Genomic DNA, 144,179 nt, shown 5'->3' on the forward strand with positions numbered 1-144,179 from the left:
ACTAACCAATCTCTACACTTGACCCTATTTATGTATTTTCATCAGTATGCGAGTCTATTTAGTGTGGAAAGAAAATAGAAGGTTTTTGAACAAAGATAGCTTTAAAATGAAATACGTATAGATAAATATAACATAAATATATTATTAGCTCCAGCTATAAGTTAAGTAATCCCTAAACTCCTACTTGCAATTTATTAATATCCAAGGATAATACAGAAAAAATAAAATAAAAATTTCTAAGTACCGTCGTAAAAATACACATAGTCATGGTAATTTTTTCGGATGTTCAACATAATCTAATACGGTAATGCTTTCTTTGATATGCGAATAATATTAGTAATATTAAAGCAATTTAATAGATATTGCATTTTGAATATTAATAATAGACTATATATATATCAGGTCGCTACTATGTTCTTAAAATCACACATAGGTCACGTACTATAGAATTATCAGTTAACAGCTTTTAAAAAAAAACTTTCCATACCCACAACTGCTACACTACTATTATGTTACCATTGCTGATAAATTACTGTATTAATTAAAAATATCGAGAATTTTAATACTATCTCATCTAGGTATATTTCTAATGCTAAAATTGGCTCGTAACGATATCTATTTTATTACAGACTAGTTCCTATTTACAGTTATACTATTTTATGCTTTATTTTTTAAAATAAAATTTATCTATCCATCTGGCTTCTATCGAATTATGGAAATGCTACAGTAACCTATGTTAAAAGACATTCTAAAAACTAATTATATCATCTTCGCTAGGATATTAACCATTGTCATCCTTAATTGCTAGTAAATTATACACAACTTGTTACGAATTATTTTTATAACATTTACGAGTATATTCTTATCTTGAAATAAAGAAATTTCTATATCCATCCTACAGTAGACTATCCTACATGGAATGGAGCAGGTCAATCTTTCCATCGTCTAGAAATGGGAATCTATTCTAAATTTCGAATCGTTGCTATTCCTACCTACTACTACCACCACTTCCAGCATTTTTATAACATCAGATAAGAGTGCATTTTACCTTTCTCGCTCTCTTACTAATAGTAGGGAATATAATACACCTATAAGTATGCTAATAGCAAGGAAAAGCGCTAAAAGAGTCAATTGAAAATACATTCTTCTACTATGTCACTTGTGCATATTGACTTTTCTCATTTTCCTATATCCGCATAGCAAGGATATGTCGAAAAGAGAATTGAAATTATAATCTTTCTACTGTATGCAACTTGTGTAACCTTCTAATACAATTAATTGATTATAGTGGACAATGGATTGCTATTCAAGCCAATATTGCCTATACAGGATAAAACAGTAACCGCTAACAAATTGATTGACGACATGTTTGTTATGTCTACTAGTCGTTTTTATTCATTAAACAAAGAAAATCGGGGCAATTTTCCTTCTGTTTTTTCCTATAACAACTACCATAATTGATGCTCATGCGTGCTATTTCCAATTTTTTGATTTAATGATCTGCAAGTGATCATCATAATTGATGAGCAATAATATCCTTGTCGCATTAGTGATGATCACTAGCTAGTTTACGAATATCGACCGCATCTGTGGTGCTAAAGTTATCCCTTGAAGAATTTGCATCCATTTCATGACTTACTCTCTCTATTTACCCGTCTTTTAACGGATTGATTATTGATAAGAATTAGAATTGGAATAGAATTGCAAGATTTGAAAGCTATCGTGAAAAAACAGAAGTAAGAAAAATGAAGATAAATCTTGTCATTATCTAACTAACTTGATCAGGTCTATTATCCATCATAGATGGATGGATTTATTTTTTTTCTCCTCAATTATTGTTTATTCATGTCGTTGTAAAATGTTATTTTATTAAAGTCATTCTCCTTTTTCTACTGGTAAAATGGATGTCAACACTCGTTTGATTTTTTGCTTGTTTTTCACTCTTCTCCATAAGCTAGAAAATTCAATTACTATCTTGCACCGAATTATTTGGATATTAATTACTCCATTCCTTCTTGCTAAGGTGAATGAAAGTCTACTTGATAGCAAGGGACTTGTTCAACGAGGATTCCATACTAATATTATTTTTCCTCTTTCGACTAATACTAGATATGGATGCGGAAGAAATTATTAAAAATGTATTTTCCTTTCTTCGTACACCTATTTGGATGGTACCAGTGCTCACCTTTCTAGAGCAAAATTGTATACGTAAGTGATTCTCTACGCCATTTATGATTGCCTTGTTTAAATTGCTTTCGAACGCTTTCTTACATCATTACTAACTCGAAACCGATGAAAAGAGAATAGAATTCTTGTCAGCTTTTTTCATGACTGTATTGATGGTTTTCCAACTCAGTCAAGAAGTGTTAAAATGACTTTTAAAATTGAATGTAAGAATGGGAAATTTCTCCCTCTACTTTGATTGGAAAACATTCTTGGATGAATGGCGTTGTAATGTCCTATTTTACATTCACAAGATAGTTGTTCGCCATTTCGTCTTCTTTCTTAAAATAACTATTTACTAACGCTTATACTGATTTTGCAATCATTTCCTAAAGGTAATGGAGACCTTTAGAATCATTATTGCCAACTATTTTATCCATATTTAACACTATTTAGATGGTACCTTTCAACTTCTTCCAGGCTTATTATGCATGACTTTTATCTTCATTTATAAATTCTAACTACAGTACAGGCGATAGACTTCTCTTGTCTTGCATCCCATCATCCTTTCTCACTATTTTATGCTCATTGGAAAATGATAGACGTTTTCTCTTCTTTTCGATATTTTTAGTTATCTTCGTTCTGTTTTAGTAGAGACGATGACTATTTTTATCTAGTTATAGTGCCATAAGCTTTCATTATCCATTTTCTACGCTGTTTTATCAAAGATCGCTGGAGGCTTGTTGTACTGTCGTATCCTCCATCACTATCGTTTTATGTGATACGATAACTATTTCTACTTCTTATAATTCTACATTATTTCACAAAAATAGGATAGACACTCTTCGTTTTTATTACGATAGGCAGTTTTCGTCTTGTAATAGGCTATTGATTTTTAGCCTTTATCTTGATTTTAAATCGTCTGTCGATGACGATGGACTCTTTTCGTCTTAGTCGTATTTATTACGATTTTGCATGCCTTACAGAAAGGTAATAAACACCTTTCGTCTTGTAGAATATCTCCATGTGTCGTTTAATATCATGTTACATGGGAAGACGATGAATATTTTTCATTTAGTAGAATAGCTCCATGTATCGTTTATTATTATCATGTTGCATCGGAAAACGATGAATATCTTTCGTCTTATAGCAGGATATTTCTTGACAGCTTTTCACAATCCACTTGCATCATCTAACGAAAGGTGATCAAGATAGTTGATTTTGTTGGATATTTCTACCCTTTATTTTATATCGTTTAAACACAAATAAGATTGTTCTATAGGATATTTCTACCCTTCATTTTATATCGTTTGACGATCCTACAAGATTGTCTTACCGAATATTTCTACCCTTTATTTGTATCATTTGACGATTTCATAAGACTGTCTTATTGAATATTTTTACCCGTCACTTGTATCATTCTACAATTCCATAAGGCTATCTTACTGAATATTTCTACTCGTCATTTGTATCATTTGGCGATACCACAAGACTGTCTTATTGAATATTTCTACTCATCATTTGTATCACTCTTATTCAATATTTCTACCCCAATTTGTATCTTTGGATGACTCCATACAACTGTCTCACTGAATATTGCGGCCTTTCACTTTCATCATTTAACGATTGCAGAAGGCTGGTATGGTTGTCTTGTGGAATATTTCCACCCTTGATTTTATATCGATTGACAATCGGATAAGACCATTTGTTTTTTCTTGCAGATTTCTACACTTCATTAGTATTTCTTGACGATTCCATCAGACTGGTTGTCTTGTGAAATAGGTCTACCATTCATTTGTATCATTTGACAATTCCAAAACTGGAATACTTTTATCCCTTTCTTGTACCATAGGACGATTCCACAAGACTGTCTGTTTGTGAATACTTCTGCCCTTCATTTGTATCGTTGGACAATTCCATAGGACTGGCCATCTTGTGGAATAGTTCTACCTTTCATTTGTATCATTTAACGATTCTATAATTTTTTTATCTCACTTGACGATCAATAAAATTGTTTATCTTGTTGGACATTTCTACCCTTCATTTTCTATCCTTTAACGCGAAACACGCTTGGTCTTGATGGCAGGATATTTGCGTCCTTCATCATTCCTTAGCATTGCCTGACAATAAGCCCCTATAGACATTCTTTGCCTATCGTCTAGCGATAAACCCCTTTCCTTATACTATCAGATATAGACGGATTTCTATCCTTGCATTTTCCATTCCTTACCGAAAAGCGACAGACTACTTTGGCCTCGCTTAGCACTACCCTTCCTTTGCCTTGATGGAAGGTTATTCATGCCTTGTAACCTTTTTCATAATTTTCAGTATTTTTCACACATGGATCCCTTTTGTCGTGTTGTAGGATACAATATCACTTGAACGATCATTTTTCTTTACTATTTTGTAAGACAAGAACACATTACATCTGTAGTCATTTTATACGATCATAATAAATAATTATCGATTACTTGAAAAAGATGGCTTGCAATACTAGTCTGAAAGAGTTATTACCCATCTATTTCCTGCGAAAGGAAAATGAAGACAATAATAATAGCCATCTTGAATTTCAGGTATTGTTATTATATCCCATTCGTTCTCATCATTGAAGGTAGAAAATCTCCTTGAACAATTCAACATGTTATGCTTAGAGTAACATCTAGGATATTATTCTATCGCATAGAAGTTAATAGACAATTCCATTGATTTCCATGCCATACCCTAATTACTTCCCCCGTCCTCTGCAATCCACACTTTCCATAAATAAAGTAGCAGAATAGACTAAGTATCGAGTAAAAGAAAGCGAATCTCTCCCTTCCTCTATAGAGATGAAAGCTTTGCCATTTCTTTACATCTATTTCTCATACCAGATATGGAATTCAATAAGTTGATGATATTCATGACGATATGAGAAACTCTTTTCAAAGACTATTTATCAAGCTAATTATATAATTATTGAATCGAATGATTTGAAGGTGATTTTGATGGCGATATCGAGAAATTGTTTTTCACCTATTCCTCATCCTAAATATTCAATCACATGAATTGAAAATAATTTCTATGAGGAAATGGAGAAATTCTTTTCGTATAAATAAATTTTTATGACGAAATGGAGAATTCTTTTGAGATCATTTTGCAAGCTAAATACGAATAGTAATAAATCAAATGAAATTGAAAATGATTTTCACGACCATACCGCAAAATTTGTTTTACAAACTTCCCATATTCAACACAGAATCCAATGAATTGAAAATGATTTTCATGAAGAAATGGAGAAATTCTTTCCACATACCTTTCAATCTAAATATTAAATCAAATGAATTGAAATGACTTTCATGAAGAAATGGAGAAATTCATTCCTATTGCTAAATATCCAATTCAATGAATTAAATACGACTTTCATGGCGATATCGAGAAAATATTATATTTAGATACCTAACCCATTTCTCATGCTAAGTATATCGAATTCAGTTCATTGAAAACAACTTTTATGGTGGTATTGAGAAATTGCTATCAGATAGCAGACCTACTGCATTTCTATTGCTAAATATCCGATTCATTTTATGGCGATATTGAGAAATTGCTATCAGATAGTTGACTTATTTCTATTGCTAAATATGCAATCCATAAATTGAAGACGACTTTTATGGCGATATCGAGAAATTGCTTTCAAATAATTGACCTATTCCTATAGTTAATATATCCAATTCAGTGAAATGAAAGGCGACTCTCATGGCAACGACGAGAATTTATTTTCAGATAGTTAAACTATTTCTATATGCTAAATATCCAATCCAATGAATTGAAGATAACTTGACGATGTCGAGAAATTCTTTTTCACTTTTATCTCGTGCTTAATATTGATCTATCGAAAATGACTTTCATGATAATATAGTAGAAATTGCACAACTACAACTCCGACACTAAAACGTTTTATTGATACATTCTAGTCTTTAATCCCACGGATGAAAACCAAGAACAATCCCATCTCGAATTACACAGTCGATACAAACATTTGGTAAGTTTCTTCTCTATTGACTTACGCCATAAATACACGCAAGAATTTACTTTCAATTACTTTCATTTACATTACGACAGTTGGACAAGTTTTGAATGTAATCCCTTGATCATATCAGGCTTAATCACATAGTTATCAATATCTTGAAGAGAATATCTAATAGGATTCCTCAATCCAACAGTTGATAAAGTCTTCTATGCAATCTGTCATATTAAGATTATTCCTGAATCGAATAGTTAAAAAATCTTGATGGTAAATATCCTGGTCAAATCACGATGATTGCTTAATGTAGCAATAGCCAAAATCTTGAAGGCAAAGTCTAATGGGATTTCTCAATCCAACAGTTAATAAAGCCTTGAATGCAATTTGTCTAGTTAAGATAATTCCTTAATCGAATAGTTGCAATATCCTACTCAAATCAAGATAGTGCCTTCAGCCAACAGTTGCTAAAATCTTGACGGCGATAACTAATACGACAAATCAAATGATTCCACAATCGAATAGTTGATAACATCCAGAATGCAATTTGTCAAATGAAGATATTTCCTTCATCTAATAGTTAAAAAATTCATGACAATATCCCAGTCAAATGAAGATGATTTCTCAATCAAATAGTTGAAAGAGTCTTAAATACAATGTACCAGTCAAATCAAGATGATTCCTTAATCCGGTAAATTGAAAAAGCCTTTAAGGCAATATCCGAAGTGTCAAATCAAAAGAATTTCTTAATTCAACAGTTGCAAAACTCTTAAATGCAATATCTAATGTGTCGAATGGAGATGATTCGCTCAAAGTCCGTTTTGGACGGGAGGGATTTGTAGTTTTTATTTGCCTTATTAATACGGTAGACCAATAGATGGACAGTAATAAATTATTCGATACAAGCTTATCCCTTATTAATTTGTACTCTTTCCATTCCATAGAGGAAAAAAATTTTTTAAATAAATATGAATGGATATCTCTGCTATCTTCATAAAGCATATTAATCCGGTCTATTCCAAGCCTTCCCATCTTATAACAATCATAATATTGGCTACGGAATAAATAAATTCAAAACCATCACCATTTTGTCTATTCCAAGATTCTCTACCTTACCATCATAATATCGATCGTATAAAATCTTCTAAAAGCATATCGATCCTGTTTACTCCAAGGCTTTCCATCTTACCACAATCATGATATCGGCTGTAGGATAATGAATACCTTTCAAAATCACCTCTATCGTGTCTATTCCAAGATTTTCTGTCTTACCATCATGATATTGATAGCAGAATACCTCTTAAAAGCATGTCGATCTTGTCTATTCCAGGACTTTTCATCTGACTACAATCATAATATTGACTGTAGGATAAATGGGATCTTCTAAAAGCAATCCTGTCTAGTCTACAGTACAGTATAACTCGATTTTTTGCCTTCATGATATGAACTGTAGAATTGATGAAACTCTTATAAAAAGTATCTTGATCTTGTCTAGGTATCTTATATCATATCATTATTTTTTGAAAAGGTCGACGCACTACTAAAGAGCTTTTTGGAAGATATCCATGTACAAGAAGAGCAATTTGTACAAGCGTGCAGCTCACCATTGGCACAAGCTAATATACCAAAGGTAATTGAGAAAGTTTAACCTAGGGAAATTCAATTAGACTTCTTCCTAGTCATACCGCTAATATTGTCATATATACGAACCGCTAATAAAGAAATAGATAACCTGCCATGACTTGTTAGCAAGTTCTACTCTTTCATAGTAGCACATTATCTACCCTATTTACTTTCATTCCTAAGCAATTTCTTTATCCTTTGCTTTGAAAAATGCATCATGTACTTTTCTTTTTTCAACTACCGTTTTCTTTCCTAAAACGACGATAGCATCGTAGATCGCTAGTCGATCTTTCTTTAGCCATTCTATAGCAGTCTTTCTTAACACTTGAAAGCAGTTGTCAAGTTTACGCGATAGATCGACAATGAAATAGAAATGAGTAATTATAGTTGAGAAATTATTATTATATTATGCGTATATTAACCAGTCTTCAATTGTGAGAATTGCAATTGTATGCAAGCACAACAAGGCTATCAACATTCATCAAGCAGCTAGTCTTGTATTCCTATTGAATTTCAAAGAGTAATATTGACTTGGAATTGAGTTGTTCTTTTCATCATCCTGCGTGTAATTAATAATTCAAAGTTAATTAACGCAGGTGTAATCTAATTTTTCCTAGAGCAACGATGAAAATTAGCACTAAATACCGATTTGATCATCTTATTTTAATCATCTTAGAGCTAAAAAATTAAAGATTATACTAATATGGTTACAATATAAAGCTTATTAACAGGAAAGTCGACAAAAAATTCAGGATAAATGCTATTAATTGCCCTATAAATTTAAAAAAATAGAGATTACATTAATGTAGTTACGATATAAAGTTTGATAAAAGAAAAAGAAGGCAAAAATATTTAGGATAAATGTTATTAATCATCATATAATTAACAACTGGAGATAAATTGATTTAGTTGCAATTCAAATTTTACCAACAGGAATCAGTTAAAGCTAGAAATTTATATTAATAGTTACAGTTCAAGTTGCCAACAGAAAAGATGATGAAAAATTCTAGATTAATGTTACTAATTATGATATAATTAAAAAATTAAGAGTTTAGGTACTAGTATTAATATAGCTATAATTCAAATTTAACCATCAGCAAAGGAGGGTGATGATGACAAATTCAAGATAAATATTTAAGGCTAGAGATTGTGTTATTATGTATATAGTTACAAATCGAATTTTACCAACGAGAAGGATAATAAAAAATGAACAGTCATTTAAGCCTAGAGACTATACTAAATTACTATCCTAGAATTGAAAACTACAGATTGTATTAATGGAGTAGCAATTCAAATTTTACAAGCAATAAAATAATGAAAAATTAACGATAAATTTTAATCATTGTAGACTTTAAAAACTAGAAATTATACAATATTAATAAGTCGCAGTTTCAAGTTTATAATTAGAAAGATGAAAAATATTAATCATCGTATAATTATAGCTACAATTCAATTCTCGAAGAGAAATAAAACAAGTAAATGACAATGAATAATCTTAACGTGATGGAAATTAAACATTAATATTAGCTTCAATTCAATTTTCACCAACAGGAGATGCTTCGACAAATCTGGGCTGCTGATAATTACGAAATATTTAAGCAAATAATGGTACAAAAAAATATTGAATTACAAGTTCAAGCACTGCGATTAATGCAACAACGTTTCGGACTTGGTCCACCTATAGCTTCTGACAATTTACCTGCATCAACTACCGAAGCTGCTTCTAGTCCATATGATCCTGAAGAAGATGTTAATGAGGAAGAAGTATTACTACGCCAAGTAATTCGTTTATCATTAGATGAATTTAGAAGATCGGAATCGGAAGACTACTCTACCGAATTAGACGATGCCATTAAATCATCTAGGAAAGAAAGTGAAAGACTGCTTGAAGAAGCACGCCGAGAACAAGAAGAGTTAGAGAAAGCTTTATTACTGTCAATGAAAAATTTTGTTAATGAAGATTCATCAGACTCGAATGCTTCCAAAAAATTGCCTGGATTGAATACTTCGCCGGCTAAAGTTAAACCAAGCAGTAAAGCTATTCCTCAAATTGTTAATACGGCTTCAGATTTGAGCCCAATCGACACTAAATCTCTTCCAAAACTGCAAGTAGGAAAAGTAAGTTATTGATGTCAATTGCGTCTAATACACGCATCGTATTGCTTAATTTAACAGAATAACTATATGTAAGTAGATTACTGTAAACGAAATGTCCATAGCTAATGCCGTACAGCATAATAATTATCATGAATTTTTAAATGATGTCATGGAATATAATGAACTAATACCGCGTCAGAATTTACATAACCATTGGGGAGAAAATTCTCCTTTACACTCTAAATATGACCGAATAGACGATCTAGGGGTTAGGATACAACGGTTTAAATATTACATTTCGCATAATCTGCAAATGATAATATTTCTATAATAATCTAATGATATCTGGTAAAATATTGGTATTTAAAAGGTAGTTTAGATATAAGAAGTTATCCATTTTAAAGATCATACAACCCTTTAAGTAAGATTTTAAGTAATTAAATTAGCATAAAAGCGATGATGCTATCGATAGTTATATCCGCTAAAGTCGCCAAATGGTGGCATAATAGAATGTAACATCAAAATGATATTATATCATGCTAATTAATATTTAGCTACTAAATACCAATACTTGAATTACATCTAATCGCTACGTAATATTTCTATGATAGTTTTATTACATGGAAAGTATCATTCTAGAAAGCTATACAGTAACTAACAAGTATCTCTCTTACTCTTGATTAAGATTTGAACCATTTAAGAGAATAAAAGACATTGCTTAACTTCATCCCCTGTATAAGATATGTACGATAGTTCAACAAAATTATATTGTTCTAATATCTTAGCCACTAAATTCCAATAATTTCTAATCGTTATGCAATGTTTTCGTAACAGTTGTATTACGTAAAGCTACGCGGTCAACAAATATTTATTTTATTGTTAATTAAGTTGTTAGAATCAATCAAGAGAATAAATTATCCTTCTTTTTTTCCTGTTTTCAAAAGGCAACTGAACCAGATCGAAATACGGATGCCGGTGCACAATGGTTAGCTAATGCTAAAGCTGAAGCCCAATCTATGGATAAAAATAAGGACACCATCGCCGGTAGCGATGATGGTGATGACATTGGTAAGCGTCGTGATTATTTCGCTCTTCAAAGAGATCGATTAGTCGCTAAAAAGAAAGCTGAAAGAGAGAAAAAATTAGATGAATTTACTAAAGACAGTAATGGAGGACAAGCGACACGACCTAAATCAGCGCGGGTTGCACGCCAAGCTATTTCTACTGGGAAAGTTACACAAAATCAAGCAGCTAGCAATTCGAGTGTCAACAAGGATAATAACTTAGCTATGCGCGTTGCTCTAGCACAACGTTTGAAGAAAGAAGTCATTGATAAATCTTCTACCCAATAGCTTTATTTATTTCTACCGTTATTCCTATGTATTCTTCTCTTAATGACTATCCACTTCATCTTCACAAATCTGACAAGTGACAATAAGATAATAATAATTTATATGTAATCACTTCTATTCTATATTAAATATGTAAAAAGTTGATCATCTTGCCTTAACATATCTATCGCTACCTGATAAAGACGAATATTGGATAATTAATTTAAAACTTTCAATTTTTTCATACATTCATAGTTTTCTATGCTCCTTTGTATTACAGCATTCCAATAAAAATGAACAGAGAGTTGAAGATATCACTGTGATAGATATGAAATAGTGTGTATTATTGCATATAGCACCGGCAAGTTCATGATTTAAATCTGCTATAGAGGAATTTGTTGGAATACCTTATTTTACCAATTTAAGAGCAATATGCTTATAAGGTGACACGGCTTCGGCATGATTTTATCAATATCTTTCCCCATCTTGTTTAACGCTTGCTCTTAATGTTTCAGTCAAGACTACATAGATTAGATTGCATAACAGCTTAATTACGCTATCATACCGTTATTCACGGTAGCACCGCAAATATTACAGACAGTGTTATCCATGCTAATCGATCAATATATTCACTTGGGTGATTGTATACGCATAACATAACATACATACATTCCGTGTTGTCAAGCTAATAAGATTTTAACAATAGTTGACAATTACAGCTTGTTATAGGCTAGAAATTTCCAAACTTGTAAATTGTATTAAGGTTTCTTTTACCTTTTATTATATATGTATAAGAAATTGGAATACCAACCAGTTAGTGTTCCGATACTAGATTGAATTGGGATAAAGCAGAGTAAGACTTTCACCTGCTAGAAAATCACAATCTAGTGCATTATTAACTATCAGATTAAGCCTATAATAGGTTTGAAACTCTGAACTTGTCATACAAGTCATTTCAACTTTAATAATTAGCCAATTTAACGTACTATGATAGCGGGTAGCATTGAATTATAAATATCCTGTTATCACATGATTTTATTTCAGAATAATTTAATTCGATCCTTTTATAAAACTTACTACTGCTGTAAAATAAGATAATATCTAATCATTATTACAAGTGATATGGAATAAATGTGGCGTAGTGTATAGTCTTATGATACCGGATAGCTTGCTGCTATGTAGATTTACTCCAGGTCGATTTAATTCGATCAATTCAAAAGCTTACTGGGTTAGTGATCGTAAAATAAGATCCAAATTATGATGGCAGTAGCGTAAGATAAATGTTAAAAGGTGATGTAGTTCAAGATACTCTAGCAAATTTTTTTAGCGACATCTACTATATGGTTAATCCGCGCTAAGTATTAAAAATTAAGAATGCCTGTAAATTGACGCTTTTTGCTAATTGCAATTATTGCCATTTTCCGTAGTTATTTTAAACTAGTATATCTGAAACGAGTAGAAATAGAATCAAAGAACAAAGACAAGCATCATAAAGACTCTATGAGAGAAAAATCGGCATACATCTTAAGCACAACATATGAGCGTACCCTAAAAATAGATTCATGGTACAAAGACAGGCGTAATACCATTTAAACCCCTTATGGGAAAGAAAGATCAGTATGACTTGATTTCAATATTTACATCACTTTGATTTAGATTATCATAATACAATAGCAAAGGCATAAGATAGTATTTTAACTAGATCGGAATGCAATAGGCATGTCATAATCATAATAATAATTAGGTATCAAAATGAATCGTCTATCCTATAACATCTGTATCTAGGAGAAAGTCAATTTTAACTAATTTTATAATAGATCAAATTCTCTTTTAATTAATTATTTAATATTAGGCTGCCATGGTTGTAGTATACCAGTAACGCTTTGAAAAGTATAATATTGCGTAGTAATTTGAAAGAAAATTGAATATTATAGCTATTCTTATTTTACATTTACGTTTTTATTTAACTAAAGTTCAATTTAGATTGATAAGTTTCTCACGTTACGATTCTTGAATAACCTGCTGTTTTGAAAATATTATAATTATAACAAATAAATCAACAATTATATTATCAAGCAACAACGAAACAGTAAAGTGGATTTACATTGATTGCTGCCTATTTCCATTGTGGTCAATACATAGATATTGTATCGGATACAGTAAACATAGATGCATAATATTCATTAGATTTATATTTTAGACAAAAAACTATCTATTATTCGGAGCTAAATTGTACTCTAAATATATTAAATATGTAATATTACTGCTTGATTAAATAAATTACGAAATCTATCTCTGCCAATCAAAAAATGGACTAGTCAGAAAATATATTAAGTAATACAAGACAGTAACAAAGTAATTTTTCCTATTTCCAACAGAAACCAATACCCTATAACTTATTGAGTATTATATTAGTAGCTGAGCTAACATATCAATTTAGATATTAAAATACTATAATGCTTTTATTAGTTATGAAATGAAGACTATATCATAATTTAATTAGGTGTATTGTTTTAGAAAGAAATTTACTTCTAATAGTCTCGACATACTATAAGAATCATATAGTATTTCTTATAAAAAATCAATAATATTAAAACTGCTTTTAAAATGTATAGATACCGTATTATATTTTAACAAATTTATGAGGTTGATAATTCATATATCCGGTACACTTGAAAGAAGATCGTGTAATATTTTGTCGGAGGATATCAGTGTTGTCTAACTGTAAATACGTGTATTTAAAAATATGCCAATAAAGTCATACGATTTACAACTAGGTGATCTTTTCATAAATGTAATCCATTATTATCTAATCACTTAATAACGCAAAATAATACTTGTTTGCCAGATTTCAGAGAGTAAAGAAAATGTTTTGTCGCCAGTTGAATTTATTTATAACTATAGCAGTTGTTACTTAATGGTTCTATCGATAGGGTAACGTGTATTTCGTAGCAGGGATTCAAGGATTAAAAGATATTTATCCAAGTCAAAATTATCTTTAACTAGGATAGTTGTTAGTGATTTAATAATTTATATAATTAAATCAGTTCACAAGAATTGCCATTTAGCTAGTACAGTTATCTATTAAATTATGTTAATGACACACGGAAATAATATTCGGCAACTAATGATATTAACCACGTGAATACGTATGCACTTGTTTATTCATTTTCTGATGCTCTAACCATATATACCATTGACACTAGCGTCTATCATAAGTACCGTCATGGTCTTTTTTAATAGTCTATGGTACCGTAAATCAATTAAAATTATTATACATGCAATAATAGCTTTTATCGTGGTGTATAGTGTACAAGCGAGAAATTGCCAACACCAAAGATGAGTGAGTTCTATTGCTATCTTGAGACCTACAATAAAACTACTTCATTCAAACAATCTTAATTATCTTCGACTACGATTAATATAATTAGTAGTGTTCCATACCCGATTGGTATTTTTGTTTGCAAATTTAATAAAAAAGAAATGATTTCCCCATTCTATTAATATTACTATTATTAATGATAATTACCATCATCGCCAGTAAGCAAGGAGAGATATTATTCTTAAAATACGATTTGATAAAAATAGATAATTCTTGGCTCCGTAATTTAAAATCAGTAAAGTACCTAATAGAGACTTTATCCGGTTTTTATTTCTAGGCAATCCAAATTAAATTGGTATCGACTATTACAGTATTGATGTACATCGCTGTTAATAATTAGCTAACCGTAACATCCGTAAAACAAACATTTATAATTAAGTAGAAATATATCTAATGCCTATAGGCAAGTAAAAATGATTTTCCATTAACTGGTAGGCAATATTTAATAGATGTAAACGTACTGCACATTTCAATGTACAGAAATGATCATACGGGTATAATACGTATCTAATAGCGTTATCATATCAGCATATTTCAAATGATTAGGTTGTCCTATTCAGTGGAATACTTATAATTCCAACAGTCTACAGAGAAGGCATTAAAGACATTCAGCTAAGCAGCAAATAATAACAACATTTCGTCAAGTAAAATTGTTCCAATAAGCCTGTCTTCCTTGACTATATTGACATATCATTGTTGCGACTGAGTCATTGACTTTATAGACTTAAAATTTATAATATACAACAGAATAAGAAGTTTTTACCACCAATAAAAAAGGTTACAAGAAAACAACACCAGTTGATTATTTAGTGTTGTTTAAAATATCGTTAAAATTACAACTACTTCGTTCATTTACAGTGTGCGATGTCAACATTCATCAACCGAAAAGAAACGGCAAGATGCAAGAATTCAATGTCATTTTACAATCTAGTCAATTAACAGAATTGTAAATGCTATTTGCAGGTATTACATAAACTTACACTATTTACAGTAAAATATACTTTATATAACTTTCTCAAGTAAATGATAGGACCAATTTTTTGCAATTTTTAAAGATTCCTGAAATGAGATTTACAATTGATATAGAATTTAAATTTTTTCTTACATGGACAAGAAGAGACTTGCAGCGCCTAGCTTACTTTTCAATTACAATAACAAAATACGAAATAACTTACAAATTTTTAGGAACAGCTAACTACAAATGAATTTTACCATTCTTTTGTCATTATAAACAGTTTCATAGACAAGCGACGATCATTATTATCCGGAATATACATAAAATTTTATGTGATATTTATACACAATAAACAAAACTGAAATAACCAAAGCAAAATGAGCAGGATTCGTTGTAAAAGTTGATCACTTCAAATATTTTGAATTCATTCATGTATGTTAAATTTTCATTCTAAATTAAGACAACTTCATTCGTTTATTTTGCGTTGAATCCTCGTCCGATAAGCTATCAGAATCCGATTCGTAATCGACAAGGCCGATCTAAAATAAGCAATATTCGCAATTTAGATGCAGGACTTGGTCATATCACAAATTTTTAATTAGAATCAATATACTTTGTATTTGATCAATACCTTAATCGCATTATCGGTTGGGCGGAGTACATTATTATCTATAGTTTTATCTGTTTCGATTTCGTTTAGGTCATTGTCAAGCAATTGTGGCGGGTTATCTTCTACAGTATCGTCATTGTCAAGCAATTGTGGCGGGTTATCTTCTACAGTATCGTCATTGTCAAGCAATTGTGGCGGGTTATCTTCTACAGTATCGTCATTGTCAAGCAATTGTGGCGGGCTATCTTCTACAGTATCGTCATCGTCATCATCTTCATTGAACCAACTCTCTTCGTCATCATCCAGTTGACGTGGATCTTTTCGAAATCGATCATTACCGATACTATAGAATAGAGAAAATACAACATTAACCGTGGTAACAGATTACAAATTAGAAAGAAAACTTATAGCACTATAAATTAAACTATACAGTATAACGTACCAAATATTTTCATTAGGCATAAAGGTACTGTTCTTGCGGTCTAGATGCTGATCATGGCGCTGTTTTAAGCCAGTAAAAGTTCCAACGTAATTAACATCTTTCAGATCGTCCCAAAATTTCTCTATTATGTAACTGCAGAGCATTTTAATATCCTCCTACGAAACAATCCATTAAAATCTGTATTATAGAAACTCCAATACACTTACCGAAATTACACGTTACTCTTACCGTTCTAATGAATTCAAACATTTCTAATACGGCCGAATTAAATATATTGTAACGATTGCCATTCATTTTAAATGCTTTAATAACTGGTTCTAATAAATTTCCTTTCACTATATATCGATTATAGAAATCATCCTTCAAACCGATAATCTGTCTACAAAATTTTTGTGCAGCTGAAAGATTAAAGAAATTCATTACAATTAAAAACAATCAAGTATACCTAAAAGCTAACACGGAATGAAGATTTGCCAATATTGAGTATGCAACTATAAAACATACCAAGTACAACCGAAGAGTATCTGGATTTGAGTAGTAATAAAACTCTACCCAGTAGATCTTTTCTAAATATATAGTTCTTGATATGATAGGTATGATGGTCAACACAGAAAGAGACTAAATCTAAAATAAGACTAAGTAAGACGGACGATCTGCTGTCATCTAGAATCCAAGTTAAAAAAATTTTGCAGTTGGATCTTTAGAATAGAATTAACCTTAACTCGGAATGTACATAAAAATACTTACCTTTGATCTTGCTAGAGGACGTAGCCGCTAATAGCGGCGCTATTAATATGTGCATACAATGCTTATAAAAAAACGTTAAAAATTCCGATTTTTCTGTTCGCTGTTAGGGCAAAAATTAACGGTTAAACTTAACTAACAAAATTAGCATAGTTACGTATAAGTAAATTAAGGTAAAAGAAATATCATGCGTACGTTAGGTCGAATAATCATGTTGTCAGGATCTAACAGCGTTCGTAGTATAGAGGAAAATTGTGTAGCAATGCCTATACAATGAAATAAATGAAGTATTGTTAAGAATAACTCGGTAACGATAATTAATTTATAATAATAATACAAGCAAACCTCCATCGGCATCAAAGATCATTTGTTCGATGCCAATATTTAAGAAAATAGCATTCTACCCCATAAGAAATATAATTTATTTTATTAGCATCATTGCTGGAGTATTATTATATAGTAAAAAAGTTGTCGAGCTACTTACATCATCAGTAGGGTTTTCATCCTGTAATAGAATCTGTCTTACTGACGAAGGATTACTATCTACCACACAGCAGAAGATTTCAGTTGCATTCATTCTTAGCTGCTCGCTATTGTTTCCCTATAAAATATATTGCAATAATATTAGGCAAGGCTGAAAAACCTGTAGGCTAATGCGTCACAAAAGTCAACAAAACTAGCAATTTACCCAAAGTAATTCGATCACAGGTATCAGATCGGCATCTAGTAAAGTCTGATGATAATAAAACAACCAGCTTAACAATAGAACGAAGTTTTATAAAAAAATTCAACATAAACTTGTAGCATAGAACTACTTTGTACAAATGATTATAAAATCATCAATAAAGATGTTTATTAATTATTAACTATTACTCGACTAACCTTGAAAAATGCAGTTCGTCCATCAATTTGCAACGATTGTGAAAAGGAGCATAATTCCTTTAAACATCTCGCCTATTAACAATTTATGAAGGTCACTCGTTATTTTTTCAGACACTATAATTAATGCAGTTTTATGCGTTCAAAAAGAGTGCTTTCTGTCTGTTAATACCATCTAATCTTTCATTAATTACGTTAAAATAACATTGTAACGTAGGAATTGTACCTTACTCTAGGTAATCATATTAATAACTTTAACATCTTTAGGTAATGTAAATATTTAAACTTACACAATCCAGTCGCTTTTCATTAGGAGTGGATTCGCTAGCCATCATATCAAATAAAGTTTTAATAAACTGTTCATCGTTCTATAGTAATAACAATTGGTGATAATGTCTTAAAATGTTGTAATTGTTAGCAACTGTTACTACAGCTATAGTAATATTGTGATTGAGAGTACTGCAACAAAATATAATTTTGCTATTATTTCATTTAAAGGAGGTGTCAAAAAATTTTCCTGACCTGAACAATTGTAACAATTTCCACTTTGTTTAAATAAATTAATGAAGATATAGCAGAGTTGGTATTATCTTCAAATACAGACGGTGTTGGTAAGACTACATCTTGGATAAATTGTGCACGGTACGTTTGATGAATTTTAAATAGCAATTGAGAATTATCAATAGGAATGACTTCCTTAAATTTCGCTTTAGAGCGCAAAAATTCACGATGTCTACGAGGTTCAGTTAAACTAGGATCGTTCTCTAAGCAACCAATGGTACCTTCAACTAATCCATCATCCAGCATTATTTCTAGCAACGAATGACGATTGAGTGAAAATAAATGTTTAAATATGTCATACAGGTAGTGCAATCCAGTACGATCTTCCAAATCTTCACACATACGAAACAAATCGACCAATTGTGATATATAATTTTCGTTTTCAATCGCCAATGTTAACCTATCACGTCGTATGAGAGGATGCAGGCTTGAACTAATAATATCACATATTTCTTTCAATTTTCCTGGCTCACAATGTGGTAATTCCAAAGGCGAGATAGACGTTGATACATTATCGTCATCAATAGGTCTTGAGGAGATATCCGGATCATCTAAATCAATCGATGGATCTGTACCTAAGAACTAATATTTAATCAAATAAGCGAGAGCCATTAGGCAACTTTTTGACGACTTTATTATTGACAAGTATCTATCCACATCCGTGTCTCAATTATCTTTATAATCCTATTGCAAAGAACTATATTGGTTGGATGCAAGCAATGTTTTAAATTCAATGTTTAATTACGTTTACATGATAAAAGATCGCAAAATAAAGGGAAAGTGTAGGTAAAAAATATGCTGATTGATAAATCTTACTATTTCTGCCAAGGCATCAAATTATTACTCTTAGTTTCTGTAATGTTAGGGACCGCAAGATCATACAGGGTTTGTACGTGTACCGTGATCACGTTTGTAATGCACGTATAACTAATAACGTCAAGCAATCATAACTGATCAAACATAGGCGCATTGAAAGCGCTTATATGCCGATACTAACTAAACATGGCGGCTATCTCAAAATCGTCTATTCTCAATTTCTGTCCTGTCCGACATATAAAATAATTGGATTTTAACAGACAACATGTATTACTAGAAATAAGTTATTACTACAGTACTTTTTTTCCCTTCAAAATTAGTGACTGTCGTTGTGAAGTTTCAACATTATATCATTATTTGTGGACCGATAGATTAAAAAATTGACGAGCACTGGTTATACATAAATGTTACCGGATGTTATTAATAACTGCAAATGAATCAAAATGTCGAACATCAGTATAATGCAAAATAAGGAAAAAATTGAAACATAATCGATTTTAATTGATATCATGAAAATAAAATGAGACTCCGCAATATTTAGTGTGGGGTAAATCAATTGATGAAATACGAGGGGTATCGAAATAAAATCAAGTAGAAGAATATTAGATAAAAAATCCATATGCCCATAATGCTATGGAGAATATATTACACTGTGTACAGAAAACATTACAGGAAAGTCTGGTTAGCATACTTCACAAATTTTGTTCCAGATTTCATCACAACTTTCTCTTTCCTGGAAGCTCAAGGCTAGATCGGTTGTTTTATTTTCGGCCCATACAATCAAAGTGTTCTACATGAAGAAAATGAAAGAGTGTTATTGATCTATCCGTCTTTAATGCAGACATGTAATTTTTAACCCATAGAATGAAATAAACACCACCATCATATTAATAGTAGATTGAGTGGTGCTAATCACAATGGTGTTGATCGGTGAAAAAAAAGAGACTACATCCAGTAGCGAAGTTGTACCACTGTGACAAGATCTATATCCATCATAAAAACGCTAACCTAAGGCGTCTACTGCTATTAGATGGATGTGAAATATTTGAAATGTACAGTATTTCTTTTTGATTTAAAAATACATTTATTCTACTGTACTGTAGTACACTATTTATTATAATAATATTATTATGATGATATTACTATTCCTGCATTCTATTCTTACTTGCTGTTTTTGATAGTTTATTCCTCGGCGGATCTCCGATTCCAGCAATGTAGAGTCTTTTGGATATAAGTTAGGAAGAATGACAAGATAAAAAGCCAAAGAAAACTTATTAGCTTGATGATGTACGCTTGGTTGTAAGAGTGTAGTGTAAATGACGAAAGAGAACCGCATCAAAAATAGATCAACAGTAGTTTATGGATGTTACAGCCAACAAGATTTTGCTGTCGGCCATACAGAGTATCTACTGTTACGGATAGGCTCTTTTTCTTGTCGTAAAGTCATGCTTCAAAATGATGATGATCAATTTAAGCTACATTCTAAAAACAGGTAATGAATGACACAGTGTCCAGGAGGCAACACTTGCCTTCTTCTATACTGATTCCTTTCAAGTTGTCTCGAAGTAGGTGAAGAAAAAACGCATGCTGCAATATTAGCGAGTAGGAGAAGTCGTGAAGAAAAAGTATCGCCAAGACGCTTTCCAGTACAGTACTATGACTACAGTCTGACTAGTCAGTCAGTACTCAGTCGTCCCTGGTATCGCGTAGGTTGATTGTAACATCAACACCGGTCTCTTCTTCAATCACATGCATGACTACGTACGTTACTAGAGTACTGTCTTACTAGTCATACTGTACGGTAGTCATTGGCGTACACATGGCAGAATGTACTGTACTGTACTGTACTGTCGATTGCCAAGTGGTCATTGGAAATAATGTGGAAGTAATTCTTTGAAGTTGGATCTACACTAGTCTCTCTTGCCCATGGATTGGCAGAATCCAATTGGAAATTACTAGACTGGATGTCTACAATCACTTTAGCACTAATTCTATCCATACCATAGGGAAACCACTTCTGTACATCTATGCAGTGTCGGAACCTATTGAGCATAAAGTGGTCCACTTGACTGTCCACTTTCAATGTTACGGCGTCTAGCATTGATTGTAGTACTTCATTTCATTTGCTCTACTCCAGCTAGTGTATCATTGTTACTAAGATAATTTTCCAATTCATTGAATTGGAAGTATTAGCTACTCTTACGATGGCATGACTCTACTTATAGGATGTTATTGAAAGATCGAGCTTAACCAATAACATGATTTTTCGCCAATAGTAAGCAATACACAAGCGGGAAAAAGATTGACTTTCTACACAGTCTTACCGTCTGCTTCTGAACGAACATGTATGTGTAAAGAGGGTGAATCCTGGTCTGTTAACAGTGGTAAAATGTGTCCTGTGCCACAATCATCCCACTGGCTATCCTTGTTCAGGACATATAACTTAACGCGTCTTCTGCCATCGGCGGCCATACTTTGATGCCCACTCTCTACCTTTACCGTACAGATCGACTCTTTGCCAAACACATCGTCTTCAATTGTAAATTAAAAAGCGCCAGTGGCCTCTTACAGTGCATATTGCACAGTACAAGAAGTATGGCTGTAAAATACACTCTACACTTGCACAATGCAACGCATTAGGCGCTCGTGGCCACCCGTACACTGTACAGGACAGTATAGTTACTGTTCGGTTATACGTCCACTAGAGCAGTACACGACACTACAGTCGATTGTACTGTAGTGTAAATAACAAGTTCCATGTCAACTGACTCACTCGACTGTGGTACAGTAACAACTGACTCGCTCGACTGTGATACAGTTAGACCTGACGTACAGCAACACTGACTCACTCGACTGTGGTACAGTACAACTGACTCGCTCGAATGTGGTACAGTTGGACCTGACGTACAGCAACACGGACTCACTCGATTGTGGTACAGTACAACTGACTCACTCGAATGTGGTACAGTTAGACCTGACGTACAGCAACACTGACTCACTCGACTGTGGTACACTACACGTTGTTGTGTCACTTGTACAATAGAGAGCTTACACAGTTGAAAAAAAAAAAAAAAAAATACCTTAATGGTGTCATTGGGGTGTTAAACATAGAGTCCAAATTGACACCTGGCGAAATTGCAGTTTTGGTTCAACTATACCAGTTTGAATCCGTTTATGACGATGAAGACTCGATAGTAGACAACTTTTGCTCTGCATTCGCTGCTATTGTACCATAGAGAAATAACATACGTACTCTACTGTACACTATCTGGTACTGGCTGGCCGCCAGCCAGTGCCAGATTGATTTTGTTCATAGAGATATCAAAAAATGTTTTCATTAACTTTTGGGTTTTGTACAGTGCATCTTGCAATTTCTAGTTAGTGAAGGATAGTTTTACACCCCTCTCTCTTTTAGCAGTTGAGTAATCTCTATATCGTTTTTTTTTCTGCAGCAAGCCAGACCATAAAATTCACTATTCTACTGTATATCATATATATATATATTGTCACAATAATTACTACATTATTTTATTTTTTGACCCGACCATTTATCTAGTGTTAGAACTACCATCAGGACTGCTACACTACTACTCATAATTTGGGGATTTTTATTGTTGTTGTTGTTAGTACTGCACAGTACTGTATTCATACCAATTTACTGTACTGTACTGTACTGTATTTCGGTTACGTAACTGCGACAATCAGCTTTGGAAAGTACAGTTAGAACAAAATCATTAACGCTGCTATTACTGCATACGAATACTAGGGACTTTTCCATAATTATAAAATAATTTTATCCAGAAGTACCTGATTATTGAATTATCTATACGTGCAGTATACGGTATAGAAAAAAGCTGCATCATATATTGCAGGCGCTGCCCTATTCAATGATAATTACTGTATGCAATTCTGGCTCTGCTAATATACTGTATGTAATAATCACTACTGAAGCCTTGAGTTACGGCAGAGATTTCAATGGAAGCCATAGATAGAAAATATAGTTTTATCTTTGTTCAATCATGACAGTCATACAGCAATACCCAATCAGGCTTAACTACAGAAACTGCTCTTAAAGTACTGAAATTAGTGATTTTATGCATCTTATCCTTTGCATCAAGCTCGTATGGCCAATCATATCGACTATTGTACACTGTACAGTAGAGGCTATTTTAAGCACCTTGTGCAGGACCGCTAATATCTGTAAGGAATAAAACCAGTAAAGCATCGTGATGGACTACGTAGTAACCCATAATCAAAATTAATACTGTAATTATTTATCAATACAGTACAGTGACTTCAAATTTATTTGCCAATTACCGCCTATACAAGTGTAATCGATTCGACGGTATCATAAAAACTCATAATCAGACAAGGCAAGATGCATCATAATTCATAATCGTAAATTCCAGCTTATTTACCGTAGTATGCAATTATACAGTATACCATCTGTCGTAGGTTTGACAAGATGAATACTGAGAATATCAAGACACTAATGTATATTCGCATACTTTATTAAAATTGTTAATGCTGTAGAATTTTGATGTGGCTTTTCTATCCAAGAGTAATGTTAATTTCTCCATTAAGCGTATGCAGAAAGCAAACACTAATCTTTGTACATGATACATATATATATCATGTATTATATAATACAGTACTCATATGTATTAAGTAACAAAAGTTGGAGATTATGCAAAATAGAGAATGCAAATCTCGACCTATTGAAAAATCCTCAGCAGGGACTGAAATTGCATGGCAAACCTGTAATAAACTAAAATGCTTACACAGTATATAATGCATTACATTCTTGACTCATGATCAGATGACACCAATAACAATAAATACAAAAATTGAAGAAAAACTCATTTAATAGTTGCTTTCGTTTTATGGAATCAAACCTGCATTCATTGAGAACTAGAAATTAAAGACTCATTGTACGTGAATTTAAAATTATAAAGCGATCTTTCCTTCCCATAGTTTTGTCAATTTATAAGTACGACATCAAGTGTTCTCATCATCGGTTTTTTGTGTCTCTGTCGTATCTACCAATATACAGATCTGGAGATGAATAAAAGTACACCATCTAAGAAATGCCTTCAATGACATGAAAGAAATGATAAACTTCTTCTTTATCATAAACTGCAACTTCCGTAAAACAAACAGCACACTGCACAGGATGATATATTGCATCATTCTCTCCGAGCGTTGTTGAGCAAGGATTCCCCTCATTTGTTTCTGTATTATCCAAATTGACATTTCTTTTCTTCTTTCTACGACGGCTCTGCTTTTTATTAGCATATCGTAACGTTTGTTCTGTAAGAACATTGCAATTCGAAACAAACATTGCTCGAAATTGATCCTTGTATGTATCATGTCTGTAAAAGAATATTTTCAATACAAAGATCGGTTAAAGTCCATGTGAACAACAGGAGGGACATAACAGACGAATTACAAACCTCTGGCAATCCCTTGTCAAAATGGACATGCAAGATGGACAGCTTAGTACCATATCACTATTTTGATTTTGAGATATCCTTTTTGAGTAATTATTGTTTACTTGAAGATTTGGTGTTTCCTTCCGAGATTTCACCCACAATTCGTTATCGTCATCGATATTTGGGTCATAAAATAATTCATCATTTGATAATTTCTTCAATTTTTTCTTTTTTTTATCTACAATATAACCAAGGAATTGCAGCAGCAATGTAGAACATGAATTAGAAAATATTTTCCAGGTTGCTTGCATGCTTCTATAATGATAGTCGCAAGACATAAAATGCTATGTATGCTACTATACCGTTAGGTTTCGTCTGCCACTGCTCCGAATCCGAATCGAAGTAAATATCGTCATAATAGGGATCTTGCGTCTGATCTTGATCTTTTTTCGATGGTAAAGGTGTGTTGCTGACATCTTCTGACTTTCTATCATCTGTGGCTGGTATTGAACTTTTAAAATTATTTTCAGATCGACTTCGACTGTTGCAGATTAGATCTTGATGGCTAGAGGCCGTCTTGTGGGCCATTGATTTGAAAGATTTCTCTGCTAAGTGCAGATAATTGTATATCATCTCGTTGCTGCAGTTTGTATCGTTGACTTCGCTAGCGAGAGCACGGTCTTGCAGCTTTTCAATGTTGTCAAATTCGTCGTTGCTAACCCAAAATTACGCATACGTATTAGTTTCTATCCGCTAAACTAAACAAAGCGACTGTCGTAATATTCAATTAATTAATCGAACAAATAGTTGATATGGTACTGAATCTGTGCCTTGTCAAGTACTGTAGAAGTAATGCAATCGATGCAAAGATGATTACTATTACCCCAGATTCAGGACGCAATTGCTAACCGGTATCCCAGTAAACCGCAAATGTTACAAAATAGGCTCCACAGCACAATCGCAGAACGTATTTGCACACAAGTTCATTGCAACTAACTGTTACATAAACTGATTATACTGTACAGTAATTACCTATTTTCAAAGTAGCTTGTGGTATACATATATTTTTTATTATATAAATTTTATGAAATCTGTATGTCGATGCACCCGAGGTGAATTAATCGACAAAGTCTGCAGCTATTCATGCTAAATTTACCCAGGTAGTACGTACCTATGCTCGCTAGCAATTTCGTCGACATCACTGTCTTCGTCAATTTCGTATCCATCATAAGTATAGCTTGTAAAATTGGACATAGTTTATTCTAATATTCCTTATTATCTTTCCGGTCTTACAACATTGAGTTTTATTTCCTTTTGATTTTACGTGAAACTTTTTGCAAAGGACACGAAGGAAGTTGCTGCTGCCGCTTCAGTGGATAGTTGAAACTTAAACTTGAACTACAGTACTACGTGTAGAGGAAGATCTAGACTGAGCACTCTTGGACGGACAGACATTTTCGGCCTCATCTCGTCAAAATATAGTGCCAAACACTTCGTTATGGCAGTACTTTAAAGTATGCAGTCGGCTGATTTTGAATTGACCGATATTTTCTCAATTAACTAATATTGCATTGAATCTTATTATCAGTTACAAAGTTCTGCTTGAAAACACTTATATAAGATCATGGACACTATTTAAATTAGTACCAGTGATTTAGAAAACAGACACGGAAGGTCCATACTAAGTAGTCATTTTTGGATATTTGCGGCCTGATTTGGTAAGAAAAGTCCGTCTGTCTGAGCGAGAGTGATCAGTCCAGGTCTTCTTCTAGTTACTACAGTATACAGTACTGTACTGTACAGTACATTATGATTTTGAATCTCGTAATCATTGTACTGTACATTGTAGCTTTCAAGACTCATACTATACGCACTACACACTCAGTGCACGGTATGAGTCTGTATAAGGTACAGTACAGGTACCTACGTTCTGGTTGCATTACTATAGTAGCTGCAGATTGACCCAAAGTCTGGTCAATTCGTTCATCATTGCGTTCAATGTACTTCAGCGTATAGGAGAATCTACTCATTGGATCGCATACTCTACGAAGATGGCGGCGGTTGTTGGTGAAGATAACAAGCGTAAGAACACTGCAGAAATGAGTTCGATGGATGCCAAAGAAGATGAAAATTCGATTTCAGATCGAGTAAGTATAACCACACCTAGCTAATTTCACGATATAGCATCGCTATCATGCGTTATACCTGGATCAATGATCTTCAAGTCATTACACGCTCTATTAATGCTAAATGAAAGCATTTTCTAGCATGAAATTTCATTTCATATTCCATTGAATCACTTTTTTAAACTGGAAAATATCTTTATAGTGTCTTTCTATATCATATGAAATTAGTATAGATGAGATTCATATCAACCTATTGATACGCCGCTGGATTATCGTTAATCAAATATACAAGATTCATTTTAGTTGGCCGCACTCGAGCACGATAGGAACATTGCTCGTATGCTGTTTGATACTGTACACAGATTCGTATGTTGTATAACTCTACTTGTATATACGATATAATAATGCATGTATGATTGAGGTCCGAACGGCATCTCAGTGGTTACAATAATTATTAGAGATAGTAAGTCACTGGTTTTAAATTTTTCATACATTTATCTATTTGTAAATGGGATATTAAGACTTTGCAGAAGGTATTTTATTGCACTGATCAATTAGCGTTGTACTATACAATGTACAATATGTACATGACAATTTATTATACAGAAGCTAACTTTAATATTATAATTTAGTTAAACTATTGTTTATTTCGTCAGTCTATACGAAGATGCATTGCTGTACGCTACTCAATGAAAGCAAACCAAAATTTCGTTTCACAATACAGTACTGATGGATTGAATTCTTGCTTATTTTAGTACTATAATGTTAATTCTATAAGGTAGAGCAGTTGAGGAATAACTATGTAATTATTATCCAAGATCCCTAAAAACTAGAAATTAATTTATAGAATGCTATATCAATATGGGTATATATACGCACGCATATATGCAAGCACTGCATAACAGTATGCAACTATGTTATTGGTACTTTTAATTTATAAAAAATGTGATATTTATACTTGCACTATTTACACCTATGGATATCTATATTAAATACAGCATATATGCAATTGTGCAATATATCAACAGATATACACGTATGGCATAGTTACAGGGGTAACTATACACATTTATGATACTAAATATTGTCTTTCAACTATCGCGTAATTATTAGCTATTACAGGAATTCTACTGCGGTAAAGACAGTAATAGATAATTCCTTTTCATCATATAGGTCATTGAATTAATGAATAGAGCTCAACTGGAAACAGATGCAAAAGAAAAATTAGTTTATCTTAAGCAGGTAAGAAGATAGATATTACTCGATATATGTAATACGGCTTTGAAGATTAATATTATATACTATTTTAATTAATACATTAACCATTTATTTTAGATCCAAGAACTGGTTATCATGAAAGATTCCGCTTTACTGGACAGCTTTTTAGATGTAAGCATTAAACACAATAATTTGAAACTTATCTAAGTTATGCTTCTAGCTAAGCTATCGTACACAGACAATATTTGATGTGATTGTTATACTTATTTAAATGGTATATTGTATCTGCATTTTAAAATTTGTAGGAAATGTTAGCTTTTCAACATGAAAAGTCTGCTGATGTTCAAAAATTTATTCTTGGATTTCTTGAAGAAGCATGGTAAAAATTACTATACGATCTTGTCTGATAGGTGATACGATATCAATATATAATGTGGTCTTTTTTATATTTAATCTCTTCAAATTTTAGCAAAAAGGACGAATTCCTTTGCAGCAAAGTTGTATATCCTTTGGCGTACTTACTGTACGATCAAGATAATGTGCAAGTTACCAAACGAGCAATTCAATGTAACCTCAATCTATACCGTATAGCCTTTAAGGTATCACAATCATTGTAATTGGTAAAATAACGATTGAAGCCAACAGCAATAATTAGTTGTATCAGTGGTGATAGTATAAATGTATGATATTGATTTTTCGTTGTTAAAAAATTCTTACAGTTTATCGCAACTAAGAAAGCGGCCAGTGATGATTTATTGCATATATGGGAGGTAACTAAATGTGATCCTATTCGTATGACAAAAATAAATTAGGTTCATCTTATTATATGTTGTTTGCAGCATTAATATAATAAATAAGCCGTGTATAATTGACCCATAAAATTTTTTATTATAATTTTATTTCTGTTGCTTCAATTTTAAGCAATTTTGTGATATGAAAACATACATCATTTCTTTAACCCAACATGAAAATACTGGGTACGTATGAAAAAAAATTTTATCAACTATTGATTTTGCATAGTTTTTGCATTAAAATCAAAGTTTTCTTGCTATTTCCTTCTCTTATTTGCTAGTGTAAGAACAAGTGCTCTAAAATACTGCGAAATGATAGTTCTTACTCAAAGTATTAAAGGCGGTATTACTACTTCAACTAAGCCTGATGATATTTCTCTTGATATGGTTGGTAATGAGTACATTCACTTCTTAGCTTTACGGGCTTTTATCAATATTTTGGAATCTATTATGTTATATTAGTTGTCCACTACGCATCCTATAATGGATTTTAGCAAATTAAAAGACGAAGCAAAATCTATTTTAACCTTTTTAACTGATTTAACATTATCACATAAGATAAACCAGTAAGTATTCTATTCTAAAATTATCTTAGTACTAACATTGTGGCGATAGGGTGCTAAGATAATTGTTATTAATTGATTTTAATTTGCCTATCTCAGTACAAATTTATTGCCATGTGTTGGGTCGTTAGCAATTATTGCTCGTATGAGACCAATGCACTTTGGAATTATAATAGCCTGTCTGGAATCATTAAATGGTATACTTATCACATCTAAATTAATATAGAAAAGCTTTAGAAAATTATTAAATTATGATAATATAAGCATACGTACCAATTTCCCTTTGCAGCAAATTTACCGCCAACTCTTAGCAAATCTCAAGTTAGCAATCTGCGAAAACACTTAAAAGTAAACATTGCTTTTGCTAGTTGCTTTTCTGCTTCCATAAATTACATTAATGACTATCGTTCTATCTAATACCATTAATTGATATTGAATAGATACAATTTATGACACTTCTTAAAAATCCGGTTTCTATCGAGTACCAGTCGGTATTAGCGGCTATTTTATCAGATCTTGGTGTCACAGGGAATGAGGTTAGTTATACTGGCTGATTATCTAATATTTAATATTGGATTAATAATCTTAATGAACAAGAGACTATGTATCCGATAAAAATATAATTTTTTAATAGATTTCAAGAAACCTACCCAAAATTCATGCCACTGAATCGCTAAAAAGAAGTTCTATGTAAATAATGAGCTATTATCATAATCTGTATTAATTTTTAAGGTTGTAAATCGTGCGAAATTACGTATCAAACTGAATTCTCTTTATAGTACCGATCTAGATAGCGAGCGACCTCCTAAAAAGTTACGGATAGGAGTTAGTACATTTATTTAAGTTGTCTAGCCTTAACATATCGATTATGAGACAAAGAATTTGATGCCTTAGCTCATAGTACGGTTATATATTACACCAGGAGAACAGAACTTCAGACGCAAAAATTACCGATATTAAGATTGAGTCTGGATCAATCGAAATAAACAGAACTGCAGAAGAAATAATTCAAAAGCTAAATTCGAATGAAACCGTAGTCAATCTGGTTTTTGCTAGTATTCATCGACTACCTAATCGGATGCCCTCAATATTTCAAGACTGTCATACACCTATCGTATCTGCTGGAAGTAAAATTCAAATAGCTCACTTAGCTAGATTACTAGCAACTCAAATGCTTTCTACAGACAATAGTAATATTGAAAGCAGTGAAAGTGACATGGTACGTCCTATAATATTAGTGTTAGCTCTGTTCATACATTGGATTATAAATTTATTTAATACAGATATTTATAATAACTTAGATGCCTACTTTGAGGGATGTAAAATCTGAATATCCGCGGTCTATCAAAGTAAGATTATTTTATAGTCTTTCGTTACATGCTCATATGTTAAACATAACGATTTTTATTTCTCTTTTTACTTTAATCCATAAAAAAAATTACCTAGATTGCCGGCTTAAAAGAGAAACATTCTGAATCTACGGTAAGATGGCAATAATTTATCTTAGATAAAGCCTCATTTCCTGATTACATCACTACGATTAATTATTACAGCGATCTAGGAAAATTAAGCAGTTTAGCTTAAGTAGTTTGGTAAATTACAACATGAATATTGGAGAAAAGCAAGCACTGTCTTTGAGTGCTTTTGAAAGAATGCTGAAAGGCGAAGGTTTGTAGGATTTTAGAATATGACTGCGCTTCAGATAGCACCAAATAACTAAAACTTTATTTGCCATTAAAGAAACATCGAGACTATCTACTGCTGTAGATTTTATAATATTTAATTCTTGAGCATCCAAAAATGTTCTAATCACGCTCTTCCTCGTATATTTAGAAAATGCTCATCATGCTGGTATGGCACTGGTAAGGATGATTATAGATTTTACTGTTACCTTTATGCAGTCGTACTTATATTTGATATTTATCATTTATTAACAGGAACGGATTCAAGTTTTAGTGGGCTTAGCAACTCAGCTGCGAGGCGAAGTGGCAAATGGTAAATGAAAGCTGTTTGATGTAACACTAATTTATTTAAAGTCTTTAATCATACTAATTTCATACCGTTTTGTGTAGCTTTCAGAAATTATATATTTGAAGATATCAGAGGTCGCTTTGAACTGGCGTGCACATGGCTTACGAAAGAGTACTTGCTGTCACTTGCAGCTTCTAGCCAGAGTACTGAAATCAAAAACGATAATGATGGCTACAGCCAGTGCTTAGCCGAGATACTGAAAGAATTAACGGATAAATTAGATAAGGAAGATAAGTAAGTTTATCTCTTTTAAAATCGTATTCTGTCTGGATTTAATCTTATCCATTCTATTTTAGACTTTTCACCCATTTCTGTCTTGAGATACCTCGATTCACATCTGTAGCTTATAAAGTGATCGAAGATTATAGCAAGAATGAGGTCTACCAGCTAATATACCATCATTATCAGCTGTGCTTCGTAAAAATATTTGATCGATCTCATAGTTTTTTGTCTTTTTCTTATTTTAGGGTTCTTCTAAATTAGGATTGAGTACTATGTATGAATTAATACTTCGAAGGCCAGTTACAAAAGCTCCTTTAATGCAGAAATTACTAGATTTAACTGTTTTCGAAAATGAGCAGGTAGCGCATGCCGAAAAAAATACTTACTGTTAATAAAATTCGATTCTAATCCCTCTAGCTTTTAGTAGAAATTCTATGATTATATCATTAATAGATCCAACTTCAGGCTTCTCATGTAGTGAAGAAATTATATAATAAAGCAGAACTTGCACCAATTATAGAGGCAAGTTCTAAATTATCAGATTTACTTTAGAAGTTATTTTAAAATAGTTATATTTGTTTTTCATACTTTATCAGCGACGTGCATTGGAAAATCTGGAGATGGTTTTACAAATCGGTATTTTTTTTCTATGTTTGTAGTTTAAGATAATATTCCTTAGCAATCTTAACGCTTATTTTGTCTATGTCTGAACTTCTTTTAAGGCGACAATCAATCCAACCAATGGAGTGAAGATTCCATCAAAATGCATATGTCACTATTCATGTCACTCTTGCCCAAAAATCATGTTATCATTCACAAGTCTGTTAATATTAAAGATCAGTTAAATACAGATATTGAAATCGATTAAAGACAAATAATTAATTTTTAAAATATTTTCTCTTTAGTTTAGCTAATATGTACGGAAAAGCAACATCAAATGTGAAGCGAGTCATTTTAAGACAAATAGAACATCCTATTCGCAATATTGGAATGTCTTCACCGGAGCTATTGAAGTTTTTCGAACAAGTACCTTCTGGTACTGAGACTTTACTAACAAGAATTTTATATATTTTCACGGATAAGAGTATGCCAAGTCAAGAATTAATTCGTAAAGTTCGTGAGGCTTACTATGGGAAGAAATTAGATGTTCGTGCATTGATTCCCATCATAAATGGTCTGGAAAAGGTTAAAAGTGAATTAAGTCTGTAGCTATTGATTGATTGATTTTATGCCTAAAAAAATGAATTAAAAATGTGAAATTTTAATTTTAGAGTGAAGTCATTGGAGCTTTACCTAAGTTAATGAAGCAATCAGCGAAGGTCGTTAAAGAAGTCATTACGCGACTTATAAATCCATTCTCAGGTAGGGCTATTTCTTTCCCGTTAAGGTATACCATCACAAACGACGATTTCCAATTTTATTGCTATAATCTTGCAATTAAGATGTAGAAGAATCTGTCGGTCCTCGGCAGACGAGTCCTTTAACTCCGTCTGAGTTGTTATTAGCCTTACATCAAATAGAGGATGATGTTAAGTCGGCTATCAAAGGTATTCTGCGGCATTGGATGTAGTTCATTTGCAATTCGTATGCATGTCAAAAAGACTAAAATTGAGCTTTATACTTTATAGCTATAGGTTTTTGTTTAAGTGAGAAAAGTACATTTACCCAAGAAGTTTTAGCTGGTGTTTTACAGCAAATGTTAGAACGTACTACTATCCCGATTTTGTTCATGAGGACGGTAAGTTGTGTCATATACAATCGTATGCAGGTATACATTTTGATCATGCAAATAATTAAATTCATCATATAATCACTTCAGGTAATACAAACTCTACAATCCTACCCGAAATTAATATCGTTTGTGATGAATGTATTATCTAGGCTGATTACAAAGCAGGTTAAATAGTAAAGCCCTTAATGATCTTCACTACCATAAAATTAATAGACTGATATTATAATTTCTTTTTCTGCACCTAGATCTGGAAGCAAACTAAAGTTTGGCAGGGCTTTATAAAGTGTTGTCAGGCTAGCTATATGTAGTATTTAAATTTGTTATCAGTTTTATATTGTAATTATTAGCTTTTACGGATGGCATAAATTAATGTCAAGGATGTCTTCAAAAATTTTATATTTTTATATTCAATTTGTTGCATTTGTAGATTACAACGCCACAATCATACCCGGTCTTACTACAGCTCCCAGCACATCAGTTAGAAAGTGTTTTTCAGGTACTCACTAACTCAATTTGGGTTCTGTTGAAATATGGCGCTTTAATATTATTTTTTCCTGATTAACGTTTAGATTGCTCCGTCTTTACAACACAATCTTAGGCAACACATTAATCTCCTAACACTAAATCAGGTTCGTAAATACTATGAAAACAGATTTGTAGTTCGTTAAATGTTGCATTAATCGAAAAATATTTCATCTTATAGAGAGCGCATATACCGCAGTCGCTCTTATTTACCATTGAAAATTACGTAGTAGAGAATGGGAAAGAAAGCCACGATAACAAAGAGACTTGATAATGATATAGAAGAACTGATTTTATTTATTCTGTGATTGATGAAATCAATACATCATGAATATTCTACATTTCAAATCGAATCATAGATTATATAGTTTGCAGTACTTTCTTATAGCAAATTGTTGTAAAGTCTTATTTGTGATGCTTTAGTAGAATATATTTAAGTTTTTCATGGAACGATGTAACTCTAGGATAAGTTATGAATGCAAATTCCTGAAGAACGTTTCTACAGAGTTCTGTGAACTTTTAACTCTTCAACGACAAATAAGCCGTAAAATTTTTTATATATTATAAGAGATATACGTACATTACACTCCTGTACATTACCATCCTGTAATCAAATGTTATAAACTTTCTGCCGAGTTTAAAAAGTTTGTAAGTAGGTACAAGAATAATAGTTTATGAATCATGTAATCTGTTAACATGTTTATAATAGTAGAAATTGAACACTTTATTCTATTTCAACTACCCGACAATTTAAAACATTAAATTAAAATAGTTCTTTATAAGAATTATAGTATGCCTTTATTGTGAACCGTTTGCTTTATCGATCTGATACCTAACAATGATCAACTTGATGATCTCGCTGATCATTTGAGGTAGTTTCCATAATATCTACAGACCTGTTACCATCTAGACTTAGATGATCTATCGGTGGTGATGGCTTTACAACTTTAATTTTGTAGTACTTTACTAATATAATAATAAAAATGACAATTAAAGTTACTAGGACTGTCATACAGGCTATAACTATTGACCAAACTGCCAACGTGGACAGTGCGGGAGTTATGGAAGTTGGAGTTGGTGTAGGACTCGAATAGTTAGATCTTTTAGTCACCCTACTGTTGATAAATGTAATTCTTTGACCGTTAGGAAACAAGAATTGCGTCGTATTGACTGGGGGACTAGTATTAGAACGCTTCTTTCGATTTAATCTATAATTTACGCTAGAGTCGAAATTATTATGATACAGAAACTGCATTATGTAATCCATGCGATCATGATACAGTAAAAAATTAAGTTTAGTTATAGTATCTGTTACAGCTTTTGGTAATAAACTAAGATCTAAGTTATCGCGATACCGGTTAAAGTTAATAATAACAGTATGCCAGTTAACACCAGGCCTAAGGATGATATTATGTGATGAATTGCCCGTTATAACTACAATCATTCGTTTATGATCAACATGCAAACTTTGATTTTTAAAACTGTGAAATATTGTAATCGGAAGTGTCTTATCTGTTCTAGTTTTAATTAATTTTAAATTGAAATTAATAGGATCAAAATTATGTATCCTTAACTTATCTTGTTCATTATTAACCACTTTAATGTCGGCGTGTATAGCACTAGTGTGATTATTTATAATATGAAGAGAAAATATAGTATCTTGCTGAACAGTCATAAATCTTCCAGGTATTATAACACCTTTCGAATCAGTAGTATAGATGAAAGGGCCTTTTAATAGTATTTGATTGAATATCAAATTACCGCTTGCTGTGCCATCGATTAAATCTTGCCCAAATGAAAAGGTTGAAAAGTGAAAGGTGTTATTTAGCCCGGTAAATATTTCACAAGCTGGGCTACTTATTATTTGCATATTTCCTTGAGCACCTAAAATTTGATTGTTCCTACTTTGACCAAAAGCGATTTTTTGGCTGTATTGATCTGTTGTAATTACTGTTTCAATAGTGGATTGATTTAAAATATCTTGAAAAGTCCAGTCATTTCCATAGTGACTTAAGATGGATCGATCTCTAACCGATGGATTAAAAAATTGAAACAGGGGTACTGGGCCGCTGATAGAAATAATGACTTTGCTCATGCCAGCTGTAGGTATTTGATGAGATAATTTAGAGAAAGCTGTTACTTGATCTGTTATAATCCTAGCCCATGAAATCATCTTGCAAAGATCGGAAAGCGATAATAACTGATCTACGTTATGATGAAATAGAGCCTTAATAATTAGATGAATATACCCAAGTTGATCTACATTATCGATCAATAACCTGTTGTATGTATCTATAGTTAAAATGCCTGGAATATTAAGCAATTGATCAATACTTTGATTTAAACCGTAATGAAAATTATAATTTGAAAACTGATTACGTCCATTAGGTGACAGAAACGTGTAAACAAGAGATAAACTCAGTAATTGCCCAGCCGTTATCCGTTTAAACGTTTTAAGATGCATGTGAAGTTGATTCTTGAGCCAATAGCCTAATCTTGTTAACTGACGATAAAAATGCTTTACTGCAGATGTGGGTAACTGATTAGTTAACATCAAATTGATTATTTTGTTAGCTTGATCCATTTTTAGTGCTGTATGTCCGCAATAAATATCACGGGCAGATTGATCATCAATCCGTAGTATGGTTGAAAAATTAGCAATACCACTTAAGCTCTTCTTTGTAATATGAGCGGATGATAAAGAATACCAAGAATTTAGGTCTAGTTGAGCATTTAAGATAATGTTAGAAGAATTCGGAGGACATGTACAGTTAACTAACGATCGCTGGCTCTTATGATTACATCGAGCGATTAATTTTTCACCAAATAATTTTTCATATAACTGATACCAAATCGTAATATAGACTTGATTTGTCATAGCATATTTAGACTGTGGATGAATACCGCTGATGCCGGAATTGGGTATAATATGATCCAAATCAAAAGATAATCTATCAAGTTGATAGAAGTATACTTGTAATTGCTCTTGATCTTGATGTTGAATTTGAGTTAGAATAGGACACAAAACATGATTTCTATGAATAACTAACGCAGATGTTATTGTTAATTCAGTATTAACCAGAATAAAAATGACTACAGCCCATAAAATGGTACCATAACGAGCCATATTCAGGGAATTTGAACTGATTTTATAAAACGAGTTCAAAATCGTTTGAATTGAATTACCTATGTCATGTGATTGTAGCAGCAAGTAAAGAGGTAGAAAAAGATTCAACAGTCAATAATATAACGTAAATGGTATAAAAAATCTTATAACTCGTTGATAACTAAAAACGAAAGATTAGCTCGCTATTTAAAAAATGGAGTAAAGAAAACAGTACTGAATTCACAACCATATTGCTCCCAAGCTTGGGTAAAAAGAACGTGTCTTTCTACAGGATGGGCTAGTATCTTATTAAATAGCGTAAATAGTGATAATTTCTTATCACGTCGCTTATAATACTGAACCATATGCTTTGAATTAAGGCTAATCAATAGTTCTTTTCCTTAAATCTTATCAAATTATTTATCGATTTAGGCGGATTAACTTAATTATTTAGTGTATTTATATATAAATTTGAAGACCTGGAGTAATTTACATATTTTTCTTACCACGAATCATATTTTCCTACCATTTCGTCGTTATTAAAGGTTATACAATTACAAAAGATGTACATACGTAAATGTGTGACTATTATTAATACTACTGATGCCATAACTAGATATGATGACCTTCATTAATTTGAAACTAGATTTACGTTTCTTATAATAAACAACTATTAGGTCGCTAAATGTTTCTTAATTGTACACGTATATTGAATATAAATGAATCATTCATGATACAAGATTGTAAACATATTGTTTTTTCTGTTACAAGTAGATAGCATAGTTGATATATTAATTATTCGATCGAAGTATATTTAGTACTTCTGATCTGTAAAAATAATAACCAAAAGGATTAGCTAAAGTAAGTAAAATATGAATACTTTTTATGTTCACGGTAGAAGCTTTCTTTCGTCATAGTCCTATGCATAGATAAATGATTGCCCCATACATGTATGCGTGAGGTGCACTTCGAAATTACAAGTAAAAAGGCGTTAAAGTTCTTATAAATGTCTTTCCACATTTTCGGAAATATCGATTTTAAAAGAAGTCGATAATTAGGTGGATTAAATATATTCTTTGATATTGTGCATAGTCAAGTTAACCGTTAGGATCAAATATTAATCTAATAAATTTATTCGATCCCGCTTTATATCTTATGTGTAATCATGCAGTAAAGTTTAAATGTCTAAATAATACGAATTGATTTATATCATTGGTCTTAGTGCAGCAAGAATGAATTTTACTAAAATTATCTTTATGTTGCACGTAGACTATCGTAATACCGTTAGAATAATAACAGAAAAATTGAGATTGACCTTGTGTTAATTCGATTTAAGTCTACTAATATACCCAGTGTGAAAAGTATTTCTAGACTTTATAAGCGATTTTATATAAATAAGTTTAGCTAAATTATGAATAACTTAGCTTATTCTTACTTACTTTAATTAAATACACTATGAACATTGGATATTCATTGACAGAAATAGATCTTAGCCGTAACAATTTGTATAAAAGCGACATACATTAATCTATTAATAGAGCTAAATGTGTGGTCGGGTAACAGGATCATATCTTATGATACGTTACTTAAAATGAGATTGATAAAACTATTACCATACTAATGGTATAATGATTTGTAATCATGACAAGACTACAAGAGCACTAAAAGTAGTAAAACCTCATCCTGTCTAAATAATGTGTCATTACTATATGATGATAATAAATTAATATATGAAATAAACGGTTTTATTGTAATTAATTTCTTTGACGATATTTTCATAAATTTCACATAAGTTAAAGTTTAAATTCGCTCGATACATAACATTACAAAGGCGAGTTAACATTTTAAAGTTAAAGTCAAAGGTGTACCAGAAAATTGATTTAAGATAGCAAACGCTAACATCAATTTTCAAATAGCCACACAAGTCGAAAGAACATGATTATAACAGCTAATGATTTGTACTATCAAATGATACATTAAACGAAGCTTAGTAAACTTAGTAACAAAAAGTTATCTTTAACTACTGGTATGTAAGACTAAAATGACTTATTTTAGCTAATTTATAGTTTCGTACCGTTGCTTCACCAAATATGATGGCTAATAAAAGTTCATACATATGGAATAAGTATAACTGACAGTAAAGTTATTATTACTGTTTTTCCTCAAACTGGGATTTATTTTTCAATAAGTAGGCGGCCGTATATTCGATAGGATTAGGTGGCCTAGATGAAATTTTAAGTATATTATTATTTACTTTAAAGGAGATATCAGCATAAATTATTGTCCAGTATGGTTACTTTAGGTTATAGATCGCATTTCTAATTCAAGTCTTACCGTTCTTTAGCTAATGTTGATAATGCTTGCAATAAGATAGGTACCACAGTTTGATCTAAGTAAGCTCGCGCGGGCAGGGACTGCAAATCTACTTTCTGTTTAACCGGCTTTTCAATAGCTTCTTTCTCACCAGCTACAACTCTCTGTTAACATTTTGATTCTTAGTATCGGATGGAATCATAAAAATTTTCGAGCATATTAAACAGACTTACTAAGACATTCGAACTTAATCCTAGTTCAGCATGTATCGGTTCAGTAGGAAGCTAAGGAGTAAACATTTAAGAGACTAGTTCTTAATTTTCAAATAAATAGGATTGGATAAAAGCTAGAACTACAAGCAAGATCTGCTGGCATTTTAAATTATCTTATGATAGCATGATATTTGTTGATATGCTAAAGATGACAACTGGGCTTATTTAGGGTTAATTATGTTAGGAAAGTAAATGATGATTTACAAGATATTATCTTGCTATAGTGTTGTTGACTTCAGAAAACATTTTATAGCAATCTTACCTCAGTTCCATCATTATTTGCTGGTGTGGCTGATAAATTCTCTATAATAATGAAATATTGAATTATCGCGTGTGAGTAGTAGTGAATTTATCCATTCTATCATGAATTATATTAGGCTAAGGTAAAAAGTTAAGATAACCCCAATACTTTCTTTGCTAGTGTAGATGATTGATTCTCCATAATGATGAAATATTGAATTATCTCTTGATGAATCGTAACAAAACCATCAATCGTATCACGAATTATGTTAGGTTAAAGTAAAAGTTTAAGACAACATCAATGCTCTCTTTGCTGGTATAGTCGATAGATTCTCCATAATGATGAAATATTAAATTATTTCTTAACGAATTATAACAAAATCATTCATTGTATCATGAACTATGTTAGGGCAAAGTAAAAAGTCAAGACGATCCCACTACTATCCTGAAGGAGGATGAATAGAGAAGTAGTCTACTACTTCGGATAAAGTTTCATCTTGGTAACACTATACGCATACTATAAAGCGTAAAGAAATAACTAGTCATCCATTCTATCATGAAATATACTAGATTAAGGTAAAAGTCAGGGCGAGCCATGCAAAAAGATACCATCATTGGCGTTTACGTAGAGCGGATAGAAATTACAAATGATCGAATATATGATGAAACATATTGGACTAAGGTAAAAAGTTAGGACGATTCATGCGGAAATACTATCAATAGCATGTATGTAAAGCCACAGAAATAGATCATTGATATAGAGTGAAATATACGAGACTAGGTAAATACTTTACTATCATTGGGGGTATATGAACAGAGTGATGATCCATTGCGTCCACTAGAGGTTTCATTTTGAGAGCAGTATACAGTATATTGTCAATGGGAGAGAATATGTACATGATTTCTGTTGTCAATTCTAGCTTTAGTAAATCATACGTAGTAAAATATAGTATTGAGTTTAGTTGTACACTACTAGAAAAGCTATATTGTTATTTTCTACTGGTTCACAGTATGCTTGTAGCAAGGCTTTTACAGTAGCATGTCCTTCAGTAATGCGAGTGAGTGTTCGTCCTTTTCCTGTTCAATAAGTTAACACTAACATCACTTGACTATAATAAGATATCTAGCACATCTACCTCGCTAGCTATTACTCTATATAAAGAACTGAATTGAGTAAATAGATGAAAGGCTTGGATAACGACCATTTAAGGTAAATCATATAGCAGTGCTTAGATGAAGTCTATCAATGTTGATTGCAGTTGATGTACAGTAGTAACCACCATTCGTACATTTTATGATCAATGAACAAGTTGGACGTGTAATCTACTAGTTCTACTTAAATGCAGCTATTTTAAAGCTATTACTATGAAATTAGATTAACCCACGATATCAAATAAGTGCATTGATCTCCTTTAATCATTAAAGGAATAACATCAACTTGTTCCAGAGCTCAAAATCCAAGCTACATTTGCTATTGTTGATATTCTTACCTGCATCCGCCATCTTGTTAGATCGATCACTAAGGCACGTGGACAAAATTGGCCAATGGTAGTGGTGTGGATCATGTGATAATTCATCCTTTGCCTATTGGTCCACTTGTACCTTACACGGATGTCGCTTTTGTAAGTATGTTGTAGACGATTGTATGGTACAATACTGTACAGTATGTTACCTACAGTACTGTACACTGTACACTGTACAGTGTACAGTAGTGACGCAGATGTAGAGTCCGAGTGCAGTGGTTCAAGAGCGCTCCACTTGCTCAATTCAAAGAGGGCTGAATGTGACATTGCTTTTGCACAGTGCACTTACAGTACATCAAGAATAATTTCAGTGACTAAAACAGCGATATTGTAGTACAGTATACCGTACAGTCGGAAAAGTGTAGTGAGAACGAAAACACTTAATGCTGCTGAAATGATGTCATTTCTGCTTTCCATCTCTGGTTTCAGTTGAGAGGACTGAGAGGGAGGAGTGCTTTAGAGGCCATTTTTACAGAGTCCAGCCTAATACTCTACCCGCTACTGCATAGGGTCAACTTGGATCAGCTTCTTTATAGAGAGAGAGAGAGCTGGAAATGCAAGCGGAGAGTAATCAAAAAGAGTACGAAAGATCATCACCTAGACAAGATTTGATGTCACTTTTACTACTCAGCCGGTAGCTACAGCAATCAATCATGCTTCTAGCAGTCCCTGATATCAATCGCCATGCACAGTAAATTAATACGCTCGTGTTGGGACAATAAACGAATGCTTTATTGAACGCTAGCTAAGCATTTTAGCTACGTCAGTAGCTCCGTAATGTTGATAAGGTAACTACGCAATGTATTCAACAGGCTCGATCAGATGGGCAGTGGACGAGCATCCAGTTTACACTCAATCTGCTCCTGACACCTTCCTCGCAGACTGATCTAGGCTAAATACGAAAACCTGACAAGTCTGCTACACACTGTGCTTTCAGTCTAACACAGAACGATCAGCGACACGATTCATAAGCTGGAATAAAATCATGCCAGATCCGCTAGTGCATTAGAAGTCGGGTTGGGTTAGAAGGTTGACGACGTCATTTTAATATACTTTCCCCACATAGTAAGCAAAACGTATGACGCCCCTGGTACCTAGTACTCATCAACACTCTGAACAGGTGTAGTTGCAGCACTCAGGGACTCTTGGGCGCCAGTTTTGCTTTGAATAAAAATTGACTGTACTGTACCATTCACTCCTAAAATTCTAGGCTCCACTATGCAAGCGAAGCGCTATTGAAAAAAAAGGAGTAGTCCATGCTGCTACAGTACCAAGTCGGTCGATCATGATATCATAGTCGATTTACGGTACTACACCGTATCAAACCGTATCGGCAGTACACAGATACAGTATAGTATAGGATTGCCATCGAATTGTACAATAGAAGACGGGGTGAGCACAGTCTTTTGCTTCTACTCCTGCGCCTGGTACTGTAGCCATCGGAGAGTCAGTGTCCTGTCAGTCACCCCTGCCACTGGGTGACACTGGTGAGTGGATTTTTCCTTAGAAACCGTATCAAACGCTATCGATAGTACTGTACAGTGTACAGTAGAAGATGGGGTGACCACAGTCTTTTGCTTCTACTCCTGCGCCTGGTACTGTAGCCATCGGAGAGTCAGTGTCCTGTCAGTCACCCCTGCCACTGGGTGACACTGGTGAGTGGATTTTTCCTTAGAAACCGTATCAAACGCTATCGATAGTACTGTACAGTGTACAGTAGAAGACGGGGTGACCACAGTCTTTTGCTTCTACTCCTGCGCCTGGTACTGTAGCCATCGGAGAGTCAGTGTCCTGTCAGTCACCCCTGCCACTGGGTGACACTGGTGAGAGGATTTTTCCTTAGAAACCGTATCAAACGCTATCGATAGTATACAGATACTACTGTACAGGGTCTGTATATTGTATAGGATAGGATCGCCATCGAATTGTACTGTACATACTGTACTGTACTGTACAGTGTACAGTAGAAGACGGGGCGACCACAGTCTTTTGCTTCTACTCCTGCGCCTGGTACTGTAGCCATCGGAGAGTCAGTGTCCTGTCAGTCACCCCTGCCACTGCCTGACTGGTGAGTGGATTTTTCCTTAGAAAGAGGCTGCAAAAAATTGTCGCTTTCACTGAAGATTCACTGAGGATTCGCCGAATTTGACTCCCATATCCACAGAAAGGAGTGCCACAACAGGCAAAAATGATGGTTTGTATTTTAGAAATGGAGGGATAGACATATCTTGTCCATGAATTCTTCTTTATTACGTTAATAGTTGAACAATTATTGCCAAGATTGACTATTAATTTAGTTCAAGATAGTTTGATAGAGTAGTACCGGTGCAGATTGGAGTTTTTTGGACGCGCCAGTAGCGCGCCTGTAACAGTCGTCTTGAGAAATAGCTTACACTATAGCCATTAGGCTTCTGGATAGTGATGCAACCATGCAGTTGATCATGGGACAAATTGCTTGCGGGTGATCTATTTTCAATCCGAAAGAAATAGCAAGTTATAAAGCCATCATTGGATTAGCATGAATCTTAACAAATCTTACTGTTCTACGACGTGTAGGCTGCCATACTTTATAGGAAGATTGAATAGTGCTACAGATTATCACATTATCATACCATAGTGTAGCGTTATTGGTTCATGTAGACTACTATTCTACCCTATAAAATCGACAGCATTTTATCCAGGTAATGAACTGCATGCAGATCGGTCAACATGGTATAAAAAGCGAGCCATTTCATAACCGTAATGCTCAAAATACTTCACAATATAGTAGTTGCACTCTTATTCTACTTATTTTAAGGTATGCAACAACCTAGACTTGCATCTGTTGCAAAAAAATGGAAAAAAAAACCCACTTGACGAGACAGTCGATGACACACACCCTTCATCAATGAATTAATTAATATTGCCTAGCGCCCTGGATAGAATTCGGCTTTAGTCGAGAACCATCAAATGTACACTTAGAATAGAGTACAAAACCACGACGTTTCCCAAATAGTTCTGCTATCAAGAGGATCAATGGCTCGATTCATAAGTCAACTATCCATTAGAAAGGAGATGAAATACTTGATTCTTCTTCTTCTTACCGATAGACAGTATATTGTACCATCACTACTACCCGCATGCAATTGCATGCAACGATCTTAGTTGTCATGCCATGAACAATAATAACTACAAAGCGTAAATTATCATCACTAGCATGGTATCAATCTAATTAGTCAACATTATAATAAAGTGATAATAAGCACATTGAGGTAAATCACCAACAGTAGATTGAGATCATGAATTCTCTTTTGTGCATCGTTTTCGTAATTGCACGCTGTGCTTGACGTACAGTACATACTCACAGTTAATAAAGTACATACAAGTCTCTCCTAGTAATCTCCATATTTTGCCTCGTATGTCTGATATTTTGCTTATTATCATCATATTTGGATCATTTTAAATTTAGGAAGGAGCTGACGATATTGATTTGAATGCTGATGGAATGGAAGAGGTTCATCAAATCTCAAAAGATGTTTGTCCTACTTATTAATACTAACTGAAAATATTGTCCAGTTTATTTTTAACCATATCGATCGGACAAATAGATTTTAGCTATGATAATGATCTTGTCAGAAGAAGTATAATGTTAGAATTAAATATACAACTATACTTTATTCGTATTGTCAAATCGAACCTGTTTATACACTGCCTATACGAATAGAAACGCGTGTTCTCATCACTAATGCAGTAGTCGTGTAATTAGGAATCGATGGCAATATATCCTAGTTGTATGTTAACCTATCGTGAATCTTTCACACAAATACACAGTTTGCAATAACAAGTAAAATAACGAGTTAGATCATTTCAGCTTTGATACCACGCATCAATTACAAAACCTCCTTGCTCATTTGCCAACATTAAACAAGCGTCAAAATCCATTCATCTCTACTAACATAATTAATGCCAATCAAAATTTGCATTGACAATAATTTTAGTCGTATGTAATTCTTAAGTTCTTATGTTAATACCTGATAATTGATTTCAACTATTTTTAGGATCGCTCACAAACGATTGATCTTTCATCTGAAGCTTGCCTTGTCATTGAAATTTCAGACGCGTTAAGCGAACGTGATAAAGTTAAATTTACTATTCACACACGGGTAAGAGACATCCGCGCTTGTTCAGGCTTTACTGTTTTGTTTTTCCATTGAAATAAGACAAAACGAGCTTATAAATTGAGAAAATTCATGATTTTGATTTAATTTGAGCTTTATGAACGTTATGCAGCGGTAAATGGAATAACTTTCTACCTTTCTGACCTAACTATCAAACTTTTTTGAATATGTTCTTTTGAAAGACATCACATCGCTACACCGTATTTACTATACCGTATATTGGAATTTTAAGGACTTACAATAACGATTGATGTAATCTTTCAAACTAACAGCTTGTAAATTCATAAAAAAAGCTCTACATTCTACTTCGTAACGGTTAAGTACTGTCTTCGTTTAATCCATTCGATTGTCAATTTCTGGCAATAGCTGATTTTTTCTGACTAATTTTCAACTTTTACTAGTCATATTACTATTAAAAGCAAATAATTTTTGTTCCGTAGGATAGATAGCATTATTTGTTAGAGTTAGTGTTACTATTGAGGAAGTGGTCACACCTAACATTGCCAAAAACGTCGGAATTATAGATTAAAGAGCAACGATTAAATAATAACATGTTGCTACTTTAGTAAACGTCTATTATCGGCAATTATTAAAGTGTCGAATACCAAACTTGAGAGTAATTGTAAAATATCTAATACCATTTCTTTTCTCTACACACCTTTTAGACGACGCTGCCTGAATTTAAATTGCATGATTTCAGCGTTACTCGCGATCATGAAGAGTTTATTTGGTTGTATGATCGCTATCAAGATAACGAAAATCTTGAAGCTTATATCGTATGTAGTCTATGTAATTAATCGCTGTAATTTTGTTAAGATATTTTCTTTATTTTTTGGGTTTATCCTCAGATCTATGAATACTGCTTACAATTAACGATCTAATTTTTACCAAACTCATAAGATTCCTCACCCACCTCCTAAGCCCGACTTTGACACTGCCAGGGAAAAATTGCAAAGATTAGGAGAAAGTGAAGGGGTTCTAACCAAAGAAGAATTTGATAAGATGAAACAAGAGCTGGAAGCGTAAGTATACGCGTATTACATACACAATAGATAATTTCACAGGTCTATCTAATGTATATTAAAATGCACTATATTACACACCATTATATACTCATTTATAGTGAATATCTTGCTACCTTTAAAAAAACCGTCGCCATGCACGAGTTATTCCTGACGCGTTTAGCCTCTCATAGCGTATTACGGAACGATTCCAATTTTAGAGTATTTCTTGAATATAACGGCGATGTAAGTATCTTAGTTTATATATTTTTCACATTTTATCCGTTGTTTCGCAGTGATCTATAGATAAAGAATTAATTAATTCTGCATTGATCTCTCCGTAGCTAAATGTAAGATTGAAGAATAGGAAAGAGAAGCTTGGAAGTTTCTTTAAAGTATTGACCAAGTCTGTTGATGAAGTACTTACGTCAAGTCATAAGGCAAGTATCTATTATTACTTTTAAAAACTGCTTTGAAGGCTTTTCGTCTCCGTAATGGAGTAAGTTTCTACTTAAATTTTCATGTAGTCTTCTAAAGCTAGTACTGTAATCTAAATATGCGTTTGGAAACTAAGTATGAATTGCATCATTACGGATTTAAACCTATAGGATGCAGACGATTTCTTTGAAAACGAAAAACGTTTTTTGGTTGATTATCATACCAGGTTTGATATCATTCAGTTTCATTTATACTCTTACAGACGATTAAGAAAAGTTCGTAGTCTCTAATTGAACTAAACCTTTCTTCAAATTAATACACAACCATATAACAAATGAAATACTACTTAATGTTAGGGTGAAAGAGGCACTGAAAGCGTCTGATAAAATGACTATTTCCCACAAAGGTATCCTCCAGTTATATGCGATTGTAATTTGTAGTATACCAAAAAAATTGATTTTTTCGATAATCATAATTATAAATTAGTAACGTTAGTTTACGTAACAATTCAGGCACTGCCGGCTGTTACCTAAGTATTGGCTCTGCAACAAATCAAATGGGGACTTCTGAACCAACTAGCCTTAATAAGTGAGTCCTGTAAAATTTTATATTACTTTTACCTCATGTTGCTACTTGTAATCATTAATAGATGGACGAAAATTTTCTGTATCTAAATATAGATTCTTAAGTCGATTTGGTGGGCTAATAGAAAAATATCGCGTAAGTATACATTTAATATCTTAATGGTATGGTATTGTTTATAACAGATAAAAAATAAAAGTAACTATATGAATTTTATTAATTCTATTATGCTAGCCAAAAATTTCATTTATAATATTGTTTACAGAAAATTGATAATCGTGTAGTTGCTGATGAAGACCTGAAATTGTCGGACATTTTACGTTATTATGCACGAGATCTTTCCTCAGCCAAAGTACGCCAAATGAATATAGGATTCATTATCGATTAATTCTGAAGAATTGTAATATCGGATATCAAAGCAAGCTCGATCGTGATAATGGTTTCTCTGTTATTGTTAATGATAGGATCTATTGTATCGTCGATCTCGATGCGTATCAAGCTATGAAAATGCAAATAAGGGGTTAGAGAAGGCAAGAAACAAAAATAAGGATGTGCAAACGGTAAGTGATGGTAATGTAATCATTTAATTGCTAATGAAACACACTGTAATGTGTAATCTTATTTGTAGGCTGAAAAGGTACAACAAGCTGCTCGTGAAAAGTTTGAAAACATGTCAGAAATAGCTAAGCAGGGTAAGTTAAATATAAATCAACTTTCGCATATTTGACCTATGTAAATTGATATCGATATTATTTCGAACTTTAGAACTACTCGACTTTAAGCAAAAGAGGGTTACAGCGTTTAAGAGAAATCTAGTAAGTTACCGTACTTTTATTAAATTTATTTTTATGCGATGCAGTAATAGTTACAATTTATAATTCATTTATTTTTTCAACAGTCTGAACTGGCAGAGTTAGAATTAAAGCACGCAAAGGTACTCCCTTATAGCACCGAATTTTGCTATTCAAAATAAATAAATTACAATTCTTTACTTTTAATACTTTTTTAATGTTTAATTAGATTGCTGCTCAGTTATTCCGAAATACGATCAGTGCTTTGAAAGAAATTGCCTAGCAGTTTGGACGTTAAACCACTAGAGGAAACCTTTTTATTTCACTAAAGTGTAGAATAGAGTTACATTATATTATGTATAGAAAAGTATAACTTGATAGATTTGTATGCATTGTTTATCAGTACGAACTGACTGATTTCGTTAGGTTATCTTTAAAAAATTGGCGTTCTTACATCAATGTAACACTGATTTTATAGTATACGTACATCTGGTAAATACATTACTTAATCTCGCGTATTGGTTAACAAGCTCATTTTATTCTCTTACCAAGAAAGATCGATTATGCATGCTGCGCTTGTTTTAGTCTTTATTACACGTATATTATGATAATGACGAATGCCTTATGCAGTCATTTAAGTAGTATTGTGTAAGAAATATATAACTATTTGATTACCATTGATTATATACTTATTAATCAAAATCAATTGTTGACAACTTGTCGTAGTGTAAAGTCTTATTCAGTCAGTTGAATTATTGGTATCTTACCAACCCAATTATAGTGACTAATGCTACAAATTGTAGTGGTAATAGTACAATTATGCTTTCGTTTATAAACTCTTTGCAAAGATATGACATTGTCAAATAAAGTATGATTATTTTACATATAATTAATAGGTACTATAACTTCATGTTTACAACTCTACAATTGCGATATGCTTATTTTTCATACGTGATATAATACTGTTGTAATATTATTTCAATATAGTTAAGGTAGGGTTAGTAATCCTTTCGCAGAGATTATTCTTATGAAATTGGTACTTTGATACATTATCAAATTATTAACCATGTGTCACCTAATCTCTTCAATATAAATTAGAAAGACATCTTATCTCATGTCTATTTATTCTTGTTTATATCGAAATAACCTATAGTGCACCGACTGATTTATGCTCATTACTTAATTAGTTTTGTAGCGAGTAAAGATACGTAGTACTACGGTAACAAAAGCAAAAGTATTAGCATCACATATTCTTGGAATACTATAATTAATAAATATTAGGGGGTGAAAAATGATAGGTCTAAGTCCAAATATACCAGCTTGTACCCGTATGTTATTCAAAATAATATGTTCGTGTAATTTTGGTAGTGCAGTCGTAAAAATCTTACGTATCCCTAATTTTACATTATTTCTTTAAAAAAACGAAGCAATTACAGGAATAGATTTCTTCACGTACAGTAGTATAGTGAATTCAACATAATTAGAGTATACTAGAAAATAACATGACAACTTACGATGATATACGAGTATTATACGGTCACTTAAGCCATTCGAAAATTGTCTCATGTAGTACCAGTTTTTGATCATAGTATCCAATTATCTGTGTAATTTCTTAACAGGAAACAACATTTACGCATAAAATTTATCTCGCTTACTTTCCCTGATGCTTAAAATCGCTATTGGCGCATCTTATAATCACAATATAACCCAAACCTCAATGCAACATTCAAACACTGTGTAATACTACTATGGATTAGCTCCAGGTTTCATGTCCACTGTTTGAAATCACCAGTATGCAAAGGTAGCTAAGGATTAAATTGTTAAGCTTATAAGCCAAGGGACAGTTCAATCGACGTAATAGAAGCTCAATTGCTCTAAAATATATTACGTAATGAATCCTTTCCATCTTGTATTACAACTACCGATTACTATAAACTAACTAGAGACCGTAATCCAGTAGTGAACACCTGATTGTATACTGTATAATGACAGCGTTAATAGGGTTTCTATAGCGTTGTTATGGCGACAGCCCACTTAAAATTTCTATCAAGCCCTGTTCTACCACTGAACAATTATACAGAGCCAATATAGCTTACAAGCAGTAACTCTAGTATAAATACCTTCTAATAAGCTATTGGTATTAGTCATTCCCATGAAGATAAACACCAAGTCCTTTAGTGGAGGAATATCAGTGAAACGATTAGACTCATCCATTAATAACTTCCATAGTAGTCATCTATTATTAATACACAACTATAGGTGAAATAGCTGCAAATAGTTTTATATATAGTATAGCAAATTAGTTAACGTTAAGATCGGATGCACTGTTAAAAGAAATCGAAATTTATCATATAAGAGCTTGGTTTTATAGAAGACGCAGTCATTAATTAAACCCATTTCTACATATCCTATAGTATATACAAAGAGCATCACCAGAGTAAACAAATTCTATTTAAGCATACTTAGTCAGCGCTCCTTCCCTGACTATCAGTTGAAGAGATTTACCTCCTAGGCTTGGCAGAGTAGTGATCATTTGCAATAGACATCATGGTTATCAGTAGGCAAGAGAATAGGAAAACAACGGTAGCTGCCGTTTTGGAACATATTAAAGAATTAGGTTAGTTAATTTTGTCGAATATGGCCTTATTTTAAATATATGAAATAGGCCATAATTTAGCTCTTGAAGATCGCTCATACTTTCATCTATTATAGACATAATATAATACAGAGATTGAAATGATTTTAATAAACCTTATTAATCGTCTACAATAACCGTAATAGATGAGAAATTTGATGAAAATCAATATGATGATACTTGTCGAACGCTACTCAAGGATATTTCAGAAGGAATTGTTCAATTAGTAAGCATAAATCTTGCAAATGTGTCTATCGCAACTTTATTGGTTTTAGTTTTCACATCGAAATATTAGACTACAGAGGTTTAGAACTAAAATAAGGATAAGCGTCGTCTCTTTAAAATATAATTAGGAATTAGAATGTCAAACTATTCAAGAAAATGGCGAAGCTAAATCGATTGAAGCCAGTAGTCTTCGACATCGCTTTCAAATATTTCCAGAACAGATTGAAAATGAATTAAATAGTAAGCTGTAAATTTGCACTGTAGCAAATTAATCGATCACATTGCATTACTGTCTAGATATAATGCAAATGGATAGCCTGGAAGTGTTACGGATAATCTTAATGATAACAATCTAGTTAGAAATTTTAGTTAATATTGATTCCTAAACTAAACCATCTTTAGGCGCAGTTGAATCAGCTCGAAATTCCAATATTGAAGAATTAACATCATTACAAGTAAGTATTAAATTAAATACAGACTAAACCACGCTGGCTTTGCAATAAAGTTCTCTTATTCTCAAATATTAGATTTAAATCTACGCGTACTCCCTGTTTTTTTAACTGATATTGCTAAAACCTTTAAATGATTGTAAATTATCCAACGCACTGTAGCAGTGTTAAAATTACTTACTAAAGCAAAATCTTGACTATCGGACAATCTTAGACAAGCTTAAACAAAATTCAAGCAGTTATTAAAGATTTTAAGGATCGCCATCTTAAAGTAGAAAAGGAAAATTCAGCTATTGAGTGAGTATGACCAAGGATATCGAGATTTAAAAGCATCAAACTTAAAGTATCATTGCTCTTTACCTAATATCTCTCGTTAAGAATCTAGATAGGCTACTATAGTTTGTCTACTTTATTACTGTGCCAATAAATATAATAATTTTACTATTATTATCGACATCATTAATTAGACCAGAAAAAAATGAAGTCATGGAGAAACATGAAGATATAGTTGGTCAACTAAATGAAAGGATGGCACTTAAAGCAAGGTATCCATATGAATGATTAATTATTTCAAATAATTTTCATGAAGGCATTTATTTGAAAAAATAAAGGAATTATAAAACATGACAAACTAAGGAAAGCAAACTGATCCTTTTTGCATTTAAAAATTTCATATCTAGTAAGCAAATAAAGCTCAACAATACTCGAGAAAGACTGAGAGATTCTTTGCAAGAGGTAATTTAAACTTAGATAGGAATGTATTAAATTGGCTGTCAACATCTAATATTGATATATCTGATTAATGTTTAATATTGTAAGCTGGGCATGACAGTTCTAGTTTGATGAATAAATATGTGTAGATAATTGATATTGAAGATGAAATTGCTCAAATGAAAGAAGACATGATACAAGAGCGAGCTGATGCAAAGCAAGAGAAATTAAGATTAAAGCAAGCCATAGTGAGTTAGATGCGTACACGTAAATATAAAACTATGCTTTATCGTTTACTTTTAGTTGAGATTTATTTATACGGTCCTGGATATCACAGTACATGACAAATATATCGAAGCCAAAATATACTTTTAAACCTATTTTGATATGTAAAATAAACCCGACATTGCAATTACGGATTGTCTTTCATTTAAGTACCAATAGAAATTGTAAAATATCAATTAAAATTAATCTACTGCACTCTAGTATAGTAGAATTTATTATATGGAAACGATTCTCACTAGTATATCAGCATTATTAAAATTTATATTCTATTACGCTAGACTTTGTACTGCGGAAAATATTTCCTACTAACATATCGATACCATCATATTATAAGTTATATCAATATACCCTGCTAAATTTATTAATACAAGTTGCTAAACATTTTGTTTGCCATAATATTTTGCTTGTAATATCGGTTTCGCTATAAGGCTAAAAGAAATAAAGATGTCAATGACGAAAGAAGAGTTAATATCTATAAAAGAAGGCAAGCTGTCCTAAGCAAGCTATTTAAAGTTTTCGATAAATTGTGATATTCTGTAATTAATCGTTTCCATCTATGCAACCATAGGGAAATCGAAACGTTGAGTGAGCAGTTAATGGAATCGGAATCTAAACTTCAAAGTAAACGCACTGTAAGTATCTTCTACCATCATTCTGCTGTAGTTATAATAATATGCAGTACAGCAGGTAGTTCTTATATTTAAAAATAACTTTTATTGCTAATATCGTAGCTAAGATCATAATTACTACTAAAATATTTACTCACAGGATCTGTATGTATAATGAATAATGGTAATAGTTCTAATTGAAATAAAAAGATTGAGCATAAATTTTTAATATCGATCTTGTTTCTTACCCTAGGTCGTTGCAAGGCATGAGAAAGCAAAAGATGAGGCAATAGCAAGGGAGAAACATTTGTCTAGTATGCTATCGCAGAAGATAACTGAAAATAATGAGCTCCGTGAGAAAGGGTTAGAATGATAAATACTAGTTCTAGTCATATTAAATTTCAATAATTTATTATTTATTAATATACGAGTATAATGTTATGTTAGTACTACTTTGCTAAGGTAGAGGATTGGATTTATTATTTTACTATAGACAAGGTATTACTAGAAATCATGAGAACATGATTAGAGATTTTGAACGGCAACAGGCCAAGTTGAAAGAAGAAAGAGATATTGTAAGATCTTTTCCCTATTGTTAAAGATTGGAGGATTCAGATTCTAAGACTTACTTCTAGTAATAGTGGAATAATTTCGAAGTTTTAATAAGAATCTCAAGAATCGTAATCATTCGCTATTTCAATAATAGTTGCAAGAAGAACTCCGACAGGTTACGGAAGAGCAAAAAAAACTAGTACAACATCATAAGAGTCATCGAGCAGGTGGTTAACATGAATTGAACTTATGATAAAATAATGTTAAATTAATTATAGCCATACGCCTATCTCAGATAATCAATTCTTTACTGTCTATCCTGATCTTTTAATTTTCACCATAGGTGATAAAATTTTCTTCTACTCTTGTAATTATACCTTACTATCTTTATTATTTCTCGCCATCTATGTAGTATTACAAGATATAGTGCAACAACGGGATGGTGAAGACGCAACACTAAAAGAAGTTCAGAGCTTGTAAGTACTTATATACAAAATGTGATTTGTTATTAGTGCTTTACTTCATTAATAATGATATTGCTAATGCTTTTACCTTATATTCAATGCTGGTAACTAATTACATGAAATATGATTTACTGTTAGTGCTTCACTTAGTTAATACGGGCATTGCTAATAATTTTACTTTACAAGCTTGTAACAGATTTTACGAAATATGATTTGCCGTTAGTGCTTCACTTAATTAATGTGATATCGTTAATACTCTGGAATTTACCAATATTTTACTTTATATTCAGGGCTTTTAGTCAATTGCACCAAATATTACTTGCTATTAGCCCTTTATTTAGTGAACGCTGACATTACTAAAAGTTTTTACTTTATATTCACCGTTTGTTAGTAATAATAGGGAATATACTTGCTAGTTAATGTTTAACTTGTATAGTAATGAACGTATATGTTTACTACTTTATCTTTTAGAGTTAGAGATACAAGAGATCGCTTTACCAAGGTTTCCGATGAATTATCTAGACTAAAGGATGAAAGTATTAATTTGGATAACAGAATGAATCGATTAATGGAGGATCATAAGTAAATTGAAATGAAATTGCTAATCGATAATATAACTATAATAGCAACTTATTATTTCGTTTTATAGTGATCAATTTGATTAAAATCTTCAACATCTTTAACATTTCTTATAGAGCGACAGTTGAAGTACTTGGCAGACAAATTGAGCAAACAAGAACTTCATTAAATTCAGAAAGGAAAGAAAGGTAAAGAAATGTCTTGTCTTTCCCAATAACTTTGCAATAGCTATAATAGGATTAGACATTGGAGATGAGTTTGTCTATATGATAATAATAAGATCAACTTATCAAACAAATCTGTTAGTGCTGTGAACGGTATTTAAACATCTATGTTTCTTACTGAAAATGATACTTCAATATCCTGTAATTCATATTTACCGTAAATAGGCAAGAATTACAAAATGATCGAGATGTGTTGCAAAAGAAGATTGATAATCTTAAACGAGAACACGGCAATTTCATGTCTGAGGTGACATCGAGAATTACACGAGGTAAAGAGAAATATCTACAACAAACGCAAAAGGTAAGAAATATATCAAGACGATGACTATTTCTTGATTAATTGTAGTCTAAAGTTAAGCATTTTGTTAAGCCCTGCTTTGATGTAGAATTATAATTGAAATGGTAGTTATTTATTTATTTTCCATTGTTGATCATTATTGGTATTATTTAATATTTCTACTCTCATAAATTATATTGGTCTTAAACTTACACACGTACGTTAAGACCTGAGGTGAATTCTTGTAATATCTAAAAATGGATGCAGCAGCCAATAAATGCTCCTTCAGTTAGATTAATTCTAACCACCAGTCATCTTTTCATCCACAATAAATAATGGGCTAAAACATTAAAATTAGTATCTTGCCAATTGTATAAATGACTCGAAATGTTTGAAATGATGAAAGGAAGAAATAGTTGTTCCTTTCTTTCTCCTGATTGACTCTATTGATCTCTTGCAGAAAGAAGAAACTAATCGTTTAGTGGGTGAAACAGAAAAGACTGCCAAAAATAAACAGCAACAGCTAGAAAAGGCACAACAAGCCTATAATGAAATGACAGCCGATTTGGGTGGTAAAGTAAAAGAGGGCGAGGTAATATTTTCTACTGAATAATAATAACTTTAAAATTCTTCTCTCAGATTTATTACGGCATAAAAATTTTTAAACTCCTTTTACGATAGATGTATATTAACTGTATAATATGACACTGAAAGTTGAGCTTAGTAAAATTTACTGACTTTGGGAGTATTCAACACTATGTTATACGAATGCATTATTACGGAAATAAAATAGCTAAAATGAACTAACATTAGATAAATTATACTTTACACCTGTAATGGATATTATCTTGCATATTGAGAGTCCTAACTCTAATGGCATTTAATTTTCATACTACATCAACCGTTGTTGGTACCATTTTGCATATTAATATTGCAATAACTAATGAAGGCTAAGTTTTACGCTGTGTTCCTTTGATTAACGATCCACATAAGTTTATTAACACATATCCTAAATTCTATATTGTAACTCTAATTAAGGTTAAGTTTTATACTCTGTTAATTACTTAAGATCGTAAGTTTTGCTAAAATATGTCTTAAATTCTATAGCTTTAAATTTCGCAAAGTGACAATAGATATATCTCTCTAGCTGTGAGCATGAAGTATACATTCATTTATAATATTGCTACTAGTTCAATTTCTGTATTCTAAATAAATGAGATTATTCTTGCCAAAAAGACCCTACTAAATAAATTCTAGGATACGAAATCTATCTTATGGCAAACATTAATAGATCGCTGTTGGGTACATTAAAACTGTATTCGATAATTAGTCATCAGTTGCGGTTGAGTTATGATTATTCTACATTTTAGTAATGCTAAATTGACTGAAGTATATGTAGAATATATTTTAAATATCATAATTTTACACCTATGTTATAAAAAGCATCAGTAAGATATTTCTCTAGCTAATGATGACAAAGAATACATTCTCTTTATAACTTTTTTACTGGCTCAACGATAGATTACTGCTAAATATATTAAAGTTTCATAAAATAATTAGTCGCTATCAGCTGTTTAGCAGTCCTTATTACTTAGTTGTTAATGATGCTAATCATATTAATTTAAATATAGGATCAAATTAATCGATATCGTCAAGAATTACAAAATGTTCAGAAAGCGACGGAAGCTGAACAAGTAAATAGATAATAACTACTTGAAATTTCATTCGCTTACTTTCTACTATCAGATCCAGTATATTATGATCTATAGACTTATAGCTGTATGTTATCGAATTTTATTAGCCGTTATATCAGGAGAGAGAAAAATTTCACAAAGAAAAACAAGAATTACTGGATAAAATGAAGAAAAAAGTTGTTGGTAAGTTGGCGAGCCGATATATTGAAAATTTCAATATTCAGGTTATACCTACAAGCCAACATTATTGAGGATAGATATGTGGTATGCCATAAAATGATGAAGTACTCAGCAGTGTTACTGTTTTTTTTGTTATATTAAGCTTTAAAGAAAGAGCAACAACTACTACAGCAAGAAATTACAGAAACTAAAGAGAAAATTGAGGACTGTAAAGAGCCTCGTGTAAGTTGAATGCGATTAATAAATTGTAGCAAATTGCTTTGATTTTCTACCGACATAATCAACATAATGATTACCTACATGAAACATATTTCTTTTTCTAGTTAACTTAATTTGGTTTAAATCGTAATTTTCTATAACAGACGCAACTGGAAGAGGAATTAGGTATCCGGAAGAATGATTACAATAATTTTCTTAAGAAAGCAGGAGAAGAGATGAGCCAATGTGAGGAAGATATTTATGTGACTACTTCTAAATTAGACGTCATTATGGAGGAAAATGAAAGATTAGATAATGTAAGTCATCTAAAATATTGAATTTTATAGCTATTCTATATTATACGTGGTAAATAAAGTAATGTTGTTCGATGGTTAGAGTTTGATAATTCCTTCATATATCATTATACTGAAAATAAGGTGTAATGGAGTGCTATTTAGTATTAAATAGTTTAAAGTTGATCAGAATAGTCGTTTATCATTTAATTTTAAAAGTTCTCTTGTTTTCTAACAGTTAATTTAGAATTCAACCATGAGTAAATACCCTTAGATGAAGTTATTTCAGTAGCAATCTATACCTCAAGCTATAATTATGTACTCTATTAAATGTTACAGGCTATGAATAAGCTCCAGGCAAATTTAGATCGAGTAAATTATGCAATTGAAGAGAAGAATAATCTATTTAGGGCTATGACTAATCGAAAGGAACACATTACAAGTAAGTAAATAGTTTTATATACTCTCAAGCAAGGTAATATGGTTGTCAAAAATATATGATGATATGCATACCGTACCCTAAATTAATCTTAATATTTCAGGGCAATCGCTGTTATTTTCATATTTATTAATTCAATCTACATTAAATTCTTATAAATTAGCTACATTAAAGGACGCATGGGCGAAAGATAGAAACATGGACGTGGTAAGTTGTCAATTTGTTGGGGGTATAGAATAAAATTAAAATCGTAATTTATATTATTATCATGTTCATCGCCGTCCATGGGAAGATACCGTGGTTATTTTGATTCGAAATATGTCTAATTTTCTTCTTGAATGTTACGATTTACCAATTATTATTTTAAATTTTAACTGCAATAATTTAAAATGTGAAAATGATCATTGACTTTGTAATCATAGCCATAAGCTTGATGTAAACTTTACTTTCGTATATCACAATTTTAGAAATTTGCTATTCGCGATACAGACACAGTTGCTGAAATTACGGACTTTGAAAATGGAATGCAAGAGCGTGGAGAAGAGTAAGTTATGAAATTAAATATTTAAGAAAGGGCGATAAATTAATATAGACTACGATAAATATGCGTCATAGGTGTAGACGTAGAATTCTATTTGTTAATCAGATAAACTATGAATTTGAATATTAGGTTACAAGGCATTCAGTCATTAATTGAGGGCGAATTGGACAATTTAACCCAGTTTTTGGAAAATTTAAGGCCTTATAATAAAGGTTTCTAACTGAATGTATAAGAGCAGCTAATTGTACAATTATTATGTATGCAATAATGACAGCTAAATAAATTTCCTTTTTCATATAAAGATGGCGATGAACCTGGTAATAAAAGAACACATCATAGAGTAAGGCAAGCCAAGAAGAAATCACATAATCATTAAGCCTAGGATAAGTTGAAATACTTGGAAGTACAGTATTTAAAAGTCTACATTGCAGTAATGGCTTTTGAAGCTTTTATATTGCTTAAATTTTATACATTTGTAAATAGTTGATTGCAAAGTAAAACTATCGTAGAATTTTATTACATAATAATTGTTAGAAATTTTATTACAAATCGGTCATCACTTGTTACTATTAATAAATTGAAAGTGATTAATATTGTAATATAAAAGTTATTATGAATACTAATATCATGCAACTATCGAAATCACGATGCTACTGTATTAACATTGGACCATTAATCTGTTTATGCATTTTATGTCTTGTTGACATGTTACTGTTACATGAAAAGTTATCGAACCGCATTTTTGAATAAATTTAGCATTTGGAGATCAACGCTTTTCAAGCGAATAAACAGCATAAACTGACTCTACAAGGTGTTTACAACAGAATGATAGTAGTTTATACTCCTGGAATACGACATGAAAATAATGCTAGAATAAATATAGCTACCACGATAGAGTATCTTTGTATGAATATAGCAATACTATTTTCGCTAGAAATCATAAACATTGATAACAATTAACAATTAATTAATATTGTAAGATAGCTTCATGGACAGGGATCATCAACTGGAGCATACCATCTATAGGAAGGATGCTGGGCCAATCAGAATAACTTCTAGTACTCTTTATCATTATAAATTTGAATATCGCATTCCGATAATTCGGCCATAGTTGAATCTTTCTAACCAAGTTTAAATTTTTATATGTATTACTTGATTCCATTAACATGCCCTATAATTGCATGGTAATGTAAAATTACAATAGTATACCCATACATACAATGACTGATTGGACTTTCTAAATCACAGATTGAGCCAATAATTTAAAATTTGGATTGACAAAGCTGGTTGATTCTATCCAGTTTCATAGGCATAAACATTAATAAGATCCTGTTTTGATATTACAAGTGAACCATTTTATGAATAAAATTGCCTACAGAGGTTGACCAAAAGGCATGACTAGTCAATTTAACAAGCCTTGAAGATTTCACTCAAGTGGCAAATCTTTGCGTCCATTGCCTAGCTATCTCATCGTGCCTGCTTTTATCTTGGAAGTAAAGGAGTGCAATATTATCGACTAATGGTTTGCTTGGAATACAATTCTTTAATAGGTTACAAATTGATTGTAAAATTTGACTAATAGTTGTTGTTGGGCTCCAGTTTTCATTCAATAGATCCAAGCAAATTGCCCCTTTGGAATTGATATTACAGTGATAAACACGTGTACGAAATGTTACAGTAGGTGGCTTAAATGGATAATCATTGGTAAATTCCAACTCTAAGAAGAAGACACCACCTTGGTAAACTGATCCAGCTGGGCCTAATATCGTAGCAACCCATTGATAGATATTATCACCTTTAGGGCCAGCAGAACAGTTAGCTGGTGGATGTAGAGTTAGCTCTGTCAGTTCGAGTTGTAGGCGACGAACACTAGCACCCATGCCATTAATTTTACTATGCCATTTCGAAGATTTGGTCTCTACAGGTGATGAATAACGATTTCTTAAGGATTGTTTCTGATCTGTTTCAGCATAAGGATCTTGATTTGGATCTTGTTGATCTTCATCCATTTCGGTAAGATGCGTTAACGTACTGCTTTCTTCTAACATATTGTCTCACTTTTTTTTCATTGTATGGCTAATTTTCCTTCATGTTACTGCTACTCTTGCTATAGAGTAGTTGCCATATTTGGTAGACTTGTATTGCCAAATTATAATATTAAAATTGATCGAATAGAAGAATATGCGAGCAAAATGAATCAATTTACTGTAGTAAAATGGAGCAAGGATGATATAGACGAGTTGTTGGTAATCGAGTAGTGGCCACCTACAGTGAATCGTCCAATTTCTGTACGCTTCCATATACTGTTTAGTATAAGCTTTGGACTACTGCATGCGCACAGGATAATAAGAAACTGCTGTACCTTAAGTACAGTATATTACTGTATAGTTTAGCGGTTGAATAACAAATTGCTCATGGCCCAAACATGCTTAAAATTACTACCAAACTGTATTGTGAAAGGATTGAATCAAGAAGTTCTGTATGACAATTCGTGATTATCTTATGAGCTCAAGTTTTCCTCTTGAACTCTGTATTTAATCGATAATTTGCGTATTCAAATAAATCGATTGGTATGATAGAAGTGATTGTTGACTACTAAGCTCCCTAACTTGTTTCTCTTTATACAATCAGTACTGCACGACTGCAGTATTTGGTCAGTTGGCTACCAGGCCGTGTAGCCCAGCTGTCCACACTGCAATCCCATGCATAAAAATCAGTATTGATTTCATTTTTAGATTGCAAAGTAAGGTGCAGAATGTAAGATATTCAACTATGAAAGGATAGAAATCATCCATGGGCAGCCATATTACAGTATAAAGATTTCAGATGAAATATGGAGTATGCCACAGTTATGGCTGCCATGGCTTAGGCATGCGCAAAGCATACCATTTTGCTTACCAGTTGCCTAGACAACATCGACAGTATTGATGGCTATCGAGTAAGTTACGATTGATCACTGAGGTTTAGTGCTAAAATAGAAAGTATTCGTAGACATTCTACTATAATTACTTTAAGCATAGCCGTTACATTGTAAAGGTTAAGTTATAAGATTTATCCCACTTGAATTCGGATACTTTTTACTTGTACTTTAGTCGAAATCCCATCTAATCTTTTTGCGCTCTCATATCTAGTTGTAGTGAAATCATAAGTCGTTGAATATTATTGTGTACCGATATAACCACCGTTGTGGCAGTTCTCACTTTTACGTTGGCTAAATATTATTAGTGATCACAATAAAGCCCCAAGGAAGTGGTTTTATATAATCATTCTACTATGATGTTAGGCTCAATTCAAATAACCAGAGAAAATCTTACCGGCATAGATGTAGCTGAGATAGCTATATCGCTACGTAAAAATGAAGTTACTTTACTCCTTTTACGTGAATGTACTGTAACGGATGCGGATTTCGAAAAATTGGCTAATGCTCTTGCTCAATGCAAATCTATCGTACAACTAACTCTCAATATTGGAATTGTATCCAACATTCAACGTATTGCCATCCTGGCTAAAGTCCTGCAACTAAATAAATCTCTTCGACGTTTGCAGTAAGTTAATAGAGCTTATATTTAACTGATAAAAGTAGTAAATTCTATTATGGTAAACGATAACTATTATAATGATGGACTAATACTAATAGAATATAGTAATCAGATTTACTTTATATACCATGCATGTTATATAAAGTCTTTGATGCATCAAATTAAAGTAGCTTCTTTATCGGTAGTAGTAAAGTTTTTAAATTTTTCCGGATAAGTTATATCAATGATATATTATAACATTGATAGTTAATGCTACTTGTATACTTCTTTCTTATATAAATATGAGCATGCTATTGTATCAAATATCGCATTATTGGATAGCAAACGTGCAAGTAAATTATTACTTTAAGAAAATGAATGCTAATTGCTATTTACATAAATATTAGCCTACATGGTTCTCCTCTTGGCAATGATGGTTTAGCTTGTTTAATGCCAGGCCTACTAATACATCCAACTTTAACTGATTTTGATGCTGGAGATTGTCAGCTTGGAGATGATGCTATTCGGGATATTGCTACGTTGATAATTGAAAAGGAAAAAAGAAAGCATCCTATAACTGTTCTTACTCTCAGCGCGAATCAAGGTACCCTAATGATTAAAAGTTTGCTTAAACAGTAACATATATACGTATGTCATCATTTTTTCCCCTTCATATCTTCTACGCTAAATACAGATATCTGACAGAAAATATTACATGCTTTAATATTTCTTCACATCGTTTTTGAAATTATATATTATTTTTATACACTTAGATGTTACTGCCAAAGGATGGACTAGTCTGATTGCAGCTGTAGCAACTGCTAGATATCTCCGAAGTCTTCACATAGATTATACACGACTAGGAGATTATGGGGCCGGTATCATCGCTGTAATGTTAGCTTCTAATCGTTCATTAAGACAGCTAGACATTGAAGACACTGGCATAACAGATAATGGAGCTGAACTTATGCTACATTCACTTTATTCTTTTCCAACATCGATCTCAAACTTTATTCTGGATGAGAATGATATACATGAGGAGATACTTAGTGAGATTGATAGCTGTTTAAATCATGATCACGAAGACGAAAATATAGATGATAACGACAGTGCTGAAAATAATAAAGATGACGATGAAAGTTCTTCTGATGAACACAAGATGACATCTGTTAGCCTTAGAACGGCTGTTAGGTTTGCTCATCAAAAAAGTGAAAGTGAAAGCGATGAAGAATCGAATACAGGCCGTGGTTACAATGATACCTTCCCTAGCTTTATTCAATCAAAGCAAATGTCTGAATCAGATGAAGATGATCGGAAAAGAATTGCATCAAAGTTACGATTAATTCAGAAAGATGGTACTCAAGAAGGAGATTATTTCGATGGAAGGAAGCCTACTTCCTCTAGAACTGAAAATAACGGGCGCAAAGATAGACATAAACACTCAAATCTGCCAAGAAAGATGTCATCAGACAGTGGTAGTAGTGGCGACAATGATAACAGTAAGAGAGTAGAAGTTCAGGTGCACTACGATACTAAGAAAATCTCGCATCATGATCAAGATCAACCTATGTCTAAAAAACACAATGTTAAACATCGCATTGATGATAGCGATAAAGAAAGTGATAAAAATTCAACTTCAAGGATACAAAATAATATTTTAAATGAAGAAATTGAGCATAATCAAAACTCTAACTCCAGTGATAATCAAGACCAATGGAAAGAAAGTGTTTCTACCGACAAGTCGAATTCTCGTAAACATGGCATTAATCAAGAAGTACAAAGCAGCGATGATAATGAAGAGAATGACCATCATGAACGTGACGTAAAAGATAATGATAAAGTAGATAAAACAAATATTCAGTACGAAAGTGACGATAGTAGTAGTAGTAGTAGTAGAAGGAATAAGGCTGATGATAGGAAAAATGAGGTAGCAAGAAGTCGGAACGTGGTGAAAGGAGTAGAAATTAATAGCGATGAAGATGATGATGCCGATAATGATATAGTGCAAAGTAGTGTTAAATCTAAAGCTACTAAGGAAGTAGTAAACTAAGCTAATTATATTAGGGCAATAGCTTAAACAATATCATTCTCAATCGTCTAACTTTCTACACATTTCCCATGCAATAATTGAATCTTAGACTATATTTCATGTTTGTAAATTAGTATTTATAAATTATTGATATCGCGTGAATGTTATTACCATAAAAGGCATACACATATTATCATAGATTTATAATCTTAAATAAATACTGTATATAATATTCAATTCTATCTTACATGTATATCACTATTATTTCAGATTCCAAGAAATATTTTATTAAAGCTTACTAGTATCGCTTTATTCCATTTACAATTTAACTTTAAATTATCTATAGTACTTTAGAGGATAAATATGTAATAGCTAATGTAATTTCACGATGAAATGACGATTTGTGATTATGAATGAAAATCAAAGTAAGAAATAAATAATACTATCGTATTTGAATAGCTGACGTTAATAAATACGGCAAAATTTATTATTCTTCACTTCCTTACAAACTTTTCCGGTACATGAAAATTTGATCAATACATCAAATTGGCTAATTATTCATTATCTTTTAGCTTATTTAACTAGATACTTAGATTACTACGTGTATAATTACATTTAAAGAACTACATAACTATACCTTGAAGTTTGAACTAATTAAATGTAAGCTACGTCTATGCTTTCATTAATTGCAGAAACAGTACGTGCAATGAAGGATTTCAAATATCTGATAATTAACTCCTTATAATACTGTACTTAGGAAGAGTATTGGATAATAGACGTTGACGCTTTCGTAACTTGAATTTTTAAACATCGTAAATTACTTGTAAGATCGAGCGTCGTTAAAATACTAAATAGATCCATATAACAACTTAAAAAATTAAGCTAATGTTCTTAGTAGGTATATTTTAACTTTCTTGGTCTCATAAATTCACGTGCGATATCATCCGTAATTTGTGACCGCTTCTCTTGATGAGTTTTTACAATTCCTTGCAATATTTGAATTAAACGCTTTTTTAATTCTCCTGAAAGCATCTCACCAGATGAATATTCCTAATACATTAAACAGAATAGTAAGCTTAAATTTTAAACAGGTCTTAAACACACAACATTTTGATAAAATAATAACGTTTTAGTTTACTACTTTTAATTCGCTTAGAAGTACCTTTTCAATTTTTGCTAATTCGTCATCATCTTCTAAGAAAAATTTTAAAAATTGATATGAAATATCAACTGAACAATCTCCTCCATATTTTCTATGCTCTTCGATCGTATCTCGGCCACCGGAATATGCATACTTATTTATCTATGCATAGGTAAAATAATTATTGATCAGTTCGCAAGCTAGACACTTACTTTTATGGCTATGACTTCATATCATATTAAAGTATGCATGAAAATAAGTTGATACTCACCTTCTTTTTGATCATGTTCGGAGTATCAGAAAGATAGATTGAAGAGTTTAGGTCACTAGCGCTCATTTTGGTCTGAGCGCCTTGCAGCGCTGGTAAGAACTGTGAATGAATTAGAGCAGGTTTTACAAATCCTAGTCTAGGAGCAACGTCTCGAGTCATGCGGAAGTATGGATCCTAAAAATTGAATTAAATCAGTAATTAGTCTATAGATTGATAGGAGGTAAGGATAAAAGTTTACTAAAAGTAATTTAGACCTGATCAATTGCGCATGGGATTAAACACTTTACATTCTTTGCATTTCCAAAGATTTGTGGAAATGATGCAGAAAATGAAGGTGTAGCTTGAATCGCAGGAAATGAAATCTTGCCTAACAGAGTAGGAAGAAAATTTGTTGCTTCCAATACCGATATAGTATACTGTATATATGTATTTTAATTTTATTACCGATGTTATCTGACTCTCCAAATCCAAAAATTCCTTTAACCTGGTTGAATGTAATGCATTTCCGTACTTTCAAAACGGTTCTGTTAAAAGCCCGGCTTTGTCTACGAAGGTACAAATGAATTGCTATCAATAATAATATGATTAGTTACTAGCCTAGTTGTCAACATTAAGATGATATAGGCCTAACTCTTACGCCATTATGTCAAGATCAGAAAATATAAAAGTCTTCTCAATATCGAATCCACAAGCCAGGATATCTTTAATGTTGCTGATTGTTATTTTTTCTAATTCATCTAGTGATATATCTCTCCACAGAAACTTTTCGTCGTCAGTCATTTGTACAATTAAGGGAACATCAAAAGCTTCTTGTAACCACCTAAAGATAACAGTGAATACTTCTGTATTAATTTTATATGATTATCTTAATGAGAAGCCATAATAATTTACTTTGTAAATAGAAAGGGAATTAAGTGGCCAATATGGAGAGCTCCAGATGATGGTCCACGTCCAGTATATAGATAGAAAGGCTTTTTATTTTCATGTAATGTTAAAATTTGATCTAATTCCCTGTGATAATACGTAATACATTATTATTAAAGGATATTAGATATCGACCATAAATTGAATTATTTATACCTATGAGAGAAAAATAGGCCACGGCGTAAGAATACGTGAGATTTACGTCCAGTTACGCGCTCAAATCGTTCTATTAAAGCGCTGTCAATCTTATTAGAACCAAATTCCGCTGATATACAACATATAAATTATAAAAATAATATAAATTTTTCATTGAGCCTAATTTGTAGCACTACAGTATATCGATGAAGCGAGTTATAATCAATATATTTTCGTAAAATAGCTACATCGACGAACTTACTCCACATGTTGCATTGTGCAATACATGTCATCTAGGAATTTCTTACCGATCAGTTTATCGTAATTTACAGCTTTGGAAGCCGATACAGTCCATGGATCAATACGTTGAGTTTCAGTATCTTCATCAATTTGAACATCGCCTAGCTTGGCTGTCGCATCTTCAGCCATTTTGAATTAATCCTTTGAGTAAGAACAACTAGGTTTAAGATTTGCTTATAAGTAAAATTAATCAAACCGCTCAATGATGCTTGTATTTATTTATTTACAGTAAGAATTAGCAATTCAGTACTTGAATGATGACTTGATTGCTACAGAGCCAAGAGTTTAGAAGACGTGTAGCAACACTCTTTACGCACTATTTTATTATTGCATCATCAATTGCTACTATTTACAGCTGCGTATAAATATAGCAAGGTAGAGTTATATAGGTCTAACATATACTGTACAGAGCAAGAATAATGATGATCTTACTTTCCATTCAATTTTAACACCTGTAGTAATCATTTCTAGAATCCTTTTATAGTGTAGCTCGAATTAATTTGATAAAAATAAGGATTGAATGAACCAAGTTAATAAAACGATTGATGACAGTTTCCAGGTACGCCTAACTTGTCCTACTCTAGTGTATTCGATATTGCTGAGACTGTTGATTTAAGCTTAGTATAGATACTTCACAATACCGTCCTAACGGTGCTACAACATTGCCACTAAAATCTTGCATCTAGCAATACATTTCAATCCAATTTCGATTATTGGCTAACTTTAACATATCTTACTTTATCATTGTAATAAATACGATTTCTCCCTTACCTTTCCTACTTTCGTTTGCTTTTAAATTTAATCTCAATGCTGTAATTCTACCTGCCCACAGAAGCACACTGGGGTAGTCGTTGCGTCTTTGGTGACACAGGATACCGTATCGTATCGCGGTCGCGTTGATTTCGTATCCGGTACCGGTGCCGATACGGTACTGTGCTGTAGTGTTCTTCCGATCCCCGTGTGAACTGAGCATGCTCTATCCTTGTACCGTATCGCAATAGTAAAAATTTGTAGACAACAAATAATGGTATTTTGTATAAGTTGTTAGGTGCTATATCGTATAGTAAATTATGATTAGTCCGTCCATCTTGCGGAATACTGTACAGTGTACAGTACTTGGCTAAAAAGAGAGAAAGGGAGAGACTCAAGTTACTACAGTAGTGTACAGTACTGAGTACTGTAGGTCCGTAATAACTGAGCATGACATATGACCAAGTTATACGCATGTGCCTAAATTTTAGTGTAGAGTAGCATAGAATAGCGATGTTATCTCCATAGTAACCGAATAAACTACCTTACTACAGTAGTTCCATATCGCATCGAGAGAGTAGAGCAAAACTACGCCAAGCAATTAAAGCGATTTATTTTATCACTACCTAAACAGTAACATTGGCAGAAGAAAAATATGGATTCAGCAACTTTACATTTAGATATTGACTATGTTGGATCGAGTGGGATTCTATTAAGCACCGAGCAAAAGACAGCTTTGCAAAACTCACTCTTAATCCTCAAGCATCAAAATAAGTTTAAGAAAGTTGTCTTTTGGGGTAAGATAACTGGTTGCAGTAAAGATTATTTTGTTGCACAAGGAGTTGGCAATGATGAAATGAAAGAAAAAAAGACGTTTTATAGGTGAGTTAAGATATCTTACTTTCTTACGTCGCGAAAGAAATAGTTGTATACTGTAACTCGATAACCAAAGAAGGATACTGTTACGCTTATTGGTTTATTATCGATTACTGAATGAGATTTTTTTAACTGTCGTTATCATTATTTTGTAATAGTAAATTATCTAAGTCGATTATAATTATACATAAAATAAGTAAGCTTTATCCAATTACCTGTATATCTTAGTTTGGACTGCTCTAAGTGGGCTCTATTACCGATTGCAACCGATGAATTGAAGATACTATGCTCCAGAATCAAAGGTCGATTTGCTGGAGATCCATCCTATGAATATGAACACGTCGAAATAAGGAAAGTTCCTGGCGAGAATGGTGAAGAAAATGAAGAAGAAACAACAGTAAGAATAACTCATATAAAATCTTGTTGGTTTAATATATAACAAGCTCTAAATATAAAGTCTGATTTCGATAAGCTAGCTAATAAAAAAATTAACACTACAGATCGCTATTAGAGAAGAAGAAAGACTGGCAGTAACGATCGATGCAATCGATCGTGATGTTAAAATAGTTCCAAGGGGGGCTTATGTTAAGCTTCCGACTGGTGAAATTCAGTCGAATCCTAGTTTTGAAGGTAAGACTGCAAAATAAATCAAACTATCAAAAAAACAAAATATTAAAGTTTATTCTATGTTAACTATTTTCATCAGGTCTTTCAACTTCAAATGCGGCTAAGTTGACATCATATTTTCATTTCGATAAATCTGCCAGCTTAAACAAGAGAAACTTAATGCAAAAGGTTAATAGTTTTAAATAGATGTTTTAGATTAATGTTTTCATAACCCCATGATTTAATTTTATTCTTGATTAAAAATATTCTAGGCTTCTTTCGATAAATCATTGGACTTTCTTGGCGATATATCAGAAGATGTTCCCAAAGGTCAGCAAAATGACAGCTCACTGAGCTTATGATTGAGAGAAAATTACCATTTTATAATTGTAATTCTATCAATTAATAAAATTTAATTTTCTTATTTGTAATAATTAGGTTCATGGAGTGTTCAGTTTGAACGTGGAGATGCTGTAGTAACAATTCGAAGTTTATTATGGATTGGTTATGTATTCTATCACATACCTGATACTCGCTCATATGGACATGTTTATGTCGGAAATGGAGAGATAAACTTGGATCTTTCATTTATGCTTTAACGTATCAAGTCAGCTCGAGTAGTGATGGATACTTTGGTTTTTAAACAAATTATTGTAAATTCAAGATGATGACTGTATTCGTATTAATATTGCAGTAAAGGCTATATTAAGGCGCCAGCTCTAACCTACTGATTTACTATACTTTATGGCAAATTAACCTTAATCTCTGGTGAAATATCTGAAGTGTAATATTTAGAAACGATTATTGCTTTGTATGTACCGTTTAAAAATGTGAAAAGCAAAATCTTTCTATCTTAGTTCATATGATGGAAGTGGCTTTACTGTCGAATTTCTGATACTATTTGCTAATATAAATGTTTTCCTTTCTGTATTTATACATATTAATGTAAACGATAAATAAATACGTGTAGTATTATTGAGATCTTCAAGCAGTAATTGTATTGTAGTATTATTATATCTTCTCAGAGGTATTTATAGCATAAAAATACAAATCATAAATTGAGCGATAGGATAAATGTTTAATTAATTGGCTCATGTAATCATTTAACGATTAAATGAAATCAACATGAAACTACATTCATCGAGCTCTAAGCTTAAAAATCTATACTGGTAATCTAACTACGAATAGAATTAAAAATAACTTTAAAGATTTGTTCGATTACTTATCGATTAATCAATTATACAAGAAATAATAGCTTATTAATTCATAAACTTTTGTAGTGTTATTCACTAGAGTTGCTTGCAAAATTTATTTTCTTCCCACATACAACATTTGCAGCTTATGGATATTAATCGTGTGCATTAATAGGGGTAGATTATTAGTTCTGTAAGAATTTCAACACGATATAAATATTATTATCACGTAAAATTTAGATCAGGTAATGGTGTCCAATTTTAGTGTTATCATTTTATTGTCAATATGGGTATTTAATGTAGATCCGTCAAAAAAGTGTTATTATCGCTCGTAAATCACTACAGATGATTAGAGTCATGATAAAGTACGATTAATACGAATCCCATGACTTAGTTGCTATGGCAACGACACACTCTATCAACTAGTAGCATAACGTAACTTATAAATGCTGCTTATCATTGGCCTTTCTTTCTAAATAGAATTAGATAGATTTGCAAAAATAAAATAGTCGCGATATAACTTCATCCAACGACCCAGTAGACATTTCTTTACGTAAATACGTATTTTAGTGCCTCAAAGCAGCAGCAGATTAATAAACTAATGAGGTAGCTCAAATATTCCTAAAATAAAGACTAAGATACTTCTTATACATAACGGTAATACTATTCAATTACATATGGAAAATGAAGTAGTGTGGGTTTCAAATAAAAGTACTACAGATAGTACCTTTACAACTATTCCAGTTCCAAAGTATAAAATTATTAAAGAACCAGTAGATGTTAACCAAGTACCAGATTATTGGGTGCCTCCATTAGTAGAAGATATGCCAATATCCGAAGCTACAATTAACAAAAATGAAAAAATCAATCCATCGGAGGCATCAACAAGATGCGAAGAATGGTCTACATTACGACAAATGAAACCGTCTACGACTAGATTATCAAAAGTAGCTTCCTCAAGTTGGGGCTGCACACCGCCAAATATTCCTGCAAAGGAGGAAAAGACCCCTGAAAGACACCCAAAAATAAATAGCTCCATGACAAGGTAATATTAAGTTGTCAGCAGTGTTGCTAACTTTTTATCAATAGGCGCTTTTAATATCATCATTAAAATTTAACAATTTTCTATTATTCTATAGATATATTGATGAAATGCACTCTTCTAACCCACTATTTAAGTTACATTAAATGGATAAAAGATGAGTAAAGTTATACTTGTACAATTAATCGCTGTTATTCGCTTGTTTATAAAGTCACTAATATTAAAATGATAGAGTTTAATTCATCATTGCTATCATTAAAATTTTGATATGTTTAGTAGTATCATTTCTGTTACCATATTATATATGCTATTTATTTATATCTAGCATATTTACTACTATAGATGATTTTTAAAACTTACAGATTCATTTTAGATTTACTTACAGTATTTTTATATCATCATCTGCTTTTATCCGTTGTTATATAATGTATAGCAAATATTGTATTTTATGATAACCTTTGCATTCTATGCATTGAATAAATTGTATGGATTATCTATTTGGATCGATATCCTCTATATGATAGTGTTATGAGATTGGAAATTTACTCTACTTTGGCAAAGGTTGGAACGTCCTTCTATCCTTAACTTAAAATTATTAAATCCAAGAGTTTAACCCAACCTACTTTACTGCTTATAAAAGGCTACGAGAGAAGAAATAAAGATTCTTTCCTGTAACTTGTTTTTCTTACATGGTGTCATGTTTCTGGACCAGAATAAAATTATAGAGAGTTCTGAATATAATTTGCAAAGTATTCAATTTTGTCGTCATGCATTGTACTTTAAAAGCAGTAGACTAATGTACCATACGAATATATCTATATCATACCTTATTGCACTTCGCAAATGTAAAACATTAAGCAATATTCTAAAACATGGCCGATTATTTTGGCTGCTATGGTATGATGATAATATCTCGATCAAATGACTAAATGAACTGGCCTATTACAATTTTAATATAATACAAATCTATTTCAAGAAGTAAATCAATTATACTATAGTACAAAGAAGAAATTAGTATCGAGTCATTCACATCTTTAAACTCTATAGCAGGTATCAGTATCTGCTTTCGAGTTCCATTATTGCTTTTCTGTTCCTGTACAAAGTTGTAACTGAAAATGGTTGAAGTTTATATATTAAAGGTAAACCTAAAATTTAGCAATTAATTACTAATTGAAAGTATCACTATATGCATATCTTTTTATGCTAGAATATGTGATAACTATACCAGTACGATACTATCATATAACAGTTATAATGGTGCATACTTGTTGCAAAATAAGTGTTGATTAGTACAGTATAATAGAATATACTGTGAAAGGATAGAAATCTTAATTAGGGAAATATATGAAAGTTGAAAAAATGTAAGTCAATAGCTCATAAATATGATTGAAACTCGTTTTACTACGGCTAATAGCGAAGAATGATAAAGTTAATCTCTGTTGATAAGTTATACTACATCAGTAATTATACTGAAGATGATTCCAATTTTGAATGAATTATTGGATCTAGACTGAATAGGAGTTAAATACCAGTTTATTACAGATTACAGAATATATTTTCAAAACAAAGCCTAAGCATTGCAGACCTAGATCTGTAAGCTAAGACGCATTTGCCAATCCATAGTAACCTTATTAGGTAAATTTCTATCCGAATACAGCAACCTAGTTACTACGTATTGATGAAGCAGACTTTCTTAGAGTGCAATGGCATAATAATAGGTCATCTGTTATACACTACTGATTTTAGCTAAATTTCGATAGCCTATCATGTTAAATAGGTAAAATCTCTCAATATGTATATATGCGCACCATAACTTATAGTTTCACCCACTAGTTTATTGTAATATAACATCTAGTTGCACTATGTATGGTTGATAATATGGGCCTTGTACTCATAATCTTTACATACTCCGTCGTTCAATATTATTAGAATGTCTATTATAAAAGTAAATATAGACCTTAGTATACAAATTTACATGATATGACTGTTTTTAACGGTCATAATACGGTATATCTCAGTTTTACTTCTTCATTGCTGGTTAGTATTTATATTAACATCTGATATCTTTGATTTTTGATGATAATGATTAATTTATCAATATTTTAAAAACAGTTTTTTACATGTAATTCATGATGTTAAATTCATAAATACGATTGTGAAGCATGCCAATTTTAATACTAGGTTGTGCTTTAATAAAAAACTTATATTCGATTGGCATTGGTATACAGTATGCTGAAAACATGTCGTACAAGTCGTATGATATGTTAGATTATAAAGAATTACCTTCGATCAATAATATCTAATCTTTGGTATTGATAAAATACATTGATAGTACTGATGGTATAAAATTAAATATTGCTTTAAATTTTACCGATATTTCTAAATTTAGAGAATTACCTTCAACTAATTACTACCCAATTTACTATATCTATACAATTGACAAATACTTACATTGCAAATACATTCAATTTTAATCGGTGTCGTTAACTGCTTAATTGAAAAGTTCGTTGACTGTGAATAGAATGTACAATAGTTTGTAGTTATATATTTAACATTTCTGTCGTACAATTTTATTCGATTCAAAGTGTCTGCAAGTAATAACCTTCATCTTATGACTAAGTGTGTACATTATAGTCATGGAGTGCAACAGAAATTTAGCGTCGAATAAAATATAATAAAATATAATAAATATTGTATCATAAATGGTGTTAAATAAAAAGGAATAATTATTGGATTTTACTATTGCAATTATTGGTGGGTGATGGAGTAAAGTATGATCCCTGAATACAAATAAGTTCTTTATCACCAACTAGAAGTTGAAGAAATTTCACAACAGTAGATTTAGCAACCCAATGGTATTGATCAACTAGAATTAGATTACGATAAATGTCTTTCAAATGGACACATTCACGATATTGGCATAAATCGTCAACAATCTCGTTGAGTTGACGATATAAATTGGTATTATCAATAAGTTGATAGCAACATTTTAGGTTATTTTCGAATTTATTCTGGCAATAGATCCATCCATTAAAATACATTTGCTTGATTGATTCCATTAATAGATTGGATATGTTATTAGTATTACTTGAAGGGAATTCAAGGAATAAATTTTGCTGAAATTGAGAATCATGAAGAAGATTTTGAGCTGTGAATGTGTGCTGATGGCTATTTTGTAAGTAGGATTTTATATTTTTTGCAATGTTGTAATAAAGGCACGTGGTGGTCTTCTGCTGCTTAGCACTGGTAAGATCCAAGTACGGGTATGCTGGTGGTTTGCTAGGGTTGAATTGATCCTTGGCGCTCTGAGCTCGCTTTTTTCGACAAGGTATTAAAATTTCTTGGTGATATTCTAAGCTTAAGGTCCAGTGGAGTATTTCTACCATTGGAAAATTTGTCTTGTCGATCATTTGTACGATTAATATTTCGATCTTGCCAGAATAAAGGAGTTGGGCCTGACCAGTTATTTGTACAAGTGCTCCAAGAGGAGCTGTTATAAAGTTCTTTTTTTTCCATTGTTTACATGTAATTCGATCACTGCCATCGTCAACATCGTAGGCAATGAATCTTTTTCGTGTATCAACTCTAGCTATATCACCAACGATAGTAACCTCTTTTTTATTGAAATAACCATTTCCTTGTAGCATAGTGATTAAGACATGAGGTCGAATGTTGTCAATCAACGAAAGATCGATCGTATTCTTGCAAGACATGATCACCTTGTGTATCCTACTTTAGAGAACTGAGATATAATCAAGCTTTCAAAATGTTGCTTTCGAGTAGCAATTGAAAGAGCTACATTCTAGAAGGAATTAAAGGCAATCTAGTTCATTCATTTTGCAGTTTGTATGTAGAAAGAACTTGCAAGCCTCTACAAGCCGAGCTGCGCCATGCCCCAAGATTGATTCCTTATCAATGTTCCGAAGGTTGATCTATTCGTACAGATTTCTTGATCATCGCTTGTTTTACGAAGCCATTTGAATATATTATTTCGATGTTGGAGTTTCCATTTGTTGAAGGGGTTACATATACACGTTTAATTTGAAGCTTGTATAACACTTATGGTAAATGTTAGAAGGTAAAATTGGCCGCAACTGCCATGTTTACCTCCAACTAGTAGTGCAAGGACTTTATATTACAGTGCAATGTATAACAGCGATGACCTTGTTCCTGGTAATCGCTTTCTTACTGTCCAGAGTCATGTTTGGGAATGTACACTATGTGCTGGCGGTATTTACGATAGACCACGACGTTGCTGTTCAACCTGAGTTGGAAGATGCTCCTATAGAGTACAAGTACCGAAACATAAGCTGTGATAGCATAATAATAACTGCTCGCATCGCGATTGTCAAGAATTACACCGTGGTATGTTCCAAGTGTCCCTTTTCAATATTGTATAGTGAAGAGTAAATATTTCCTATCTTCCATACGATAGACTCTATCGTAGGCTATGTTTTAAGTACTTATCATACCGTACGAGGATAGCAGCTTTTAATTAAGCACCAATAATTAATTTAAATAAGAAAAATGAATGGCTACGGTGTTTGTAGTAGTATCTTTATTTATTTGGTTCGTGTACAGCATACTGTCGGCCAAAATATTCATTTTTTAGTCCCTATCTTTTAATCTATATCTCATAATCTTTATTATGATATGAAATTTGTTTGTGATGGACGATAATGTGGTAATACCTTGAAATGTTGATTGCTATTTGCGAGCGAACCTTTATATCAGGACTTCAGGAGGGATGAATGTTGATAGTTTACTCTATTACTTTTATGCAAGGCAGTCGATAGAAAATTGATGTGCTATCCTCTCTACCAGTCTAAACTGATCGATCGAACTATAATTTCGATCATAATGAGAGAACGATTATCATCAACGTCATTATTTAAGACAAACACGCAATTTCCTATACTGAATGTAGGAATTGCGGAAGAAATTTTACTGTATGCTGATAGCCGTATGCGAGTATCGTATAGAATGATCTACAGTATGTCATATAGTACTCACTGGTGGATTCATAGAAGCTTAAGAATAAGCTTTGAAACTTGTCTTGGTGCAGTCTACAGTACAGAGTGTGATTTCTTAGTTATAGCACCATACACAATGACGATCGGAAGGATATCTATTCGAAATCGATCTGTTCCTCAACAGAAAAGATATCCATTCTAATTATATTCATGCTACGGAGTAGTTTCAACAGTCCTGTGGCTCATTTATAACCAGCATATCACTAACAAGTTTAACCTATGTGCTTCTGTAGTTCTTAGAATATACTATCCAATTCAAAGAATTCAATTCATTCGCTAAGACTTTTAACGATAGGGTATACCTAACTGATTTACTCCTTCCTTTCGATACATTATTTTTCCAAGTATTGACTGAATCTCTTTGAAAATTGGGATAATGTATCCTTAGAAAGACGAAGATCTGAAGATGACTAGGCTATTGCAAGGACAGTTTAAGAAAGAATTCTCCTTCCCCGTTCAAAAAATTGCCTTCTAGAGTGAAAAAATGGCGATTCTTCTGCAGTAATGCCTGCCAGGTCGTTGTTGCAGGTGTGCTTCACAATACTTTCTGTTCGTGACAAGGTAGGGTCAGGTACGTACAGTACGTACAGTACCGCCGGATTTCCAGCCGTGAGTACAGTACGGTAACGTCACCCTAGCTGGTTTCTGAATTGTATCACGGTACAGTACTGTATCACGCTCTCAGTGAGTGACTGACCCTCAGTAACGTCACCCTAGCTGCCTTCTGGCTTGTATCACACGGTACAGTACTGTATCACGCTCTCAGTGAGTGACCGACCCTCAGTAACGTCACCCTAGCTGGCTTCTGACTTGTATCACGGTACAGTACTGTAGCACGCTCTCAGTGAGTGACCGACCCTCATCAGCCCAGTACATCACAGTGCACAGTACTTACATACCGCACATACTACAGTACTATACAGATTGAATCTCCAGTCATACTGTACAGTGTACAGTACAGTAGTATGTTACTGCCAGTCACTCATTGCTTTCTCTACGACCTTCATTTATTTTCTCCTGTGGATTTCCTTTCAACTATCTCCATTTCTTACTTTGAATTCTTCAGCTATTTGGTATATTGACTAAGCTATCTTTAGCGTTTTAACGCAAAATGGCCCAATTCCAATCAGCTATGTCTACATCTGAAGCTTGGAACAATTATTTATCCTGTCAATCCGATCAGGTTAGTGAAAATATCGCTTCAATAATGTTTTTCATTGAAGCAAAGTGATTATTATAAACAACATCACTGGTCAGTATGGTGATGTTGACATTCTGAGTAGCCATACCTTACCAAGGGAGATTTTCTCTTCAACTACTTGACATGCTTTTCATTTATATTCCTGATCCATGAATGTCGAAAAAACGCGTACAAAATACTCTTTTTGACGTCAATATATTTGACACTGCATATAGTATTGTTGAATACAGTAGGGACTTGATTCTTTGCTCACTTGTCGACTTCAAACGAAGGAGTAACCATTGGCCAATGGCGTACAATAGAAAGAGGGCTATTCCTCAGAATGACTCTGACTACACTAATTGGTTTTACTCTAGATGAGTGTCGACAGATTTGTTCAAGTGATATACAAAGGTGTACCGCAAATTAATAGTCATGATCTACATATCTGTAAATTTCTCTGCATAACCATGTCATATACTGGCATTTTATGCATAAAATTATAATGAATGAGTAGTGTAATCTATCATGGACAACACTGATAGCGGACACATGAAGCGATTGAGCCTAAGGTCACTGGGGCAATAATTATTATTATTTCCTATCAATTTCCTATTGGTCAGCTCTTTCTAATTGTGATGTTGAACATATTATCTTATTAGCATAGTATATAGTCTAGAGAAGAGCAATGTAATATCTTGGTCTAGGAGAATATTTGTAATGGAAAAGCTATTTTATGACCTTGAAATAGGAGAAGAAGACATCACTCATCAATTTTCTCTTACTTTATCTACGCCATGATGAAGATTGCAAATTGGAACAATTTTGGTAAGGCAACAATAGCTTTCTATTACATTTTGAAATGCTAAACTTGAACTGTTTATGAAAATCGGATTATAGTAATTAATTTATAATTGTTTACCATAATTTCTACTTAGTCGTACAATGGTAGCATCATATTAATTAAATTAATGGTGCTGTACTGTACATATACTGTACTTCCTATACGACGATTGATTAATTTCTTTATACATTCGATCAATACTGAATTCATTTCGTTGCCAGCTACTTTAAACAAGGCCAATCCTATTTTATTTTTGTAGTCTTAAAAAAATATAACATCCAAATAAGTATCAGGGACGCTTGTTCTGTGAGCAGTCCCTGATGGTATTAACAATTTGAAGCATTAGTATATGGTGGAGGTTATAAAATGGATAAAGAACTAACGATGCCCAAAGTATCGCAGAAGTTAACGTTATTAACATAGGAAAGTCGCCGTAGATAATGAGCCCCTTAGTAAAGTACAGTAATATGGATTTTTTTATGGTACAGTTACTATAGTAGATGGCCTTGCAGTCGATATTCTCTTCTTTTGCTTTTTGGCATTGAATTTACTGATTTTACCGTAACGTTTAGACAATATCTTGCATAGCAGTCATATGCAATTTACGTTTGACACCAAAGTCGCTTACGGTTGATTCTTTTTGACTCTTCAAAAAGAGAAAAATAATCGTGTGGTAAATTATTACATTACTGATTAATTCTGCATGTTATGGACCACAATTGCACAAATGGTTATATATGTCTGGCGATGATAAAAGTATTTGTATCAGTCAGTAGTACAATAAATACTGTAGACCTAAAATACAGTAGTAGACACTGTAGAAATGGTTAGTTAGAGCGTATTTATGCGAGTATATATTGTATCATGTTCTTTGTACAGCTAAGAATATATTAATTCCTGTACACGTTAAGCGAGATCTTAATATTTAATTTTATTGTATGACTTCTCTGTAGAAGACAATATCAATATACAATGCTTAAATCATTATGGACGTTAAATGAAAATTTTAATAATATACATGTTTAAATTTATAGCCTTGGGGGTGCTGATATTCGCGTCTTGATTTTTAATTACGTCTTCTTCTATTATATACGCATAGCGATCCAATCAGTGCAAAGAATCTTTTGGTTAAAGAATTTATTATAGAGGTTAATGGTTGCATTAGTCAGCCAGGCGATGAAGGTCATCGACAATTTATGAAGTTTCTCTTGGAAGGTCGGGCCGCATCGTTGTTAATCGCGATCAGTATTATGTTAAGCAAGGTATAGCTTGTACTAGCTATTGTTAATAGCATACTATTGTTATTAAATCTATCTTCGTTGAATATCATAATCAACTCTAGACTGTAGATTAATGATTAAGTAAAGTTCGATGGTAATTGGCAGTATGATTTACAGTATATGGTAGTACTATAATAATAAATCTAGTATGACAAATGCTATTCATAACTGTGGGTACAGTATTACCTATTGAGTGTACCGTACTAGTATATCACCTTAGCAAAATAATGTCCAGTTGATTCCAAATTAAGTAAGCTTGTTACGGTATTAAGATAAGGTATTTAATTTTTTATTATTGTTAAAATATCGCAGGACGCGGCTATCAATATCGAATTCTATACTTTTCTAGCTCATATGGTGCCACAACTATGCATAACTGTACCTGATTTAACCTCGTCTATTGGTACGTAGAATTGAAAATTTTTAAATGCAATGCTTAATACATAATACTAATTTTCTATCTAAACTTTACAAACGACTTTTCTCATAGATTTATTAAATTGGATACCTGATACAGAAAAAAGTTTTATATCTATTAATTCAAATGCTTCATTTATTAGCAAGCTAACTAAACAGGCTCAAGGGCTGTTTTATCAACGATACTCAACCAAATTTACGATACGAAATAGTTCTGTATCTTTTGTAATCGATAACAATCAACGCTTCCACTTACTGGAAGTGTGTCTCATCGTCTTTTCTGTTCTATCACAGCTAGGAATGATTGCAGTTAGTAGTGAACCTCATCAACTGGGCAGATTCTTAGTTGGACTGTGTGATGTCAATCTAAAAATCATCAATGATTTGCGATTACCCTCATTAACTCTATCTTACAGTCATACTGTAACGCATCTCTTTAGTTACCGATTATGTCTACGTGTGATATATTCTTTAAGTTCTAGTGTATGGTCTTTAGCGCCGCCAGCTACTGATGAAATTAATATTTTAAAAGACATTATCAATTTTGCGAAATTATTGGTCAGCGGACTTAATGAAAACAGACACATTTTACCTGAGCAGCCGGATTATGCCGTGCACCTAAGCTTAGCTTTAGCGGAAATTGTACGTGGCATGTTAAACCTTACAAATCATTTCATGTCACTTAATATGAAGCGACAGGATAATGCATTCAGTAAATGCATATTTAAGCTACTGATTGAAAATGAATTTTTTCAACTATTTAGTCAATCGTTTAGTTGTATAGATAATGTCCATAGAACATGTCTTTCAAATAGAGATGACACAAAAATTCTACAACAATTCTTCGACGCTAAATCGTTAGAGACACACCTCATCCGGGCCGTAAATACTTTAAAGATAACGGTGAAATCGGTAAATGTGAGACCTAACGCATTCCTGCAGAAAAAAATTGCGAAAGATTCCCTTAAAAGCATGAAGAATTTATCAAAATCAAGAGATAAATTATCAATATACAATCTAGGAGACGAAGAAACTAAAAATTATTTTATTACCGAATTAATTAGTTCAACTTTGCTACATGCATTTTGTGAATGTCAGCATGATGATCTTTTATGCTATATTATATCTGCTATTATGGATTGCAAAGTGGCCTTTTATGTTTCACTTGATGAACTTTACAAATGCCTGCTTGACAAATTTTCTACAAGGTCATTGCGAGGCCAGACTAACATCCTGAATCTATTAAATTTTACATTACTTATTGAATGGGATGCTATTAATAAACACGCACCGTATAATGAGGACTCAGTTCATACAAATCTTGAAAGCGGTTCTATTGAAGATCGGACTAGTTTGATAACGGATGGATTTCAGTATCATGTACCAGCTGTAAGCTATTACAAGAATCTTTTGTACATTCTGAAAGATGATTCACTAAAGCTATTACTAAAACATTTAGCGAACCTACTGTCGCACGGTTCGGAGAGTCTAAAAGTTAGTATTCTTCAGGAAATTCTGCTTCCTGTCTTTCAACAAGATGTTACTGCAGTATCGGGTAATGACCACAAATTGGTTGTACTGGAGTGTTTAAAATTGGTTCCTCTATGTTTATATAACAGTAAAGGAATCCAAGAAAGATTTATTTGTTTGGAACAATTTTATAAAATTCTTGGCTTTGTCGACGATACTGAATTATGCGAATCTTGTTGGATGATTTTAGAATTTTTATGCTTGAGTAAAGAATTTAACAATTCAGATCCTCGTGTATTAAACGACATAGAGAAATGTAAAGTTATAAGTGTAATGATTGGAAAGATTGATGATTCGTTTGTTAAGTGTATACCTTTACAACTATTACAGTCAATCGATAATCAGATCACTTTACAGGATCGAGGTGTTAATGTTGCGGAAGATTTGTTAAATAGGAGAATAAATAATGAAGATGTTATATTATTAGCAGCCCTGTGGAATTCATACTGGAAACTATATCGAAGCTGCCCTAAATTCCGGGAAATGTTTACAACTTTTAAATTAACAGGTATAGCGTGTAAATGTTTAGGTTATGTTCTTGCATGTATAAGAAAGAACATAGTAAGGAAAGAGTCAGATGTTGTTAGTGGAACTGAGAAAGGATATGACCAAGTGAATACTCCTTTACAGCAAGAATCCGAATCAAGTATCAGGGAAGCTGATACAGTTTCATCAATTGATGACGGTATGATATTTTTAAAGCATTAGCTAGAATTTCGCTAAAATTTGACCTTATAAATCTTTCTTATTTTACCTACCTAGAGCTTAGATCATATAGCTTAAATGATACTGCATCTCAATATACGGCTACTCACACACGAAAGTCACAAACTTTTGATCAAAGACCATCTACGACATCGGATATCAATTGGAAAGAATGGCTGTTATTCGATAATGTTATAGATTGTGACGTGGGACTATGGGAACTTTCAGATCCATATTTTAAAAATCAAGTGAACTTGATTTTAAACTTAATGACTCCATTATTGGGTATAACTATAGATTGCAAGTTTTTCGATCAAATGCTTCTGGATCAAGTAAGATTACTGAAATAATAACTTTAAATTATTTTTTGGTATGGTCAAAGACAACTAGTACTACTGTATATTTCAATTTTTATTACTTAGAAAATTTTCTATAATTTAGGAATCTTCCGCACTTGATTCTATCATGCAAGAAATTTTGCCTCTATTTTATCAGCTATCTTCATTGGATATCGAATTGGACCCTGATATCTCTTACATTATGTTACAAATTTCTGTAAATCGAAATTCTGTTGTCAAATGTTACAGCCAACAGGAGATGATAAAGCAATTAGCTTCAGAGGTACCTAATTATTCTTGAAGATTGCTAGGAATGTTTTCAGTGTACTTTACTGTATTTAAATGAAATATAAATGTTCAATACTTAATTTTTATGATTAATTCAGATATATTTTTTGTAGTTTCAATTGGATTCTAGGGATTTATTTCACCTTGATGCTGTGCCTTCTGCACCAAAGATGAGCTATACAGATGATGATTACGAAGCTGATGTTGAATTTGAAACAGAAGACTACTGTACCACAGATGCTAGTGCGGCGGGAGATAATGATGAAGGTGCGATGAAAGTAAATTACTTTCTGTACTTATACATTAAATTTATGAGGAGTTAAATTTGGATATTTGTGATGATCTTTCATTTACGTAGCAGCTGAGATCACATATATTTCGCAAGAATATGATGAATTATCACTTAACGAGCGACTGGTTCCTATTGTTATGCATCCTGATATTACAATGAGTGCCGTAAAAATACTAGCTTACAGAACTAACTTGATGCTATGCCAACATAGGTATTTATGTCTTAATACAGTTTTTCTAGATGGTCTTACGGTCTAAATTTAATCCGACTATGTAATGTTATCCATAGAAAGCTCTTACATCGTTCCATTGAAACATTATTAATGATATGCAATGCCAACGAAGAAAATAAGTTAATATTATGCGAAATGGTAATTATTATTTTAAGTGTTAACGAAATTTCATAATTATAATCTTATTTCTCATATTTGAAAACTCAATATTCTCCAAGGGATTAATCAAGGTAGTGCTTAATAAATATTATTGCATTCTGTCCATGGGGGAACCGTTTGAAGGTTAGTTGCTTATAATATTAATAGTTAAATATACCTTTTACAATAAATTTCGCTAACAATTGGAATTTATGGTTTTATATTTATTAACTTTGAAAACATTTGCCTTATTGCAAGACGTGCAACAATCATTATATAAATTGCTTTCAATGTTGGCAAGTTACTCTATTTCTACTACTGAACTGAGAACAATGTTTTATTTAATGCAAAACAGTAAATATTCTGAGGTAAAAATTTTCGGTATATTTTATTTGCTAAGTGATTATTTCAATGTACAATAACACTTTTCTTGTTGATATTCTTTCAGAAACATGTTGTTGAAGCGCTTCACCTAGCGGTTTCCTCATTCCAAAGTAGACCGTTACATTTTCTATCTTTTCCATTTATTAACAAAGATACTGTCTTGCACGTTGAAGAACGAGATAAAGATGTTGAGTAAGTTGCAGAAATTCTTGTTCAGTTGTGAAAAATAAATATTTGATTTAGTTAATAATTATAGAAATAGATAATCTTCTTCTTCAAAACTTTAAGATGTTTATTACCTTGGAATTTGGCTCCAGTGCAAATGCCGCTAGAAGGCCAATTTGTCTGGCCTAACACCAGCGGAGGATTTACTATAACGCTGTGGATAAAAACTAATTATCGCCAAGTTGAATTATTTACGGGGAATTCTTATAAACCGAAAGGCATGTCGTTTGAAAATTTTAATTTCAAAAATTTCCATATTCTTTCGATTGGATCACCAAAGGCATTATTTGAGGTTTGGACATGGAATAAATCCTTGACTTTGAGGTAATAGTGGCGATATTGTTCTGTACCAGATCCTACTCTAGTACTTTTACTGGATACTAAAGATTCATCACTATAAATGCAACAATTTTTTGACATTTTTAGATGGACTATTAGTGATACAACATATGAAGTTCGAAAAACTGTGGAAGAATATCATCTTGATAATGTGCTACGCGTTGGTGAATGGCAGCAATTTACGATCGCTTATTCAATCAATGAAGAAATATTCAATCAAGGATGGGTTTGTAATAATTTCTATACATAGAGGTCAAGACAATATTGCAACTACAATGATATTGCTTATAATCAATAGATTAGATGCTGGGAAAATGGCGTTTTTTTGAAGAAAGTCCCTTTTATGATTCCTGAAATAAAGAAATCCACACTTTGTAATTTATTAACTATATATATTGGCCATACAACTTTTAAAGAGATTTATTGTCGCCTTTTTGTTCCCGCTTTCAATCTTGGAAATGTACTCCTATTTTACGGTTTGTATAGATATGCACTCATACAGTATATAGGTGAAAATTTTTTGAGTTCTAATCTAATCTGATATTAAAAAATCTTTGACTTTAAAACAGATAAAGCCCTAAGCCATGAGGAAGTCCTGCATCTCTATGCTATGGGACCAGATAGTATGCATATCTTTAATGAAAATATCTCACAAAAAATTTCCGACACGGCTTCTTTTGAAAAGTTTCGGCGTAAGCAAACTTCGTCATCTAAAAAGTACTACAATATGGACAAATCCGATGATAAAAATTTGCCGTCCGATAATTGGGCATCTATTTGGTATTCTAAAGCATTGAATTCTAAGACTCTTAAAAATTCAGAAGTTCAGTTATCCGATTATTTTCTTGGTTCCAAGTATGTCTCATCAACGTCTCTACAGGTAAAGTATATATTAGGTACATAATATTCACTGACTACTGTATTGGATCTAAATTACGTTTCTAAATATATACTCTTGTATTTACTTCATAGGAATGCCTTTTAGCAGCTTTTTATCCTCGCAATTTGCATTATTTTAGCCAATATTTGTTGCCCAAAGTCGATAGTGGTAGTGCAAGGTCTCCTGTAATATTAGAGAAGAGAGATCAAATTCAAAAGCCCATTTCCTTAACAATAGCTGGGCGTGAGTCATGGCTGCCAACTTTTTACGCGGCTATTTACCCATTAGGAGGTCTCTCAACATTATTGTACATGTTTGCTGATGTAAGTGCCAAGCTATGCTAAATTTTCAATGATGATCTAAAAATAAATTCTTTTGCTTAATAATTGCTATTGCAAACGTAATTTACTTAGGCTGTCGAGAGGGATCTTAAAGATGATATTCTTGCATCAGTCTTATCATTGCTCTTTGGTGCATGCAGAAGTGATTTCTATTTTGCTAATGAAATGATGGAGAGAAATGGCTACTTATTATTACAGAGAGTATTCTTAACAATGAAAGGGATAAGCTATAAAATTTTGAAGGTGACATTTATCCGAATCTTATGTGTAAATCCTTTATATACATTTACATATAACTAATATTTTTACTGTAATTTTTTAATTATAGGTCGTACTAAATGCTGCTTGTTCAGAGACTTTTCTTGAAGGGACTTCTGTAAATGATTATCAGATTATTGCCGGTAATGCAGCATTGATTCGGGACGTCCACTTGATACATTACTTACTCTTGGAGTGTGAAATTTGGCTCCAAAGTAATATCGTCGTATGGGAAATTTTTATGCGGAGTCTTATTGCATTGGTATCAACCCGGAATCCACATCAATGGTTTAATATTCAAAGACTCAAACAAGCTAAACTTATTGAATTATTTTTCTTAACTATTCAAGTAAGTTTACATGCAAAGGCGGTATAATGTATACAAACAACTAGATCTGAAAATACCCACTAGTAGATAACAGATGACACTGAAGCAAGGTATTTTCGATATTTTAATTTTAAGGAACAACAGCAGGATGGTTTCACTCAGATTCCAGCCGTAATCATTGAACATTATGTTACAGTGATTGACTATATGTTGGGATCTCCCCCTGATACCTACTTTATTGAGGGCATCTTTGACTTTTTACTTGCTGTTCATCCGTTCATAGACGCAAGAGTGAAAACACATAGGACTGAGTCTTATTACTGTGATCTAGGTAACAAGAGTTTTAGTATTGCTGTGGTTATTGACTTTCCCAAGCATGTAGTGAGCAAAACTCTTGTCTTAAAATTACATAGGACCATTATATGCTACTACAAGAGTAAAAGTACAAGGGAGACATAAGATTAGGAGTAAATCATTCAATGAGTCAGGTGATAGGGATGTATCTTCGCTTCACAGAACTTTCTCCGACCCATTTTTGAATCATTTTATTACTGAGGAGTTCAAGAATCTTAGGGATAACTATTCAAGGGTAAGTATTTCTGTTATTAATGTATCTAAATACTGTAATACCGTAACTGAAGTATGGTAAATTTCAATTTACAATAATTAAGAGCGTCGTTGGAGATATCAAGTTTAATGTGAACGGTGAGGGTAAATTAGCCAATACCAGCTATAATGACGAAGATCTCAATATCAGACAATCTTCTTACGGCGAATGGTAATATCAGATTCGTGAATTTTTATTATTCATTCATTAAACTTAGCTATATATGGTATTTTGTGATTGTTAGTGGGAAAGCAAGTGAATTTAAAGATGATGATGCTCTGGTTTCGCTCAAGTTATCATTACTCCAAATCATGGATGGAGTTCTTTTAAATCTACCTGATGCTCGTTTGGAAAGCATACTAGGTCAAATGATTCATTTTGATACCCTATTAATACTTGCCAATACTCCATCATTGGATATTAGAACGGCTATCGTTAAGGTAATTGTAGAAGTTGATAAACAAGTTGACGTTATATAGCTGTTACTAACGATGAAGATACAATGTATTTTCGTTTTACTCTTTATTGGCGGCTAATATGTGGGTTTCTTAATTTTATCTACAACTTGCTTCCTAAGTTATTATACCGCTATTTTGAACGATCAAATGAGAAAGAACTTCTAAATTTTAACGTTATTCATGGTTTCCATTTGTTAGCCAGACAGGTTCGTAATGTAAAGGATAGCCATTTCTTTCTTTCTTTCCAAAACGCTTTTGTTTATGCTGTAATTCTATAACTGTACGATAACAACGTATTGTAATCTAACGTTTATAGCTTTATGGAAAGGATCCAGACTTTCCACTTGTGAATGGCTGTTTTTCAATCCTGTTAAACTCTCCGGTTGATATTCAGCAACGAAGGTTATTAGCTAATGTCTATAATTTGTAGGTTGCAAATACTGCTTCGTTGTATTTTTATTAATGATGATACAAATATAATTGCATCAGGTCTCTTCCAATATTTAACACATCCCAAAAAGCGAGGTGCCTGGCAGTTGTACCGATTTTATCATTACTTGAGAACTGTTTTGTTTATCCTTCCCTCTTGATTGCTACATTAACGTTCATGAATGATGTTAGTAGATATAGGAAGTTATTTTATCGTACTGTTGTTCCTATACCATCATTATATTACAGCAGCTAAAATTAAAGTTTATTTACGAACTTACCGTTTAGATATTCTCGGCATGGTCGGATTTAATTGAAGTAGCTATCGAAAATGGACTCACAATGACTTTATGCAAAGTAATTCGGTTATTAAATGTATATGACGAAAGCAAAAGGTAATGTAAACATAGCTGTAGTATTTATTGTAGCATCAATTAGATGCTTTTGTTAGAAATTTTAACTTTACTTTTGTACTTGTTTTAGTGAGATAACAAATTCAGAGTTTGAGTGTATTGGTCAGTGTGTATTGCGGTCGTTATTCATCGTCAGTCACTTCATTAGCAGGTAGTATATTCTTGTATTACAGTTCAAAATACAAATAATATTGATAGTAAACTTATTTTATTTGCATAATAAAGATTCCGTTCTTTGCTGTTTCAGCTCTAGTAACGATCACAGTATTCATTACCTCGAGGATTTGGTAGCTTTATTGTGCAAATTGTATAAAGAAGAAAAAATTAGAGCGGGTAGATTGACCGAAGATATGGCTTAAATAAAAACCAATTATCTATGCAATGATGACCTACTTCAATAGAATGAATTAATAATCATACATTTGATTTCTGATTATAGGGCGGAGATCGAATGCCGCTTTGTACATAAAATCGGTACGGTACTTTGTTTTAAAGTGCGCAGTTAAAAGTTTCTGGCATTGGGAACAGGAGGCACAAGAAAGTGATTTAAATTTAAAATGGATATCTGATGGTTTTGTTGATATTCTACATGACACGATGAAAAAAGAGGAGGGTAAGATTGAGTAATAATAGCTATAATATAATATCTCAATTTTATCAATGAGCCAGTAAGGTATAATTCTTTTTAAAGTTCCCGTGGCAGAATCTGCGAACAAATTTCGTAGTATTTGCGTACTTTGTACGAATCTAATCATTGCTACTAGTGGTTATGATCATAATGGCGGAGATGTGGACAACTTTGAGAGCCAATTTATATCGAGCGTTTTTAAGATGCTGATGAATTGTTCGCTAAATGACTCGGTACAGCATACTTACACGTCATGTGACTTTAGTATAAAATACTTTTGGATGTAGCTGCAAATAAAATTGAGCAGCGGTTAGTCATTATTACTTATTCATGTTATCATAGGAGCTACTACTGAAAGACAATTTTAAAGTAGAACTTGTTCGCTTGACTAAAGATGTTGCTCGTATGCAGGTGAGTAATCATATATCAAAGGCTTAGAATGTCTTATGATGTCTTAAAACATCTTATTATTGCTTTTAAAACTCTCTTAGTTTCAGAGATTATTACTGTTTTTGTTATCACCATCGAGAAGCCTAAATCTTACTAAACTGGTGTTAATCATCTTGGAAAAAAAAGGAATTGCGAAGAGGCTATTTTCAGATTTGTCAAATTCTACCTTAAAATTAAAGGCAATTTAAATTATTTCTTTACTCGAATTGGCTTGATAATTGAACATTATAGGTTAATAAAACATTCAGGTTGTTTAACTTATTTGATTTCATATATCAGTTTCGCGGCATACTAGGAAGTTATCTACGCGATTTGAGGGCTGTTGCAAAGGAAAATAATTCAGAAGACTTACTTCACTTTTGTAATATTGCGGAAGAATGTGGAGTCAGCTTAAAGGTAGTATGAAGAATGATTGAAATGTAAAGAAAACAAGGAAAGTTCTATCCTAACTGAGGACCTAAATTTGAATAATTTCAGGGACAAACGGAGTATAGCATCAACGATGATCAATTCAATATATCTTGGCTTTCGAAGCAAGATCAGATCTGTTTTAGGTAATCTTTATTCTCAATAATGGAGTTGCTGGTAACTTTACTAAAGAGTGTATTCATACTTTCGATCATACACACTGTTTTGGTTCTGCCTTGATAGATTGAATGAGCGATTTAGCATTCTTGATGAAAAAGCTTCTAAATCTGGTGAGGCTGTGGCGGAGCGTATCGGTACGTGCATGAATGCTCAGATAAAAAAGTTTCTAAAGCACCTACACCATAAATTTGGGAGAGATATATTGTATAAGAAAGGCTGGAAATTTATCCTTGACCAAGTTGCACACGAAAGGTTATTTTTATATGGTACATATATGATAATTTATTGGGTGTATTGTTGATTTTTTGTATGTCTATTAAGGACTATATGGTGTGATCTTGAAAGCTATCCTAAATCTTGGGAGCTTGATCCAACGGAAGGACCAAATCGTGAAAGGCGCCGTCTTAGGAGATGCAGATTAACGATCCCAAATGAGTTCTTTTTGACTGATCGTCAAAATTGTTAGCGTTTCGATAATTCATAGCGGCATATTTGCTGATATCTTTCCGCTTTATTGACTATGACTAATACTGCTATAATCGATACTTTTTCGATATTTATATAGATACGAAATCAAAGTTTCCTCTTGAGACAATTTTTAACAAAGATATTTACAATTCTAAGTCAAGTTCAAAATTAAGCTGCATTAACAACGATGATCAACTTATGTATTGCAACTTACTTAATTATAATCATTTACTCAATACATGATTTATTGTTGGATAACATTCCTGTAAAATTTTGTAGATGTTCCTACCATTGTTCATTTATAGCTCCGGAGAATAGAATAGAGGGAGAATTCCTTATCGGTAGCTAGTAAGATAAGATAAGATAACTTTTAATTGTTGATTAACTAAAGTTTAATTTTAGGCCAGTATAGACTTTATTTTATACAAGACACAAGTGTTACAAGGCCAAATTTGAAAAAGGTAAAATTATTATTTCAGAAATCTCATAGGTTTCAACTAACAAATTTATATAAGTATTGTAACCATTATATATTGTTACATTAGATGCTTAATCGGAATATTGAAACCGTAACATTCTCTTGGAAATTTGAAGAAATCACTGAAATTCATAAAAGACGATATAGCCTTCATGTACTTTTACAAATCTTTCATTCAACTTTTTCGATATTAAATTTTATATGTTGGCCTGTGTTAAATTAACGTGATCAAAAATTTCTTATCGCCAGAATAATGCTCTAGAGATTTTTCTTGGAAATGGAAATACGTACCTATTGTCATTTAGTGGATCTAAGGTTAAAAATAATTAAAATAGAGTTTCTATAATTACAAGCTAAAAATTAAAATATCTTTTTTTTTTTTAAAATATAGGAAAGAAGTGAAGTTTATCAATTGATTATTAATGCGCATAGAGATAAACTTATTCATCTTAGAGATTATGATGAGATTAAAACCACCATCACTCAAAAGTAAGCAGATTATTAACGGAAGACTGATAAAATCTCTTTTAAAATTAGCTATTATTCTCTTATAGGTGGCGTGATGGAAAAATATCAAATTTTCATTATTTGACGCAATTAAATAAAATTGCTGGAAGATCATTCAATGATCTAATGCAATATCCAGTTTTCCCTTTTGTTTTATCTAATTATACTGAGACAACTTTAGATCTGACCTGTCCGGAGTCATTTCGGTTAGCATTTTGATTAGTTCGGTGACTGAGATTGCTATCCTTTATACTTGTATTTATTAACACTTTCTTTTAGGGATTTAAGCAAACCAATTGCTGCACAAAATGAAGATCGCGCTAAAAAGTATAAAGAAAATTACCAGGTAGAGATTTATTATTATCACAGCTTGCTGGATTTAGTTTAGTTTATTACTAATTTTTACCGATGGATTAGTTACTGAAAGATGAATATGAACGTGGATTAATGATGGGACTTACAACAGACAATAGTTTACCATCTGAGCCTTATCATTATGGCTCTCACTATTCCAATAGCGGAACTGTTTTACATTTTCTGGTTAGAGTGCCTCCATATACGCAAATGTTTATTGATTATCAAGGTAATGAAACTTCTTTGTACTGCTGCTACAACTTTTCGGTCCCTAAATAACTTTTTGACTCCTCTACGTAAAGTGATTAAATTTGCTGTTCTAAGGAAGTATTCTAATAATATTAATACTGTAACTGCATGACTTCCAGATCAAAGCTTTGATTTGCCTGATAGAACTTTTCACTCAATGGCTACTACTTGGCGCCTTTCATCCTATGAATCTACAACTGATGTAAAAGAATTAATACCCGAGTTCTATTATTTGCCGGACTTTATAAAAAATTTCGAAGGTTGCTAAATCAGAATGTGTTTATTGTTCAGATCTTGGTAGGTTTCTCATATTGTTTGATTTCATAAACAGGGTTTGACTTCGGTAAACGCCAAACAGGTGAAAAAGTAAACGACGTTTGCTTACCTCCTTGGTGTGAGAATAACGCTCGTTTATTTATTTTAATTCATAGACAGGTAATGTATGTTATATATTACAACTGTTTAATTTTAAAAATACTTATAGATAAAAAAATTAAGACCTTATTTATGTTCTATTTTCAATTCATAGGCGTTGGAGTCAGCTTGTGTCTCAAGATCTATAAATAAATGGATTGATTTGATATTTGGATGCAAACAAACTGGCAAAGATGCAATCGAAGCTATAAATGTTTTTCATCCATCCGTAAGTAATTAAAAGAATTGCTATGTTAATACTGTATTTAGTTAGTGAAGAAGCTATTGTGGCATCACGATATTATAATGTTGTATTGAATATCTTTAACTTTCGTATTATATGTACTCATAGACATATAAAGTTGCTGATATGGATACCATCAAAGATCCAATCAAACGTAATGCCTACCTAACCATGGTAAATACGTATGGACAGACCCCATTAAGACTATTTAGAAATCCTCATGTTGAGAAGATTCCACAGGTAGATCAAGGTACAATATCTACTATTTTTGATTCTGGAGCTGCATTATTTGCCCAACTATCAAGAAGAAATATAGAAGAAAAATCTAAAGCAAATGAAATAATTCCGTTATCAAAAGTGAAAGGTGTAGCTGGTTGACCGTTAATAGATTTCTACTTCATAATTATAAGAATACACTGTTTGTGATCCATATGATAAAAGATAAAATAATGTTTCTGTATCTCATTTAGGGTTAAGATGGGGTGATTATCTAGGTTCTCCTAGCTCGCCGGAGCCATCAATGGGATGGTCATCCTCATGTTTAAAGGATGGCGTTATCACTGCGGTGAAATACGCTAAATCTGCTAAAGGAGATTATATAGTTTCGTTAGGGTCAAACAACGACTTGTTTACTACTATGATCAGAAATCAAGGTGCAATTCCGCAAGCTATCGATATCTTTTCTTTTAGCTAATACTTGTATGGAAACTAATTATTGTTATTTTCCTTTGTGATTATTTCTGGATAGATAACAAAGAATTGCGTTTATGGTCTTCGCTGGTACGGTGGAGTAATCTTGAAAATGTTATCAGCTTAAAAACTGGCGAAAACTCACCTTTAACGCCAATGGTTAATTATTATCCGTCAGAGCAGGTGATTTATTGCAAGTCTTCATACAGTTCATAACTATGTGCTATAAATGAATAACGCGTAAAACGGTAACTAAGTGTTACTAAATTTTGTTATTCACTAGGTAACTTGCTCAGCAGCTGTTAGCTCTTTAAATTTAATTCTACTTGGTGGTGTTACCGGTGTTATATCTTGCTGGTCCTTTAAATTTGTTGACGAGGTAAGTGGTAGTAAAAATCCTAATAGCAACTTCAAATAAAGAGATATGCGTAATTTTGCATGATAGCTGGTTATTACTGAACTTTACTTGATTTACATTTTTATCGCGTTATTTATAGTGCTTTAAATTACTCGAGCAAAAAATGAACTTTTATGGACATTATAAGAGAATTAATTGTCTAGCCGTATGTGAATCATACAGTATTTTTGTGTCTGGTAGTGATGATCGAACGTGTATAATCTGGGACTTAAATAGGTAATTTAAAATAACTTTGCGAGATATTCCCAACATCTTGACGGACACTGAACTTTTAAATTATAATTAACTATCGATAAGATTGAGCTATGTTCGAACAATTGCTGGATATCCGAGTGGAATTATGGCTCTAACAGTTAGCTCCACAACTGGAGATATTGTGGCAGCCTGTGACTTAGGTAACATCCAATGTAATAATCAGATAGGGCTATATCTATGGGAGATATGAGTCGGAAAATCATTAAATAAATATATTTTCCGTTCTCTTAGGACGCAAGTCTGCTCAGGATGTTAACCATGGAAGTTTATTAAAACTGTGTGATATCAACGGATCCCCTATTACTACATGTACTTGTGACTATTCTATTACTTGTTTGGCGTATACTAATTTACCTGAAGGAATTTCTATTAATGCTATTGTTGGGGGTCTAAGTAATGGAAACGTTCGGTATGCATTTTTAGCAGTTAACATCTTAGCGTAAGTAATTTTCAAAGTAGTAATACCGTTACACATACAATATTATCTTATAGCATGTGGAATGCTTGGAATTTGGGTGTTTTAAGAGATATATCTCTGAATAATTTGCAATCACCGGTAGTAAGGTACGGTACGGCAGTCGTATTTATGTTTTGCGTTAATTGGAAGATATGATTCTCATATTTGTTTTTGAACAGTTTGGCCTTCACCAGCGATTATTTTCAACTTTTCGTTGCTTACGATGACTATGTGCAGTCATGGAAAAAGCGTGACCAGTTTTACAAAGATCCGATATACCATCATTTTGGTTAATTTTGTTTTAACTGTATATTACGTTTTACGGAAGTGAATTAGGACCAATTTGTATTATAGTTGTCTATATTGATATTATACAGAACTATTTACATTACTTAGCCGCTGATAATTATTTAATTATGGAATTATAAAGCATTCTTTCTATGTATTTATATGGTTAGCAATATATTGAAAAATTGTTAAAATTTGAATTACTGCAAATGAAATCTTCTGCGAGACGTGATATTTTGATATATGATTTGTTACATAATATTAACAGAACATATCATCCAGAGATCAGAGTATTCATATTTTTTATTATTGATGCTTGATTGCTTGTACATTAAAATTATAATGGCAATATGCACACGTTATTTATTATGAAATCAACATTCTACTTGTAACAGGAGTAATGTATATTATGCCTTCATCTGAAGATGCTACCATAACTTTAACTTTATCAAGTGTAACGTACGGCTATAGTAAATATTGTAATATTAATGCTTTGTTATGCAATTATATAGATACTACATCCGGTTTCTAGATACTAACTGCCATTGTATTTTCAATTATGATGCTAACGATGCATTCGATTTATCAATTATACTCTTGATGCCGTATATCGATAACATTAGTTATCAATCAATATTAAGTAATATTAAAAGATGAAACAGAAATGATATTTGACATGTCAAGCTAATGGTTGATAGTATTTAGCGTACACCGAGAATTCCACAATCAATTAATTTTTGGAGTTTAGAGGCAATGTTTGGATTTTTCAAATGTCTAAAATATAGTTGATAAATGATTGAAACAAAAATTAAATTTTAACCTGTAAAGTAGAAATTAGAATCTAGAAAAAAAAAAAGAAATACTTACTCTCCAGCTGCATGGGGATCATTCTGCATTTGTTCAAGAATAAGCCTCATCGCAGGGTCGCTTAATATATCCTACCAAAATAAGATAGAAGTGTTAGTTCATCCCTGATTTAGATCTAGAAAGATATTACTGTACATGTAACATTCATCTTTTGTGATTTAGGCAAGTAACACGCGTAGACGTATAGGTTTATCAATTTCATACCCTAACTTCTGGATCTTGCATTGCTGCTTCTGCACGTTTCTTAGGATCAGCTTCAGTTACACTGGAGCTACGATAGTACCCCTCTTTAGCTTCCTGTGTTACGAGTATGTGTAATTATGAAAGTGTAAGTAGGGTCGGCAACATTATGTGCATAGCATAATGTAGGATAAGAGTGATATTTTTAATGCACATTCACGTTATACCGCATTGTTAGGATCTAATTCTAATGCTTTAGTAAAACAAGCTGCTGCTTTTGAATTTTCTTTTAGAGCCAAAAGAATGTTGCCTTTTCGCAAGTGACCCTTAACTGAAATACAAACAGTGACGTTAAATCTAATACTGAAGTTATACAATCATATCAATCTTTAATATGCAAAACATATACGCACTAAAATTTGGATCTAATCGGATGCATTCATCGCAGTCCTAAAGGTGAATAACAAATTTAAGAGCAAATTACGATAAGGTCATCGACGACAAGTATCAACTGTCAATGTAACGAATCACGATAAAGTACTACTGAAGCACTATTTATACATTATAATTATTGTATTACCTTTAAGCCAAGGTTAAATTCTGCTAATTTCACATAACATGCGGCACGATTACTGTACAATTTTCCGTCATCAGGATTCCTTTTGATAGCTTCTGAATAGTGCTTTACTGCTTCTGGATACTTGCCTATTTATATGAAATTGATCCAATAGTTGGCAAATATTGTTAAGTTTTAATCAAAATCATTCTCATCAAACTAGATAAACAACATCGTATTACCTTTCTGAAAATACTCGTTTCCTTTCGCTTTCTCTTCCAGTGACAATTCAGGGTTGATATAGGCTTTTCTTTCCATTTCTTGCATAGTTTTTTTCACCTTTCAATAATTTAACGTTATAAGACAGACTGTACAAAATCGTTTTATTTATTGCATTGATTTAGCTACAAGTGGAAAACCTGATTGTATTTCTTTAATACGTCTTGAGCTCGGTGCTCTGATAGAGACTTCTCAAAATTCGTAATAGCATCTTCATATTTCTCCATTTTAACATAGGCATTAGCAATCCGTGCGAACGCTCTATCAAAATTAAAGAGGTATTTAAGTCCTTGTGATACATCATAATTATACACGTGAACATCACTAAACATCCGTTAAGATTTTTTGCAATGTGTAACAGTTACAGGTCTTGTAATTAGCAAATTAATCTTACTTTGCAATTAGTTTAAAATCTGCTCTGTGTTCTCGTCCAATTTCTATGCCTTTACGGCAATCTTCAATGCAGTTATCCAAGTCTCCTTTCTCAAAATGGACAGCTATTTATGAAAGTTAATCTACCTTCAGCCAGATAATACTAACTTTAGTTTGTTACATTGTCATAAAATGATACCTTACCAGCTCTATTGGTATAAAATGTTAAATTTTTCGGATCATATTCCATAGCTTTTGTATAGTGTGCAATAGCGACATCAAAATCTTTGTTCTTATATGCTGCATTGCCTAACTCTTTTTCTTTAATAGCCTTAATAACAGCATAAGATAAAACAGACATTAATTCAATATGTATACCATAGCATATACAGATCAAGTAAAAACTCTTTACTTTTCTTTGTTCATCGTTTAAATCGGGAGTATCTGCTGTCATTTTCTTTTCTTGTGTTTTCTCCTTATTACTACTACTACTATTAGTAGCTGATGATCGCTCATGACTTGTGGTAGTGGTAGTGTTCGACTCTGATTGTGGCTCTGTAATTAGTCACAGTAAAATCAGCTAATTTACAGTAGAATAATGAAAAGGCCGTAAAAATTAATACAATACCTGGATTAAATGAAGCATCAGCACTGAGATTTATACCAAGTAATACACCAAGGGCACTTACAAAACGTGGATCGTTCATAAATCTATGAAAGAAGTAATAATAAATTAGACGTAATAAAGTAATAGCAATTTGATTAAACAGGTCGTACAGTAGCCACTTTACTTCCCGCACAGTAAGAATAACAAATAATAATAAAGTTTACTAACTGCGTCATAAGTTCTCGACTCGACTTAGCTACATTAAACATCGCCATAAAATCTGGCTGGTTTAAGTAAGCACTTGTTGTAGGATTGGCCCGCAATTTGTCTAGGGCGCCTGGATCAGCAAAGGGATTCGGCATAGACTTTTGGCTAGCTGCAATGATAGTGCCAACAATTAAAAGTTAAATATAATTAATTTGATTAGAGATTCGCATTGCATCTTCTTAATAATATACATAAATTTTTTAAATAATTATATAACATTAAACGTTACTAAATTTTTAGTTAATCAAATGAGATCAACATATTGAATAGCACGATAAATGAATGTCCATATTCGTACTACATTATATATGTATAAATACAAGCGAAAATTATCTATTTGCATTTATGTGACGACCATTACGTATGTGAAATTTAATAAATTTTATTCTAATACAAAAATAATATTATAGCTACAGGCTAATCGTTCATTCAGCATAATTGTACAATGTATACATAGGTCGTCGAATCGCATTTTTGATAAAATACGTTAAAATTTAGGCTCATTGCCTAAAAAGGTGCAAACTAATGTATGAATTGTTATATCTAACTTTTTAAGTTAAAAAGTACACTAAATGTGCGCATGTACTATGAGCATTCTATATGCTTAATAAAGATACCGTCTAGGTAAAAAGTTCACATGTCGTGAATGTTTTAGTATTTTATTGGAGGAATTAAAAAATAACCATTCAATTTGAAAGTTGTACAAAAATACCTGAAATTTCTTTTTCAACCTCTTTCAGCCCGTTTACCAATTGATCATTATTCGGATTTAACTTTAACCCATCTTGATAAGTTGTAACAGCTTCTTCATATCGTTTTAAAAATGTTAAAGCAGCACCAACACGAGAATAACCCTATAGCGAAAAAATAAGCTATATTAACTCCCATAGTGTAAAGGATTTACTAATATCAACGCACTAAAAACCTTCAATTGTTAACGAATCGTTCCAATGAGGATAGTCAGTATGACGTAGGTAGTTAATTAGTATTACAATAATTACTCCTTACCTTGGGCCAATCAGGTTTAAGTTGTACCGTTTTGTTGGCATCATCAAGAGCCTTCTCATACTGGCCTAAACTGGCATAGGCTGCAGATCGATTACTATAGAAGATGTGATTATTAGGATTTAATTGGATTGCTTCAGTATAGCACTTGATGGCTTCTTGAAAGTTCTTCTCTTGAAGTGCGAGGTTGCCTTTACTTTTCCACTCATTTGCCTTCATTAAAACAGAGTGAAGTAGAGGTAGAAATATATAAGTATTAGTTCGCGTATAAGCTCTACATACTACACAATCAATTTTGTTGTAGCAAAGCCTCGATACGTTTACTGCTGGAATAAAGAAGTGACACACATGTACAGCAGCAGGCCGATATCAGTGCTATGTCATATTTTCATTATACTGCGATATACGAATAAACGTTTATGTAACGTCACTTTAAAAGTAGATGGTAAGCCTAAATACACTCGCATTTATAGTCATATCCATGATATCGTGAGGATTGATTAGGCTTGGGTATAATTTTTTGAAAATGTGATCAACTCAATACAAGTTAATGAAATTTTACTGATAATATGGATTGATTAGAATAAGAAAGGTATTGAAAATCTGTTAATTTAGCATGATGCAAATTAATTAGTTTGATACAACTAATATCTCCATTTGTCATAGGTTAGTTTTTGTAGATAGCTTGAAATTTTAATTTAGTAGAATTTTAAAATTCTCTGGACGTTACAGTACGAATGAGTTACAATATTGTAAGCAGATTGATTGAGACTGTTGCAATTTATAACCGTGTAGCAGTCTTGTACAGCAATTCATTGATTATTACAGTACTGCAAACTATAACCGTACGTTGCTCTATAGCTCAATAATCCGATAGGTCCGCAGAGCGGTAACTATCTGCACTATGCACCGTAGAGGATGCAAAACATTAGAAACATTAGCATACAGAATAAGTGTTTTTGTCGGCTTTCAATTGAATAGGAATACATCTCAATTGCATTATGTATGTAATTTACTATTATGCAATTTGCAAATTCTGCCGTACTCGCATAGTGGTAATATATCGATTTTGTGCTGTCAAGCGATACATGTCTCCATAGCTACTGGAAATACGATTCAAGAATCTACAGGATATGACTCATGTAGCGATTTACTGCTATTACATTTGTAGTAGACTGAGAGCAATTTCTATCTATGATCATTCATGATATCATACTACTTATATAATTAATTGATATACAATACACTATTGAATAGGATATTTTATTGCAAATGGAAATACAGTACTGCAGCTTGTACTCTATTCTGTCAGTACCTATTGTACAGCATCGCCAATTTTAGAGCCACCCATTGCAGTATAGCTATAGATGAACTACTCTAGCTATTTTAATGCCATGACTGGAGGTTGTAGAGTAGTGATATAGGAACTACTAGGATGAAATGTATTTCAAAGTTCTTCTTTGGTAGGGCTAGAGATTTAGCATGTCCCAAATTCTACATGTTTCTACCCCAATATGACAACACGAAACAGCACCAACATAACCAACATTACCTCAATATACGATATTAATTAATTCATCAACAAGACCAGTGTGCTCAATGTAACGTCGATGAGTTTGTGCTCATTTTGACTGGTTATTGCATCAGAAAAATGGAGAATGCATGGATATATGCAGCATTTGAACTGACATGCTATTTACTTGTAACCAAGTAAAGAAAGACTAGAAAAATTATACGAGTAAAACTATGGCAATAGAATATTTCATAGATCCCAAAAAGAGGAAAGTTGGGGGCCACTGAAGCTATTCACTGCTGTCGATCATTGAGCTGGGTCGAAAAAGCTCATTTCAACGCATGGACATAGAATGAGATTATTATTGCATCCTACTCGGGACTTTGCTACACAGTTAAGAGGAATTCTTATTCATTTCACTATTGGCAAGTTCATGGATGATTCAGTTGAATTTTAATAGAAATAAATGCCTCCAAACTGGAGAGCAGGACAAGACTTCAAGAACTTACCTGATCTGCAGCCATGACGAGACTTCTAGAAGTTTCTGAGATAGCAAAGGCTTGCAATGAAAGATTACCATGAGGATACTACAGTACACGATACCATACAGTACTGTGCACTGTATCCTGTTCACACACAGGTACAGTACTGTACAGTACACTACACTACACTAGCAGGAATCAAAGGCAGAGAGATCTGTATGATACTGGACTGTATCATCAGGAAGCTAAGCAACAACGTATCGTCGTAACTGCATTGTGCAAGCACACTAGTACGTACTGTACACTGTACGGTATCGTACGGTACTGTACTGGACAGTGTTGACGGTACCGTTACTCGTTACCAGTAGTCCTCCTTGGTCCATCGTCACGTCGTCACATACGTCCGTAACATTACCACTGGTTTGTTTCACATTCATACTCTACAACTATTTTATCATCATCATCATATTCTACAGTTTATCCTCCTACTGTCGATAGAAACTTTACATAGAATTATTAGCAAATTATTACTTTAATGATTCACCCCGATTTTGCTGTCGCAATGAATCCTACTGTACATACTTTAGCACCGGAACCGGTGTTTCTATGCTGTTTATGGCCCAATTTTGCTCTCGAAATTAATCCTACTGTACTGTACTGTACAGTACTTACTTTAGCACCGGAACCGGTGTTTCTATGCTGTTTATAGCCCGATTTTGCTCTCCAAATTAATCCTACTGTACTGTACATACTTTAACACCGGAATCGGTGTTTCTATGCTGTTTATGGAGTGCATTACAGAATGATTGTAACCAACAATGATCAATTAGTTAGTCATACTGGACAGTGTTTTACAACTTCCTTCTTATTCAATCAGGTGCATAAAACCGCTAGTATACAGTATACTGTACTGTACATTGTACAATCTACATGGTATCACGTCAGGTTTAGAATCTCTTCTCTGTGTAGCGGTATACAGTATCTCTCTCTTTCTACTTCCTACTCGACTGACTTTGGGCAATCAAGTTCTCTTTTCTAAAATAGCTCTTTCTTTCTCGTCTACAGTTTAAAACTAGAAAGTCATATTATCCCACAGTACTGCACTGTACTGTACAAGTATCATGGTTACCAGCTATCTTTTGGATAAAGTGTTCAATCTTAGACCAAACATTTCTTGTTTTCTCCTTCTACTCTACAGTAGAGTATTGACTGTAAACTGTAGATGGACTACTGTACACTCAGTGTACAGTACAGTACTAGAAATTATCACTGTTGTAATTTCGAGTAGTCCATGACTGCTCAAAGTGCTCATTAGACCTAACCACTTTTGAAACTTATAAATTCGAAAGTGACTAAGTGTAATGCTCATTTTGATACTGCACGTTAGATACTTTTTGTCAGTGACTTTTTTCTCTTTTTGAAATTTATAAATTCGAAAGTGACTAAGTGCAATACTCATTTTGATACTGCCGTTAGATACTTTTTGTCAGTGACTTTTTTCTCTTTTTGAAATTTATAAATTCGAAAGTGACTAAGTGTAATACTCATTTTGATACTGCACGTTCGATACTTTTTGTCAAGGACTTCTTTCTCTTTGAAATTTATAAATTCGAAAGTGACTAAGTGTAATAGTCATTTTGATATTGCACTTTAGATAGTTTTTGTCAGTGACTTCTTTCTCTTCAGGCCCAGTCAGGGGTTTCTTTGAGGTAAAACTGACTGTAGACCGACAGTGTACAGTACTGTAGAGACCCTTGGCGTACAGTACTGTCCAGTGTCCATTACAGTCATGACGGTATACACCGTATACTATACAGAGCAGACCATACCCCCCATAACGGAACGATCCCTCAACTGGATATCGTACTGTACAGTATTTCCACGTCATCATTACAGTACCAACTACTGCAACTACAGTATAGCAACTGTGGAATGAATTTTCATTGTTAGCTGTAATGAAGCGAATTAATAAATTATTGCAGCAAAAATAATTAATTAAACCATTATCAACGACCAAAGCTTTTCTTTCTATCCTGAGAAGACCATTTTATTGTCGTCCTGTCAAATCTCTGCCATAAAAATGAGGATGAATAAAATCGTCAAACCAAACAATCCCTCTAAAAATAGTGTTGTACTGGCAATACTCGTTCTCGCCATCGCCATTGCTTGCATACAATGCCAAGATGATGCTGTATTACCTGTTTCAAAGGCTAGCAATCGACTTGCTATGGAGCTCTACCGCGAGATAGGTCATGAAGATCAAAACAGTATCTTTTCTTCTTATAGTTTGATCGTAGCCATGTCGATGGTTTTAGCTGGATGCAGAGGAAATACTGCAAAACAAGTGGTGCAGGCGCTACATTTCGATCACTTGGAGGTATTAGATATTCATACGTCCATGAGGCTTTTATCACATCAAGTGCAACAACACGCTAACAACGTTACGTGTCAGTTCAATGATGCCAATTGTATCTTTACCCAAAAAGGATTCCCAATCTTGCCGTTCTATCTTAAACTTGTGCGTGATTTCTATCACTCCGATGTGAAAGAGGTCGACTTTAGTGATAGCCAGTCTACTACTAATCTAATTAACCAATGGATTGACAAAATGACAAATCATAAAATTAGCCAATTATTCGATCCTGCTGATATTACCCCGATGACAAAATTAGTTTTAGCGAATGCCATTTATTTCAAAGGAAAATGGAAGCTACCCTTCGATAAATTAAAGGTGACAGAGAAACCATTTCATTATACTTCTAATGAAGATGTTATTGTTAAAATGATGTCACGAAAAATGAAAGTAAATTATATGCAGGACCATAGCAGTGGCATACAAATGATTGAGTTGCCGTACGAATGTAGCAAAACTTCCATGATTATTGTCCTGCCTCAATCGGTCTCTATGTTCTCTGATCTTAAGCAGATACTACTTATGGAGGGAAAGTTAGACCAGTGGATAAATTCGATGAGAAAGATGGAGGTTAACGTTCAAATACCGAAATTTTCTATCAAACAAAGGATGAATCTAAATGGTGTACTTAAAAAGCTGGGCATGACTGATTTATTTGATAGTTCTCGTGCAGATCTTACTGGAATATCCCAAGCGGAAAATTTATTTGTTGGAAAGGTCATTCAAGAAGCACGTTTGGATGTCAATGAAGAAGGAAGTGAAGCTGCTGCGGCTACTGGAGTAATTGTTCTAGCAAAAATGATGCTGGTAACACCTGAATTTATAGCTGATCGGCCATTTATCTATTTAATCAGAGACGTAGAAAGCAATACAATCCTATTTATGGGACATGTTAGAAAACCGTAGTACGGTCATGAACGTAAGCTCGTACTGTGGTGGAATCTTTGCTGCACCACTAAATTTTTAAAATAGTTTGAACTATAATATACTCGAAATAAACTAAACTATACATTATAAGTACAAATATGAGACAGAAATATAGCATACAGCACCGTCTACTCTAACTTGTTCTAATTATTCTATGAATGATATTGTAATAATTTCTTAAGCCAATTTAATGATCTCTAATTTATTGCATTACAATGATATACGTGTATATACGTATCTATCAGCTATAAAGATGTAATAATCTTGAGAGAGAAAAAAATAGACTCCTACGCTACGTCATGTTGCTCTTGCTCATCAGAGACATTATCCATATATAAATACTTGCAGATTGCAGTACATACTGTACTGTAAAATTTTAAATTGCTTGTTGTATTCACCATGTGAAAAGACTTTCACATACTGTATGCATACTTTATTACAAATTAAAAGCATTTCTGTTGGCATTACAGTATGCCATTAATATTATTATTATATCGATCGATAGTTAACCGTTGTACGAGTATACTCGAGCTAATCAATGATAATGTGGCTAATTGCAGTATAAGCTGGATAAGACAATGTATGACCAGTATGCTATTTAATGAAGTATCATAGTCTTTATTATAAAATATTATTAACAAAGTACTTTTACAGTTTATTATTTGCTTATAGTTCAATTAATATATCTGTTTAAATAGCACTTTTAAGTGACGCATCTGTTTGTTACGAATGATCTTCAAGATGTAAAAGCGCTATCAATAGAAGGATTCACGATACTACGGAAACTGCGGCAAATTCACTACTGGTTGTTCTCTGTGAATAATATCATTGTCATTAGTAATCTTGAATTTTTGATCATTTGCACATTCGACAGTTCCAATAAAATGATTAGGATTGGCAAGCTATTCTATGTACACTAAATTACTAGCTACTCTGTAGCTGTTATTGACTGGAAATATTTCTAAGTTAACAACTTGAATTACATGTCAATGGTTAAGTACATACTAATGTCATGAGTACCAGGGCATGGACTACTAGAAATTTTTACCTTCTAGTAGTAGTTCATAGTCTCCTCTAAATACGTACTACTCGCTTTTACCATCTGATAAAACTCATTCCGGCAAGACACATAAATTATGACGCTCCCTTAGCAATTCATTACTCCGGATAACATTTCCTACTTACAAGGAGATATTGTATTCAGAATTGTTTAAGAATACCTACTTTGCAGCACGCTACAGTGAACATCCCTACGGCTGCAACTTGCTTGATATACTGTATTATGAGGCATGCTAAGTTCATCTTTCAATCGACCTGCGTACCCAAGCTTATTAAAAAGACTTCAATCGATCAGTGGGTATAGAGATCCTTAGTCATGATATGTATGATTTGACTTCAGCACAAGTCATCGATTACAATTATTTCATACATTATCCTTGACTTATTTATTATCCATACTAACTATCAGCCGACTCAGTTTCAAGTTTGTTACGTACGGGTATCTAAGAATCTGTAATTACTTGTCTTAGCTGGATTAGATTATATCGATGACATGCTGCTCTTTAAAAAAGACAATCTGAAGATTAGTTTAAACAAAGATTTTTATTTGTAATCTTTTAGTAGGATTCCATCCAAGAATTGAATGCGCTTAAGCGTCTGCGATGGTAACTTCAACCTCTACGCCAGGCTCGATACCAATGGAAGTCTAGATAGTGTACTACTACGCATGTTCTATGCTAGGCAATCGATAATATAGCAACTGAAACATGAAACATGACCTAGTGTACTACGCATGCTCTATGCTAGACAATCGATAATACAGCAACTGAAACATGAAACATGACCTAGTGTACTACGCATGCTCTATGCTAGACAATCGATAATATAGCAACTGAAACATGCAACATGACCTAGTGTACTACTACGCATGTTCCATGCCAGACAATCGATAATATAGCAACTGAAACATGACTGAGCCCAAGATGGTCCAGTAGGACGGTGCACAGCGTAGGAGATGTCATATGACACATTCACGTCACTGAATCAATGGCCAATAAAAATGCAGTTGACTTCTGGCTTTTAAAGTTGGAGGCTGCCTATCAGCCCCATATGCCTTTGCGCGTATCATATAATACGAGTCGTAAAAAATAATTCAAGATGGCCGACCTTTCGGTAGGAATAGATGGAGTATACTGCGATATGCCACCTCTAGTCATGACAACTCCTGACGTCCAGTTAGAAACAACTGTAGAAACTCAACCGATGATTCCTTTGCAGACTTTACCTACTGTAGCAGCACAACAAGAAGTGGTTACGGAGAATAGTTGTAGTCAAAATAACAACGACGATGATACTATAGGAGAAATTGATCCTGCTGCTGTGCCGCCACCACAACCTAGCAAAAGAAAGCGAAGAACAGGTTGGATTCATTCGCTTTAATGAATTAGGATAATCTTGAATTTCTTTCAAGACATCATTATTGAATAGCTTAACTTATGAAGGGAAGCGCCACGTATTCAATTTTGGGGACTTTTTCCCATATTTTGCCTTAACATCAAAATTTCAATGGATTTTTTTAGCACGGGAAACCCACGAGCTAAGTTTTAATACGGATGTAAACTCTCGTAAGTGGGAACAAAAGCCTGTTAAAATCAAAACTTTAGAAGGAGAATTTTCCGTGACTATGTGGGCGTCGGGTAGGTATTACAACTCGATCGCCCACAGCTTATATTGATTTCTGTGATAGATACACCATAGTATAGGTGATTGTACAAGATTCCATGTTTTGTCGTCGTCCATTCGGCTCATTCCTCTCTCGTATTTTGGTGATATTGAAATTTAAAACTAAAAGATTAATTGTGCTGTTGATAATATTATTTCTGATGCCAGCAGTTGCTACTGTAGTAAATAGTGATACTATGTTAGTGGACGATTTATCGAAAAATTGTACTCTTTGTGTTATAGGATGCTGATTGCAAGAGCTTAGCTTTCAAATCTCATTCTTGTTTCTTTATAGAGAGTAGTAGGCGAAGCCTTTTATACCTGATTACATCAATTTTAGACGTTTTAATCTCAGTCTGTAGTTGATCGCTATATACCTACTATCATAATTATTGTAGTCTTAACACATGCTATGCTAGTTTTGATGATGAGTGTAGTGGTAGTATTTCTATCCTGTAAAGTGACTATTTTTAATTTCTGGTTTACTTTCAATCTTATATTTTTACTAATGGCAGTAAATAAGTATACAGTATTTAGTGTACTGTACAATATTATACTGGGCTTAAATTATGTCTATCATTCCATAGTTTTTAATGTCGTATCAATTATTGTAATTATTAGTAATCGGCTATAGATATATTAGTTGCTTACGCTTATAATCGCACATGTTGACTGTACTCTTATATCTATGTCTTTTGGAATGTAATTAATGTGTATGATTTTTAATTACTGCAGAAGAGAAAAAGCAACTATCTAGTAACCCTGAACCACAGGTTGATTTTTCGGATTATATAAGGAGCAAAAAGGTTCATAGTAGTAATGACAACTGTGGTGGTGCAATTGATTGTAAGGAATCACCTGAAAATACAAAGTAAGTTGACTGAAGTAAATTTGAGTAATAGTTATTAGGACAGTTTGGAATTCTTTCAAGCTTGCTGACATTTCCATTTCTTTCCTATTACATAGTTGTACCGAACATTCGACGTATACTATACAGTAGCATGGTATTGCTTATTATTACAGTTGTCCACTAGCACATAGTACAAGCTTCATGAATTACAATGTAATGTAACAAGAATGTCTTATGGTTAATTAACTCTTTACAGTACTACATATTTTAGTGTCTTCACTGTACTGCATGATAGCAATAAATCTGCTCCATATTAACATACCTACCTGATGTACTGTATAGTATTTGCAGTATTCAACTTTTTCGCTCTATTGCGCTTCTTAAGTGCTCATTAATCCTAAGGAAGTGATTTAGATAATCTACTTACTAAACTGTACGCAAACATAAATCATGTTATCATTACAACTACACCTAGCAAAAGTTCAGTTCGGAACTAAGCACTACTTCATAACTTAGAAAGCTACAACTTCACAGCGCTAAAATATTCTGTACATCGTCTTCAATTTGCATTGTAGTGTGTACTTTTACCTCGTACTTTTAGTAATCTTCTGTCTATTTACTAGAGTATCAAACATCTACGCATTTCTATTTCAGCATTAAACAGTACAGTGTCGATTGAAACGAAATCACTAGTATTATTTATCTAAATTTTAAAATTCGTAAATCTGTAATGAATTTGCGATAGATAAAATATATAAAAGCAGAAATTATCAATGACTGTTATCAATACTCGCTCAAAAATTATTTATGCCTATGCTTTTAATAATATAATTGACAAGGAATACTAAAAGATAGCATACCAAAAGTACGAAGTAAAGAGGTTCAATACTTTGCTTAATTTAAACTAACCAGTGCATTTAAAGTCAGAGCGGATTGCTTGTGAATCTCACTTTATTAGTTATGATGACCTGGTATCTGCAACCTTGAGCAAAATCAATACATAATGCATAGCATATAGTCTGAAATTAAGACGTAACTGCATAATACTATTAGAATCTTCCACTACTTTATACAGTAACTTGCATTTCTTAATACTATGCACTGTACGAATGTATAAGTACTATACCATTGTTATTTTGGCTGTACGCTTTATACTCGTACCCTGCCATAATTAAGCCACCCAACATTTTTATGCTTTATATATAGAGAGTATGGTACAGAGAAATCAGTTATGCAGTATGATAATCATGACTATCTATTCTCATTGACGTGTAAATCTAGATGATCAATTAATATATGGTTCTTTTTCAGGGATGAACTTTCAACAACGTTCAGAAAGTAAGTTTTATACAAACTAGGATCAGTCATTACGTTACAATCAGAACTTAACTTTTACAACTTTATGCATTGGATTTTGTATGGATATAAATCTCAGTAGAATGGGACTAAATTAAATTGATACTTTTTAGAATGAAGTCGCGCAAAAAAGATGAAGACTTACCAAAAACGATACCATGTCCACATAAGGTATGATAACTGCTTAAAGCCTGCATGATTGTACCTTGCTTGAAAACAAAAACAATCCCGCTGACGATCATGTAGTACAGCAACACTGTTAAATTTAATTCTTAAAATACGCCCTCTGGCTCGGCTAAGAATTTATTGTATGATCGAATTTGCGAAAAATTTTTTATAAAGACATAATTTTTAATCTATCATCGTTGCTACTAGGGTTGTAATAAAATGTTTAAAGATAATGCATCAATGAGAAAACATTTACACACACACGGTCCACGAGTTCACGTTTGCGCCGAATGTGGAAAGGTAGGGCAATAACACATAATAATAAATCGGTGAATTCTATGCATGTCTGTTCCTTTATTACTATTTTAGTATTCTGTTTTAATCCTACTTGGCGATCAATAGTAATCCCTTGTGTCAGATACATATTAACTGTAATGCGATGTATTAGTTACAAGATAGTTGTAGAGTTTTTAAAAATTAGTTAGCGTAGCTATTTTTTCTTTAATCAGAAATGAATTTTAATTAGATAATGTTAAATGATATTCTTTGAAGGAGCGACTTACACAGTGAAGCAATATTTTACCTGCCTTTAGTATTTATATTTTAATTGTCCGCCGCATAACATATTCTTTCACCGTCAATGCTACATTACAGGCTTTTGTTGAAAGTTCCAAACTAAAACGTCATCAACTAGTCCACACGGGCGAGAAACCATTCGTGGTAATTATCAAAATACAAGGAATAAGTGTAATTACATGTCTACACGTCTTATTATAAGCTAACTTAAAATTTTTTTCAAACAGTGTACCTTTGAGGGCTGTGGTAAACGATTTTCGTTAGATTTCAATCTTCGTACTCATATTAGAATTCACACAGGAGATCGTCCTTACGTTTGTCCTTTTGATGGTTGTAATAAGAGATTCGCCCAGTCTACAAATCTTAAATCTCATATAATGACTCATGCGAAAAATGCTAATAAATCGAAAGGGGAATAAATTATTGGAAAAGATTTACTATGCCTGAAATTGGTAAAAGTGATTAATGTTTATACTTGATTTCACGCCTGTTCAGTACATGTTTCTCATTTACTGTATTCTAATCAACTCAGGATTTTTTTGTGATAACTGTAAGCGATCTCGCTGGCATTATAGGCATGTTTAATTTCTGATAATAACATTCTTAAAAAAAGCTAAAAATTGTCATAAAGACGACACTTAGATATTTCTTTAAAGGCTCTCAGAGTATTTTTTCTAAATTATTACCCGAAGAGATGACTGCCAAGTTGAACAAATCTCTAACCAATAGTTTTTTCTTATTGCTTCTATCGGTATAACCATCTTGAAAAACTTACTTAAGATACCTTGTATCGAGGTCATTATAACAGAGATCTCTCACCGTAATTCGATTTATCTCCTAGATTTACATGATATGAAAGATTAATATTCTGTTTACAATGCTTTTTCGTCTAAAGATGAGCATATTGCGGTATTTGATGCTTAATTACTTTTGAGTACAGGCCTCATACTACTGAGAGCAAAACTACTACACTGATTATATCACGAAATTTATAGATATATCCTGTACAGGTTGTTGCATTTAAGTACATTGAATAGCTTTTTATGATTGATACAAAGGCATTCGTTTTATCTAGCGATTGTCTTAATGTAAATCAAGATTTAGTGTACAGAAATTGTTATAATAATGTAATACCCATCCGTTGTCTCCCTTATGAATGTAACATGAATAACAGAGTACTGTAATACCATTGAAATGAACTGTACTGTATAACTTTTCTTATTGTTTGACATCGTGATAATATATAAAATGAAAATTTCTTTTTGCCCTGTACGAATGTTTCAAATTAATAATTATTACTGCTTGCCCTGTACGTATTCTTAGAGATTGTACATTGTCGTTAATTTTTAAATTTTATGTTCTAATCTTGCATGACTGGTTAATTGCGATGGAAGTTTTTACTGAATTATTGCTACATTACAGCAGACGATATATGCGTACATGACACACGTATTGCAAATAGGAACAGCTGGTGCGTGTGCTATTTTATGAATCATGATATATAGTAAAGTGAGTTTCTAATTAATAAGCATGAGTAGGACTGAATTTGAGTCAGCATAGCAATATGTGTATGATGTATCTATACATATGTAGCAAGTATAGTTAAAATTCTGTATTTTAGTGCATTAATGACTTTTCCATGTTAGATGATGTAGGTTGCTAACTACCGTACAGTGCTGCAAAGTTAGCCAGGATCAATAATTATATAATTGACATGCTATTTAAATACATAATTGTTTTATATTAAGAAATCAAAGTACTTTATCTAGTATGTACAGCAACTTAAAAAAAAAATAATATCATTCGCAATACAGAGTGGCTACGAACTGAGACTAAATAAAAGAAAACAGAACTACAGGAAATTACAAACAAAAGCTGCCCGCTTGGGTTCTAAGTATCGGAACATCCACTTATACAGTTATACTTGTACTGTATAATGCACAGTACGTGTACAAGCAATTAAATAATGTCAAGTATACACTGTTGATTTATTTCCAATTGTCACAAATTCCTGGAGAAAAAGCCCAAAATTACATATCATACAATTTGTTTGCTTCTGATTCATTAATTAATCGATGGAAGGCCTAAGCTGCGAACTAATTTACTGTAATCGTAGCATAGTTGTGGTTATGCGCTGTTTTCGGGATGACGACTGATCTGCTGCATACAACCGCCATCATCTACAAATATACATACGTATACGTATTTCTATATGCATGGTATCGAGGATTCATTACGCCATTGTTTTGCACATTTTAATATGTAAGTTTTATCCCTTTGTAGAACGGATATAAAGTGTTGGTTATATAACAAGTTTGTAGGTGTATTAATCTAAAATCAATGTTTATCTGAAACAATACCACTATATACAGTACCATCTATGATTAATTATCATCCAGATTAGCTGCTTGTTCGGTTTTATATTGACAGCAGAGAGCGGAATTTCGGATTACTGACAGCAACATGTAAAGCTTAAACGGTACCCGATGCATTATGTGCGTTATTTGCAGAAATTATTTAATTAATAAAAGCGCATTTAAATTAAATTAATTAACCGCCATTTCTGGCATATTTAATGAGCTTTCATAGTACTTTTAATACTTTTAATAAATCAACAAAACGTGATTTATCAAGAACGTCTCTCTGCAAAATTCGGTACAGTAAACTGCTGTACCGAATTTTCAATAGAATTTTAACATAGAAATTGATTTTTTTTCCATTTTTTATTATGATATTTCAATTTTAATACACCTAAGCTATCAATTGATAGCAAATATGTGTCATAAAGTTTTCAAATTATAATTTCATCTAATTTCAATCTGTAGGAAAGGCTTGTAGGAGACCCCTTCAGTCCATACAGTACCGTGTACAACAGTAAGTAGATGTACTGACACAGTACCAAACCTTCGACAGGGATAGACACTATACTGTACTGTACTACGGTGGCCCAGAAGGCTCTGATGGGCCACCGTACTATACAGTACAGTACTGTACTGTACAGTGTACAAGTGTACAGTAAGTACTGTAGATCTGTTCATGGTTTGCTTTTAAGATGATTCAGTATAGAGCGATCTGAACAATACATCGAAGTAAGATCATTGGTTCAACTGAACAATAGCAGTTAAAATCATTGGTTCAACTGAACAAAGCAATTTCGAGAAGAATTTACAGTATAATACTGTACTGTACTGTATTGTAAATAAATACTGTACGGTACAGTACCGTACAGTACTGGTAGCAGCGCAGAAAAGAACTCCAATAATAATTTATCAAAATAATCAAATTTGCCTTCTGTTTCTTTGGGTGGAATTCCTCTGTTGCAGTTTTCCAGAGCTACGTGTATAAAATCCTTCCAAACTCGGCTGTCTTTCACTTTTAAGGCTTTACAACTGAAAAAAGATAGTTATCGGTAAGATCTCATAGTTGTACTTTTATGAACGTTGTTAATCAACGTATGGTAACATCAGATATTGCCGTAGCGTTGAAGAGATCCATTTTAATAGCCAACTCATGATCACTGCTAGCACAGTTTTTTTCTCCCATTGCAATATCTACAGTAGTACAGCACTCTGATATTCATAATATTCACCATCTATTTTGAAGTGATTCATTGATAATTGACCAAAATACTTCATTTACAGCTATGGATGCTATTGCATTACCTATGTACGTTCAAGATTCAACGATCTTATATGGAGTACACCTTTTATCTTGTTATGTGTAGCCATTTTATTGCAGTTCTTAGCCTCCGTTATTTTTTACAGAGGAAACTTCTCTTGTATTCCCTTACTAATATTAATCAAGGCATACAAGTAAACCCACATGCAGTAGTTCTACTTGACTCCTCTTGTCAATAACCTATTAGACTGATCCTATAGCACAAGTAGTAACAGTAGTATTTATAAGTCTGAAATAATTTAAATTGATTTTAAGAATTATTATTACAACGTCTCACTATAATCGGATACTTTATCGACTCTATCGGTTGGTATTGACTGTCTGGAACATGCCCAATAACCCACACAGGCAAAGCTTTTGTTTTACCTCCACAGGGCTATGGTACAACGCAGAATGTTTCCATAGATTTTCCCGTTCTGATTAATTATAGTATAATTATACTTCGTAATTGGACTGCCAATAGCTGAAAGATGACTACTGCACATGGAATCCGATTCAGTTCTACTCTACTGTGCTGTGGACAATAATAGTACATTAATACGATATCAATACTGCAGTTATTATTTTGGGGAGGGGGGATAGAGTACTGGAAATGATTGATTTATGCTCTTGGAGATTGATAGCCATTTCTCGAAGTTTTCTACAGTCTACAGCATTTATTATGAGTATCTGTCAATAACGTCTTGGAGGAATGTAGTGTAAATAGTATCATATCTATCTAAATTTTATGACAGTACAAAATCCTAAAGAATGTGTTAACCACCGTTATTGTACGAGCGTATGTCGGATACAATGTTACTACGATGGACTGTTTATTGTATTGTAGTGACAGTAACATATAATTAAATTACTGTATTCACAAGCATGTATCATTAACGCCCTATAATTTAGTTATGTGATCCCTGTACAATAACTGTATAGTTGCTGTCTGCGTATTCTAATTAGAGTACGTACAGACTCATTTCTGGCATTATTGATAACAACAATTGGAGCACTCCAGTATTTCACACTTTCCTTAGAAAACAGTCAAAATCATGCTTGCGGTCACTATTGGACTACGTATTTTGACTGAAGTATGGTCATATAATGTAGATAGCGTGTAGATGTTGTATACTTTAATTTACTGAGCCTAAATGGTGAGAGTGCTGACTAGATCGCTGAAAATGTAGTCAGTACTATACGTATTCTATTGCTTATCGAACTTTAATTAAGGTGACTCTAGAGATCAATCGAGGTTACGATCAATATACTTCAATGTACCTGGATACTTATTACTGTATATGTATAGTCTAGTAAGAAGTAATTATTGTCGATAAACGTTATTAGCTATCGTAAAATATGAATCGAAAATCAATATAGTACCCGATCTAACATAAATACGATAATAAGATAATACTGTACACCTGGCATTAGCCAGTATAATCTTAATCTATTTTATAGGATTAGTGAAGTAAAATGTCGTATCCACCACCAGGAAGCTATCCAGGATATCCCCCATCTAATACTGGTTATCCACCATCTAATACGGGTTATCCACCAGCTGGTAATCCAGCATACCCGCCTGCTCAAAATCCTGGTTATCCACCGGCTGCTCCTGCAGCTTATCCACCAACTCAGACTCCCGGATATCCACCAGCTAATGTACCTGGTTATCCGCCATCTAGCACTCCTGGTTATCCGCCATCAAACACTCCTGGTTATCCGCCATCAAACACTCCTGGTTATCCGCCATCAAACACTCCTGGTTATCCGCCATCGAACACTGCAGGGTATCCACCAGCAAACACTACTGGCTATCCACAATCTGGTTACCCAGCGAATCCGCCAGCTGGTTCACAGCCATATCCATCTAATCCTAGTTATGCTGCAGGCTCTGTAAGTAAAATCGGACTGCTTATATATATAATTATTTGATTGCTATTGGATAGAATTCTTTTGCTACTATGGCTACAGTATAAGTCACTTGGCTACTAAGAGCAATTAAAGATTACTGATATTATTTATAGACCTTCACATACATATAGTAGTACATTTTAAAGACCCTTAACTAACTTTCGTAACTATTGTAGTTTAATAATATAATTAATTTCTACTATGAAATGGACGTATAGTTCATATGAATGCTTCGGAATTCGGAATATTGTAAAGTATAATAGCGGTACCTGCCCTAATATAGAACTATCCTTTGCAGGGTTATCCAGCAACTGGTCAGAGTTACCCAGCTGCAGGTACAGCTTATCCTGGTATGACTCAACCACCAACTTCTACAACATCTTCATACAATTCATATCAAGCAGCTCCACCATCTGGATCTGCAGCTATGCCCGTCCCGTATCCTACAGGGACAGCAGCACCGCCAACGCAGCAACAGTTGTACAGCACTCCAAATATGCCTGCTCAGCAGCCAACAGTCCCACAACCAGCTCAACAAAGTTACGGTGCACCTCCGGTTGCAGCTCCTCAAGCAACGGCTCCGCAGCTAGGTAGCGCAAAATACACCTCAATACTAAATTTTTACGAATTGCTTTAAATTTATATCTATATGATTCTACAATTCTTAAATGTATTTCCCTTCCTTATCATTCTGTCACCTTTACCGGATTTTAAACCTTAAATAAAGGTTCTCCAATCCAAGTATGTCACCAAACTTCTATAACGGTGATACTTTATCGGCTATGTTATGCTAAATGTAAAATATCTACTTAAGGCATCAAACGTGATTCCTCCAACAGCTGCAATGGCCACAATGAATATAAAATCAGTGACAGCTGTAAGTATGATTTCTACACCTGCTATTATTTGACAATGTTTGATAATACTTAAGGAAGAATATAATGGAATTTTGATATCCTACTTCTGATTTAAACAGAAAGGTACTGTTGTACCAGCCAAAACATTTAACCCTGAATCTGATTGTGAAATTTTAAAAAAAGCCATGAAAGGTTTCGGTACGTTTATATGTTTGCCTACTTGACTCCTTTAAATGCTTTAAAAATTGTGTGTAATGTTACATCGCGTGATGTGAACTAGTCGAAGCTAAGGCTTAGTATGACTTAAAAACTGGACACTCCAGCTTTATGTAGATATCATGATCTATAACTTGTAATTGTAACTGCCGCAGGTACCGATGAGAAAGCCATCATTGATATACTAGCCAATCGATCTAATGCTCAGCGCTTGAAAATCTCTTCCATGTATAAAACTATGTTTGGACAGGTGATACCAAACCAACCTTTCATATAGATACCTCATTATTATTAGCAATGCAACTAGTTATTTTCGTATAAAAGTTATATACTAGTATTGGCGACTTAGACAAGCATAGCCATTCATTTACAAGCTATAATCATATAGTACTCTATAAAGTTATTTGGTATGACCGTACATGTAGGATCTTATAGGAAAACTCAAGTCTGAACTATCTGGTAACTTTGAGAAAGCTATCTTAGCACTAATGAATCCCCCAGCTGTACAAGATGCGAAGTGGTTACGTGCAGCAATGAAAGTAATTCAAATTTTTTAAGCTTTTATTTATTATAGTCAATTTATCTTTTAAAATTTTAACGAGAGCACAATTTTTTATTAGGGGTTAGGCACAGACGAAGAGATACTTATTGAAATCTTATGCACTCGTACTAATGCGGTAAATATTACTGTTCATTCAATACTCGTATGTAATTAGATGTTACTGTAATGATCATTTAGGATGCTGTTTAAAGCGTCTCCGACATTTTTTATATAACGAGAGATTCGTAGAAGTATTGATAATTGAATAGATAGAATCCTGACCAATATGTGCTAATGTAGTATCATAGCATATAATATTGATGTAAGGTAATGAAATATCTCACAGAAATGCGGCTTTCAATCTTAAATTTCATAGGAAATACTTGCAATCAAGGAAGCTTACAAGAAAAGTTAGAATTGTGATAAACTATTAGATTCGAAGTTGGTAGTGTATTAATGATTTCTGTTACTTACAGCGTACTTTTATGTTCACCATTTCTATAGACATAAATAGGGATCTTGAAAAGGATTGCGTGAGCGAAACAAGTGGGTACTTTAAGAGGTTGTTGGTCTCAATGTGTCAAGTATGTCAATAAGTTGATATGATAAAAACTACAATACTACTTTAATAAGAACACGGTAGCAGAAATTTGTAGATTTCAGTATTATACTTATTTAATAATAGGCTAATAGATCTGAAGCCACTTCCGTTGACATGGCAAGTGCTAAAAAGGATGCTGCGGATTTGTTTCAGGTAAGCTGTAATTATAAATTTATAGGATATTGTAAAGATTCATAAGATATATAACCAATTTATTAATAAAACTTTGTTAAGGCTGGTGAAAAAAGATGGGGAACTGATGAATCTCGTTTTAATGTAATCTTATCTTCACGAAGTTTTCCGCAGTTGAGAGCAGTCTTTGATGAATATACTAAGGTTATTTATTATTAACATTCTCTATCGTCGAATAAAGTTAGGATTTAAATTAGCATTAAAATGAAATGCTTACGATAAATTACCATATTTTGATCTAAATAGATTTCACAGCGAGATATCTTAAACTCTATAGACCGAGAGATGTCCGGTGATCTAAAACGAGGATTTAAAACTATAGGTATCGTCTCACCCAAAATATAGCTAGTTATACTTTATTATCATTCGTTACAAAGCATATAAAATTGATCTCTGACTATCTCCAGAATCCATAATATATTATCTAATGAAATATTTTACAGTAAAGTGTGCACGTAATGCACCTAAATTCTTTGCCGACCGGCTACATCATGCAATGAAAGGTGTCGGCTCAGATGATGATACATTAATTAGGATCATTATGTCAAGAAGCGAGGTGAGTTTAATTACTTTCCAAGCAGTTGTCATGTATTGTATTAAGGCTTATTCGAAGATGATTTACTCAAGTGTCTTATAGCAAAACTGTGTGTGCCTTTTAGTAAAGCAATTATTCAAAATGGTACATCGTTTGTACATTGAACTAGCCTATTTTTCTTATTATAGATTGACCTTGCTAGTATCAAAGCAGAGTATCGGAATGCTCATCACAAAAGTCTTGGTAAAGCAATTGAAGGGGAAACTAATGGTGATTTTAAACGAATACTCCTAGCAATTGTTAAAATGGACTAACAATATTCTGCATGATAATATTTTTACTTTTAACATGAGCTCCATGCCAAAGTAAGACTGCAGCCACTGAAGTATGAGTTTGGATGAGATTTAAGTCAACTGCTCTCTTGTTTAATTAATTATAGCCAAAACTGCAGACAGACTTTTAGAACGTTTAAAGAAATTTCTGAGCACTTTTAATATTTAGGATATTATTTCTACGGAAGCAATATATAATATTACGGAAACGTTGATCACATTAAAGATTAACTCTATTGTCGATCCTAATGTTATTTCGAGATAGCAATAAATGTACTACAAAATCGGAAAATAAAGTTAAATTCCAGTTTATGCTTGTGTTACTGTTGATCCGCTGTAACTCAATCTACTGTGGATCCCTGTACCAAAATACATTGTTTGAGATTGTGCCTTATCAGTACCTGATTGAATTAAAAAAATAGAAAAAGGAAGGATTACGGACCTGATTGCGATGGGAATAGAGACCAAACCATTAAAAAATACCCTAATTGAGATTACTACACCTCCATGATCACTATAAGTTGTAATCTGCCAGATAAACATTTTAGCTATTCAACTTGTGGAACTGACGAAAACTATAATTGATATAATATAAATATACAGATTTTTCGACTGAGTAAAGCTAATAAAGAAGGCACAGAACAGTATATAAATTACAAATTATGAATTAATCAGCTGAATACAATGATAACAATAACTGACAACTTCCAGACGTCAGTTTCTATATTTTTACCTGCAGACTGCATAGTAGGTCTCAAAGACGTGCTATCTTTAGTTTGAAGGCGCAACCATAGTCTCCATAGGTGTAAAAGAAAGCCTGGTTTTCTTTTGTCCCTATGAGCTAAGTCAAGCTGCGCCTTTAGTGATGTTCTGGTAGTATATTATCATCAATGATTAGCCTACATTAAAACGGTATAACAATTATTAATAAAGTAAATCTGGTAAATATTAATTAAACAATGATGATATAGCATTCGAAAAGAATTAGCTCAAATTAATGATGGAAGAATAATATGATGACTACTTTGGACAATAATTCCTATATGCAATTGTATTGATCATTTTCATGGCCTACTGTATATCATCATGAGTGAGTAGTCTACGTTCTCACTGATGATGATATAGGCCATGAAAATGATCCATATAAATGTATATAGCTTATAGGGGTATAATAATAAGGCACGCCTTAAATCTAGCAAATTGTAAAGGATTACAGTCATGGACTCTAATTCCTATATACGAGCATATTTCTGTTGATCATTTTTCATGTCCTATATTATCATCAATGAATAGCCTACATTAAAACGGTATAACAATTATTAATAAAGCAAATCTGGCAAATCTGGTAAATATTAATTATATCATCATCAATGAGTGGCCTACATTAAAACGGTATAATAATTAATTAATTATAATAATAAGGCAAATCCGGCAAATCTTATAAGGGTTATAGTCATGAAATATAATTCATATATACATTTATGTTGATCATTTTTATGTTCTATATCATCATCAATAGGTAACCGACATTAAAACGGTATAAAATGAGGTAAATCCGACATTAAAACAGTATAAAATGAGGTAAATCCGACATTAAAACAGTATAAAATGAGGCAAATCCGGTAAATTTTAAAAGGGTTACAGTCATGGACTATTACTAGATGTATACCTGGCAGATACTTGTAGAGTAGTGTAGTGTATCATTTAGTCGTTTCTGGTTACAGGTTACAGTATCAGGCCTGGACCATACACTAGAGTACTATACTGTAAGGTATAGTACTGTATATCTAATTGCCTATACAAGGGCCCATATCTAACTGCAACTTCCTCTCCAGCCCATTTTGTATACAGAACGAGTTAAAATTCACATTTGATTCATTCTGCCATTTTCGCATCGATTGGCTTTTAAAGAGAAATAGCTTGAGGATGAGTGAAAAGAGTAAAAGAAATCGAGGCATTTATTTAGTTGATAAGAAGTTAATCCCAAGAATTAGACAGGTACTGTATAAGTAATTGGAAAAAGTAGCAAATTGATGGATTTTGATTGAGATTATTTGCAATCAAATTATGCGCCATGATGGAGAAATGATGTCACGATTTACATGCTTGAACGATTGATCTTATATCATTTTAGCACCTTTTAGCGGTAATTCTAAGCGCAGATGTTATATGTAGCGTATTGATACTCTATTGGACAATGATAATGTTATAGATAGGCTCTACAGAGAACTATTCTGTCAGATGAAATCTAAGATTGTTTGCCCTGTGTTGCACTTGAGTGTTGGTTAGACCCACTACAAAAGTGCCTTATCGGCCTTCAAATTAGCAATTCTATCACCCGATTGCATTGTGTATTTACAACACTACTGTACTTTATTGCCCACTATATTTACTCTTTCCCTTTAGCTTGTCTACAAACGTAATCTCGATATTAAGATCTAAGTTGTTGATAGATGCGTAGTCGGTATACTCACTACTCATCATTTTAGCTTTTCCCCACTAGGCTGCCTGCATGTTTTGATCGACGCACTTTCAATTTATTGAGATCAAGGAAGTTGCTGAACAGGCGCATGCTACAGTATACTGCTCATCTTATTATGGCAGAAATATCAGTTAGATAGAAGTATACCTTTGCTAAAGCAAGATTATGTCCACATGAGATTATAGTGATCCATTTTTTATCCTTTCTAAGTTATTTCAGTAATTTCATGATTTGACTTTTTGCAAATAAGAAGGAAGCGCAAGATTAAAAATATACAGTAGTAGATACTACAGCATATAGCGTACTCTACTACAAATCTCAGTGATTACTTATATGCTCGATTGTTATTTCCATCAATGAAACATAAATTTTTCTCTTTGATGCTATTATTTGATAAAATGAATATTAATTGTACATTAAATGCATAAGATATTCCCGGGAATGTCTTTGCTATAGGAGTATACAGGTGTTCGTGTATTTATGTGTTTTATATGTTAATTTTGGAGTACCAATAATTGAACCCTAATTCTCGATTGAATATAGTATATTGCAGGTAGGCCAGATATTCGAAAATTTGATCCTGAGGAGGTAGCTAACTATTTGCAAGAAAAATTTAGGTAGGCCTTGGATAGATACACATAGCACAAAACTAAGAATAAAGACCGTATAATATGCTGCTCTATTCGAGTGCTTATATGATCACCATCGAACGTACAGTCTAGTGATGATGCATCTTCTATCGCAGTTTTAATAATAAGTGCACCTTATATCAAGAAAATTAGCGCTGCCATTGATATTTACTACAACAAAGTTACATCAGATTTACCTACTTAGCTTCATTATATTTGCTAACTGCAATTTCTGATGCAAATTTCAATTATAATTAATTAATTGATATAAACTATGATATATTAAAGCGTTTATATTGTTATTGTAATAGTGAATATCGTAGAAAGAAGCGCAATAATTTACTCCAATCAATCAAAAAAGGTACAGCAGAAAATGCAGGTGTAAATTATCACAACTGTTGTGGATTTATTTCACTATCTTATTCTTATTTTCTATTGTTGTTACAGTTTGCTTTATAGTACACTAAAATCCAATTTAGAGTGTTATGAATCTAAACTGATTTAATTTTAAATTTAAAAATTGATGTATTAGCATATCAAATAATTCTTAAAACGAGCAACGAAGAGAGTCAATTGCAAAGATTAGAAGATGATCACATAAAACGAAAGTCAAAAATTATGAAAATCGAGTAAGTGGATATACTCTTGTAACAAATAAAATAAAATTTAAATAATCTCTTATTCGTAAAAATATAGGTCTACTCTATGTGGAATAAATTAATCTGCTTGATATAAATTATATCTAGAATTTTGCTTTATTTGATTTTGATAGTAGTAATGATAATACATCTGAAGGTAATTCTGCAAGCGAAAATGAAAGCAGTGATTTATCCCTTGATAAAATGGAATTAGATATCAAGGTATGAGCAATTGAGCATACTATAGCGAATATCATTAAAGCTGACTAATACAATATATCGTTGCTTGCAGCTCAGGTAGTATTAATTGGTTGTTTTTGATTGCTTACTTTATTTACTGAAAGGCTTTTAAATGCAACTCATATTCACAGCTTACATCTACTTGTATATCAGGATGAGCATAATCTTATGAACCAGTCAATCTTACAAACATATAAAAATACAAAAGAATCGGACTGTCAAAAAGATGATACGAAAGATTTTATTGATACGAAGGAGAAATCATTAACCGAGACCGATAGTAAAATAGCTATAAATCCAGAGGTAGATACCACTATCGAAAACTGATATACATTACAAGACGCAGTAGAGTAGATTTCAATTTCAATAATTTATCCAAGGATGCCTAAAACATGTTACAATGTGGACCATATGCAATGTAATCGACGTGATATTTTCGTTATTGTATCTCATAAATTCAATAATTGAAGGAGGAAATAACATGTAATCAGAAGGGAAAAAAAGATAAAAGTGGTAAACGTCGTAAAATGGCAAATGAAGAGAATATTTCTGTTCGTGCTACAATGTCAAGTGACATAGGTATACAACACTTATATTTACGGTATATCAATCATTGTCTACTGTAAACTTTAAATTTTTAGTTCAGTATCTTCATTATATCATTGTTTAGCCAAGTTATTCCTTGAAATACTGTGAAGTATAGCACATGTTCAATTTTGATTGATTGGTTGTATATTACGATGTAATAGACTTAATTTATCCCACCGTCAAATTCGCTAATCTTGGTGGAATGGATGAAATTTTATGGGTTAGCATACTGCGGCATAATATTTCATTATAGTGAAATCAATTGCTGCTTTTAAAAATGCTCCAGAATTAATCACAATTTATGCCGTTATACGTTTTAGGAGGTTTGCTCTTTGCTACATCACATTTTGCATCCTGAAATATTTGAGCATTTTCACTGTGAAATTCCATGTGGGTTTCTACTACATGGACCCCCAGGTTGTGGCAAAACATTGCTTGCAAATGCAATTGCTGGAGTATGTACTTAAAATTGACATCAACTAATAAATAAGCTAGCGTAACTATCGGATGCCTTCCATTTAGGAACTTGAATTTCCATTAATTAAGCTAACTGCTACAGAAATTGTATCTGGTGTCTCTGGAGAATCTGAAAAGAAAATAAGAGATGTGTTCAATGTTGCAAAGGTAATATCGAATTGCCTTTTAATACTCGTAATATTGGTTATACATCGATACTAACTCTTACTATGTTTGAATTATGTAGGCAAATTCTCCTTGTATATTATTTCTTGACGAGATTGATTCTATAACGCAAAAGAGAGAACTTGCTCAGCGCGAAATGGAAAAGCGTATTGTGACGCAACTGCTTTCTTGCATGGATGGTAAGTTCCAATAAAGCAGTTTAGATATTTCTAATCTTTGAGGACCGAATGCGTAGTTGTATAGTACTTTCGTGTTTCTTTTCGCAGACTTATGCTCAAACACAAGAAATCGCGTTCTTGTCATTGGTGCGACAAACCGGCCGGATACCTTAGATCCAGCCTTAAGACGCGCTGGGCGTTTCGATAAAGAAATATCTGTTGGCATTCCAGATGAAAAATGCAGAAAAAGGTGAGAAAATGCTATATACTTGTATACGCGTATTTATTAATACTGTGCCGGTCCGTGCGCAATACACTAATGTCCTAATGATCTTTGGTACAATTTCGAAAATTTATTGCATATATACGTTAGTTAAGATTCGCATGCATTACATTATTAGAATATTAGAGGTGTTATGTAGCAAAGCACGTCTTGAAAATGACTTCGATTTCGATATTCTGGCCCATCTGACTCCTGGTTTTGTTGGAGCTGATCTTGCTGCACTATTAAATACAGCGTTAACAAGCGCGGTTAGCAGGTGTGTTCTCCTAATAATTAATTTAATTTTTATCCTTTAGGTAGTATAATCAATCATATTACTTATAAGTGGTGTCAATTAATAATCAGGGTATTTAAAGAAATGGATAGTTCTGCGCAACTAAATTCACCATCTGCTATGCTTCAGTATCTGAAAAATCAACGCACATTATCTGAATCGGATCTGCAATCTTGCTGCTTAAGCATGACAGATTTTCAAGTATAAAGCTAGCGTATAATCCTACTCAATTGCTAAAAATTATGTTTGGTCTACTAATAGTCACTTTATAAATTTTTAAGGACGCTTTGAAGATTACTCAACCTTCTTCCAAACGAGAAGGATTTGCTACAGTGCCTGATGTTACTTGGAGCAACATTGGAGCGTTAGAAGATATTCGGCAAACTTTGAAGATGGCGATAGTTGCACCAGTGCGTTATCGTCCTCTTTGCTTAGCTTACGGTATTTCTAAGCCGCCTGGCTTACTACTGGCTGGTCCACCCGGATGCGGAAAGACATTAATTGCGAAAGCCATAGCGAATGAATCGGGTTTAAATTTTATTGCTGTCAAGGGGCCTGAATTAATGAATATGGTACTGTACTTAGTCTCACAATATTATTTAATGAATTAGTATTTTTAATGACTTCTAACTGGAGGAGTATGTTTTTAAGAAAATGTGTAATTTCGATTTGTTAAAATCGATATTAATAGCTATAATGTAAGGCATAACTTGCAGTACCTTACGATTGACTTGATTACTTTATATAAATGAATATCATAGTATGTTGGAGAGAGTGAAAGGGCAGTACGTCAAGTATTTCAAAGAGCAAAATGTTCAGCTCCATGTGTTATATTTTTCGACGAATTAGATGCTTTGTGTCCACGACGGTTAGATAAAGAGGTTATGAATTATTAATGAAATAGATTAAGTATTATAATAATTGTGTATGCTTATACCCAGGGAAACTTTTAAACACATAACTGAAATTGATGCTATTAATTTACAGACTAACGTTAGTGATCGTGTAGTAAATCAAATGCTAACAGAAATGGATGGAGTTGAAAATCGCAAGCAAGTTTTTGTAATAGGCGCAACGAATAAGCCAGGTAGATTTTTTTCAAACGAGAGCATATTGACAGTAAATTTACCATTATTGAAACTCTTATCAGAAATTTATCACTGGGAATTATGTCATTTTCTTTTACATTAGATAAAATTGATCCTGCACTATTAAGACCCGGTCGCTTGGATAAGACATTATATGTTGGGCTGCCTGATGCTGCAGATCGAGCATTAATCCTTCATGCCATTATTAAGGTGCGTGTAATGTCAATTACTTTAATTAGATTGTTTTGTATGTCACAACCGTCGTTCTAGCCTAATATAAAATCTTTAACTACTTAGTCAAAGCCTGCTAATTTGTTTGAGTCTGTGCAATTGGATGAGATAGCACGCAGTAAACAATGCGAAGGATTTTCGTAAGACTATAGAAATGCGGCATATATATAATTTAACATACGAATGACGCGTTAAAGCATAATGAGTTATTTAAATTAATATAATTGTATAAATTTTTTTAATTTTAGTGGAGCTGATCTGGATGCCCTAGTAACTGAAGCTTGCATGATGGCGTTCAAAGAAGCACTAAAATCTGAGGAAAATAGTAGCTGTGATGATTCTGCTGCAGCAGACGAAAGCAGCTATCGAAGTTTACTTGGCTATAGAAAATTAAAGGCTGTCAACCTGATCAATGCAAAGGTCATCCCTGAACATTTCGACCTTGCCTTTTCTAAAGTAAAACCATCAATATCTGAAGAGGTGAGTAAAGAAAAAATATCAGATGTTATCCTGTCTAATATAACCGAAAGACGTTAATGTTGTCCATAACACTCATATAATCCTAGCATTTCTTATATGAACCAGCAAACATTGCACATAACCTATATTATACCATTTATGGCCATAATTATTTTTATTTCTGTTCATTGATAGGAACGTCGGAAATATGAAAAATTACGAAAAAAGTATTCGTATTACGCCGAGGATGATGTGCGATCATCATCATATGCTGTTAATAAGGAAAGCTGAGACTTATTCATAGTCTTTTAGCGAGAGAGTGAAATATGTATATGCATGTATTGTATAAAACAATCATTCAAACATATGCCTGTATTAGCACCTGAATATGCGATATTGTTAGAAAGCTATGGCACAGTTGGAATAATACCAATTTTTATACTATAATCTGGTGATAGCGTACGCAGTGCGCAATAACGATTCTCATCAAATAAAAATCTGCACAGATAATTAATAAATGATTCTGTCCGAAACTGTGTTATCAACCGGTGAAAAGCACAGTACGGCAAGAAGCATCAACAATGCAGTGTCCGTTTTTAGAACAATGTATCAAAAACAAGATAAGGTCTAATCAAAAATATTGATTTATAAATTTAGCATAATATATAATTTATATTATTATGCATATATATTAGACTTTGTATCTTCTCTTATTAAGTGATAGCGATATATTGTGTATATTTCGCACTATACACAGCAGAGAAAAAATAAAACGCATGGCATAGAAGAATGAATATGATACACAGCCAGAGGGCATTGTCGCTAATAGTAGTAAAAATCATGATTATTGTTGAGCAATAGATCTCTGAACGATACTTTTTTAAGAAAGTAATCCAATATTAATTGCATACTTTAAATTTAATACTCTTCGTCGTCTTCTTCAGTACTACCAATAATTCTATAAAATAGCTCTACAGCTGTAAAAGTGGCAGCATTCACTGGAAACGCTCTTAAAAGAGCACTATTCAAGCCACGAGTAAGGAAGTATAGACCTTCATTTTTATAACTTTTTAAAAAACAATCCCTTAGGCCGGAATATTCCATGACACCAGTATGCAAACCATCAGCTTGTATGCGTGTTTTAAGTACATCAATAGGATATGTTACTAACCACGATATAACACCAGTCATACCGCCCGCAAACAACATTTTAGAAACGGTTAAGTATAAAGGATCAATTTGTTCATTTAAAACCGCTTTACAGATGGCATCGTAAGATGAGAAGTATGTGCCACAACCGATAGCTTCACGTAAGACAGTTAAATTCATTCCACGATAGCAACCTTTTAGACCATAAGTCTTGTATACGTGATGCAAACAGTGAAAAGAACTTCGAAATTTTACACTTGCATTCTTTTTTCCGTTAGCTAACTTATTAGTATCATTCTCACTTTGTAATTGCATCCATGTTTTAACTAACTGCAAGCAGCAGCAATACAAAAAAAGAGTGATTATAAGCAATGTGATAAAAAATTATTCATCTTAAAATCTTTCAATATTATGTAGAACATATTTACGTTTTATGCAAGAAATTATTTGCATATATCACAAGCGAATAAAATACAGTAAACCAATTTAAAATTAGCAACAGATTACATCAGAGTGTAAAAAGTATTATATCGACTTATCGCAATAGATACTGAAACTTCTTTTATTAAATGTATTAATTATATTAGTTTCTAGACTTAGTCTGAAGGAATATCGATGTTATTTTCTAACATACAGTATCTGTGATATGTTGTTATGATAAGACTTTATATAATTAAGCTTACTAATTTACCTCCATTGGACAGGCAACTCCAGATTGGAAGGTACCAGCTATAGATCCTGCAATAAATCGACTACGACTATTGTCGTCAGGTAATCGCCTTAGGATGTTGCCATATGTGCCGAAGATAATAGCATTAATGAAAGTTACTCCTACCAGAGGTGATTGCATTCCTTTATATAAACCTAAAAACTACAATTAATTTATCTTATTTTAAACATTGTTAGTTAAAATCGAGGCCAACAATCATCTATTATACAAAACACTTAATCTTCTTCAATATCACTTAAACGCTAACAAACAGTATATTGATAAAGCATTGTAACTGGATACAATTCATCACTGGAATTAAAATCACCGGGTAATGATAGCCGTAATATATGTTATACTTTTTTATCTATTCCTCCAATTTCTTGTTCGATAACACAATATAAGATCATTAAGTACAATATCTCAAATATATTCCTTAGATAGGTTGGATAGTATGAATTAGTATAGTAGAATCGCTACACATATATCGAGATTTCGGGTAGTAGCGTGTACGATAAATAACTTTTGATACGTATATAATGTAGTTCAGTTGCAAATTGAGAATATTTACAATACTACATAAAGATAAATTCACAAACCTGGGTGATTGTTGTGTTTCATGGTATATATGGTATATACAATCATGAGTTGTGACTACTATAGTAATTGAATTACCAATAACAATAAATAACAAAAAGTTATTGCATATTACGTGATATATGCAACATGAACTGCGACTTTTTTATATTAGCAATTGTATTACATACAATATTGTACCTCATTTGCATCGTAAAATAAACTTGATCAGCTTACTCGCAACTAGGTAGTAAGTACAATCGAGATGGCTGCCACCTTAAAATTGTAGCTTTTTATTATCAGACGCATTTCATTATACGATGATTAATGTGGTACTTTACATCCAAAGACGTAAGATATCAGGTAACGTTAGGCATGATCTTGTGATGTGCATAAAGTAGAGGTAAGGTGTGATTTTTTTGAATACTATGCAGTATATGCACCATCTTACGTCTATCGAAACCGGCATTATATAGTATCTGTATAGATTATGAATTTATGACACTAAAGATATGTCATGAAAATAGGAGTACGCCTTACGTAGCTATAAATTCAAATATCTTGTATATACTGAACACTGTACACAAAATTTTTCAGTTATAACAATTTACGAATATCTGTGACTACGATAATAATACGGTAATAATTTCGAATCTCAACTTCAAAAATATTAGTATCTCATCTAATTTGACTTTGACTCCATCTACGTACAGGGTAAATATTCTATTTATTTACTGTACATATACGCGTATGTATCACAATATGGTAAGAACCTACCGATTCTTTACGTATGGTTGATGAGAAGCAGTGGATAGTACCTCTATATTGAGGATTATTTATATTTTGAGCTTGTAAGCGGACCTGCAGAGACAACATTTATGCAGGTTAACATTGAGAATCATTTTATTACAGTAATAACATAATATTTTAGAAATACACAAAGTGAGATAAATGTTTAACTAGATATTTAATAAAATAATGTATAGTAGGATACAAAACTTGGGTGAATTTATATTTCTGTTACTTATTACAGACAGTCCAGCGTAGGAAATCAATCACCTATGGTATCCATAAAATTTTATACTTTATATTCAAAAATGGAATTGTTACCGATGACCAACAGTTATTAAATCCGAGTAATTCTTATATTACTTATTATACTGTATCCCTTAGCATTGTTGACAATGCCAATGGTATACCTTGACAGTCACTCTCGACATTTTATCAGTATCGTAAATATTCTCGGTAGATAACCCGATGTAGTTGATTACAAATCAATATGATGTATCATAATATTTACCATATCCGGAATGATATTAACTTAAAAAAATAATAGTATACATAGGTTAGTACCTTGACCGTATCGAAAGGATGGCCAACTAGGATGCCAGCTAAACCTATCAACGAGAGAATGCAACTTATCAATCTATGGAAAAACCAAACTACAGTTATTATGATTAATTATTAACAGTTTTATTTACTAACCGTACCGTATTTTATATCGTATTGACGATAGTAACATAATACATTACTTGATAGCTATAACAATACAAATGATACATTTATAGTAAGAAGGATTATGCAGATTATAATTATACAAATATACGATCGAAAAATCACTACAAGACTCAAAATATCACAAATCATGATATAATTCACGCGTAAAATAGTAGTATACAACATTTGGAATACATGTCTGCCAAGATGTGCATTATCCATGGTGACTGAGGTAATATCCGTAATATATACAGTCTCCTAAGGATGTAAGATAACGAACATGGCGAGAGCCGACAAAAGTAATTACTGTCGATACTCGACGTACAGTAGTGAGCACTAATTACTGTAGAGTAAATGTTTGCACTGACAACGCTTTCAATTGATTACTGTAAAAGTATGATTTGACTGCATGTGAACTGATATTTGATATTATAGAATCCATTGTATTGTATAAAGTGAAATATAATCCACTCTCTTTATGCTTCGGTAGTATGAAGGACAGTATTGCGCAAGGAAGAGATACCATTTCTCCTTGTGCCATAGTAGTGCACTCTTAAAGCTATACTTTAACCGAACATCCACTACTATTGGATACTATTATACTATAGAAGTAACTGTACAGTGTATAATCTATCACGAAGCATAATCAATTCTCCCTTTGCTTGAGCATAGTAGGATAAAGCCCTAGTTTACGCGTATTTATTTTTCAATCCAACACTCATCCATTCAAATAATTATCATCATAATTTTAATCAAAAATTGCAGCTAATGTGCTATGTTGCATTGCTGCAACGCCATAATTGCTCTATAGGATATCCAAGGACTTTTACAAGCTTAGTGGCTAATTAAGGATAACTGTATCATCATTAATTCAGTATACAAATTATCGATAGATCAGTAACATTGAGTAGTAAATGAAACATTGTTTTTGTTGCAATATTATCCATTATACTGTATGATATATTATTCTATGCAAAGTAACTTCAATCTTAGAAAAGCATCATTATCTTACACTATCGGACTCCCCAAAATGGAGATTGTCAAAAATGCCAAGGCTAACTGCTTTGCTGGTCATTTACTCTGCCGGAAAAGTGGAGCCGTACGGTACAGTATACCGTTTGGAGCTTACCGTGAACTAGCGTTACTACAACTGACCATTACCGATGCACAATTTAGTTTAAATAACCAGCAAACTAGTTCGCCTGCCCATTCTTGGCAACGAACACTTGGTCGTTGCCTCTCTCTTTTAGTGATGAATGAATAGATTCAAAGCATTTTTATGATCGACATTGATCCAGTACGTGCTGGAATATGTCCATTACTGGTAGTACAGTATCACGAGTGGCAATGATCTTCAATATTATCATGATCGATGTTGCAGTTAGAATTTAGAATGATTATTAAAAGGGATTAATTTTCTATTTAACTAGCGTTACTACAACTGACCATTACCGATGCATAGTTTAGTTTAAACAACTAGCAAACTAGTTCGCCTGCCCATTCTTGGCAACGAACACTTGGTCGTTGCCAAGCTCTTTTAGTGATGAATGAATAGATTCAAAGCATTTTTACGATCGACATTGATCCAGTACGTGCAGGAATATGTCCATTACTGGTAGTACAGTATCACGAGTGGCAATAATCTTCAATATTATCATGATCGATGTTGCAGTTAGAATTTAGAATGATTATTACAAGGGATTACTTTTCTATTTTGGGGGGGACAGTTGATTAACATGATTGAATTTCTTTATTATTATTATGGTAATACAGGAATAATATGATAATAATAATTAATTATTATTATTATTATTCAAAGTCTGCAAGCGTCTACAGTGTACAGTATTGTACTGTACAGTACATACTGTACGTCACTGAGGCATACAAGACATTTTTGTATAGCGCTGTTGTACTGTACTGTATAGTAAGGTAAGGGCCAATCCCACGCCAAACCTACTGTAGTGAAATAACAGTTGCGATATACAGTACTGTACTGTACATTACTGTATACTCCAGCAACATGGCATGGTGGCGTTTGGACAATAGAATCCAAAAATAAAATAATACGAGTATTCCAAATTGCAATGGCAAAGTATCCAGTACATGGGGAATATTAAAAAGGAACTAATAAGCAGCAATAATGCATGCACACTTGCACAGCAAATTATAATTTACCTCCAAAGCAACCGGCTACGAAATCTAAGGCCATTTAGCAATAGGCGGATAGAATTCAATTCAATTTTCTTGATTCAATTTGATTTCGACCTTTCCTCTGGGCATTACCGTAGACTGATTGCATCGATAAGCTACATCACTATTTAACTTGATGACGCTGGCTAATTTCACTCAATTTCATGCATTGATAGTAGGATCCACTGATTCTACGTTTGCTTGAATCGCTAGTACTAGAAAGGAGCAATCTTTCAGGTTCAATTTAGGAGGATTACTGCTTATCCAATTCTACGACATGCCATCCAGGAGTCTAAGGCTACGGTGCTGTTACGCATTCATATGTCACTTCCAATTACGGTAGGGTACTATACAGTGTACAGTACACTTCAATATTGTACATTGTACTGTAAAGTGTACAGTAAATACTGTGCTGTACTGTACGAGTGGTGTACTGTACAATGTTGAGTGTACAGTATGTATGGAAATTGGGAATCGACGCGTTCTTTACAAATGGTCGTTGATGACAGTCTGCTCTACATAATTGGTGTACGGTACCGGGTACCACATGCTGACTACTGTACAGTACTGTACTATATTGTGCTGTGGAAGGTGCAAGTCTGCAACCATTAGCTGTATCCAGTCATAATTGGTCACGTGGTTCGGCCACCCTTTGGGGGGGTATCACAGCACTCCATGCATTCTTTTCTTTCTCTTACAGTATGATATGAAATAGCTATTTAAGACTAGTTAGGGAAGAATGAGGACTTCAAGTACAGTATGCTATATAATCTATCTATCTATCTTCTAGAATCTACCGTCGAGGGTAAAAAGTGAGAGTTTTTAATAACGGAGGAACTGTTGAGGATTTTACTAGTACAGTACAGTCGCAGTACGGTTACTGTAGATCCCTCGATCGGACTTTACTCCAACTTTTGACTCTGTACAATGGATCACTGACTCACTGAATCCATACAGTAGAGTAGACAGTCAACGAAGTCACATTAATCCAATTTTATGACGTAGTCATGGAGCGACGGAAGATTGCATACTGTAGGTTGATCATGAATTTGCGATGGTCTACTCAGAATCTACTGTGCACTGTGCTGTGTGTTCATTTGTACTTTTAGTATCCAGAGACATGCACTAATGACTACTTTATTCCATATTGTCACCTTCTCTTTTATCGGGCATGAGCATCTACTAGTGTGCAGTACTGTATAGACGAAGTGCACTGTGATATGGCTTTTTTTAGACACCGGACATGGTCAGAGCTAATTAAAGGGACTTCTGACACTTTACCATGTAATCATTCCTAGTCACTCGTTCATAACAGTGTACGTAGTACTGTACGGGAAAGACTCCATCGTTGTTCATGCACATTTCGAAGAGGAATTTTCTCGACAAGTCCGTGTACAGTGTACAGTCCATTCGTTCTCTCTGGACTGATTGATTGAGTAAGCACGATCAACGCCGACACTATACAGTAGACAAGGACTACAGACTACAGTGACGACATTCAACTGCATTGCACCGTCATGCACGTGTGTTGCGAGTTCACAAAAAGCTAAGAAAAATCTCTGATAATTCATTTATGAATTCTACATGTTATCTATAGTGATCTATATCTATATAATCATTCAATATCGTTCATAAGCGTCTAGAATTTCTTCAAGAAGTTCATGAAAAAGCTGTAGTAGTGACAGTACACAGTGATAGTATGACTCAAGTCTCAAGAGATCATCGAGTACTGTAGTGAAAAATTGAACAGCTGCTACATTAATGGATCGATGGACTATCGGTACAGTACCAGAGATTTTTGATTACCTCCATAACCAGTCAGACTCCATGCTTTACAGTACTATACAGTACAGTACTGTGCAATATACTGTACACTGTAGAGTACTGGACTGTACAGGCTGTTTCATAACATTTTGTCACTTTCGGGCCATATTTTTCTTTAAAAATACAGTAAAACTATAATAGAATGATATATGAGGTTGATGGAGAGATTCTGAAATATCTGAATCTGGTAAAGTTAGAAAGTTAAACTTGCTCTTAAGTCCATAAATGATGAAAGTATCACTGACCGTTATACTGTACAGTACTGTAGACGTTTTTTCTTTTCTTTTTGTTTTATTACACAGTACTGTAGAAGATAACTGACTATCAAGCCTGTGCCGCGCAAGTGGATGCTGATTGAGAGTAGTACGAACCTTCAATACTGTACAGTATGGTTGTTGTACTGTACAGTATTAACGCTTGATACAGTAGTAATACTGTACACTGTACATTGTAGTCTACAGTACTGTACTGTAGAGCGTAGACGTTTTTTCTTTTCTTTTTGTTTTATTACGAAGTGGATACTGATTGAGAGTAGTACCTGTACAGTACAGTACGAACCTTCAATACGGTCGTTGGTATTTACCGTCGATAGTAACCCTGTACTGTACAGTACAGTGCAATATACTGTACAGTACTGTACGATACACTGTGCACTGTAGACTGTAGACCAGTGCAGACGTTTTTTCTTTTCCTTTTTGTTTTAGCCAGTTGAAGTTTCGGTCCGTATACGGTTCCAACCGAACCTCTGCCAGGTCGTGACGTCTAGTTGAACATGACTGACGATCAAGCCTGCGCAAATTGCAGGGTTGCAAGGCGGCGCTGGGCATACCTCGTACAGTAGGAGTATATGGCCATTAGGATAAACTAACTCGTGCCACTATCTAATTTAGCTTGGGCTCGTGATTGGAAATGGGGTGTACCTGATTTTTTGGGGTAGTGTTGTTATATAATCTTGGGCTTGGTTGGAGAAAATTGTTCTTCGCTGTTCGCTCATAAGCTTACTGTGTGTAGTAGCTAAGGTAGTTTCTAGTGGCGAGTCATTTCCATCCATCTGGTCGCGTTATTCGTTTTCTATTACCAAGGTAGGCCAAGGGTCGACTACTCCAAGATAGAGAGGCATGAGATTAGACGAAAAGATAATACAAAGATTAAAAGGCAAACGAATTGGATATTCAATTGGCGAAAGGAAGAAAAGAAAACTTAATTTCGACTTACTAGCCGAATTATGCAGGTTAGTAGGAGAAGACAACACCATCATTTCACAAACGAGCTGACTCGTTGTTGATGTTTCACGCTCAATCTTGCCTATTGATTAATTATACCCATTAATATTTCCTACTATACCTTTCCCATTCTACGCTGATAACACCACAGTCCATCATTTCCATCGTATTTATATTCTATTAGTATACAATCCATACTTCATACAGACGTACTCCTCGATCATACTATTCAACATCTTTCAAGACAAAAAATACTCAAACCATATTGGTTAATTATTCATACTTGACTATGTTCCCAATAGTGAGATTGGAAAATCGCTTGTGGGTGTTATTAAATTGATTTACGATGGAGTCATTGGCTAATCTTGTAAAGGATGTATACTGTTATTGTTGTATCCTATCCTTTCTTTCTTCACCCTCAAGTATGAAAGTGAATTCGCCACCATTGGCGTAATGCAATGTACTTTCTGATGAGTCTGCCTGCTAGCAGCGATCAATCGATTGTCATACTCTCCACAAATAATTTTAAAAATTGGCCATACTCTACCCCTACCAACAAGCCTAATACCATGCTATACAAAACATCCAAATAAGTGTGCACAAGTTGAGCGATCCCCTGACATGGAGATGGCTTGCGTACGATCGATTTAAGTTTCCATTCTTTGATGACAATTAATTCATGCAAATATTCACCAGAAACCGGATACGATGAATAACAGTTGGCAAAAATAGCTACTGCCAATTTTGCTACAACCTTAGTACCATATTGTATTCTACTCTACATATGGACACAGTCCACACTAAGAGTGTTTGTGTTGTAGTACTGCATGCCTGTCAGTCCTTTACAAAGCCATACAACAGAGTTTTGGGGACTAGTCTCCATCATCGACTGGTTATACCTGCCAATGCTTACTACGCTACTGTAGGCAAAAGCAACATCTTCTTCTACAGTTGCCTTCCAACTTTCTCTCCCTTAATTCATGGACTCATAGTGTGCCTCAAAGAATACAACGTATTGTTCAATACTTCAATGCCACTCGACAGGAAGCACATGCCGCAACAACTTGCTCACTCTTGCCACTGTTAGCGTTTTATTGCATCCATTTCTCACTCTACATTCGCTCTTTCAAGCTGAAGCTAGTAGCCATGAGAGGATTGATGTAGATTCACCAATAGCTCCATGTTTTACTTTATACTAGAACTAAATACAAGTATCAACAAGTTGATCATTAAGAAGCGTCATTGCATCTCGATACTGTAATGTCCTTTTAAAAAATAAATACTGCAGGCTGCTAAAATGATCATCTTTTGAAAAAAAAAGTATTTCAGAATGGAGAGTGTCATATCGTGCGAACTTGATAATTGTCAGTAAATCAGATTACGTGCTCGCTGTAGTCGAAAGCCTTGACAACATCATTATTTAGCCCTTGAAGTAATACAACCACACCCGTACAAATTGGTTATATTGGCATAAGTTAAATGCCAACAAGTGCACGTAGATTGATCGAAAATTTCAATCTCGTGCAACATTCGACACTAAAACTAACCTTAGACAATCGATACTGTATAGGAGAGCATAGAATTGATTCTATTTCCCTTTTCATTCACAACGAAATGGAAATAATATCAATCCTAAATTATTGCTTACGACACATGGACTATTCGAAAAAAGATCATCATCATGTTTTAGTGGTGCACGATGCCGTTTATTCCTTGCTGAAAGGAACGCGTACGATTTTGTTCTAAATACGATGCCATTTTTTAAGCAATCGACCTTCCCCTACGCATGCTAACCCCTAAATTTGAACAACAAAAGCGCTACGGTGCAGTAAACGATTCATGAACTAAGTCAAAGTTCTAGCATCAGCCATAAAAATAAAAGACTCCGTATGATCACGTTTAAACCTCCAGTGATAGCCGTTGATCGTTGTCATAACGGCGATCATCAGCTTTGATTGCCGTTTCAATTTACAGTACTATACTACTCATCACCGAGAAAGTAGTCAACACTGTTGTATCCAGACTACAATCTTCCATTCTAACAGTTTTTATACATGCAATAGACTCCAATTTAGACTATCCTATACTGTTCAACGCTACTAATATTATTAAATGAAGTAAACAGTGCAACCCAAGCCTTAAAACTGAACAGTACTGTGCATACCAACCAATATTAAATTGTGCTTGTACAACGCATTTAGCGGATCGAAAGGAACGCCTTGTCGCTTCCATATTTACCTTAATTAATTTCCACTTATCCAGAATGATCATGCACAGCAATGGAGGAGCTATGGCATATGTTCTTTGGCTTTAATTAACCAACATACAATTACGGCACGGAAAGACTTTTTTGCTTTATACTGTAATTAGCTACAGCGTAGCATCGAATCATTGCCTTGTACGCTGGTGATACCATATTAGTTTGATTTTAGTTTTGCTTAGTACACAATAACTGCAGATAGAAATAAAAATTTCAAATCTGGCAATACTGCTGATTGTACATACTTATCACATGCGAATCTCTTCAACTAGCTCATTTTTGGGGCTAGTAAAACAGTGGCCAATAACGTCAGATTGTTGTGACAAGTCATTTACACAAAACCTATTCCTTGCCAATATCATTTTAGTCACAAACGGATTATTCCAGTAAATTTATATCATATGCTATAGCCTATTTATTCATAATTACCCGTGTTATGTTGCCATTGTGAGCCGTGCAATACAGGCATTAAAATATTCTATATAAATCAAATTCATTTAATTTAAACTCATAAAAATCACAGCATACTGTTATTACAGTATGGATTACTGTATTTAGCCGTAGGTAAACATTGCTTAATGCTAGACTAAAAATAATATCTAATATCAAGGACTACTAAGAAAAGTACAATTATTACTCTAGATAGGGGTAATCACATGAGACTAGGTGAAGATGGGACATAAAGGCAGTAGGGCGAGTTATTAGTCTGCTAATCCTAATCAAAAATCGTTAACACATTAGAAAATTCTCGATTACGATATTCCATTAGGGCGTGTTGATTGACAGTACACTATATATGACATATACATATACATATGTAGTACATACTGTCCTAGGTCTTGGTGATCTTGTCTTATAAACAGTTATGGTTGGCTTGTATAGCAGGAGTAATCGAATGAAATTGTACATCTTAACTGTCTTATTTCCTGAATGAGTCTACGCGAACTTAATCTCAGCTACATAGGAAACCTTAGAGTTAATACTTGCGCGATCTTTACATGATCAAAGTATTAAGAATGTCTACTCTCTTATTGCAAAACGATAACGTTAATAATTAATTCATGTATTTACCTTTTCATAAATTGTTATGATTTCAATGGCTAACAATCTTGTCATTTATTTATTTTATTTTCAATTATGCAGAAGCCATGGATTTGAATTTATAGAGGTAAGCTGTAAAAGAATCAAGATTGATTCCTAAATTTTGTTAAAACACACGCTTTCATATTCTGCACCGCTAGTTTAATCTGACTTTTATTACTTCTAAATGTAGTACGTATATAACATTCGTTTCTATAATATCGTCTATCGCACACCATATGCATATCCTAAAGATCAATTACACACATTATTTAAATTTCTCAACACGTTAACATCTATCGATACTTGTCATAAACTTTGTTAGTCTATCTATTATGATGTAGATTGTAGAAGTATAAATTTATCTCGATAACACGAACATGAATCAACTAAACGTACAGTATACTGTGTAGTGTACCTGTAGGTCTATCGTTAGAAAAAAGTATTTCATCTTCATTGGCAAGGTTGTTTTTCTTTGCTCAATGAAAGAGCGCTAGACATACAATACGATAGCGGCTAATCGAATAATAAACGCTCTACCTTTATCCTAATGCTATAGGTACAATAGGCATTAGCTCAAATATCCAATACTTACATAAATATATGAACACTTTTATTATGATAGATTGATTTAAACATGGATTTAGAACAGCAAGGACCATTTGATGTGGTTATCCATAAATGGAGTGATTTACTTGCGGCGCCTTCCGATGTGTCTAACTTAATCTACGATTTACAGGTACGATAAATCTACAAGTGATAATATACGTATAATTGATATTGTACACTGTGTAGCACGCGTTTATTATAGAGGGAAATACTACCCAATCATAAGTTATCTAAGTGACTGTAATTGACTGCATCCATTTTACTGCGGATATTACGAAGCTACAGTACTGTAATTTATATTATATCCTTATCGTAGCTGGATACTTTGCTTTACCTCTATTATCTCATCGATCATAACGTGTGTAAATTTTCTCTAATTAGTTGCTTTATGAAGTATTGGGAATTAACTTCTCCGTTATATTGTACAGGACCTTTTTAGCAAAATTAAAAATTTCACTAGTATGCTATTTGAAAGAAATATCATATGTAAATACCTGATATCTATTTTTTGTTAAATAACCTAAATTACTTCAAAATTGAAATGTAAGAATATTACGAAACATCCCAAAAGAACGCAGTATTATTCAGCCTGTTGCGTAGTTAAAAGTAATAGAAATATTACGAGCCCTACCAATTGACAATTTTTATACTGTCATAATGTTAATATGTTATAACTACAACATCTCTACGCTGCCCTCACCCCTGGTGTTGTTACTCTGATTGCGATGTGATATAATCAATTTGATAATCGCCCACGAAACATTTTTATAAACCAGAGCTCATATATGAGATTATTTTCGTAACTTTTTACACTGTATCATATCTTCTAAGACTTGATCGGCTTCATTGTAACAGCTATAATGTATTGAAATGTTTTTATTGTAATTGTGTAGAACTATTTCAGCAATCATCCGGAGACTATCATGTTGGACCCTATAGCAAGTGTCTGTACATTGGTCGACCGTAGTCGGACTTATGCTGCCGTCAGTGAATACAGCAAAGAACCAAGTAAGATATTTTTGTGTAGCTGTAGGATTATTTTAGGTAAACTATCATAAATTTCTTATAGAAACGTAACTACTTAGAAATATCTCCAATTTATGCTGTACCTTACTACGTAATAGGAAATATATAGCCTATACTGAATTGCAGCACATATTGATTTAGTATGGGATCGGTATTGAATTTATCATGAATTCAAATTATGATGCTTGAATCGTTGCCTATTTACGGAACGTCGTGTAAAGTTTGCGTTATAGTACTTATACTTTATAATAATGTTCGTTTAATAGTTGCGATAGATGGTTAACAACACATTATTTGTATTTCGCTGCAAACTCACCGAGTAGTGATTAAATTTCTATATTCTTTGTAAGATCACAGTTGATATCAAGTTTAATTTTTTAAATTATCGATGTAACTCTTTTTATGTGAATTAGATTCCTGTCTACATATCCCTAACTTCGTCACTATACCCGAAAATACGGACAAACATCCAATTCTGACATTGCTAAAGAATGCTAAAATTCGATTTCCTATTGGTAAGATGTCATAACATTACCTAACTTCTACCATTGCTACACTCAGATCAATACTATGATAATCTCCTATCAGGCTTGTCTTGTAAATTTTTAATCTAGCTTCGCACGACTGCAAATTTTAATTTACCTAATTGATTGCGAATTATAGAGAACTGATAAATGGATAGAATTGTATATAGTTTATTACGTTACAGAAGGGCATAACTGACTTTTCTTATTTGTGCAGTACTAATTAATCTGCTTTATTTGTAATTCTAGTTTGTAAGCCTATTGTTGCTCATGGATCATCTCTTTCTCATACGGTATTTATATCATTTTACAAATCGTCTAAAAACAATACGCTATGCATTGACGTATTATATGTAAATGCAACATGATACCAGTTTTCACATTCACAAGCATTATTGGCATTAAGTATGATAGTAATCTATCCATGCATATTTTAATCATTATGATAGATGTGCATAATATTTAATGAAGCTGGTCTGAAAGATTTAAAATCTCCATGTGTTGCACAGCAGTTCATAAATCATAACGCAGAATTGTTTAAGGTAAATAGTTTCCTATTTTACTTTACTGAAATTATTTTGACATGTGATAGTGAATTTTGTGTGATTATGTACCTTTCGTATTAAACAAATATTCTCGAACTAAATTTCTTTCACGGTGATAGATTTTTGTGATTGGGAATGAATACCATTGTGTAAGAAGGCCATCCATTAAAAATTTTCAAGCATCTGGCAAGTAGCTGTAGTAGGCTACAATATTTAATTATTATTATTGCCTATTAAAATTTTAACTGTCCTATTTATTTTATTAATTGAAAGTAATTCGTAGAATCATTATCACTAAGTTTATAATTAATTGATAGCATTTACTTTATATTAACGGACTACTTATTTTCGTCTTTGAAAATTTTTTCTAATGTACACTCCTTTATTCCGATACTAATCAGCCGTTATTGTTCATTGGTACATATATAGATAGAGATACTATCACATTCAACAGTCATGAAGTATCTAAAGCCAGATCCTCGTCATTTTTAAATGAAGTAAATGCGAACTCGAGTAGTTGTATTTGATCAATATGAATAACGACCAAATTTCTAACGCTCTTTTGATTGATAGTGTGATGAAAAGAGACCCGTTAATGCCATGCCTGACGACGCGATTATTTCAAGCATTGTTAGAAAACTTAGAACATCTTTAGTACGTTATAATCGTAGATTATTTTTGCGCTATATGAATAAAATAAATGAAGATAAATTAATTTACTAAATCAACATAGTAATTACTATTCTAATGTCTATAATTACAATAGGACTTGAAATTGTTTGGTGTGGATGTCATTATTGATAATATAACCGGGCTTCACTACGTAATAGATGTTAACTTCTTTCCGGGTGAGTGAGATCTTGAAAGCGTATTTGTTTCTATAGTTGTATGCTTACGCGCATACACTGAAAATAGTAATGCTTTGCTTATATCAATTAATATCATCATCTATTAGAAATGTAGTGATAACAATCTACTTTCTTGGCTCTTGATTCTAGGATACGATGGATTTCCGAATTTTTTTGCATCGTTATTTAAGCTTTTCTATCAAGTTATAGAGGGAAAAAGGGGCGATTGCTTCGAAGAGATCAACGGTAACCATCAAAATGGTATCACTAGAAATGGCATTAGCCATAATGGAGTGGCTAGTCAATCTTCTGGACAAAAATAATAGATCAATTACATTAGGCTTCGATCGTTACTGAAGCTCAAACTATATTTTAGTTGCAAGCAACCTAAAGATTTTATCGAGACATGGTAGCGATCGTAAAATGTGCATACTTTCGCTTACTTCAGTTGAAGCCCGACAAGAAAATTTATATAGTTATTTAATTATTTTGAAAAAAAAGCTGCAATAGTTATTTAATTCCGCATTGACGATCGATTATAACCCATTCATAAAGAAATTATATACGACGCCTTTTCCGGATCATGCCGCAATGTATACATAGGGTTATATAGTTAAATTTGCAATCGTAGATGTAGTCAGTATTTATCACCTATATTATAATTTTAAACTACAGAACTTAATGCAGATATATGGTTAGGTAGTTTTATTTTATTGTGTGTACATAGACTAGATCAAACATGATAATCTTCGATAATTTAAGGGAATTTTGTATTATAAGACTTCAGTTAAAAGATTGCGGTATTTAATTTTATATGATTTTGATTGCAATATTAAGAAATTTGAACAGGCTTAATGTACCAAACCTTCATATTCATGATAGCTGTTGTGATTAGTTTTTTAAGAAAAACGCTTATAATCACCGAGACTAATACAACCTTTTGCTAGAATTTTTTACGTATCGATTTTGTACGTGTTAAAACTTACATTTATATGATAAAGTCTGCTTATGCGTACGAGAGTACTTTTTGAAGTCGACTCAACGACTACATCTGAAGAATTATTGCTGCAATGTGACATAGTTTACCATTACAGCATTTCTACAATACTGCCCAAGTTTTATTTGTCTGGCTGGTGCTACACATAAGAAACAGTTGATCATACATAGTTTAACAGCACTCTGTTGACATCACTTAAA

The 144,179-nt window shown here is 32.9% G+C and overlaps 23 protein-coding genes across 23 annotated transcripts; 15 read left to right on the forward strand and 8 right to left on the reverse strand.

Moving 5' to 3' along the window:
- Positions 1 to 4,643: 4,643 nt before the first annotated feature.
- Positions 4,644 to 11,232, forward strand: TRIADDRAFT_57098 (uncharacterized protein; the record flags this gene model as incomplete). The annotated part of the gene is made up of 4 exons (XM_002113153.1): positions 4,644 to 4,736; positions 7,689 to 7,790; positions 9,335 to 9,901; positions 10,825 to 11,232. The coding sequence occupies 4 exons, from the start codon at positions 4,644 to 4,646 to the stop codon at positions 11,230 to 11,232; spliced, it is 1,170 nt and encodes a 389-aa protein (XP_002113189.1).
- Positions 11,233 to 16,003: 4,771 nt separating this feature from the next.
- On the reverse strand, positions 16,004 to 22,072 carry TRIADDRAFT_50359 (uncharacterized protein; the record flags this gene model as incomplete). The annotated part of the gene is made up of 16 exons (XM_002113525.1): positions 16,004 to 16,087; positions 16,327 to 16,501; positions 16,601 to 16,755; positions 16,829 to 16,998; positions 17,105 to 17,263; positions 17,348 to 17,447; positions 17,540 to 17,610; positions 17,690 to 17,744; positions 17,829 to 17,945; positions 18,033 to 18,077; positions 18,227 to 18,298; positions 18,514 to 18,591; positions 18,746 to 19,366; positions 20,292 to 20,390; positions 20,766 to 20,821; positions 21,925 to 22,072. 16 exons carry the CDS (start codon positions 22,070 to 22,072, stop codon positions 16,004 to 16,006), a joined length of 2,205 nt encoding a protein of 734 aa, XP_002113561.1.
- Positions 22,073 to 24,680: 2,608 nt separating this feature from the next.
- Positions 24,681 to 25,343, reverse strand: TRIADDRAFT_26703 (uncharacterized protein; the record flags this gene model as incomplete). The annotated part of the gene is made up of 2 exons (XM_002113526.1): positions 24,681 to 24,972; positions 25,054 to 25,343. The coding sequence occupies 2 exons, from the start codon at positions 25,341 to 25,343 to the stop codon at positions 24,681 to 24,683; spliced, it is 582 nt and encodes a 193-aa protein (XP_002113562.1).
- A 1,740-nt stretch (positions 25,344 to 27,083) lies between these two features.
- Positions 27,084 to 34,508, forward strand: TRIADDRAFT_57101 (uncharacterized protein; the record flags this gene model as incomplete). The annotated part of the gene is made up of 31 exons (XM_002113154.1): positions 27,084 to 27,179; positions 28,332 to 28,400; positions 28,494 to 28,547; positions 28,682 to 28,755; positions 28,846 to 28,975; positions 29,096 to 29,146; positions 29,298 to 29,353; positions 29,449 to 29,554; positions 29,630 to 29,733; positions 29,830 to 29,927; positions 30,020 to 30,078; positions 30,171 to 30,266; positions 30,463 to 30,555; positions 30,653 to 30,949; positions 31,032 to 31,079; positions 31,177 to 31,212; positions 31,284 to 31,398; positions 31,564 to 31,592; positions 31,668 to 31,725; positions 31,803 to 31,995; positions 32,058 to 32,139; positions 32,229 to 32,342; positions 32,580 to 32,619; positions 32,706 to 32,802; positions 32,889 to 33,168; positions 33,255 to 33,345; positions 33,426 to 33,530; positions 33,618 to 33,721; positions 34,143 to 34,211; positions 34,285 to 34,344; positions 34,419 to 34,508. The coding sequence occupies 31 exons, from the start codon at positions 27,084 to 27,086 to the stop codon at positions 34,506 to 34,508; spliced, it is 2,994 nt and encodes a 997-aa protein (XP_002113190.1).
- A 561-nt stretch (positions 34,509 to 35,069) lies between these two features.
- On the reverse strand, positions 35,070 to 37,364 carry TRIADDRAFT_57102 (uncharacterized protein; the record flags this gene model as incomplete). The annotated part of the gene is made up of 1 exon (XM_002113527.1): positions 35,070 to 37,364. The coding sequence occupies one exon, from the start codon at positions 37,362 to 37,364 to the stop codon at positions 35,070 to 35,072; it is 2,295 nt and encodes a 764-aa protein (XP_002113563.1).
- Positions 37,365 to 39,492: 2,128 nt separating this feature from the next.
- TRIADDRAFT_57103 (uncharacterized protein) lies at positions 39,493 to 41,671 on the reverse strand (the record flags this gene model as incomplete). Its single annotated transcript, XM_002113528.1, has 5 exons — positions 39,493 to 39,565; positions 39,678 to 39,820; positions 39,890 to 39,940; positions 40,191 to 40,231; positions 41,659 to 41,671. 5 exons carry the CDS (start codon positions 41,669 to 41,671, stop codon positions 39,493 to 39,495), a joined length of 321 nt encoding a protein of 106 aa, XP_002113564.1.
- A 2,729-nt stretch (positions 41,672 to 44,400) lies between these two features.
- TRIADDRAFT_57104 (uncharacterized protein) lies at positions 44,401 to 48,943 on the forward strand (the record flags this gene model as incomplete). The annotated part of the gene is made up of 16 exons (XM_002113155.1): positions 44,401 to 44,403; positions 45,140 to 45,184; positions 45,729 to 45,833; positions 46,514 to 46,624; positions 46,749 to 46,870; positions 46,972 to 47,095; positions 47,458 to 47,513; positions 47,644 to 47,693; positions 47,800 to 47,875; positions 47,968 to 48,007; positions 48,135 to 48,221; positions 48,334 to 48,429; positions 48,498 to 48,561; positions 48,635 to 48,684; positions 48,768 to 48,803; positions 48,890 to 48,943. 16 exons carry the CDS (start codon positions 44,401 to 44,403, stop codon positions 48,941 to 48,943), a joined length of 1,119 nt encoding a protein of 372 aa, XP_002113191.1.
- A 2,264-nt stretch (positions 48,944 to 51,207) lies between these two features.
- Positions 51,208 to 53,055, forward strand: TRIADDRAFT_57105 (uncharacterized protein; the record flags this gene model as incomplete). Its single annotated transcript, XM_002113156.1, has 9 exons — positions 51,208 to 51,277; positions 51,442 to 51,521; positions 51,649 to 51,760; positions 51,923 to 51,975; positions 52,184 to 52,266; positions 52,437 to 52,514; positions 52,650 to 52,704; positions 52,830 to 52,928; positions 52,984 to 53,055. The coding sequence occupies 9 exons, from the start codon at positions 51,208 to 51,210 to the stop codon at positions 53,053 to 53,055; spliced, it is 702 nt and encodes a 233-aa protein (XP_002113192.1).
- Positions 53,056 to 53,561: 506 nt separating this feature from the next.
- On the forward strand, positions 53,562 to 59,234 carry TRIADDRAFT_57106 (uncharacterized protein; the record flags this gene model as incomplete). Its single annotated transcript, XM_002113157.1, has 17 exons — positions 53,562 to 53,597; positions 53,827 to 53,936; positions 54,067 to 54,148; positions 54,280 to 54,352; positions 54,538 to 54,601; positions 55,061 to 55,171; positions 55,285 to 55,356; positions 55,558 to 55,693; positions 56,130 to 56,261; positions 57,301 to 57,363; positions 57,471 to 57,546; positions 57,686 to 57,765; positions 57,906 to 58,058; positions 58,374 to 58,476; positions 58,637 to 58,680; positions 58,941 to 59,017; positions 59,144 to 59,234. 17 exons carry the CDS (start codon positions 53,562 to 53,564, stop codon positions 59,232 to 59,234), a joined length of 1,503 nt encoding a protein of 500 aa, XP_002113193.1.
- Positions 59,235 to 60,444: 1,210 nt separating this feature from the next.
- On the reverse strand, positions 60,445 to 61,023 carry TRIADDRAFT_26380 (uncharacterized protein; the record flags this gene model as incomplete). Its single annotated transcript, XM_002113529.1, has 1 exon — positions 60,445 to 61,023. One exon carries the CDS (start codon positions 61,021 to 61,023, stop codon positions 60,445 to 60,447), a length of 579 nt encoding a protein of 192 aa, XP_002113565.1.
- A 1,264-nt stretch (positions 61,024 to 62,287) lies between these two features.
- Positions 62,288 to 63,628, forward strand: TRIADDRAFT_15663 (uncharacterized protein; the record flags this gene model as incomplete). Its single annotated transcript, XM_002113158.1, has 3 exons — positions 62,288 to 62,559; positions 62,940 to 63,136; positions 63,306 to 63,628. Coding segments are annotated over 3 exons (792 nt in total), but the record flags the coding sequence as incomplete, so codon positions are not given.
- A 1,824-nt stretch (positions 63,629 to 65,452) lies between these two features.
- TRIADDRAFT_50361 (uncharacterized protein) lies at positions 65,453 to 67,461 on the reverse strand (the record flags this gene model as incomplete). The annotated part of the gene is made up of 9 exons (XM_002113530.1): positions 65,453 to 65,611; positions 65,724 to 65,864; positions 65,974 to 66,147; positions 66,228 to 66,340; positions 66,418 to 66,518; positions 66,611 to 66,793; positions 66,865 to 66,984; positions 67,054 to 67,162; positions 67,341 to 67,461. 9 exons carry the CDS (start codon positions 67,459 to 67,461, stop codon positions 65,453 to 65,455), a joined length of 1,221 nt encoding a protein of 406 aa, XP_002113566.1.
- Positions 67,462 to 68,737: 1,276 nt separating this feature from the next.
- On the forward strand, positions 68,738 to 70,163 carry TRIADDRAFT_26904 (uncharacterized protein; the record flags this gene model as incomplete). Its single annotated transcript, XM_002113159.1, has 6 exons — positions 68,738 to 68,964; positions 69,187 to 69,355; positions 69,459 to 69,588; positions 69,665 to 69,753; positions 69,837 to 69,894; positions 70,003 to 70,163. 6 exons carry the CDS (start codon positions 68,738 to 68,740, stop codon positions 70,161 to 70,163), a joined length of 834 nt encoding a protein of 277 aa, XP_002113195.1.
- Positions 70,164 to 71,434: 1,271 nt separating this feature from the next.
- On the forward strand, positions 71,435 to 71,945 carry TRIADDRAFT_57111 (uncharacterized protein; the record flags this gene model as incomplete). The annotated part of the gene is made up of 2 exons (XM_002113160.1): positions 71,435 to 71,802; positions 71,897 to 71,945. The coding sequence occupies 2 exons, from the start codon at positions 71,435 to 71,437 to the stop codon at positions 71,943 to 71,945; spliced, it is 417 nt and encodes a 138-aa protein (XP_002113196.1).
- A 2,580-nt stretch (positions 71,946 to 74,525) lies between these two features.
- On the reverse strand, positions 74,526 to 75,512 carry TRIADDRAFT_57112 (uncharacterized protein; the record flags this gene model as incomplete). The annotated part of the gene is made up of 1 exon (XM_002113531.1): positions 74,526 to 75,512. The coding sequence occupies one exon, from the start codon at positions 75,510 to 75,512 to the stop codon at positions 74,526 to 74,528; it is 987 nt and encodes a 328-aa protein (XP_002113567.1).
- A 16,390-nt stretch (positions 75,513 to 91,902) lies between these two features.
- Positions 91,903 to 93,496, forward strand: TRIADDRAFT_26285 (uncharacterized protein; the record flags this gene model as incomplete). Its single annotated transcript, XM_002113161.1, has 7 exons — positions 91,903 to 92,063; positions 92,137 to 92,239; positions 92,344 to 92,440; positions 92,580 to 92,720; positions 92,792 to 92,895; positions 92,990 to 93,103; positions 93,227 to 93,496. Coding segments are annotated over 7 exons (990 nt in total), but the record flags the coding sequence as incomplete, so codon positions are not given.
- A 10,085-nt stretch (positions 93,497 to 103,581) lies between these two features.
- Positions 103,582 to 104,673, forward strand: TRIADDRAFT_50363 (uncharacterized protein; the record flags this gene model as incomplete). The annotated part of the gene is made up of 1 exon (XM_002113162.1): positions 103,582 to 104,673. The coding sequence occupies one exon, from the start codon at positions 103,582 to 103,584 to the stop codon at positions 104,671 to 104,673; it is 1,092 nt and encodes a 363-aa protein (XP_002113198.1).
- A 5,062-nt stretch (positions 104,674 to 109,735) lies between these two features.
- TRIADDRAFT_26536 (zinc finger protein) lies at positions 109,736 to 110,784 on the forward strand (the record flags this gene model as incomplete). The annotated part of the gene is made up of 4 exons (XM_002113163.1): positions 109,736 to 109,792; positions 109,997 to 110,089; positions 110,444 to 110,509; positions 110,593 to 110,784. The coding sequence occupies 4 exons, from the start codon at positions 109,736 to 109,738 to the stop codon at positions 110,782 to 110,784; spliced, it is 408 nt and encodes a 135-aa protein (XP_002113199.1).
- Positions 110,785 to 115,498: 4,714 nt separating this feature from the next.
- Positions 115,499 to 116,573, forward strand: TRIADDRAFT_57117 (uncharacterized protein; the record flags this gene model as incomplete). The annotated part of the gene is made up of 2 exons (XM_002113164.1): positions 115,499 to 115,918; positions 116,220 to 116,573. 2 exons carry the CDS (start codon positions 115,499 to 115,501, stop codon positions 116,571 to 116,573), a joined length of 774 nt encoding a protein of 257 aa, XP_002113200.1.
- Positions 116,574 to 116,780: 207 nt separating this feature from the next.
- On the forward strand, positions 116,781 to 119,192 carry TRIADDRAFT_57118 (uncharacterized protein; the record flags this gene model as incomplete). The annotated part of the gene is made up of 11 exons (XM_002113165.1): positions 116,781 to 116,813; positions 116,913 to 116,991; positions 117,165 to 117,259; positions 117,435 to 117,548; positions 117,630 to 117,686; positions 118,027 to 118,134; positions 118,236 to 118,304; positions 118,386 to 118,487; positions 118,590 to 118,665; positions 118,787 to 118,899; positions 119,067 to 119,192. The coding sequence occupies 11 exons, from the start codon at positions 116,781 to 116,783 to the stop codon at positions 119,190 to 119,192; spliced, it is 972 nt and encodes a 323-aa protein (XP_002113201.1).
- Positions 119,193 to 123,944: 4,752 nt separating this feature from the next.
- Positions 123,945 to 126,763, forward strand: TRIADDRAFT_11565 (uncharacterized protein; the record flags this gene model as incomplete). The annotated part of the gene is made up of 13 exons (XM_002113166.1): positions 123,945 to 124,007; positions 124,108 to 124,242; positions 124,310 to 124,411; positions 124,491 to 124,608; positions 124,696 to 124,837; positions 124,989 to 125,126; positions 125,216 to 125,345; positions 125,426 to 125,716; positions 125,906 to 126,025; positions 126,132 to 126,231; positions 126,336 to 126,448; positions 126,530 to 126,603; positions 126,712 to 126,763. Coding segments are annotated over 13 exons (1,578 nt in total), but the record flags the coding sequence as incomplete, so codon positions are not given.
- Positions 126,764 to 127,840: 1,077 nt separating this feature from the next.
- Positions 127,841 to 133,062, reverse strand: TRIADDRAFT_26639 (uncharacterized protein; the record flags this gene model as incomplete). Its single annotated transcript, XM_002113532.1, has 5 exons — positions 127,841 to 128,401; positions 128,763 to 128,942; positions 130,134 to 130,217; positions 130,710 to 130,753; positions 133,029 to 133,062. The coding sequence occupies 5 exons, from the start codon at positions 133,060 to 133,062 to the stop codon at positions 127,841 to 127,843; spliced, it is 903 nt and encodes a 300-aa protein (XP_002113568.1).
- A 6,384-nt stretch (positions 133,063 to 139,446) lies between these two features.
- Positions 139,447 to 143,305, forward strand: TRIADDRAFT_57121 (uncharacterized protein; the record flags this gene model as incomplete). Its single annotated transcript, XM_002113167.1, has 9 exons — positions 139,447 to 139,518; positions 140,056 to 140,169; positions 140,933 to 141,047; positions 141,479 to 141,580; positions 141,839 to 141,882; positions 142,039 to 142,131; positions 142,708 to 142,788; positions 142,901 to 142,982; positions 143,133 to 143,305. 9 exons carry the CDS (start codon positions 139,447 to 139,449, stop codon positions 143,303 to 143,305), a joined length of 876 nt encoding a protein of 291 aa, XP_002113203.1.
- Between the last annotated feature and the right edge of the window lie 874 nt (positions 143,306 to 144,179).

This window comes from Trichoplax adhaerens, genomic scaffold (assembly GCF_000150275.1).
Source record: "Trichoplax adhaerens TRIADscaffold_6 genomic scaffold, whole genome shotgun sequence".
NCBI lineage: Eukaryota > Metazoa > Placozoa > Uniplacotomia > Trichoplacea > Trichoplacidae > Trichoplax > Trichoplax adhaerens.